Source organism: Muntiacus reevesi, chromosome 10, assembly GCF_963930625.1.
Source record: "Muntiacus reevesi chromosome 10, mMunRee1.1, whole genome shotgun sequence".
Lineage (NCBI taxonomy): Eukaryota > Metazoa > Chordata > Mammalia > Artiodactyla > Cervidae > Muntiacus > Muntiacus reevesi.
In genome coordinates, this window is record NC_089258.1 from 7,942,056 (window position 1) to 8,086,234 (window position 144,179).

At 40.8% G+C, this 144,179-nt stretch overlaps 1 protein-coding gene and 3 non-coding genes across 13 annotated transcripts; all 4 read right to left on the minus strand.

Annotated features, from left to right (window-relative positions):
* Positions 1 to 561: 561 nt before the first annotated feature.
* Positions 562 to 113,620, minus strand: UBAP2 (ubiquitin associated protein 2). 10 transcript variants are annotated; one of them, XM_065901575.1, is made up of 29 exons: positions 113,600 to 113,620; positions 81,599 to 81,738; positions 64,661 to 64,738; positions 62,299 to 62,409; positions 57,707 to 57,860; positions 56,102 to 56,179; positions 47,446 to 47,500; positions 45,505 to 45,608; positions 40,311 to 40,370; positions 37,239 to 37,291; positions 34,093 to 34,160; positions 31,472 to 31,661; positions 28,350 to 28,560; positions 21,653 to 21,933; positions 20,879 to 21,048; positions 18,681 to 18,894; positions 14,923 to 14,962; positions 12,595 to 12,778; positions 11,640 to 11,709; positions 6,390 to 6,585; positions 5,738 to 5,829; positions 5,412 to 5,459; positions 2,986 to 3,064; positions 2,567 to 2,772; positions 2,229 to 2,328; positions 2,040 to 2,147; positions 1,814 to 1,881; positions 1,540 to 1,731; positions 562 to 1,447 (listed from the first exon to the last, which is right to left on the minus strand). In XM_065901575.1, exons 2-29 carry the CDS (start codon positions 81,695 to 81,697, stop codon positions 1,352 to 1,354), a joined length of 3,405 nt encoding a protein of 1,134 aa, XP_065757647.1. In that variant the 5' UTR covers positions 81,698 to 81,738; positions 113,600 to 113,620; the 3' UTR covers positions 562 to 1,351. The 10 variants fall into 10 exon arrangements, with proteins under 10 accessions (XP_065757647.1, XP_065757644.1, XP_065757645.1 ...); XM_065901572.1 differs by lacking the exon at positions 113,600 to 113,620 and adding an exon at positions 113,263 to 113,390; XM_065901573.1 differs by lacking the exon at positions 113,600 to 113,620 and adding an exon at positions 108,577 to 108,764.
* Positions 13,424 to 13,503, minus strand: LOC136143936 (small nucleolar RNA SNORD121A). Its single transcript, XR_010658435.1, has one exon. It is a non-coding gene; the product is annotated as a small nucleolar RNA SNORD121A (small nucleolar RNA).
* Positions 31,270 to 31,350, minus strand: LOC136143934 (small nucleolar RNA SNORD121A). The gene has a single exon (XR_010658433.1). It is a non-coding gene; the product is annotated as a small nucleolar RNA SNORD121A (small nucleolar RNA).
* LOC136143963 (U6 spliceosomal RNA) lies at positions 55,779 to 55,885 on the minus strand. Its single transcript, XR_010658452.1, has one exon. It is a non-coding gene; the product is annotated as a U6 spliceosomal RNA (small nuclear RNA).
* Positions 113,621 to 144,179: the final 30,559 nt, after the last annotated feature.

The window sequence follows — 144,179 nt, forward strand, 5'->3', positions numbered from 1 at the left end:
GAATCAAGAGGGAGGAGCTTAAGGGAAGTCAGAATCCTGGCCTCAGATGAATAGTTCCTTGGGACCTTCTAGAGCAATTTAGCCCAGGACCCACTTACCTACTTCATAGCACCTTGACTCACGTTAATGCCATCAGTTAAGATGGCATTTGGCTGATGAAAAGCAAAGGACAGAGAGTTTAACTATTCAAACTTAAACTCTCTCACAGGTCTAGAACTGTGTTCTCAGTTCTTACCTTTGGTTGGAAAAGAAATTACCCTGCTTGTCCCCTAGGTCTGTTACAGAGCTGGAAGAAAAGCAAAGGTAATGGACAATGTCTGTGCGATGTCGGGGGGGTGGGGGGGGTTAGCTACCTTGTCAGCTGTATCCTTTACCTTTCCTGTCTCCCTGGATGCTGACTGGGGGCAAGAGAAGGGCCCAGCAAAACGAAGAATACTCAAATACCCACTGAAGCCCTGATGACCTATTACCAGAACCCTGTGAAGTCCCGGGTACCTGGCACTGTAATGCAGACGCCTCTGCCCTGAGCCCTCCTTCAGTCACACCATACAAGAGACCAAGCATGCTCTCAGAACTTTATTAGGTGGAGTTTGGGCAAAAGAGAAAACCTCCGAAATAGTTGCCCTCCTGGTTCAGGACAACTGGAATAGAGGAGCCTTTGCTGAAGATGTGCTCTCACCGAAATGAAAGCGTATCTGATTTTTTTTTAAAGGGGGGAGCTGACTGGCTGAATATCTGAGCGCAAATTCAGAATTAAGAATGGTCAGCCAGAGGAAGGCAAGTCTGGGGACAAGACCAGACGCCTCTGCTCTCTATGGAGACAAACAGGTGCCACTTTCATGTTGGGTGGGGGATGTATCTCTGCTATTCCCAGATCAAGATTTGGAGGGAGGGGAACATAACAAATGACAAAAGGACCAGTTTCTCATAAAGTGAGGGAGAAAGTAATTACACAGGGACGGAAACTCAAATAGGTTTACAAGAGGGCGAGAGAAGTCGTGATTCTTCATTGGTACCTGACCCTGGTACCCCGACTGCCCTAAGGCAGGACCTCCAGCACTGCCCGCGCGGGCGGCTATGGAGAAGGCCTGAGGCAGAGGGGAGGGGGGCTTCAGTGGGGAGTAGCAGCTGCTCCCCAGTCCCCCAAGACTTGGATCACATTTACAAATACATACATAAATACATTACATACAACAGCGAGTCTGGGAGGCAGGCTCCCCCACAGAGGCTCGGCTGACACAGTTAGATGTCTCAGGAATTCTAGGAGAGGGCGCCGGGCTCCCAGAGAAATGGGCTCCATGTGTCTTCTCCTGCCCAGGGGAAGCCCACCCAGCCCACCCCACTTCAGGGTTCAGTTTGTCCAGTATGGAGAGTTGCCATAGGCAGGTTTGGAGGCTTGCGACTTGGGCTGCAGTGAGCTGGGCTGGCTGCGCTGACTGGAGCCGCTCTGAGGAGGAGAGAAGGCGGTCAAGGCTGGAGCAGACCGTCACCCCCACCTGGGTGCGCAGGGCCAGGCGGCTGCCGCCGCCACCAGCTCACCTGAGCGTCCTGCGGGAGGTGGTGGTGCAGCAGCTGCGAGGGAGGCTGCTGCTGGGCGGGCAGGATGTGCAGGAACGGCGGGGGCGCGTACCCGGGCGCCGCTCCAGGGCCCAGGGGCCCGGTGGAGCCCAGGGCCGAGGGCAGGCTGAACGGGGGTGGAGTCCCTGCATGGAATCCCTGCTTGTCAAACGTCTGCAGGGCAGAGAGACGACAGTGAGGGCCGGCTGGGTGGCACCTGCCCCAGCCTGGCCCCCCAGCGCCAGGCCTCCCTCACCTGAGTCTTGTTGTAGACAGACCCAGTCATATCAGGGAGGCCGGAGGTGCTCGAAGTCGCCGACACTCCTGGAAGGAAAAGCGGCAGGCAGTTCCCACAGCAGCCGGGCCCAGCTCCGGTCTCCCCCACCTCCAGGGGCCCTCTGGGGTGGCCTCGCGTGAGAAGGAGTCAGGGTGGGAGACAACTGCTCTGGGCCTCAATCCTGGATGGAAGGGGGTGAGGCTACCTTTGCCAGGCCCAGAGCCTGCAGCCTTGCTCTGCGTCTGGGATGATCCACCATAGCCACCCTTGCTGTAGTCTCCCGCTGCGGTGCCTGGGGTCAGGTCGTCATAACCTAGCATGGAGGGGACCAGAGGCGCGTGAGCGTGGTGAGCCCGGCCTGCCCGCGCCTCCCCGGGCGGGGAGCATCCCTCACCGGTGCTATAGCTGTGCTGGCCGTATCCGCTGGCCTGCTGGAAGGGCGTGGCGGCGGTGCCGAGGCTCACCCCGTGCTGCTTGGCTGAGGCCGGGGGCACCTGGGGAGGGTGAAGCAGGACGGGCCTTAGTGCGGAGGAGAGCGAGGGCAGCAGGCCAGCCCGGCTCAGCCTCGGGCAGCAGGCGGCACAACCACCAGGGCCACGCCCGCCAGGTCTCCAAGCAGGTGACACAGGAACCTCGCCCCCAGCCTGGATCCACTCTCAAGGTCGGTGAGCCCGAGTGGGGTCCTGCCCGCCTGCTGCCCCCGGAGCGGGAGACCAGCCCCCAGGTACTCACAAACATGGCGGGCCCGTACTGGAAGGCACCGGGCAGGCCCGTGTAGTAGGGGAGGCCGGTGTAGCTGTAGCCGGGCGGCAGGGCGGGGTTCAGGAAGGGCTGCTGAGCCGCGTGGTGGGCCTGGGACTGGCTCTGCTGGGGCTGAGCCAGTGTGGTGGGCGGTGCGGGGGACGCAGAGTCACCTCGGCCGAACTTGGTGACATCACCTAGAGAACAGGGGCACTGATGCAGTCCTCACGCCTCATCCCAGCAGGAGAAAAAGTCAGGCCCCTGCAGATAGAACAGGGCTGGCTGCTGGCTCAACAACAGGAAGCTGGCAGGTCTCTGCAGCCCTTCCGTTTGTTTCCAGGCTCTTGGGATGGGCCACAGGCCAGTCCTTTGAAGCAGCCCCTACTCCTAACCCCCTGAAGATGACTAACCTGAATATGGGTTACTGGTGAGGCTCCCATCTCGACTGGCAAGGGCTGGGGGTGTAGCGAAAGGGATCCCATAGTAATCCTAGGAGAGACCAGAGACTCGGTCAGCAGAATGGACTCACCCACTCCTAGGACAGAGGCCCCGCAGGCAGCTGGGTGCTCCAGGGGAGGCCACATTCCTGACTGGACTGTGGGACTCACAGGCCCACCACCAGAGGGCAGCACTCAGAAAATTCAAAACACATGGTGCCCTTCAGAGTTGTGGCCGCCACACGGCACGTAGACGCACCGAGCTATCCCTCAGCCTTCCCCGGCAGAGCCACTGGATCCCAGTCACACAATGATCCTGGGCTGAAGATGCTATGGATTTCTTGGGAGATTTCCTGGCAGTGAAACCAAAGTGGATCCAGAGGAGGGTGTGGGTGCTTTTCCGGGAAACTGCTGCCCACGAGGAAAGCAGGAGGGCTTTCCCTCGGCCCAGAGGCCCCAGGTTAGGACTGGCAAAGCCCTGGGTGGTAAGGGTCAGGGCAGACCTCCCCTTCTCCACAGGGCTCCGCTGTCTCTCACCTCCGTGCACACACTTCTCCCAGCTCTTGTGCAGTGTCAGGGCTGTCAGGGCAGAGGGCTGGGCTCTCCTAGCTCAGGACTGACGTGTGCCTGTCTGTAACTGCTGCCCTGACCTGTTAAACCCTTGAAGCTCCTCCTCCTCCTCATGTTTCTACCTGTCCAGGTAACTTTCTTAGCTGCCCCTTAGAGTCCCTCTCACTGGAGAAGGCACTGGAATTCATTTGGCCCGTGACCCTCACCAGCATCCACCTGTGACATAAAATGCACGAGAGGAGGGGAGCTAGGAAAGCACAGCTGGCAGGATTCAAGTGGGGACAGGCCCTCAGGAAACCCAGGAGGGGGCGCTCTTTCACGGAGGAAAACCCACAGGTGGGAACGAGCACAAACGTACCAGAGGCTAGGAAATGACCACAGGGGAAAATGAAAGAAATCTCTCTCTGGTAAGACAGGCTCACAAGTGACTTCCTCTAACACACAAAAAGATGAACGGAGTATGAAGCAGGACGGCCCCCGGGCCTGGAATCCCATCAGGTCACTCTGAGGGCCCGACCAGCACCACACACAGCCTCGTCTTTCAGAACCAGCTCCCACGCTCCATCCCTGAGGCCCTGGGGCACGAGGTTTCCTGAGTGCCAGGAGGACTCAGGTCACGTTTCCTGGGTTCCCTGCAAAGCCCCAGGGCTTAAGGCAGCCCCAGAAACTCTGAGTTCTGTTTTACACCATAGAAATCTGCCAGTACATCCTCAATACCTTTCTGGGCCCTCGGGCAGAGATGCGGGCAGAAAGCCCCACAGGCCCTTGGGCAGTAGTGTGGGTTTGCAGTGGCTGCTGGTTTGCACACTGGGGAAGAGCAGCCCAGCTACAAGCCTCTGGAAATACTCCAGCAGATGAAACAGTCTCCCAAGAGAAATAAGCTTCAGCCACTGGGCTCTCTGTGGTCAGCCCAGAGCGGGCAACACTACATGTGGAGGCCACCACGCTGCCCTGCACGAGTGTGTGTGTGTGTGTGGGGGGGGGGGGGGGGGGGGGGGCGGGGGGGCGTTCCACTCCAGTCTTCAGTCTGACGAAGGACACCTCACCTTTACTTGGGGAAAAGGAAAGCCCGTGCCCAACCGAGCTGACATCAGTGTCCAAATAGCTATTACTCCCTGGCAGTGTGACAGATGCCCCAGACTGCTGAGAATGATCAGGAGTCTGCTAAACAGCGGACTGAGAAGGCAGCGGCAGGACAGGGGCATGCAGGCCGCCCAGACAGGGCGCACGCCTCCACGTCTCCTGCTCCTGCACTGCGTCCTGTTCACGCGGCCATCCCAGAGAGGGCCCAGCGCCTCATCCTGGGAGCAAGGGCCGAAACGGACAGGCAACACTGACCTCAGAGTGAGGCTGCAGCAATCAGAGGTTCCAGGGCCAGCAATCTTACAAACAGATGGCAGGCTAAACCCGGAGGGGCCCTTCAGGACTGTCTGCTCCAGCCACTCACTCCAAAGAACAACGCTGCCATCACCAATGGCCACTTCAGAAACTAGACACTAGATGGCACTTTGAAGGACAACACTTAATAAAAAGCCTAGGGGCAGGCAAGTAACCCCATGTCCTGGTCGATTGTTTTGTTTTTTAATGGGGGGAGGTTTATGGAAAGAGAAGGACCCACATTTGCTAGAGGCACTGCCTCCCGGGGCCCCAGGTCCCAAAGAACTTCAAGGTTCCTAGGCTATAGCCTCACCAGGCAGCACCGTCACAGCAGCTTTCCCGGCTGCAGTGCTGAGGGAGTCCTCAGGCGAGATGTCCTAAGGCCAGACAGTGGGTGGGAAGCGTGAGACTAAGAGCCTGAAGCCCCCCAGCCTCTCCCAAACCCCACTCACCATTGGCAGCCGTGACTGCAGCATCTGGAGCTCGTCATAGCCGTAAATCTGCGTGAGGACACAAAGCTGTCAGAGACAACACGCCACCCCTGGGGAGCCTAGGCCCACATGGGGCCAAAAGAAGGCTGGGGGCGGAGGACGCGTGCAGGAGCGGACGGGGCTGAGCCGCTGTGGGCAGACGCCCCACCCTGACTGAGTGCAGCTGGAGAAAGGCCCAGGGTCTGAGGGCAGAGTTGGCCTCAGGGGGACCAGAGGCAACTCAAGACCCCCCCGAGGCCAGCTGGGCTGAGCGGAGCTGGGTGGCCAGGAGCCCTGGGTGCACTCACCGGGTAGGCAGGAAGCAGTCCTCCGGGGCCCACGAGGTACTGGTTGTGCAGCAGGGGAGGCACCCCCTGGGGCAGGTTGGGGGGTGCTTTGCCTGGAGAGGCAAAAATCAAATGGAGTGACGTGGCCCCCACACGAGTACAATTCCTCAGCTACGGGGGCTTAGCAGAACGCAGCAGACCGGGCAGCCCCAGGACAGGGAAAGGCTGGACCGCAGCGGGTGAGCTGCTAGGAAACCACAGTAGGCCGGGCCCACACAGCCTGCCCAGGTCTGGCTGACGGGCAGTCACACGAAGTGACCAGGAGCAGCCAGGAGAGCTGCCCCGTCACCGCGGCTGCAGGGAGAGTGAGGACAGGAAAGAATGGGGCGCTCCAAGCAGAAAGGCTGCCGGGAATCCTGCCCAGGGAGCATCCTCCCCCGCAAAACTGATTTCACCACCAGCCAGGATCTGGCCCCCACCCCAATCCCAGCTCTGGAAGAACCAGGCCTCAGGAGGTCGGTGGGACAGAGGACAAGCCCGCAGGGTGGAGTCGGACGGAGCTGCGAGTGGTCAGTTCCCGCGAACCCCCAGGCCTACCCACCGGGGCCGCCTCCAGGAAGCCAGGCTACGCTCTTGATTGGGGGAGGGGGCTGGCCAGGCCACGGGGACACACCTGAGGTCATCAAAGGCGCAGCCCTGGCACTGCTGCTGGGGGCACTCCCGGGGGCACTGCCCAGGCACAGGCTGTTGACTGGGTTCATGCCGCTCGGCAAGCTGAGCCCTGAGGACACGGCGCTCGAGGCGGAAGTTGCTGCCGTTGAGAAGGTGGCCGAGGGCTGTAGGGAAGGGGCACTGTCCACGCTGGGATGCTGGCAAAACAGAAAAGCCAGGGCACATGGATCTAGGGGCAGAGCAGAGAATGCACGAGGACTGGCCTGGGCTGTGGGCCCACGGCCTCAGGCTGACCTGTGTGCTCGCCCTGGCCCCTCACTGCAGCCACGGGTTCACAATTGGTCAGCTGAGTATCAAGACCACCACAACTGAGATTTAGCACCAAAAATCCTGCTGAAAATCGCTCAAGTTGCTCATGCTCTGATAACTGAAACAGGCACAGAGACCTCAAGTAAAGCTTAGTTCACAGATGAACACAGAGAATCTCAAAAGGAGGTGAAAACCCACCTCATAAAATAGCAGGAGAGTGGAGCCCAGGGCCATGGCAGCCCAGCCCAAGGCAGGGCCTCCTGGACACCTCTGACCTGAAGCTGCAGGCGGCCTTTGCTCCAGCATGTGAGGATATTCTGTAGGTCCTCAGGGTCTACACCAAGAAGGGCACTGCCCGGCCCTACGCCTGCCCGAGAAGAGCCACCAAGGAAAGAAGGGCAAAGGCCAGCAGAAAGCTCTGAAGAGCCTGAGCGCCAAGGGCGCCACCCAGCTGCCAGTACCAAGGCGGCAGGGAGGGCAGACACACCTGTGGGCAAAGGGAGGGCCGAGGAAGAAGAAAAGGCGCTGCGAGACTGAGCGTGTGCAGCACAGAGCAGCCGGGAACCTGACGAGGAGCTGGCCGGGAAAGGCCAGGGACACAGGGCGCCGTCCTCCACGGCCCGGACGGCTGTGCAGGTCCCAGCCCCACAGGCTGCCCTGCCCGCCCAGGCACGAGCAACCAGACCTGGTTCAGCAAGAGCAGACTCCGAAAATTCTGGTCTCCCGGGCTCCCCAGGACGCCTGCCCCTTCTACCGAGATGGAGAGAAAGACCAGCGAGAGAAGGGCCCAGAGTGGGGCTGAGGCTGCCCACTACCCACACTTCACGACCCCCTGCACAGAGGCCAGCCTCCACCCGAGGACGTCAGCCACAGAGTCAGAGACAGCTCTGACCACGCACTGCGATGTCGCCGGCCACCCCACCTTTCAACCACAGGGTTAAAAAAAAAACAAAAAAAAACTGCAGTGTGGGGAGTGGGGGGAATCCACAGGCACCCAGGAGTCATCCAGAGAGCCTCTCCTGCCTCGAGTGGGCCCTGAAAGGGTCCCTGAATCTGCCCTTCCACCTCTAGGATCTGTGGAGAAGACAAGCTGCTAGCCCGCTCAGTCCATGTGACGGGGCCGTCACTCAGCTCTCCAGACGGGCCCGGGAGAGCACAGCTGACCACACCTTCCACAGACCACGAGGGGCAGGAGAGAAGACGAGATCCTTTACAAAGTGGGAGAGACCTGGCTCTGACAGACTATGATGGACCTGACTATTTAAAAATCAAAACTATTTCTAAAACAACAGACCTAGGAAAAATATTTGCACTTCCCATCACAAAGGGCTACTTAGTAATCTCCCAAATACAGAAATAAATACCACAGACTGGACAGAAAAATGTAAACATCTCAGCCAAAAGGAAATTTAATGGTTTACCAATGTATAAAATAGATGTTCAAGCTCTTTTAGTTAAACACTATACTGACAGGTCATTTTTCTATTAACACATTAGAAAAATACAAATATTTGGTAACATCATTTCAGGAGGCAGTGGGGAAAGAGAACACGTCACTGTTTGCCAATGAGAGGTAAGGTGGCTGAAATCACTACGCAGAGCCACGTGTGTGAGAGGACACGTGTGAGAGGACACGTGTGAGAGGACACGTGTGTGAGAGGACACGTGTGTGAGAGGACACGTGTGTGAGAGGACACGTGTGAGAGGACACGTGTGTGAGAGGACACGTGTGTGAGAGGACACGTGTGAGAGGACACGTGTGTGAGAGGACACGTGTGTGAGAGGACACGTGTGTGAGAGGACACGTGTGAGAGGACACGTGTGAGAGGACACGTGTGAGAGGACACGTGTGTGAGAGGACACGTGTGAGAGAGGACACGTGTGTGAGAGGACACGTGTGAGAGGACACGTGTGTGAGAGGACACGTGTGTGAGAGGACACGTGTGAGAGGACACGTGTGAGAGGACACGTGTGAGAGAGGACACGTGTGTGAGAGGACACGTGTGAGAGGACACGTGTGTGAGAGGACACGTGTGTGAGAGGACACGTGTGAGAGGACACGTGTGAGAGGACACGTGTGTGAGAGGACACGTGTGAGAGGACACGTGTGTGAGAGGACACGTGTGAGAGGACACGTGTGAGAGGACACGTGTGAGAGGACACGTGTGTGAGAGGACACGTGTGAGAGGACACGTGTGAGAGGACACGTGTGTGAGAGGACACGTGTGAGAGGACACGTGTGTGAGAGGACACGTGTGAGAGAGGACACGTGTGTGAGAGGACACGTGTGAGAGGACACGTGTGTGAGAGGACACGTGTGAGAGGACACGTGTGAGAGGACACGTGTGTGAGAGGACATGTGTGTGAGAGGACACGTGTGAGAGGACACGTGTGTGAGAGGACACGTGTGAGAGGACACGTGTGAGAGGACACGTGTGTGAGAGGACACGTGTGAGAGGACACGTGTGTGAGAGGACACGTGTGTGAGAGGACACGTGTGTGAGAGGACACGTGTGTGAGAGGACACGTGTGTAACAGGAGTCTATCCCGCAGACACAGCATGTGCGGAAGCCTGTACGCCACTATTTGCACAGGTACGTCTCACGTGCGTGTGCTTTGCAGATGCTGCGTTTCCTACAAAGTGAAGGTCCAAGGCAACTGGGGGTCAAGCAAGTCTCCTGGGGCCAATTTTCCAACAGCACTGGCTTCTTTTCGTCTCCGTGTCACATTTTGGTAATTCTCACAATATCTCAAAACTTTTCATAACATTTGTTATGATCATCAGTGACCTCTGATGTTACAAATGCAAAAAGATTACACCCTGCTCGAAGGCTCAGGTGATGGCCAGCATTTTTAGCTAACGTATTTATTAACTAAGATACATATGTAGGGGGACTTCCCTGACAGTCTGCTGGTGAAAAACCCATGCTTCCACTGCGGGGGCCCTGGGTTGGATCCCTGGTTGGGAAATTAAGATCCTGCATGCCACACAGCGAGGCAAAAAAGAAAAAAAGATAGATATGTTATATTTTTTAAACATAATGTTATTGCACACGTAATAGATAAGAGTGTGAACTTCCATGTACTAAAAAATAAAAAGATTTCTGTGACCGACTCCCCCACATTATTCACTTTATAGCAGTGGTCTAGAACCAAACCTACAGTATTACTGGAATATCAAAACTGAAAACGGTCCTCAAGTTCCATCAGAGGAGGACTACTAAATAATGCAATGCAGCAGAGCTGTGAAAAAAGAACAAAGAACTCTGATCCAACACAAACTTTCTAAAGATACACTGTTGAGTGACGGGGAAAAATATAAAGATACAGGAAACTGTGCAGAACATTCCCATTTACATCACAGGACAAACAAAAGAGCAAAAAGGAAAATGACTGTGTATGCATTTGATAGTTTAAGAAAACAAACTTTAGGTGATCAAGAAAATAATAGGAAAAGGGGCAAACAAAGTAGAAAAGAGACAAAAACTCTCAGTGTGTCTTTTTACGTCTTTCATTTTCGAGTCTTGTGACAGAGCCCGCCTTAGCAAGGCAATTCTGGCTGCGGCCGCTGGGACTGCACGACAGTCTCCTGCTAAGACGCAGAGTGCAGCCAAGCGTGAGAGCGACAGCACCCACGATGGGAGGCCAGCGCTCCAGGGCTCACAGAGGGACACCTCAGGGCGCAAGGCACAGATGGTGGGTGGGCAGCTTGCTCCAAGGACAGAGACAGTCACACCAATCTCTGCTAGAAGACAGTGATCTGTGCATTTCAAGCAAAGACTTATGTATAAACCAATTTCACTTAAGATAGAATGGGAATGCCACAATGTTGGCCAGATACTGATGAAAGACAGGACTGAACCTTTTCCACCACTTCATTCTACAGCAAAAGATTTGACTTCTTCTTCAGAAGAAACTACTTTGCCGATTTCCCAACTTCCCCATTCACCTGGGCCCAAAACTTCCCTCCCTGCTTGAAGACCACCTACTCCCACCTTGTGGAAGCCTGCTGTCTCCTGGGAGGGGGGCACTTGGTTCTTTCCTGGCACCTTTCCTTCCGTGTTCCAGTCTCTCCCAGCTTTTGGAACTGTCTCCTCCCCTATGCTGCCTCATCCCAGTCAAGGAGCCTTGACACCGTGCTCCCAATTGCACCGCTTAGATGCCGAGACTTCAGTAACCACAATCCAGGGTCACCCTTGAACACATCAGGACCTCCCCAGCTGGCATCCCATCTGCACTTCCATTCTTGCCTCTCCACACTCCACATATGCTTCTGCAACAGGACCTTCCCAAAGCCCCCACCCCTGAGCTGGCGGGAGTGAAGGCCCCATGACCACACTCACTGGATGCGGCAACACAGGCTGGACCATCTGTCCGTCTCAGAGACACACAGACTCTTCCTTTCCCTTCACAAACTCTCCCTACAATGGACTTCACAGAGTCCCAGAGTCTTCTCCAGAAGCACTGCTCTTGATAAAACTGGACTTTTAGCAGAGCCCAGTCCCCAGGGTCGCAGAGTTGGACATGACTGAGAACACACGCAACAGATGCCAAGCAGAAGTTAGCGACAAGTCGACTTTCCTCTAAAAAGCTTGCAAAGACCCCAACATAAGAAGCCCCAGAAAATAAAACCAACCCTGCCAGGCAGAAAGGTCTCCTAGAATGAACAGTGAATTCTGGGGAACAAATTCACCACCTGACAGCCCTGCCCATCATATCAGGTCTGGAGAACCGATTTCACTACAGAGGCATGAACCACATGTCCTCCGTGAGGCCTAGGAAATCATCCATTCAAACCATCAACCTAGATGAGACATCACAGCCAAGTGATTAGAGTATCCGGATATTCAGATTCACAAACTACAGCCGCCTCCCACCCCGCCCATGCCTAGGCCCCAAGCCAGCTAAGGAGGGGCTGGGTGGGGGAGCAGGGAACACTTACTGTGTGGGATGTGCTGGCGGAGAGCGGCGTGTGCGTGGAGGCGAGGCTGCTCTGGTGGCTGGAGAGGGAGCTGGAAGAAAAGACAGCAACACGTGTCCACCACGGCCCCGACACCAGGGGCCACTCGGCAGGCAGGCTATCCATGAGCTCGCCTTGTCCCACCATGGGAAGGTCTGGCTGGACACCCTTCATTCCGCATCACCTGGGACAGCTGTTCTGTGGTTAGAAATGACCTAAAGGCTTGCTCGCTCGCCATGAGGATCCAGGACATCCTTCCCTGGGAACCTACAGAGCCTGCTTCAGGCAGCTCTAACCATCTGCTCTGAGACTGTAAATGGTAAGAAGAGGATTGTACTAAGAACAGTCAGCCTTGGAGATCCCCTTAAATTTGTGTGTGTGGAAAGAAAGTTCCTAAGTCAGCCCCACGCACCAGAGCTTGAATGCCCATCAAATGCAGAATTCAAGAAGCCTGGCTTCTGCTCCAGGCTACATGAGGCAAGAGAACCCTGCTCAGAAAGAAGGTTGGTGTGGACCCGCCAGTCCAGTCCTCCCACGCCTGTGCTGATCACTCATCTCGGAACCCACAGCAACTGCCACACAAGAGACCTGCTCAGAAACCCCCCAGCACTCTCACCCCACATCACAGTGATGGGGCCCAGAATGTGGGGCAGGGGAGAGGCACGGGGCCCCCTCCTGAGGGCTAAAGAGGAGCAGAAGCAACCCTCTGGCCCCACCCCACTCCCAAGGACCCAGGGCTGTGTGCCAGCAGAGCGTTACAGGTGGCAAGACTTTCACACCCGGCGCCCGAGACCCCACCCCTGCCACATGGCATTGCTGCGGAAGGCCGGGACGACAGGCAGGGGCAAGTGTGGGCTCTGCCCATGGACACAGCCGTCTGGAAGCTTCAGGACTTGGCCTTGGTGCCTCGGACTCTGGGTCCCCGGTGTCCCCGTACCTGCTGAGCTGAGAGAGGGGACTGCTGGACAGGTCCCCGGGCTGGGACAGGGAGGGCAGAGTGGCAGTGTGCTGGGATGCAGGGGGCAGAAGCGGAGCGCAGGAGGTGGTGCTGGGCAAGGAGGCCACAGACGGGAGGGCAGAAGGAGGGTCTGTTGTCTTTGGAGCTGGAACGGATGAAGTAGCTGTAAGAAACAGATCAGTTTAGCTCCAGAACCAACCGTGGTATCAGAGAAATGCTCAGTGTTTTGTGACAGGCCGGCTGGGCTGAGACACAGACAGTGACACCCCAGGGGACGATGCATGAGCAGGCTGCAGGCAGGCCCCGCCCTGTCTGCCGAGACGCTGGGAAGGGCGGTCGGAACACAGGCCCCAGGCGAGGAGGGAGCTCCAGTTTTACCACCACACGCAGCCCTGATGTGGGGGTCAAATCCTCCCGACTAAAGGAACCTGACTCTGAGCTGCACCCAGACACGGAAAGAGGCTCAGAAACTGACAAATATGGTCACAACATGAACACAACAAAGGACAGTGACCATGTAGTGGGGGAACCACCCAGGGGTTAGGTCTGCTTCTATCAAACGGGTATCACAGCATGCTGACCTCAGGAAAGCTCATCGCCAGTAGAGGGGAGGAAGGGGCTAAGAGCCCTCTCCAGGGTACATACAATGGAGAACAACACACACCTAAAACCTGAGGAAGACACCCCTGCCCTCCACAGCTACTTTCAAAGGTGAGCATCTTCTTCACACTTCAACAGAACAGACCTCAGAGCACATAAACGCATACATTAGGCTTTCAGAAGAATAAGAATGCAATCAATCCCAGCTGCAGAAAAGACTCAGTTTTAGTGCCATCCACACATACAACACAGATATGTGCTTGGAAGTAAAACATCATTGCGTTCTGCGTTAGGAGGGGGCAGCACCTTGCTTCGGAAGGCCCTGAGAGTCCAGGGGACATGAGCTAGTCTCCGGAAGGGAGGACAGCTCAACAGCCAGCACAGGCAGTGACAGGGCCACACAAGCACGGTCAGGTCTGAGAGGGGTCCTCACACCCCTGAGGCTCTTCACTGACAGGCCTTCCCAAACGGCGCCCATTCTTCCAGAAATCAGATAAAGACACCACACATGTCCCTGGCCCAAAACTCACCTCCTTGGGTGTTGGATCACATCAGTGACAGGTTCATAGAAAGTGTGTGCTGAATGTGTGTGTGTGTGTGTGTGTGTGTGTGTGTGTGTGAGAGAGAGAGAAAGAGAGAGAGAGAGAGAAAGATGGTTGGAGAAGAGTGCATGGGAGATAAAAACCTATCTAAAATGCACACTGTTTTATGGACATCTCACATCTCATTATCTCACTTGAAATCTCCAAATAAAATCTCTTAGTAAACCTCTGTGTGTTCTCGATCCCACACCTGAGCCAAAGAAACTTTCCACCACAGATTGAGGAATTCACACTTCCTGTGACATCTAGTGTTCTCAGAGGTACCAACGTTACCTGCTGCTCTGGCGGTCCCTCAACACCAAATCCAATTCTGGGTAAGTCAACGTGTCATTTCAATTCCAACTGAGGCCCATTCCTGGTCTGGCAAAATCCCACAGCCACACTCCCCAAAATTTCTATATAAAAAGAGGGTTTTTCTGGCTTCCATACCCAATAGATATCCATTTGCTTCACTGAATGATCAATGAAAATCAGTTTCATTTTAGATTATGACCATAATCACCAATAAACTAGCCAAGAACAAAGGGAACAACTAACGGGAATTCACCTACACTGACCCCAGTGATCACGGAGCGGCACTGCCTTGCTGGGCTCTCCCTCCATTCCTCCCAAGGATTACAGTGAGCAACATCTGCTCTCTCTCCTGAACCAGCATGCCAATTTCTGCTTTAAACATCTTTCACATTACTGAAGTGAAAGCCCTCTTAAACTTCCTGGAATCTGGGCCTCTGAGAAAAGCATATTTTAAATCCAACCTACACTCCACACTTGGGATGCAGTCCTAAGACAGTACAATGATGCAAGATCCCCTTCCTGCTGTAGATATAATACCATCTAGTAACACCATCACCCACCGTCCGGCCACAGGGCCTCTCTAGCCTAACTCTAGTGTATGTGCTGCCGAAGCAAGCACATCTAGCTTAACTCTAAACTGAAAGAAATGTTGCCAATGATGAGTCAGAGATAGCTATCAGAAAAGATGGAAAAGGACTGCTTTTGCAGAATTAGCCATTGGCCAATCGTTTTCCCCACCACATCAGCTATGCCCTTTTTCTGTCTGTGGTTTCCACCAGCCACAACAAGAATAGTTAGTTCATATACTTACTGTCTACTGTCTGCTGACTTCGACTACCACCATGTCCATTCTATAAGAAAGAGAAAATAAAGTAAGTAAACCCTCCATCAAATGACAACCTAGGTTGGGATTTAGCCAGAAACATATGAAGATTATGAGTTAAGCAAAGAGCTATGACCTGTTTTGTTTCTTAAGAAAAGGAGAGGCAATACAACAAATTCTTAATAAATCCCAGCAAGCTGACCTTATTTACACCAAACTGGTTATTTAAGGAAGTAATAAGAATAAAAAGTAAGACCAAGAGCACAGGAAGCAATGAAACAGTCCTAAAAATTATTAAGCTGTAGGCAGGACTTGGGAACTCTCACTATACTGAAATCACCACAAGCCTTTCTGTCTCATGAGTACCCCGCATACTAGACAGTGTTTCCAAATTATAATGAAGAGAACTTTCATGCAAGGAATTATCATATTTTATATCATTCAATTGGTCTGAGTTAACCATCAAGCACTTCCCTAGAACCTTCAAACAGAAGAAGGCATCCTCACAGAGAAAACTTTACTTCCACAGATGGAGTGTGGAGACCTGGCAGAGAGACTGAGGGCTCCACTGGTGGCTCAGTGGTAAAGAGCCACTCCTGCCAAGGCAGGAGATACAGGTCTGAGTTGATCCAGGAAGATCCCACATGCAGTAGAGCAACTAAGCCTGTGTGCCCCATCTACTGAGCCTACAGGGCTCAGACAGGCTCTGGATGGGACAAGGAAGCGGAGGAGATGATCTCAGAACAGAAATTCAGTGCACTTTCTTTCCATAAAATCCTATATACAACACAGTTTATTCTTAAAACAATTTGAGATTATTTATAAGAAATATAGACAATAAAACAGAACTGCTAGGGAAAAACAAAGCAGAACAAGAGCTAGACGACTCAGAGAAGAGAAAATCAGTACAAAGAGCACACAGAGAGCAATCACAGTTCTGCTCCTCTGCATCCCTCCCAACGATGGTTCACTGTTCGGTAAATATATACACATGACATTAAGCAAATGCCTCCAAGACAGCACAAAACCAACATACAAAGTCTTCTCAAAACTATGCCAGGGCTTCTCTAGTGGCTCAGTGGTAAAGAATCCACCTGTCAATGCAGGAAACATGAGTTCAATCCCTGATCCAGGAAGATCCCACATGCCTTGGAGCAACCAACCCCATACACCACAACTATTAAGCCTGTGCTCTACAGCCCGAGAGCCACAACTACTGAAGTCCCCATGCCTTAGAGCCTATGCCCTGCAACAAGACAAAGTGCCATGATGAGAGAATGGTACATCACAACTAGAGAAAGTCCCTGAAGCAAGGAAGACCCAGAGAGCAAAAAAACAAAACAAAACAAAACAAAACTCACTAGACAAAAAGAGAGTAAAAGAGGAATGAAACAGCTGCCATCACACCTTAGGAACACTTCGTTACACCTAGAAAATCATTCTTAAAACACAAACACTGGACCATATGTAAAAATGGATAGCCATTGGGAATCTGCTGTATGATGCAGGAAGCTCAAACTGCTGCTCTGTGACAACTTAGGGGGGTGGGATGGGGTGGGAGGTGGGAGGGAGGTTCAAGAGGGAGGGGATATATGTGTCTGCAAAAGTGAAAATGTTAGTCGTTCAGTCGTGTCCAACTCTTTGCAGCCCCATGGACTGTAGCCCTCCAGGCTCCTCTGTCCATCGAGTTCTCCAAGCAAGAATACTGGAGTGGGTTGCCATTCCCTTCTCCAGAGGATCTTCCCCACCCAGAGACTAAATGTGGGTCTCCTGCATTGCAGGCAGATTCTTTCCATCTGAGTCACCAGGGAAGCCCCAGGCTGATTCATGTTGACGTATGGCAGAAACCAACACAAAATTATAAAGCAATTATACTCAAATTAAATATAAATAAATAAACCTTAAAAAAAAATACAAACATTGAAACAATGAGGTCCTACTGTATATCCCAGTGAACTATGTTCCGTATCTTATAACCTACAATGGAAAGGAATCTGAAAAAGAATATATACATATAACTGAATCACTTTGCTGTACATGTGAAACTAACACAACATTGTAAATTAACTACAATTAATTTAAATTAACTAAGTTAATTAAATAACTTCGATTTTAAAACTATTAAAAACAGAAACAAAAATTTCACAAGCAATGGACAAACTGACATAATAAAGCAGCCATATTATTTGGGATAAAGGAAATTCTAGGCAGAAGCATGCTGTGAACAAAAATAACATCAAATGATCAAGAGAGATCAGAAATCTGGTTCAATTAGCTGAGCAAGAAATGAGTTGAACAGTGATATGGATAAGAAGAATAAGAGGTCAAGTTAGAGCTAGAACTGAGATGTCAGGCAGATGAAGAGATTTAAAGAAATGGTCTGATTTATGTCTTACACACTAAAAATCAGCACTTTCCAAGGGAACAGAATATTCTGCAATAGTGGAAATACTGTCTGTCTGTACCTGGTCGTGTACTATAGTGACTGACCAACCATATCTAGACAGACAACATTTAAATCATGGTTTGTCAGAAAAGCTGAACTTTTAATTGTAATATTTAATTTAAACTACCACATGTGGCTAGTGGTTACCATGTTGGAAATCACAAAAATAAAATTCTTACAGAATATATATCGAAACTACATGGCTTTTTTAAAAGGTATCAACCCAGAAAGATAAATACAGGTGGAAAATGAGAGCAACAAGATTTTATACAGTAGAAAGCAGATGCCAGATAGTAACTGACTTAGCTGACCCGGTAAAGCCAAATCCTAAGCAAGTAGTTGAGAAAACCAGAAAACCACTCAACTTATATCCAAGAACCATACCAAGCAACTCAGAACTAATATATATATCACATAACTTTGGAACTGGGTGTCGAGGCAGGGCTAAATATGATAATTTTTTATAACTCTGCACAGCAGGGTGAACACCCCCTTCCACCTTCTCCCACAGGCTCTAAACTTCATCAATGAATATTCTAACAGCAGCTTTCTGTTCACACTAGGCATTTAAGACACTGACAGACAGGTATAGGTCCTACAGGGAAGACTGGAAGAAGAGTCCCTGAAGAATCCAAATAAACCCAATAGGAAAGGCCCACAGGGCTGATGAAGGAGCTCCCACCCATACAGCAATGGCCAACCACACTGTCCCTCACTGAGGCCCATGTCCAACAACCTGCCCCTATAGACAGTTTTAGAGTTAAGTGGGCACACTGGATTCACCAGACATTTGAGGAAAACATCCAACATGAAAGATGGACAAGGAAGGGAGGAAAAAACTCTTAAGTCAATACATGCAAATATTTCCTCACAACCTTAGAAGGAAACTTAAGAAAAGAAAATGTATCCAAATGTCTGCTATGCCAATTCAACTGTTTCTATTATTTTCATATTCTCACCACTCTAAAGTAGCTTTCACTAGCAATGCTTGAATGTCTGCCTTACAGGAAAGTGAAACATTACAGACTATGGTCCCCACCTACCCCACTGAAACCACTCTGCACAACTCAGCGTGTATCCTAACACTATCCATATACCAGGTGTCTGGGTCCATTCACACAATCCCTGTGTATGGGTGCGTGAAACACGGGTTTCAAACGAGATGGCCACAAACTATATGGATTCCTCTTAAAAGGTTAGCCAATTTCTAAAATGAAATTTTCTAAAAGGAAATTTCCCAAACTACATATTGAGCCCCAACTGGAATTTCCTGGAAGAATAAACCTGAGTGACCACTTGCCGTGATGGTTCCTGGAGCTGACTCCGACGGACTCACAGAGCTTTGGTATGCGATCCTGTTATGCACAGAACTCTGGTCGTAGGAGGAAGACGTTGTTACTGGACTAGTGGAGCTCAACGAGGAGCTGGTCAGACTGGAGGAGGTAATGACGGAAGTTGTGTAGGTGGAGTTCTGTACTGCACTGGTCATTGGTAGGGAGGTATTCAAAGAATCACTACAGAGAATAAAAGACATGAGACATACATCTGTGTCACTTCACGGTTTTCATGAGGTAGAACAATTTCATCTCTTATCATATTTTAAATTAAATAAATATATCTGTAACTATAAAATGTATACTGCTGCATCATTTATAGATGCAAATGAGATTAAAAGAACAATTAATCCCTCCTCCCAAATTAGAGCAACCTAATTTAACTGACAGTTCAAAACTGGCAAAAGGGTATGTCAAAAGACTGTATACCATCACCCTGCTAATTTAACTTAGAGTACATCATAAAAAACAACGAGTGGGACAAAGCTCAAGCTGGAATCAAGATTGCTGGGAGAGATATCAACAACCTCGGATATGCAGATAATATCATCCTAAGGGCAGAACATGAAGAGGAACTGAAGAGTCTCTTGATGAGTGAAAAAGGAGAGTGAAAAACCTGGCACAAAACTCAACATTCAAAAAACTTTGAATGTTCAAAAAGATACAGCATCCGGTCACATCACTTCATGGCAAATAGAAGGGGGAAAAGTGGAAACAGTGGCAGATTTTCTTTTCCTGGGTTCTAAAATCATGTGGACAGTGACTTCAGCCACAAAATTAAAAGATGCATGCTTCTTGGAAGAAAAGCTATGAAAAACAAAGACAGTATATTAAAAGCAGAGATATCACTGCCAACAAAGGTGCATCTAGTCAAATCTATGGTTTTTCCAGTAGTCATGTATGGATGTGAGAGTTGGACCATAAAGAAGACTGAGCACCAAAGAATTGATGCTTTTGAACTGTGGTGCTGGAGAAGACTATTGAGAGTCCCTTGGACTGCAAGGAGATCAAACCATTCATTCAATCCCAAAGGAAATCAGCTCTGAATATTCTATTGGATGGACTGATGCTGAAGCTCCAATATTTTGGCCACCCAATGCAAAAAGCTGACTCATTGAAAAACACCTGATGCTGGGAAAGACTGAAGGCAAAAGAAGGAAGCAGCAGAGTATGAGATGGTTAGATAGCATCACTGACTCAATAGACATGAATGTGAGCAAACTCTGGGAGACACTGAAGGACAGGGAAGCCTCGCATGCTGCAGTCCATGGGTTGCTGAGTCGGACATGACATAGCAACTGAACAACAAGTTTAACTAATAGGCAGGGTGACATAATTAAGAATTCTTAAGAAACTTTTAGGAATCTAAATGTCCTGAGTCTGTCCTTAGAAAGGGAACTCAAGCAAATATCAAATTTTGACTCAAGGAAAAAATGTAGTAAAATAAAACCTAAAATCTGAGATTCCTCTATTTATAAAATATTCCATTGAAAGAAAATAAGTGTTAGCAAAGAGGTATAGACACTGCATCCCTCATAGATTACTGGTAGGAATGTAAGTATTTCAGCCATTAGGGCAAAATTCTGACAGATTCTCAAACGGTTAAATACAATAGTTACCAAAGGATCCAGCAATTCCCAGGTACAGATCCAAAGCAAATGAAAGCACACAAAACTTAACTGAATTTTCATATCAATATGATTTATAACAGTCAAAAAGTGGATGTAACCCAAATATCTAATGAGTAGATAAACAAAATGTGATGTACCTGCACAATGAAATACTATTTGGAAAACAAAACGCACACATACTATAAAATGGATGAACCTTGAAAACACTATGCTAAATGAAAGAAGTCAGAAACAAAAGACCACTTATTGCATTTTCCTAGTTATAGGCAATCCCACAATAGGCAAATCAGGAGACAGATTACTGGTTTTCAAGGGATAGAGTGAGGGGGAAAGTTGGGCATGACTGCTAACAGGCACAGGATTTCTTTTTAGGGGGGTGGAAGACACATTCTAGAATTAGCCACTGGTGATGGTGACACAAACCCATCACTATAGGGTTTATTTTCTCCACCACGTGATTTCTTAGGCTCTACTGTATTTTACTTTGCAAAGGACTTAATCAAAACTAGAAAGAGAAGTGGGAAACTGCATACCTTAAAGATTTTGAATACAAGCTAATGGGAATCTGGCTACTATTTTCACTGCTTGCAGCTGATCCAAATTCAGAGAGAGAAGGTTCTGATCCAAATTCCAAGGCGCCAAACTGGACATTTAATCCTGTGACATCTGCTGATCCAGGCATTTCCACTGCAGAAGCTGGGATCTGTAAAAGCAAAACCATGATGTGAGCAACGGAGGTGAGAGATTCCCAATCCCAAAGGCCTGCAGAGTTAACAAACACTGGGTTCCCAGGGCCTTGTGGGGAGGCCTGAGGAACAAGGAGTGAAAGGCAGGAAAAAGAAATAAGATTTTTTTTTTAAAGAGAAAGGAACAGAGTCAAGAAAAATTTAAAAGTTAACGGAATGATCAGTTCCACCAAATGCTTCTTAGGATGGCAGGTGGGAGTTAGGGGGGAGAGGAGGGGGAGGGTGTGACACGGGATTGTGGTGATGGATGAGTGAAGAAGAGGGATCTCTAATGAAAGCATCACCTGGTCAAGGAACCACTCCTCCTACCTCTACAGAACAGAGCTAAGTAAGTACAGAAGAACATCAGATTCTCTTAGCTAAATGCACAAGATCATCAGGTTTCCTGAGCGAGATCTGTAATCTGAATGGACAGTCCTGTCTCTTAGCACAAACGCATTAGTCACTCAGAAACGACCGATTCCTCATAAATCAAGAGACTATGTACTTGAAAATACCCCATGAACTAAGTGTTAAAATGCACCCACCTTTGGCTCTATGACTTCCTGATAAGAGACCCACCTTAGAAGCTGGAGGTATTCGCCGAGACTTAGGGAGCTTGATGTGTTTGGGCTGTGGTTGGTGAGCAGACACAGCAATGTTTTCGACAGTCATGCTGGGAAGCTGCAGGAGTTTGTTCACAGTGGAGGTACTGCTGTCTCTGGGTGCTGCCTCTCGGAGCTTCACCTGGGAAGGAAAGGACTCCAACCCAGGAGGAGGAACAGTGACGGCCTGAGTCTGGTGCTGCTGCCGTTGGCTCAATTGGCTAAGAACAGGGGATGGTTCAGGCTGAGATTTGAAGTCTACGGAGCGGAGTGGGGGTGGGGGGAGGCAACAGTCAATCATTTAGGCACATGAGCTCACAGCTCCCTCGTCCGCCATCCCTGACGGTGGAGGGCTGCTGTCACCACTGCTTTCTCCCAACCATCTTCTACCTCAATCCCAAACACGTTATGTGTGTGTGTCTATAATATTTTAACAACTAGCCTGTGACAAATGGAAAAGGACACCTGAGTGAGTTTGTAGCTAATGTCTTATGCAGAGAGGAGATTCAATTTATGCTAAAGCATATGGGGTGGAGAATGGGTATTCATATTTTGCATTAACTTTTGAAAATTATTATTTCAATAGCATATGTGATACTACAAAATCCAAAACTTACAAAAATATATATGAATAAAAATCACCCTTCCACCCTGTTCTCAGAAGCAGATATTGTACCCAGTTTCTTGAATAAAAATATTAAAGATATTTAGTTTTCAGAGACTGTGCCACATTAATGTATGAAGAACTACTTCATTTTTATGATTACAAAGTCAGATACTGCATACAAATTCTGATTTTTAAAACCAGCATTATATTAATAAACTTTGAAGTTTTCCAATTTCTTGCTATGCAAAGCAATGCTGAAATAAATATATTTCTATGTAAGACATTCTGGTCAAGTGTAGGTACAGCTGCAGGATCAACTGCTAGAACAGAGTTGCTGGTTCAAAGAGTGACTTGATACTTTTTATATTAAGGAAGTTCACCCTTTGCCTATAATATGCCCCCATAGTTTGTCTTCTTTTTCATTTGGTTATGGTATTTCCTCTCACAACCAGACTAGTAGGTCTACCTCACACAGAGTATAAAAAAATCTTCCTATGTTTTTCTGTTATTGTTATTCATCATCTATGTTTAGGTATTTCACTCATTTGGCACTTTGTTGAAGAGTAGGAGTTAGTGATCCAACTTCACTTTCCAGCTAGATACCCAAGAGAAATAAACCATTTTTCCACCACAGATTTGCAGTGCTACCTCTACCATACAGAGAACCTTTTTCTGCAAAGAACCAGACAGTAAATATCTTAGGCCATGAAGGGCAGCTCTTAGCAACTATTCAATTCTGCCTTTGCAGACTGAAGGCAGTTACAGACAAAACATAAATAAATGGCTGTGTTCCAATAAAACTGTACTTCCACAAATAGGTGGCAAATCCAGTCAAAGGTTTGCCATCCCATGTCTTAGTCTATTTCCATCATAGTTGACTCTATTTTCATCTATTTCCATCATAGTTGAACCTATTTTCGTCTTGATATTAGAGCAAAGTATAAAGAAGACAGACTTTCAAAGAATATGGGAATAGCATGCTCAGACCTAAAAACTCATACCACCCAGTAGTTAAATGTGCAGAAAAAAGGTAACCCACACAGGAGGACTACACTAGAAACAGCAGCTTCTGTCAGGGACCAGGGAACTTCTGGTATGTTCCAAAGGATGCCAATGCTCTAACTGATAAAAGGGACTCTCTTTACCTCAATTATTTATACAATTTGGTTTATGTTGAATGTTCTCTCTCCTTCTGGGATTCTACAATTTTGGTTGATACTAGGTAGAGAGTGCCCATGTAACCAGTCTCCTAATAAAAACCTTGGACATTGAGTCTTTAACGAATGCTTTGGTAGAAAAGACTTCAAACCTAGAGTAGTCTCAGGTACTTCTGTAACAGTAAACCATTTCATTCAGCAGAAAAATGTGTTTCCACATCTCTTAGTATGCCCTAAACATAAACCAGACAGCCAACCCTGGTGGGAAATGGAGGGTTAATGTCACAAAGTCTATGAGTGTACAGCTTAGAAAACATCTAACTTAGAAAACATTTATAATACAAACCACAGATATTAAGGCTAGACAAAATCATGGCAGATACACACACGTTAGAATCAGAACACGACAGAGAATATGATTTAAAGTATTGTCCACATTCCACCTTCTTATTCTAATACAGCTCAAAAAAAAAATCTGTCTAGGTATTTATTCAAAGTGTTGTCTCCTTATATCTGCTTGACTACTATCGTGCTTTTGCACATCTGTTCAAGGTATGGACTACTACTACTATTAACAAACAAATATAGGTATTTATACAATGCCAAACTGAATGATTTAATTCAGAAACTGCTGAAGTTCTACTAAAAAGAAATATGCCTGGTCAAGACAGAACCCATAAACACTAACCACTGACATTTACCTCAAAGTCTCCTGCTTCTGAACTGGCAGGCAGGGTGTAGTGGCTAAGAGTGCTGGGTGGCTGTGGTTTGGGTCGGTGGGTGGTCAGGACCAGAGGGGTAGTCTCTGGCTGACTTATCAGGGTGGCCCAAAGGTGGAGGGACTTTATCTTGGCATTTGGTGGTGGTAGTAACTGCTTCCCAGTTTCTGCTGAGTCAGAGATCTCCGTTGTGCTCTTGTGCACTGGCTTTGGAACTCAAGTAAAGGCCCTTTCGTTTTGGGTGAAATTCCTCTTGGTAGATTGGACCTAGTCTGGTCTTTGGAGAGAGATCAAGCTCTGAGCCTTTGGAGTGGGAGCACTGACTCCAAGAGCCTAGACAACCAGAGAACTAACCCTCAGTTCAGTTCAGTCGCTCAGTCGTGTCTGACTCTTTGCGACCCCATGAATCGCAGCACGCCTCCCTGTCCATCACCAACTCCCGGAGTTTACTCAAACTCATGTCCATCAAGTCGGTGATGCCATCCATCCATCTCATCCTCTGTCGGCCCCTTCTCCTCCTGCCCCCAATCCCTCCCAGCATCAGGGTCTTCGCATGAGGTGGCCAAAGTACTGGAGTTTCAGCTTCAGCATCAGCTTCCAATGAACACCCAGGACTGATCTCCTTTAGGATGGACTGGGTGGATCTCCTTGCAGTCCAAGGGACTCTCAAGAGTCTTCTCCAACACCATAGTTCAAAAGCATCAATTTTTCGGCGCTCAGCTTTCTTCACAGTCCAACTCTCACATCCATACATGACCACTGGAAAAACCATAGCCTTGACCAGACGGACCTTTGTTGGCAAAGTAATGCTAGAGAGTATCAAATAGTGAGAACTCTCACAAAGGAAACCACTTGAATTTAAGACCTGGCATCACCCAACCACCAGAAGCACCCTGTGCAGGATGCCTCATCTAAACAACAAACAAAACAAAAATACAAACCCAATCATCAGCAGACAGGGTTACCACCTCACTCAGCCTTGCCCATCAGACGAAAAACAAACAAAAACTCAGCACAAATCTCACCCTATACAAAGCTTACACAAACCACTGGACCAACCTTCGGAGGGCAGGAACCAAAGGGAAGAAAGAATTCAACATTCAAGCCTGGGAAAATGAGACCTCAAACACAGTAAGTTAAAAAAAAATAATGAAAAGGCAGAGGAATACCACACAAATGAAGGAACAAACTAGAAACACAGAAGTCCAAATAAATGAAGAATAGGCAAGCTACCTGAAAAAGAATACAGAATAATGACAGTAAAGATGATTAAAATCCTTGAAAACAAAATGGAGAAAAATGCAAGAATCAATTAACAAAGATCTAGAAGAATTAAAGAATAAACATACAGAGATAAACAACACAATTACTGAAATTAAAAATACTCTAGAAGGAATCAACAGCAGAATATCTGAAGCAGAATGAATCAGTGAGGTGGAAGATAAAGTGGTGGAGATAACTTCTGAAGCACAGAATAAAGTAAAAAGAATGAAAAGAACTGAGGATAGTTTCATCACATCACATCACATCAAAAAGCTCTTATACCATTATCAAGTTGGGTTTATTCCAGGAATGCAAGGATTCTTCAATATATGCAAATCAATCAATGTGATACTGAAAGATAAACACCATATACTAATCTCTACAGATGCAGAAAAAGCCTTTGATAAAATCCAGCCCCCCATTTATGATTAAAACTCTTTAAAAAAAATGAGCATAGAAGGAACCTACCTCAACACAGTAAAGGCCATATATGATAAATCTACAGTGAAGATTATTTTCAAAGGAGAAAAACTGAAAGCATTCCCCGTAAGATCAGGAATAAGACAAGGTTGTTCACTTTCACCGCTATTATTAGACAGTTCTGGAAGTCCTAGCTAGAGCAATCAGAGAAGAAAAAGAAATAAAAGGAATCCAGATCGGAAAATAAGTAAAATGGATTAAAGACCTAAATGTAAGACCAGAAACTATAAAACTCTTAGAGGAAAACAAAGGCAGAACACTCACTGTTTGTAGATGACATGATACTGTACATAGAAAACCCTGAAGATAGTATCAGAAAATTACTAGAGCTAATCAGTGAATTTAGCAAAATTGCAGGACATAAAATCAATACACAGAAATCACTTGCATTTCTATATACTAATAGTGAAAAATCAGAGAAATTAAAGAGTCAATCATATTCACCATTGTAACAAAAATAAAGAAGTATCTAGGAATAAACTTACCTAAGGAGACAAAAGAACTGTACACAGAAAATCATAAGACACTAATGAAAGAAATCAAATTTGACATAAACAGATGGATAGATAATCCATGTTCCTGGGTAGAAAGAATCAATATTATGAAAATGACTATACTACCAAATGTAATCTATAGATTCAATGCGACCCCTAATTACCAAAAGCATTTTTCACAGAACTAGAACAAGAAATTTCACAATCATATGGAAACACAAAAGACCCCAAATAGCCAAAGCAGTCTTGAGAAAGAAGAATGGAGCTGGAGGAATCAACCTTCCTGACTTCAGGTTATACTACAAGCTATAGTCATCAAGACAGTATGGTACTGGCACAAACACAGAAATATAGACCAGTGGAACAAGACAGAACACCCAGAAATAAACCCATGCCCCTATGGGTACCTTATTTTTCACAAAGGAGGCAAGAATATACAATGGGGCAAAGATAGCCTCTTCAATAAATGGTGCTGGGAAAACTGGACAGCTACATGTAAAAGAATGAAATTAGAACACCTCCTAACACCATACACAAACAGAAACTCAAAATGGATTAAAGACCTAAACGTAAGACCAGAAACTATAAAACTCTTAGAGGAAAACATAGGCAGAACACTCGATGACATAAATCAAAGCAAGATCCTCTATGACCCACCTCCTAGAGTAACGGAAATAAAAACAAAAGTAAACAAGTGGGACCTGATTAAACTTAAAAGCTTTTGCATAGCAAAGGAAACTATAAGCAAGGTGAAAAGACAACTCTCAGAATGGGAGAAAATAATAGCAAATGAAACAACTGACAAGGGATTAATTTCTAAAATATACAAGCAGCTCATATAACTCAATGCCAGAGAAACAAACAACCCAATCAAAAAGGGGGAAAAAGACTTAAACAGACATTTCTCCAAAGAAGACATACAGATGGGTAACAAACGCATGTAAAGATGCTCAACATTGCTCATTATTAGAGAAATGCAAATCAAAACCACAATGAGATATCACCTCACATGGGTCAGAATGGCCATCATCAAAATGTCTACAAACAATAAATGCTGAAGAAGATATGGAGAAAAGGGAACACTCTTGCACTGTTGGTGGGAATGTAAATGGATAGAGCCACTATGGAAGACTTATGGAGATTCCTTAAAAAAACTAGGAATAAAACCACCATAAACCCAGCAATCCCACTCCTAGGCATTATACCCTGAGGAAACCAAAATTGAAAGACACACATGTATCCCATTGTTCACCGCAGCACTATTTACAATAGCTAGGACATGGAAGCAACCTAGATGCCCATCAACAGATGAATGGATAAAGTAGTTGTGGTACATATGCACAATGGAATATTACTTAGCCATAAAAAGGAACACATATGAGTCAGTTCTGTTGAGGTGGATGAACCTAGAATCTATTATACAGACTGAAGTGAGCCAGAAAGATAAATATCATATTCTAACGCTTATATACGGAATCTAGAAAAATGGTACTGAAGAAGTTATTTATAGGGCAGCAATGGAGAAACAAACATAGAGAATAGACTTATGGATATGGGGAGAGGGGAGAAGAGGGTGAGACATATGCAAAGAGTAACATGGAAACTTACATCACCATACGTAAAATAGAGAGCCAGTGGGAATTTGCTGTGTGGCTCAGGAAACTCAAACAGGGGTTCTGTATCAATCTAGAGGGGTGGGATGGGGAGAGAGATGGGACGGAGGTTCAAGAGGGAGGGGATATTTGTATACCTATGGCTGATTCATGCTGAGGTTTGACAGAAAACAACAAAATTCTGTAAAGCAATTATCCTTCAATAAAAAAATAAATTAAAAAAAAAGAAAGAAAGAAATATGCCCAGTCAAATCCACATTAGTGTCCAAAAGTCAGCCTACTCTGCCAGCGTTTGGCATATCCTCACTAGGGGCAAACCACCGTAGAAAATGCACACTTACCAAAATGACTAAGGACTGAGGACTGGGAGACTGGAGGCTTGAGGTCCCAAGAAGTGGTTGTGGGAGAACTCGTACTATTTTGCTGTGAACTTGAGGTGGTGGTAAACTGGCCCAAACTCGGAGCTTTCAACTGGTCCAAAATCTGGGAGCTGGTAATGTTCACCATTTTTGAAGGGGCAAGCTCTCCAAATCCTGAACCAAGGACGGATGACTTTAAAGGGAAAGAAAAACAAAAATCCTCAGCAATACAGAATTTCTACATGCCATTGTATTTTCACAAGGATTTTAAAAATTATAGCCTAGAACATTATGAATTAGTAAGATTCATCTGAATAAATACTACACAAAAATATTACCAAGCAACAAGATATGACTAAATAAATCTAACAATCCTTCCTGCTTCTGATACAAGAGCTTCGAGGGAAGAAGAATAGTTTCCCTAGATTTTAAGAAATTGACTTTTATTCAAAAAGTGGTATCATTTAAGCTTACAAACACAACATTACTTTTTTTTAAAGTAGACAGAAATATCATTGATCAAATGACAATGACAAGGTTGAAAAACAAAATACAATATTTTCTAAATGTGTGGAATGGTAGTCATCTTTAACTTTGCGAAGTTTTTACTAGGGTTAGTCACAGAGAGATCAGCCATCAGATCATCCTGCAAGGTTAAAGACACATCACAGTACTTAACACTCTATTCCAGAACCAGACACTGAATTACACGGAGATATGGAGCCAGCTGGGCTGCCGTCTCTGGGGTCACACAGAGTTGGACACGACCGACGTGACTCAGCAGTAGCAGCACGTGTGTACTGAGCAGACGCTCTGGACACTGCTGTGTTTATTTCACAGTGTTCTGATGACGGAGACACCAAATACACTTCCTGAGCAAATGACGAGCCAACATGAGAGTGGCAGATCAAGTGCATTTTTACCTATCAATATCATTCAATCACTGAAAAGATTAAGTCAAAACATAACTCCACAAACACCATAAAGGTTAAAAATAGAAATGATTTACATTTCATCAAGAGGCCTGATTTAGAAAGCTGAATCAATTATTTCTGGTATCAATTTCCAAAGCCATGGACTATCTGTCCCAGTTGTTTTAAAGATATCCAAATTCTCCAATGTGAGCAAAAAACTTCAGGCTGTAGGCAATTACTGCACTTCAAACACAGAACCTGCTTCTATTAAAACAGCTGTGATAACATTACTTAACACTGCTCCTGACTCTGGGCTCATGCCACCCACTACACCACTCTTATGTCGCTTATAAAAGCATCAAAACCCAGCTCAAGCTCAAAGAAAGGCATCTTCTTCTTCTCTATCCAATCTCTATCCTGCATCAGCTAATTTAGTTGTATCACACTTTCTGTGTGTTTCACAACACGATGACATCACTGCATCAATGACTAACACCTTGCTTTAGGTAATACCTATTAGCACAGGGTTTCAATTCCACCTACACATTTCAATCAAAGGGGACAGTTTACAAATGTGCCTACGGGTACACTTGTGCACATGCATTCACATAAATACATACAAAAGTTCAACGCCCAATCCCAAAGATCCTGACCCGTCTTGTGTAGAGTATGGCTTAATCCTTATTACTATTGTTATCTGGCATATTTAGTTATTATAACTGAAGTTTCCCAATGATAATAAAAGTATAGTAGGGCTGAGAATCACTGCTCTCATATGCTAAACAAATAATTTTTCTCAAGATGTTGTTCACGACAAAAAGGAACATGCCTGAAGGATGCTGTTAAAATAAAAACCCTAATGTCCTATCTACATTCTCAAGTGACCTGACTATGATTCCAGCAAGTCAGCAAGGACATCACATCAGTGTACCACTGGCAGATGGAGGAAAGGAACTGGATGGTTCAATCAAACTCAGGGGTATTAATGGGCCCTCTCAAAACAGTCTGCCTTGGATCTGTCCATCTTCAAGAAGTGACACCCTCTCAAAAGCTATCAACAATGATGCTAAAAATGCCAAGTTCCCAAGCTAGTTATATTTGCCATGACATGACTATGCAGAGGAGAAGAGGACAATGAGAAGTTCTCATATTCAAGTCTCCCAATTTTTAGGGATCAGCAAAGAATTTTGAATCCAGGTGGAGGGGAAGGGGTAATTATCATAGATCATATTCTTAAGAAATTCCATTTTTCAACTGTAGATTTCAGACTAACCACAACAAAGAAGAACAAAAGTATTATGACTAGTGAAAGCTGTGGATTTGTGTCTATAGTCCTTTCAGCCTCTAGTCTTGCACCTCAGAACAGCCCACACTTAGACGGAGACCTGAGTTTACCATTCTGCAGCTACATTCTTTCATATTCTATGCTCTAAGCTTTTTACTCCCATCACCTATCTTCATTTGCTTCACTAACAGTTCCTGAGCTTTTCTCTGATGGAAGTTAGTTCTCTTTTTTGGTCTATGCTGCAAAGTATGAGGTATCTTAGTTCCCTGAACTTTCACCCCTGCAGTGGAAGCACAGAGGCCTAACCACTGGATCACTAGTGAAGACCCAGGAGCTGAACTGTTACAGAAGCCAAAGTCATATATGCAGCAGCAGATGACACTCTTTCAATAAAAACATATCCAATTTTTAAGGGCCTCTACTATGCAACTGCTTGGAATAACAAAACCAAAATGCTAAAAATTTAAGAACCTAGGCAGATCTAGAAGTAACTGTTTTTGCAGATTAGCAAAGCAATACTGACAAACATTAGCATTTAAGTAAACTGGAAAACAAATGAAAATTTAACATGTTAAGTATAGAGACAGACTCGGAAACAAACCCAAGGAAAAAAATCATCCTTCTTACTAGAAGGATCCCTAAGTTGATTATGACTGAACTAATTCATAATTCAACTAATCATAAAGAAGTACTTTTTATCTTCATCCAGAAAACTCAGTGGTTGAATTCCACACAGAACTGTCAGATATGTGCTTGGAAATTATGACATCATTGTTTTCTGGACTGGGATCTAGTATAGAGATTTTTATATGCAAAAAAATAATGATAAGGCAAGTGCCTTTGAAGAATACATTTGTTCACGGGACCATTCCTTAAAATCTCATACTGTGAGAAGAGTGAGTTACCAAACTCTGAGGTGGGTAGGAGTTGACGGCAGCGGAGCCGCCAGTCCCTGGTGCCATCTGATTGTTGTGCTGAGAGTTCGTGAAGACAAGGGCCTGGCCAAAGCTCTGCTGCTGGGAAGCTTCAAAGGAGTTGACTTCTGGGGCTTGACTGGGAGGAACAGGCTTCTGGAGCAAGGCTACCAGATCAACACTAAGCAGACAACAAGCAAATGGAAGAATGAGTCAGAAGCAAATCTTACCAAAAAATAAACTTGAGAAATGAATCACTATAAATAAGTTCATGCTAAAAATAATCCCAGGGAGGAAAATCTTTGGATACTGGAGTTTAAGAGCAGCAAAAGGAGAGTATCAATCATCCCCCCACATGCCTACCCTACCAAGAAAGCACAACAAGCCACCAAGACCCAAATGGAGCTTTGCAGAGGAGAGAAAAGAAAGGTGCATTGAGATGTTTCCACAGAAATGGCACAGTGACAACTGATTAGAAAATCTGGAGCAACTGAGTACACTTCAACAGTTTTCTTGGCTTGTTTCCTTTAGAATATTTGGCCCTCTTCATTACTTAAAACCAGTCTCTCTTAAACTTTCCCAAAGGAAAGTAAATCCATATTTTTGAGGAATGAGGACCAAAGCCGTGCTAGACCACTCAAGCAGTTTTGACATTTACCATAAATATTCCTGTAAGTTTTGTGTTCTATCCCATGATATATTTAGGTTTATATAAATCTCAAAATTTCTCTCTTAAATATTTAGGGAAAAAATGCACAATATATTAACAAATACTCTATTAATTAGACTTCTTATAATGTCCCTAGGAAGACTGAGATTCCAAGTTTAGAATCCTGGCCTTAAAACCTGAAAGCATGAGGAAGAAATGATCTTTCAGATAATGTATTTCTTGACATGAGAATGAGCTACTAATATCTCCACAGAAAGACCTAACATGGTAATCTGCTCCATTAAATCCTTTTAAAGGGCAGTTCCCAAGCAGTTCTCCTAACAGAAACTCACCATGCCAATGAGGCAGATTCTAGAAGGTCAAATAATTAAAAACTCACTCGTGACATACAGCCAAGTTCCTAGGCTTCAGTTCCTCTCCTTACGCACTACCCACTCTCATGTCCCCGTAACTGAGAAACAGTTATGGAATCTAGTATTATGGACCCCAAGGAATGTTTCAGCTTACGATAACCTAATTCCAGGGATACAAATCCATGGTAGTTATATTACATATGACCCATCTGAAAGTTCCATAACTACAAAAACCAGAAGTTCTATTCCAAACAATTGATGAAATATATATATAAATGAAGAACACTGCAGCACTACTGTCTGAAAAATAATCCTTTAAAGGTCCACTTTTTAAATGAAAATGATGAAAAAGAAAAAGAAAATGATGATATGCAATTCATCAAATACTAAATACAATGAAGAGACATCCATTTAAGGAAAAATTCTGAGCAAGTCACACAATAATATATTCCAAGACACAAACTTTGATTTTTATTTCCCTGTAATGAAGTCTTATCACCACCTCATTTAGCAAGAGATTGAGCATATTAGGTTCAAAATTGCCTTCAATGCTCAGGTATCATATATATCAAGGCTCTCATCCTTCTAGATCACTACTTTTTGAAACCATAATCAAAGGTTTTTGGAGTTACTGTAAACCCGAGAATGTAAATAAATACTTTTCAATAATTCAATTCTGCACAAATTCTAACAATGTTTCTACTATCCCAAAAGCTCCTCCTTGTCTGTAATCTATGAAATTAGTAGATTAAAACTACTAGAACCCATACAAAATGAGAACTTTGTACTATCCTAAGATCTAACTAGGGGCTCCCCTGGTGGCTCAGAGGTTAAAGCATCTGCCTCCAATGCGGGAGACCCCGGTTCGATCCCTGGGTTGGGAAGATCTCCTGGAGAAGGAAATGGTAACCCACTCCAGTATTCTTGCCTGGAGAATCCCATGGATGGAGGAGCCTGGTAGGCTACAGTCCACGGGGTCGCAAAGAGTCGGACATGACTGAGCGACTTCACTTTCACTTTTTTCAAGATCTAACTAAACGGTATTACATGAAGAAAACAAAAGAGATTTGTTACGTTTATCTGTCAAAAAAATGTTTAGGAAAGTAAAAAACAAATTGTTAGATTTAACATTATTGCTGCCATGTGTGTGAGCACATGCTCAGTCACGTTGACTCTCTGAAACCTCCCTGAACTGTAGCCCGCCAGGCTCCTCTGTCCATGGAGGACATTGTCCATTTTTCAGGCAAGAATACTGGAGTGGGTTGCCACCTCCTAATCCAGGGGATCTTCCCAACCCAGGGGTTGAACTCATGTCTCCTGCAGTGACAGGCAATTCTTTATTGTTTGAGCCACCTGGGAAGCCCATAACTGCTATCTTAATTCATCAGCAGACACAACAAATTAGGAAATGATGGAGGCTCTGTGAGCTCACCAGATAAGGATAAAACAAAAGTCTTACAAAAGAGAAAAACAGAAACAGATTCAAGAAAAGGGTAAAAAATAAAGAGATCTGAGGAAGAAAACCACTCTCCTACAGCAAGAAATTTTAATTCTTCTCTGAATTTAAAGAGGTGGGGAAAAGTATTTACCTTTGCCCAGGTGTGACATGATTCTCTGCTGGAACAGATGAGGAAGTGAAGACTTTTGTTTCCGAAAGCTGTAACAAAAGGATTTAAAATATTTTAATCTTATTTTATATAATATAAAACCAAAAAACGTAACAAATTCCTGATAATTTTTAGTCATCAGTACTCTTCTTCTAGTTCACCCAAAAGGCAGTCTAAAGGAAAAGAAATAAACAAGTGATCATGGCATGTAATTTTCTTAAGGTTAAGATAATTTTAGATTGATAATTCCACAATAAGGATTCCACGTGAGGGAAACAAGTGAAGTAAAGTCAGATCATAGTTCAAGTCCCAGTCTCACTATTCTACTTCACATTATACTAAATGAGAACTCCTATAAAAACCACCACTAATGTCACTATAAACACCAAAAAGGAGTAGGAAAAAACTCTGAAAAGGTAAATTACTGACATTCTCTTTTCCCAAAGACAGGTGGTTTTAGTATTTTCTTTACCAGTAATAGATTTACTAGTCATAGATTTCCTTACTGCTTATAACACAAATAATAAAACTGAATAACTGAGTAAGGTATGTCATTTTATACTCCATCACAAAATCAAGACGACACCTATTACCCCAGAAGCTCGCTCCTGTCCCGTGTGATCAGTTCCTTGAGCACTCACTTCTGTCCCCAGGCAACCACGGGTATGTTCTCTGCCATTATAGCTTAAGCAGTATTTTCCAGAATTTTAAGTGGAATTTTTAAACATACAATCTTTTTCGTGTATTTCAATTTTTTTTTTTCACTGAATCATTTTGAGATTCATGCATATTGTTTTAAGGCACACAGGATACAATTTCTTGAAACATCAACTGACATTGCTGAAAGGCAGACTTATATTTTCAAAATGGGGCACAGTCTTATAAAGGCTAATACTGTTGATCTAATGACAATGTTGAAAACTAATGAAAATGCTATTCTTAACAATACTAAATGTCTCAGGCTTAAAATCAGACTTCCTCAGACATTAATATTAAGGCAGGGGCATATCAGGCAGTTAGGTGTTCACTTTCTGTAAAAACAAAAAGTGCTAAATTCATTATAATGTTTCAACAAGAAAGGCTTATACCATGTACTGCACTCTATTTCAAGATAGTATCTTAAGAATTCCAAGGAATCCATTTTTGCCTTAAAGAATCTTATGAATTAAATTAAGACAGAGAAGCAATCAAGGAGTAATTCTATTAAAAGTAGTCACAGAAGATCTAAAGCCTTAAAATATAAAATATTAAGTTCAAGGTAAATAAGAACTATTATACATTTATCACTGAAATCCTATCTAGTCCACTAGAGAAAAGAAAACTTGCATTGTTTTCTCCTCCTAAACTCTAGAAGGAACTCAGGATTTGCATTTTAGATTACTCACCACTCAATCACCATTACTTTGTAAATGTCAGAAACTTTTAAGTAATTTTGGTATTTCCTGGAAAAGAAGATGTTCACTATTGTATACAGGGAACTCTGCACAGTGATCCGTGCTAGCCTGGATGGGAAGGGGGTTTGGGAGAGAATGGATATATGTATGTGTATGGCTGAGTCCCTTCACTGTTCACCTGAAACCACCACCATACTGTTAATTGGCTATATATCCCAATAGAAAATAAAAAGTTTAAAGTTTGGGGAAAAAATTTTTTAAAAGATGTCTAAATTCCCTACCGTAATTCTTTTCAGTAATTCTATTGTGATACAATACAGCCTACACAGCAGAGTATTACTAACTATATGTGTGTGCATTTGAACTGCTTGTTAGACAACTTATATCTTAAGACCTCACCTGAAGCACAGAAAAACCCCATCAGTTAGGCAGGATGGTTATTATGATAATCATTCTAGGGATGAAAAATAGGAGGTTCAGGAAGGTAAGATGCCTCATCTAAGGTCAACAGGTCAACCCAGCCAGAATATGAATACAAGTCATCTGCCCTCTGATAGCTGGCTGGTTTTCTATCCTGTCTGCTGCCCCAGACAAAGCTTTGAGCTCTGGAAGCCTTTTTTTCTCCCAAAAAACTCTTAGCAAAAATTCTAGTAACACAAAACATGTAAAACTAGGATAGATCTGTTCGAAACAAGGTATGGTGCCCAGGTTACTCACTCTGACTTCCTCTTATCACTGATATCATCCCTCCACTGACTCTATTACCACCCATCTTGTCCACTCTCCTCAGATTTCAGGTAACAGAAAGCCTGGTGACATCATACCCCAAGGCCTTATGGTTAGTATGTGGGATAAGTAAATAAAAAACCCTAAGTTTCTGAAGTTACAAAGGAGTATATCCTTCTCCTTTTTTACAGCCTATCCAGCGTACTCCCTAATAAGTCAGATAAAATAGTGATAAAAGAAATCTCAAGTGCAGTTTTGTTTGTTTTTTTTAAAAAATGTTAAGTACAAATGGGGGGAGGGAAGATAATCTCAAAAAGAAAAATAAAATCCCAAACCCTGGGTCATGTTATCCAATTTTGAAAGTCAGTACTTGTAAACCCTTTATTCTCTCCCACCCAGTGTCAGCTGTAACTCTCTAACGTGTACATACTTCTGTTCTGGACCTTAAGAGTGAAACAGAAAAATAATCAAGAGTATCTTATACTGAACACAGACCTTAAGGATCAATACTACTAATACCAAGAAGCTAGTACAGTATACTCGAAAATGTCTGTGGAATAAATGAATACAAAAAAAGCCAGCCTAATTGAAAGGGGAGTTGCTTGGTCCTAGAACCAGAATGATTTATTGAGGTTAATTTCAACTGTAAACCTAAAACATAGACTCTCTCCTTCAATAAAAAGGTTATAAGACAAAATAATCATTCACAGGCCAGGGTAATAGCATCAGTTGGTTATTGGGCCAAATAAAACAAAGACAGTGAAAAAATGACATCGCTCCTGTTTAACGCCTGGTCATCTTTAAATAGATGCTTTAAGACCAAGTTTTTCAAAAATCTGGAAACACCAACATCTTTCTGAGAAGCATCTGCTTAAAAAAAAAATTAACCATAGAAGTCTGAAAGGGAGCTTAGAATAGTGATGAGATATCTCAAGCTTTCCTCAAAAGTACATGTGTTCCTGCCAGAATCCAAAAGAAAGACAGTCACACCTGATGCTGAACACTTACATCTTCAGTCCAGTCTTCCGCTGTCCACTCTTCCACAGAATTCTTCCAGGCCCCTGTTGACAATCACAGTTTACACCACAAAGTCAAATAAGGTCTGATTCCAAATGATTCTCCATTGTGTACGGCACAAGATATATCACGTATCTCATTAGCAATATAGTTTACAATCCAAGAAATATGAGGCTCTTAACCTATCTCAAGAAAATCAGTCATGTTTTCAAATGCAGCTTGGCTAAGTACTAAACACACGCACACAAGCCATGTCCCAAGCTGCTTCTGGATAATATCCACGGCCTTAAGAAAGTATGGCACAGCAAAACTAATATTAACAAGGAGATCCTTATGATACATTATTTAAAAAAGAACACAATTCAATATAAGGCAGCTCTGCTTTGGGCCCTCATTTCAGGCAGATAATCAGATTTAGAGAAGTGTTTTTTATATTAGCTCCATTATATAGTTTCCTAACAGGTCTCCAGCAAAGCTGAGCATTAGTCTTATTCACACGAAGTCTGTTGCTATACTCCTGATAAGTAGGTACAGAAAATGTGTTCACACAGTTCTTACAGAATAATCATCTATATAGAAAACAATTAAGTACTCTGAAGAAAAGTATATGAATTCAGATATGCTGATATTAGGGCTTAGTGATCCTGTGTCCATTCCCATTATTTTACAACATATGTACAAACACATACCCAGATAAAACAGTTTTAAAAGGAAACACACCAAGACACTGACTATAACTACCTCAGGAAGCGGGAGTGTGAATGCTTTCAGTTCCTTCAACAGGAACAAATAGCTGAGCATCTGACCTGAAATGAGGTTTGTGTGTGGGAAGAGGAAGGGCACACCCCTGCAAAAATAAGGCAAATAAACAGATCTAACTACCTTGGAATCATGTTAGTAACCTAATAACTAAACTGATGCTGCAAACCTAAGAAAAGAGGCCTTCTCTGTTGAAGACTTTCAACAGGATGTCCCCAATTCCAGACTGATTATGGCAAACAAAAGTAGAATCTATGGATTTATGGAACATGACTTCCTATAAAGTATTACCCCAAAAGTGCTATTTTGTGGCTATAAAAAGGGAGATGTTTCAAACATGAACACATGCCGTGGTGTGAGAGAAACCCACACACATCACACCAATACTGTGGATCACGGGGCACGTGCATTACAGGAAAGCACTCCCTACTCTTCTGTCCCTCTCGACTGCATGCACCCTTGTAATAACAGCAAAACTTGATAAAGGAATGTTTTAACATTTGAAATGATAATCTGGTCCATTGTTTTGGCTAATTTATCTTATCTTTAAATGGTTTCCATAATTTCTCCAGAAATGTCACAATTCAAGTATCAACTTCTGTGTCCCCAAAACATCTCTTTGAATTAAAATATTTTCATAAACAAAAGCAGAAAGATGTAATAGCTTAAGTGAAAAAATACAAGGTACAATTAGTCCCAAGTGGAAGTCAGTACCAGAACTTAGATCTCTAGAGTATGCTTTACATGAAGTTAAAGGGATCCAAGGCAAGCCATCCATCTACACTTCACTATCATCGTGGTTTCTTAAGTACTAACTGGCGCCTTTCTTAAGTACTAACATATAAATCTCCAACTTTCTACTGTATTTCCTTCCAGTATGTGTATATTTTAAAAGTTCACAAAGTGGGCTAGTTTTGAAGCAGCTCAGTACACAGCATTCTCGGTGCCACCTCCATCCACCTACCCCAGATTCATGCTGTCACATTCATCACAGGAGACAACACTCCAAAGACTGCAAACTCTACAAAACACTGAGGCTCAATCTAAGCAGATTTAGGAACACTCTGCCTCAAAAACCATTCCTAAAACTTTCACTTTCAAAGCAAAAAAGATTGTAACAGGAAACAATGTATGATGGACTTGTTCTTAGGATCTCCTTCATCATCAGTCATCAACCAAAGAAGACTGGGTTAAAAGCCTACACATAAAGCATTGATGCTAGATATCAAACATCTCACCGAAAAGACCATTAAAAATTTAGTGAGTGATGTGAATGATAATTTACATGAATCTGATTAATACACTGGAAAGTTGCAGGACACAAAAGTTAAGGAAAGCTAGAATGCTAACCGAAAGTTTATGGGGGAGATGAACCACAGCAAAAATCCTGAAGGCTGAACAGATAGATATATAATGAAAGGATATTCCAGGACAGAGAAACAATGAGAAATTACAAAGAACTGAAATATATTAAAATTAACCTTAAGTTCGGAATATGTCTTTTTTCCCCAAAAAATCAATGTAAGTTGTGGCAAGATGTTTTAAGTGTACAATTCAGTATTAATAATTTAAAACACACAATCTTATATATGATATGTAGAGAGACTGGCCTACCATTTTAGAAGTATTATAAAAATAATTAAAACACAAATGAAGACATGCAGAAGAGGATGAGAAGCTGAGTATATCCAAAAGCAGGCAGAAGACAATGAATGAAGTTGTAGGCAGACATCCAACATGGTAAGGTGTTATGTCTGGCAACAGAGAAGAAGGCCCATAGCAGCAGGCAGGGCCAAGCTGTTGCAGTGATCCACCCTAGACACACGGACTGTAAAAACTACGTAATATTAGATGGAGAAGACTACAGAGTCACGTCCTAATCTTACCACAGAATATTAAAATTTTACAAGAAGACCTTATTCCCAATTGTAGACCTACAGAGCTTCACCTCAAACTGTGAGAAAAATTCAATGACATTCATTTATTTTCAGCTTAAAACAATAATCTGAAATGTATGCTTTGCATTCAGTTTAACTTGATATTTAGTCCTTTAACAAAAACACATATAAGGCAGACTTACAGGAAAAGGAGAAACAATGATCCGAAACGCCACACTGCCCTAAAGGCCAGTGTGAAAAACATTTTCATTGTCAAAAGCTGATAGTTATTTTATCAAGAAATTGTAGCAACAGTTTACAAACATTCACCTGATGAATTTTTATCAGCTAGCCTTGATAAAAATGGAAGTTATTTAAAAGAATTGTATAAGAATCTTAACTAAGGAATTTTTTTAAAAATCCATACCTTTGATTCCAAAAGAATTTTTGTTTGGCAGAACTACATTTTGAGCATCTGATGCCAGTTCTGTGGATCAATGTAAAATGTAAGGATTTAACTATCATCAGAAGACAGAAGGAATTCATCAGAAGATAAATTAGTAAATTAAACAACGAAGGGACAGCCTCATAGCTAAGTATATGCTGTGTGTCCAAGGAAAAAGAAACCTGCACTCCATGCTGACAGACTACTGTGGCCCAACTATGAATCTTACCAGCCAGATAGATTTCAAACATTCAATTTGCATCAATTATGCTTGTTCTCATTTCCATGTTCACCAAGTTTCCTTCCCACTTGTCAAAGAAAACATTACAATCTGTTTAAATGGTACGTTTTTAGTATATTTATAAATTTGCATTTTGACTATCCTTCAGTCTTTCTGTTTTGGTCAGTCTCGAGACTGACCCTAAGGAATGGATTTGATTACCATCCTGTCAAGTCAGGATTCTGAGCCTATGAAGCTGTGGGCTAGACTCGAATGTTGTTATCAACAAGACAATACCAGTCTGTGAGGCTTCTGGAGAAACAGTCAGAATCCCATCAGATGACAACATCTTTAACTGTATTTTGCATCAAACATATTTTGCTTATCTAAATGTTTTCCAGGAAGGAATCTGCTACTCTAAATGAAAACTAGAGGGATGAGAGGGAAGAAATAAAGACAAAACAAAAAGAAGAGATGGAAGAATAAGAAAATAGAAAAATAGAAGTTAATGGATTAATTCGATATTGTTTCAAACATCCAATTTAAAACTCAGTGGAGGTTCTAAGTAAAGTCATTATAAACATCATATGCAGGTCCTTAGTATGGACGTGTTTTTCATTTCTTTTCATTTCTTCCCAGGGTTGAGATTTTAAGACTGTAGAGCATCTCTGTGTATGCTTTCTCACCAGGAATAAGTTCGAATTACATCATCATCTTCACTAACACTTGGAACTGTCAGTTTTAAAGCTATTTTAGTGGATGAACGGAGGTAGCCTACTAAGCATGCACACACTCACTGTAAATTTATATTTCCCCAATGACCAATGATGATGAGCACATTTTTGTTTGCTTATTGCCATCCATGTGTCTTCCTCTGTGAAGCATCTGTTCAAATCTTTTGCTCATTTTTTATTAACTTATTTTGAAATAATTACAGATTCACAAGAAGTTATCTTTGCCTCAGTCTCCCCGCTGATTACACCTCACATAATTCCAGTAAAAATTTTTTTTTTTTTCCCAGTAAAATTTAATACCAAAACAACTGCCATAGATACAAAATGTGTATACCATCCTATGTCAGTTTTTTTACTGTGGTAAAATAGTGTGCCTGTGGTAAATAGTATTTACCATGCTAATCTTTTTTAAGGTTACCATGCTAACCCTGAAGGACAAGGAAGCCTGGTACACTGCACTCCATGGGGTCACTAAGAGTAAAACACAACTGAGCGACTGAACAACAAACCTTTCTCAAGGGTACAATTCACTGCCACTGAGTAATCACAATGTGGTACAGCCGTCATCACCATCCATTTCCACGACCTTTTCATTTTCTGTTGTTTTAATTGCTATTTTCATTGGGTTACTTGTTTTCTTCGTAATGACTTCTGAGAATTCTTATACATTCTATATACAAGTTCCTTTTCAAGTAGAGGTTTTAAATAAATATTTCCTCCTAAACTATGTCTTGGTCTTCCATTCTATCTGTTTTCTTCTGAAGAACCATGTTTTTCTTTTAGACTCATGCTTATTATGTCCTATATAAGAAATTTTTCCTTAATCCAAGGTGGCTAAGATTTGCCCCAGTATTTTCTTTTGAAGTTGTGGTTTTAGCTTTCACATGTATAGCTATTATCCACTTTTGGCTATTTTTTTAATATACAGTGTAATGTATGCTGTATTGACTTGTCTTGGAACCTTTGTCCAAAATCAATTGTATCTGTGGGTTTATTTCTAGATTTGCTATTATGTAATTGATCTATCTCTATGCTTTTGCCAATTCCACAATCTTGATTACTGTAACTTTAGGGTAATTTCTTGAAATCATGGAGTGTGAGTCTTTGAATGCTGTTTGTTTTCAAAACTGTTTGAAAACAGCTCACACCTATACTTTTCTATAAAAATTTCAGAATCAAGTTTAGAATCAAGTGACACAAAAAAATCCTGCTAGGATTTTGAACAAACTTGTATGTTCAAACCTATATATCAATTTGGGGAGAAATGCAATATCAATAACAATATCAATGATATATCAATAACATATCAATAACATTTATGAGTCTTCCAACTCATAAATACCTCTCAGTATCTCACCTCCTTTATGGATCATCTTGGATATTTATCTTCATGTTGCATAATTTTTAACATACAAATCTTACACATATTTTGTCAGATTTATACCTAGGGGCTTCATGTTTTTATATTACTGTAAATGGTAGTTCTTCTGCTCATTAATGTTTCTTCAGACACTCAATTTTCACACTTTGCTGTAAGATTTTGTATTTTGTATTTTAATAGATAGAAGTCTTATTTTGCATATCATTAGACTTCACAGGCATTTGACATTTTTTGAAGCTACTATTTTTCACATTTTCTCTGTTGATTATAGAAATATTACCTGTTAAGTGAACTAGCTACATCATTTAAAGCTTTCTAATTAATTTCATTAATTTATCTATAGATTCTATCATTGACAGAGATGACAGGTTTTCCCCTCCCTTTCCAATCCTTCTTTTCTTTTTCATTCTTTATTTCAATGGTTCAGACCTCTGGTACAATGGTGAACAGAAATAATGAGGGCAATCCTCCTGTTTCTCTTCAGTTTTGACTAAAGCTTTTGCCTTTATTCAAAAGAAAAAAAAGATAGGCTCCTTGAATGTGCTGTGTGACTCAGGGAACTCAAATTGGGACTCTGTAAGAACCTAAAGGGCTGGGATGGGGAGAGAGCCTGAAGGGAGGGGATATGTGTATACTGATGGCTGATTCATGTTGATGTTTGGCAGAAACCAACACAATACTGTAAAGCAATTATCGTTCAATTAAAAATAAATATTTTTTAAAAAGGTAAGGCCCTTGATCTTGTTACGAAAGGACATTCTATATACCACTAATTATTGTGAAGTTTGCTCTGACGTCTGAATCCACCCTTTAAGGCACAGGACTGATCAGTTTTCCGTCTATTCACAAGGTGCACAACAATCACAACTACCTATTCCAGAATACTTTCATCACTCCAAAAAACTCTAGAACCCATTCATAGCCACTCCCCATTTCTCCCAACATTCCCAGCCATCAGCAACCACCAATCTACCTCTGCTTCTATCTGACTAATCTGGATAATTTTTCTTTCTCACTCATCCATTGAAGATCATTTGGTTTTTATGTGAACCTGTATCTTCCATTCTCTCTGGTATATATCTAGGAGTAGTTTGATTTTTTAAATGTTAAACTTGAATATCAAGTTTAAAGTTAACATGGCCATGATAAATACTTTCTCTAGTTTACTGAACTGTTTTCCAACATTGTGATTTAAAATTTTTACATTTGTGCTAAAGAATGAGATTAATCTATAATTTCAAATGTTGAAAAGAAATTTATCTTCTGACAATTTTTAATAGCTATGATATTAATTATAATAGATAATAATATCAATATTCCTTTTCTCATTCCTACAACCAATTATGTTTCTTCTGCTTCCCTTGACCAGTCTCATAATAAACTTATCAATTTTACTAGTGTTTTCAAACTACTGACAGTTTGAAACTACAGTTCAAACTACTGTAACAGGCAGGAAGGCCAGGAATCTCCAAACCGAGGAAATAGGTTGAAAGTGTTGGATGTTTTTCTCTCTCCCTTAAGTGGCAGGAAGAAACAAACATTAAGAGTCAGCTTTTTTTACCTCTCTTAAAATTCTGTGTTGCCATGACAACACCTGGTTCCACCTGAACTTAACTTTTCTCAAACCTTGAGGTAATCAATGCATTTTTTTAAGGAAATGTTTTTCTTAAGCTATGTCAATGAAACTATGTATTTGCTCTGGAATTTGTCTTTCTTCAAAACGGTTCTACCTAAGACTAATTTTGGCTGATAACAGCTCAACACACCAGTATTAATATCAACTGTTTCATGGCTGGGGGATGACACACTTTGTGCCATCCCATCTCAAAAATGCACATTGTGGGGCAGCGGCCTGGTGAAACGCCGTCAGCCGTGAGGTGTCTCTATCATCTGAATAGTAACTTCCTAAGAGACATAAAACTCCCAGTTCCAGACTAGCAGGAGGGCACTCTCTCTGCCCCCTTCTGATGTAATGTCAGAAGCTTTCTCTATCTCTTTTATACTTTAATAAAACTTTATTACACAAAAGCTCTGAGCGATCAAGCCTCGTCACTGGCCCCAGATTGAATTCCTCTCCTCCGGAGGCCAAGAATCCCAGCGTCTTTCACAGCTCAACAACCACCTTTCACTTCTATTTTTATAACTTTTGTTGGTCCTCTCCATAGTATATTTGATTCCGAGTTTTCCATGCTTCTGTGATGGTGCCACTGTCTTTTTTAGATTATTAATGAGCTATGATTTTATATTTGGGATTATAATTCATGAAGTATCAAAGAATGTTTTTATAAATATAATCACAGCAGTTAATATATATTATCAAGATATATTATCAGGAACAAATATTCAAAAGAGTTCTATTAAAAATAATCCAATTAACAAGTATTTATCTATGAACTTCAGTAAACAAATAACCCTAAAGTTGTAGGATACAGAAAAACCTGCAAAAGCAAGTATTACCCTAAACTCACCTATCACCATCAACCTCTTATTCTGGCCATATTTGTGTTCACCACTATGAACGGTGAATACTTTGTTTCATCTGCCACTAAGAAATTATTCTCTGTATCTCTGACACCAAGATTTGAGTGTGGGTTTGTACTGCCTTACACAGTTTGTTACAGCATCTTCTTCAGAGTGCAAAAGAGGGAAAAACCCATGTACCTTATCGTCAATAAGCTTTGTAAATGAGAAACTTTGGAGCTAAGGACCAGCTAAGAGTAGCCTCAGAGGAAGAATAGCTGCCTGTTTTTCATTTTTCTCCATCAGCACACTTTGATGTCATCTTTGATTATTAAGAGCTCAAACAATTAAAATACATCTCTGGTGAGGACAGACACTTACCAGTTCCCTCATCTGCACCATTCTGAGCAGCTTCCCAAACTACTGGTTTTGTCCCACACCCATCTATAGATGGAGAATCTGAATAGTCCGCAGGATTAAATGTCCTTGGGTTTGAAATAAAAAATAAAGGCAAATGAAATAATCACAAAATTAACTGTATATCATCTTCCCTGAAATAAGCCCTGTCCCTCGCAAGAACCACTGTCAGAGACTTCATCCTCCTTCTCCTATTTAACCATAAGCCAATTCTACTGACCATCGGAATCTAGAGCTTCTAAAAAGCAGAGGCTGACTAGGGACTTCCGTATACTCTTGTATGATGCTTCTACTTGCCTAAATTGTTATCCTCTGCATCCTAAAGCAGGCGTGGAGACCTATAGCAGTTCTAGGCAGGGTAAAGGCTCTAACGAAAAACCACCCACCCCCTGCCAACTAAGCCTAGACCTAAATAGGCAACAGGTCTTTTCTTCCCAAGTCAGAAACCAAGTTGGCTTTGAACCTTTTGCAATAAATGATCCATTTTGTTTAGATGGGTATAAATAGAAAACATTTTGCTCAGTGCTTCTTCTTAAATTAAAACCCTAAATACCCATGACTCAGACGCCTGTGCAGTGCTGTGCTTAGTCGCTCACGGCCAACTCTGCACGACCCCGTGGACTGTGGCCCGCCAGGCTCCTCTGTCCATGCGGGTTCTCCAGGCAAGAACACTGGAGTGGACTGCCATGCACTGCTCCAGGGGATCTTCCCAACCCAGGGATCGAACCCAGGTCTCCCATACTGCAGACAGATTCTTCGCCATCTGAGTCACCAAGGAAGTCCAAGAAAACTGGAGTGGGTAGCCTATCCCTTCTCTAGGGGATCTTTCCAAGCCAGGAATTGAACCGTGGTCTCCTGCATGAGATGCCTAACTAGAACCAAATTAAATAACATCGCTAAAATTTTCACACCTTATAAAAAAATATTTTAGCATCATTGGGGTGTCACTGACAAAAAGAAATCACAACAGCTTTTTTTTTTTTGAAGTGGAGGACAAAATCTACAAAATCCTTCAAAGCTACGAGGCTGGGCATGTATGTCCAAATCAAATGTTCCAGCCAATTTGCTTCCTGTGCTTTCATCCTTCTTTTGTCCACAGGGAGCTCAGGCAGAAAAGAGATGGCAAGAGTCACCATCTGAAGGCAGTGACCCAAAACAGTGCTGCCGGGAAGCTATGAAACAAAGGACTTTTCCTTCCTTGACTATCATCTACCTATGGTCTCTGTAAGATGCTTAAATACTTTTTATAGTGGGGGGGTGGCAGCTAATGCTTTAGATAACAGCAAAAAGTGAAAGAATAACCAGAAATAATGAATAAATAACTGACTATACCATCAATTTAAAAACAATATACTCATCTTTCAGTATTACAATTCAAGATAAAGATGACTGTTTTTCATGAAAAATAAAAAAACATAAAAAAAAAAAAAAAAAAAAAACATTGCATTTACTTACCATTCAAAGACAACTGCTGGATTTACCAACATAATTCTTAAGCAATGGTTTTCAACTGGGGTGGTTGTGCACCTCCCTCCCAGGGAACATTTGGCGGTGTCTGGAGACATTTTTGACTGTCACAACTTGAGGAGGGGTGCTACTGGGATCTAGTAGGGAGAGGCCAGGGATGCTGCTAAACATCCTACAACGTAAAGGGGACCCCACCACCTCAATCAACTACTATCCAATCCAAAACGTCAATAAAGTCAGGACTAAAAGTCGCTCTAAGGCTTACTGCAACACAATGTCATTTGTTCCATTTCATTTCTTTAGTATTTTCTCTTTTTAAACATAGAAAACATCCGACTCACCAGGATGGTTAATCAGGTACAGGATAGAGGAAGGAAAGCCTTAGAGATAACAAAAAGAGAAGGGAGCAAATTCAAAAACAGGATAGCTAAGACTTACCCCATGCCTTGGGTTGAGAATCTTCCTGCCCCTCTCCCTCTGCCACGCCCAAATCCTTTAAAAAAAAAAAAAAAAACTTACATTCCACACAACTGTAACTCTACTAACTTCATCCCTTACAAACCTGCCCAAACATTACTGACATTGCTCCTAACAGCACCAACATTCCCAACCAGTACACCCAATCTGCAGGTCCCTGATGACACAAATACCTATTGATCTCAAAGGAGGAAAAAGAATTTAATTCTGCTTGTACAACATTTGTCATATACTGCAGCTTAACATAGGCAGGTTATACTTTTAAAAATTCTGGATCTTTTTAAACACATCTAGTGTAAACACCATGATATCATAAGCCTCTACTATAAAATGAAATGAGAAACAAAAAAGAGGAAACTACTAAGGAAGCTGAAGGTACTATTACATACCATTTTTAATACTAAGATGTTTGATAAATGACCAAGAGGGCAGCAAACAAGAGAACAAGCAAGTAAGAAGAAATAGTTTTATTCAGTGACTCTTTGATTTTTCTTAATTGAACCCTAAATTGTGTATTAATGACCTAAATCCAAGAGTTAAAACTATACAACCCTTAGAAGAAAATATAGAGCAAAAGCTTCATGACAGTAAATTTTGTAATAATTTGTTAGATATGACCCCAAGAATGAAAGGAAAGAGAGGAAAAAATTAGATTTTAAACTGGTGAATCAAAAGACATGAACGGAGTAAACAGGCAACCCAAAGAATATCTGCACATTATACATTTGATAAGGGAGTAACATCGTAAATACGTAACAAAATTCTACTACTAACAAATAACCAGATTAAAAAATGCACAAGGGGGCTCTCCCCTGGTGGTTCCGTAGTAAAGAATCTGCCTGCCAATGCAGGAGACAAACATTTGATACCTGATCTGGGAGGATCCCTCATGTCACGGAGCAACTAAGCCTATGAGCCACAACTTTTGAGCCCAAGTGCCACAACTACTCAAGCTTACGCGTCCTCAAGCCTGTGCTCTGCAACAAGAGAAGCACCGCAACCAGAGGAGCAGCCCTCACTTGCCCCAACTAGAGAAAAGCACTCTCAGCAACAAAGATCCAGAACAGTCAAAAATAAAGAAGATTCTTTAAAAAGACAACAACAAAAAAGGCGTGGTGGGCGGGGAATGGACTTGAACAGATATTTCCCCAGAGATGATGTAAAAATGGTCAATAAGCACATGAAAATCTTGTCACCATCACTAATCATTATGTAAACCCAGTCCCAGTTACAATGGCTGAGGCAGGGGTGTGGGGGTGTGGAGGAGACAGAAAATAACAAGTGTTGGCAAGAACACAGAGAAATTGAAGCCTCTGTACACTGTTTGATGGGAATGTACAATAATGTAGCCATTGTGGGAAACAGTATGTTTGGCAATTCCCCTCAAAATTAAAAAGAGGATTATATGATCCTTACAGCATAGGGAACTCTCCTCAATATTCTGTAATAACCTAAATGGGAAGAAAATTTGAAAAAGAATAGATATATGAATAACTGACTCACTTTGCTGTATGCCTGAAACTAACACAGCATTGTAGAACAACTGCTGTTGTTTAGCCTCTAAGTGGTATAAGACTCTTTGTGACCCCATGGACTACAGACCACCAGGCTCCTCTGTCCAGGGGATTTCCCAGGCAAGAACACTGGAGTGAGTTACCATTTTCTTCTCCAGGGGATCATCCTGACCCAGGGATGGAACCTGTGTCTTCTGCACTGGCAGGCAGGTTCTTTACCAGGAAAGCTACCAGGAAAGTCCAAATCAACTGTGGTCCGATATAGAATAAAAAAAAAATTTTTTAAGGGAAAAAAAAATTATATGATTGCTCCTGGGTGTGTGTGTGTGTGTGTGTGTATCTACAAGAGAATTTGAAAGCAGAGTGCTGAAGAGATTTGTACGCCCATGTTCACATTCACAGCAGCCTTACAATAGTCAAAAGGTACGATCAACCCAGGTATCCATCAGAGAATGAATAGATATGCAAAATATGATATATACACACAATGTAATATCATTCAAATATAAAAAAGAAGGAAGGCTTCCCTGGTGGCTCAGCAGTAGAAGAATTTGACTGCCAATGCAGGAGACACAGGTTCCATCCCTGTTCCAGGGGAATCCCACATACTGCGAAGCAACTCAGTTTGTGCGCTGCAACTATTGAGCCTGTGCTCTAGAGCCTGGGAGCTGCAACTACTGAAGCCTACAACTTAGAACCCAGAAGCCCATGCACCGCAACTACAGAGTACCCCCGGCTTGCCGCAACTAGAGAAAGCCCTCGCAGCAACAAAGACCTAGCCTAGCCAAAAATGAGTAATTCTTTTCAAAAAAGGAAAGAAATCTTGATAAATGCTACAATATGACTGAAACTTGTGGATATTTTGCTATGTGAAAACAGGCCAGTGACAAAAAGACAAGTATTTCATGATTCCATTTAGTATTTAAGAGTACTCAAATTCAGAGAAAAGTTGTTGTCAAGGGATATATTCACCATAATAATACAATTAAATGTATATTTAATCATGTACAGTTAACTTATCCAGTAGTCCAAGGTAAACTATTAAAAAATATGGTCTTGACAAAAATCTACAAGAGACAGGGGAACAGAGGAAAATGTCCTAATAAGTAGAAAAATTCTATTAATGCCTATTATTAGAAATGTCTATTTTAACACCATCAAAAGGCAAAAGTAAGACTTTACACAGCATACCACAGTCAAAAAGAAGGTCAGAAACTGGAGTTAAAAAAAAAGAAAGCTTTCAATGTACAAGTTTGGGCAAGATTACAACCCAAAATTTAGGAATAAGATAATTTATCCTTAAAGTTAAGGATGATAAGATGGGAAGAGGAAAGTCACCAAAAAACTTTAAAAAAAAAAAGCAAGCAAATCTTAGTATATAATAAAATGGAATATTATTTGGCTATAAAAAGAAATGAAGTACTTATAATGCTACAAAATTGTGCTGATATGAAGTAGAACATCAATGAACCTTTAAAACATTACACTAGGTCAAAGAAGCCAGTCTAAAAGGGCACATATTACTATATTCCATTTACACTGCATGTCCAGAACAGACAAATCTATAAACACAGAAAGTAGATTACCAGTTGTTTATTGCTGGGATTGGGGTGGTGAGAAAGGAGGAGGAACTGGGAATCAATAGTTTTGATTATGGTGATGGCTGCATAATTGTATTAATGTTGCTGTTCAGTCACTAAGTCCTGTCCAACTCTGCGACCCCATGAACTGCAGCATGCCAGGCTTCCTTCCTGTCCTTCACTATCTCCCGGAGTTTGCAGAGTTTGCGCAAACTCATATCCGTTGAGTTGCTGATGCAATCCAATCATCCCATTCTCCGTCACCCCTTCTCCTCCTGCCCTCAATCTTTCCCAACATCAGGGTCTTTTCCAATGAGTAGCCTCTTTGCATCAGGTGGTCAAACTATTGGAGCTTCAGCATCAGTCATTCCAATGAATAATCAGGGCTGATTTCCTTTAGGACTGACTGTTTCCTTGCTGTCCAAGGGACTCTCGAGTGTTCTCCAGCACAATCTGAAACCATCAGGTCTTGGGCACTCAGCCTTCTTTCGCTCCAACTCTCACATTCCTACAGGACTACTGGAAAAACCACAGCTTTGACTACACTTGACCTTTGTCAGCAAAGTGATGTCTCTGCTTTTTAATACACTGTCTAGATTTGTATAGCTTTTCTTCCAAGGAGCAAGCATCTTTTTATTTCATGGCTGCAGTCACTGTCCACAGTGATTTTGGAGCCCAAGAATTATGCCTCTAGCATAATTCTATAAATATATTAAAACCCACTGAACTATGTAATTTAAATGAGTGAATTGTATAGTATGTAAAAAAATTTTAGGCTACAAGAAACACTGTTACCAGTGAAGAAATCTAAAGAAACAATACAACTGCTCTTGAGAAGTGCACCCATTCAGTGGCATACTATGTGACAAAAGGCACCAACAAGTGGTTAAATATTAATAGTGGTAAATTTTTAAAAAATGATTCTAAGACATCCTCAAATAATATCTAATCCTTGAGTAAGAAAGCAAAATGTACATGAAAGAAAAGACAGAAATTTATAAAAGAAAAACATAATCTAAGGACCAAAACTCAAGAAATCCTGCGAGTTCCCTGGAAACCAACTACGTATATCTCCATGTCTCCAGACAGCAGCAGTCACACCCAACTACAAAACAGGAACAACCCAAATATCTTGAGCAGATTTTCAAAAATCAAATCCAGGACTTCCCCAGTGGTTCAGAGGCTAAAGACTCCACACTCCCAATGTAGGGGGCCTGGGTTCCATCCCTGGTCAGGGAACTAGAGCCCACATGCTGCAGCTAAAAATTTGCATGCTGCAACTAAAAGAACCTGCATGCAACAATGAAGATGGAAGGTCCCACATGCTGCAAAGACCTAGCGCAGCCAAGTTAAATAGAAATCTATTCAAAAAAATAAAATAAAATCCATATTCACATACATTTTAACAAGCTAACAAAACTGTTCCTTCCTTTTCACCTGACTAGTAATGCTACCAGCAATACTGTTTTTGGTGTGTATACATTTCCCTTTATCGTGACCTGGTACAAATACCTGTTTTCATCTAATAGCTCAGAAGAAAGACCTGGGTTCATAAAATAAAGAAAAACAAGATTAAAGTAGATAACCATAAGGAATAAATAAATGTTATGATAATGCTAAACCTTTACTCATAGAGGTCTCTCTAGGGACTTGAATAACTGCTCAAGTCTAATTGTTTAGTATTATGTATTACACTGAGAACCAGAGTAGAAAAGTTGCTCACTTCCCTTGAAAAAAGCCAAAACACAGAGGACACCTAATCATCTTTACTAGAAGAGGCAAATCCAAATAACAGATACTCCCCCAGGGCCAAACATGTGCAACCTAAAGAAAAATAAGTAGAAAGCAATCCCTCTCTCATCCCCAGGAGACTGTAAGCAGGGCTTTGATAACAGCCAAATTTGCCAGAAACTGTGTGCACCTGAACTTATCACTGCACACTCTAGGTCATGATCTTTAAGATCCTAAAGATGAAAAGTTTTTTGTACTGGCAAAAGTCCCCAGATTTTCAGAGCTGGTTCAATGATAAAGATGGCTACTGTGTTGACGATGAGCTGCCCACCTGCCCAGAGACCAGTTCAGCCCAACAGGGCATCTCTGGGGATTGTTTCCCACAGAGACTTAGGACTCAGGCCAGTTGTCCCTGGTTCAGGCTTCATCTACAGAAAAATAGGAATACCTCTTTCCCAACTGTAAAGTAGCATAAATGAGTCAAATGACAACAGCAAATGCCCCAGGAATTCAAAGAGGAAGAAAGCTTATTTAGAGTCTATCCTCATGTCTCATATATTAGCTATTCTTTAGCAAAAAAAGTCCGACTATAAATGTACCACAATAATTATTTCAAGAAAGAATTAATGGATTCTAATACCAGTGAAGGAAAGTCTGATGGGAAAAGGGTCATTTACAGTCTCAGAGTACTCCCCTGAAAAACATATGTATTAATTACAAAGAAGGAAGGAGTAACTTTACAAAGGAGAAACTTGGCAGAAACAGTGTACCAGGTCACTTTCCTCAAAGCTAACATCACTAGTGATGGGATAAATCTGTATCGTGTACCCTCTAATATGATGTACTGAGCAAGATAGCTGTATCATTCTGTGGCATTCCTACCAAAAACCAGTAACATGAATCTAATCATGAGGAAACTTCTCAGATTGTTAATGTGAAGGTCTTTCTACAAAAGAGATGCTCCAAAGTGTCATCAAGGACATGAAAGACAAAGAAAGACTATTCCAGATGGATAAACTGTTCTAGATTGAACACTAAACAGACATGGGAAATAAAAACGGTATGACCTCTGCTGAATACTGGACCAGAATATTTGCTTGCTACTAAGGACATTAGCAGGATAACTGGAAATTTTTGAGTAAGGCCAATAGATTGTAACAACAGTAATTTCCTGATTTTATAATTTTAAGGTAGTTCTGTAAGCAATACCTTTTTTCTTAGGAGTTTACACACTGAAATATTTAGGGGTGAAATGGCATTACGTTTGAAATGCACACACAATGATTTCCGGGAAAAAAATAATACGTACATATAGAGAAAATGACAACGCAAATGTAGCAAAACATTAAAAAGTTTGGGGGCTCTGGGTAAACACTCTCCACAAAATTCTACTGTTTATTTTAAAATAAAATGTTAAAACCATACCCTGAGCACTTCTGTGTATATTGTGTAATCCAGTAAATATTAGGTTGGTGGAAAAGTAACTGTGGTTTCAGACCATGAATTTTAAATCACTGTAACCAGGCTCAAATACATCTTTATTAATCAAAATAGGAACTATTACAGTCAACATGTTTTTGCCATGAGAAATTAGTTTATTACTGTAGCATAAAAATCCATGTTTCAGAATTTGATGAACTCTTGGGAATCATTTTCTGCCTTGTGTTGATTGTTGGAAGCATTTTCCCTGCAAAAAGTTGTCGAGGTGTTTGAAGAAGTGGTAGTCGATTGGCGACAGGTCAGGTGAATATTGAGCATGAGGCAAAACTTCATAGCCCAATTTGTTCAACTTTTGAAGCAAATTGGTTGTGCAACATGTGGTCAAGCAGCTACACCCACATCATGTTAACTACTGAGCCTGCGCACTCTGGAGTCAGTGCACCACAACTAGAGAGGGAAGCCCACACACTGCAAAGAAAGATGCCCCGTGTTCTCGAATAAGACCTGACACTGCCAAATAAAAAAAATGTTTTAAGAAAAAGAAATCAACTACAAAGACATTTTTTAAATAATCAGGAAAATTTATGTATAGATTATTAGATGATATTTTTAAGTGTGAAAACAGCATTATGGTTACACATAAAATCACATACATTTTTTAGAGGTGCTTACAACAGTAATATGTGATAAAATATCCACAAAAATCTACTTTAAATATTTCTGCAGACAAGAAAGGTAGAAATATATAGAGCATACATGGCTAAAATCCTTAAACATTACTGATTAAACATGAAGGGACTCAGGGTTGATTTATTCTCTCCATTTTTCTCGGTACTTGAAATTAATAAGAAAAAATCTAGAAAAGGGAATTACAATTGAAATCTGTTTTTAAAGCATAACCTTGTTTTCACTGTGCCCAACAAATCATTATATAATTCTGCCCTTTTCTGACCTCTGAAAATTTTTACTTTTGGCCCACATAGTAGAAATTTAGTAAATGATAACTGGATGAGTAGCCAAGGGAATTGATAGCATATTCAGTAAACCTACATTAATTTCTATCCCTAATATTGCTGATTAAAAGAAATTCTGCCACTTGTAAAATGCTCATTTGGAGAACAGCCACAACTGAGTGGAACAATGGATTAAACAAAATGTTGGTCAATTCAGGTAGCTTTACTGAACCAAAACAAGATCTTCCTATTACATTATGTATCTTGATTTTTAGAGCCCTAAGAAAATTCAGTTACAACTCTAAATATGTGGAACTACAGTCTTGAAGGCGCTTAATGACATCCTGAATTAATAAATGCAAAGAAATGATCACTAACAGAAAACACTGGATGGGGTAATCAATGGGCAAATAATTTTAAAACTATGATCATATGGGTAAAACACATCTGTTAAAAGTCCAACACAGGAGAACTTAATAACTTTTTGGTCAGAGCTTGAATTTTTTTTAAATATATTTTTTTCCATTTATTTTTATTAGTTGGAGGCTAATTACTCTACAATATTGTAGTGGTTTTTGCCATACATTGACATGAATCAGCCATGGAGTTACATGTATTCCCCATCCCGATCCCCCCTCCTGCCTGCCTCCCCACCCCATCCCTCTGGGTCTTCCCAGTGCACCAGCCCCGAGCACTTGTCTCATGCATCCAACCTGGGCTGGTGATCTGTTTCACCCTTGATAACATACATGTTTCGATGCTGTTCTCTCGAAACATCCCACCCTTGCCTTCTCCCACAGAGTCCAAAAGTCTGTTCTGTACATCTGTGTCTCTTTTTCTGTTTTGCATATAGGGTTATCGTTACCATCTTTCTAAATTCCATATATATGTGTTAGTATACTGTAGTGTTCTTTATCTTTCTGGCTTACTTCACTCTGTATAATGGGCTCCAGTTTCATCCATCTCATTAGAACTGATTCAGATGAATTCTTTTTAATGGCTGAGTAATATTCCATGGTGTATATGTACCACAGCTTCCTTATCCATTTGTCTGCTGATGGGCATCTAGGTTGCTTAAAAATATGGAACGCTTCAGGAATTTGCATGTCATCCTTGCGCAGGGGCCATGCTAATCTTCTCTGTATCGTTCCAATTTTAGTATATGTGCTGCCGAAGCGAGCACTCAAACTTTAAATTATTCACACAAAGAGCCTTTCTCAGCTCATCTGAAAACAACCAATAGGGTTCCTCAAAATTATATAATTCAAACATTTCACTTATAGGCATCAATAAATGAATCAAAAGATTTCAGAGTACACTGCCCTTAGTGAACTGAGCATATGAACAGCCTGCCTCCTTCTCCCCATCACAAGTATCTCCTTCCTCCTCATTCTCTTACCTCTACCACGAGCTCGCTTGCCTCGATCTGAAGGCTTGTCCCCTTGATTGCAATCAATTCCATTCTCTTCACCTCTAACTAAAGTGAAAAAGAATAAACAGCTACTAAAGACAAGGGGAAAAAAAAAGACAAGGGCAAAAAGACTCCTTCTGCCCCTCAACAAAAGGTGTTTTAAAAAAGGTTAAAGGTTAACCAAAGGGTTTGGAAAACACGATAAACAAAACCAAGCCAGAGTGGCGCAAAAAAACTGACACCAGAATGTTCTTGCTTAATTTGTAGGTGAAAATTCAAAAAGAAATCAAAACGATATACTACTACTTTTTTGTTTGGACTTGCCCTCCTATAAAGTTAAGTTTACTTCCAAAAAAAGACCTTTGTTATGTAACGATACGCAACAAAATTTGCTCATTGGTCAAGTTCAAAGCCTGGAAAAGCAAAGACTAGCCAACTGCAATACCAAAGAAATACTTAGTTCTTGGGGAAATTAACTATTAACACAGTCTTTTCTTCTCCTCGTTCCTATATTGGCATCAGTGACTCTATATAGTGTAGAATCTTTATGACTAGTACTGGCACAGCTTGCTCCCCTCTTTCAGGGCTTAACTCTGCGAGCTGTCAGTGAGGCCTTTCATGGCCAATCTCTTTACATTTGTCAAACCCCTATTTATAATTCCCACCTCTCTGCCTTTGTTTTTCCCCAGAACATAATTTCTACATAAAATTAAAATACTCTAATATTAATATGAAATGTTACTTTTCTTTTTCATTATTACACCTCACACTACCTTCCTTAAAAGCCTTAGAGCAGGGGCTTTCCTGTGGTCCAGTGGGCTAAGATTCTGTGCTCCTAATGCAAGGGCCCCAGGTTCAATCCCTGGTCAGGGAACTAGATCCCACATGCCTGCAACTAAAGATCTGGCATGCCACAACTAAGACCCAGCACAGCCAAATAAATACATAAATAAAAGTATGTATGTTTTTAAAAAGTCTTAGAAGGGCAAAGATTTCTGTATTCTTCATTGCTGTACGCCTTTAAGAATATCTTCTACATTGTAGATACTTGATAAACATCTGTGGAATAAATAAACTAGCAAAAGTTTGTAAAGGGACATGTTAAATATTTATATTCTATTCATCCATAATTTAGCTACTTTGGTATGCCTGCACAGAAGATAGTGTTGTTCTGGGTGAATGATGCCAAAACCTGAGTTGAATGGAAAGTACTGAGAAAAATCTTCCCTATTCAACTAACTTCCCCTTAACCTAAACCCTGCAAATACCATGAATATCCATAAATAGGGAAGAATAAACAGCTTTATCTATCAGCCAACAAAAAAACTCTTCTTTAAAATTAAAAGATGCACTAGATTAGAGAAGTCGGTCTTAAGACACAACAGAACTACCTATAGCCCAGGTCAGTGCTAATATGAAACTGCATCAGCTGGGTTTCTAAGAAATTACTCAGTTGTAGCTAAGTGTTACTTATATTAACAAATACTGCATTAAGGAAGTGGATTTACGGGCATTCACTGAATCATTCTGACAGCTCTTTAGTATGCATGAAGTGTTCGTAAAGCAGAGCTGAGGCTGAAGGTCTGTACTTACACTCTCTCCCGCGACTGCCACCTCTTACTTTCCGGCTGTTGTTTCCACGTCCACGGCTCACTTCTCTCTCACTTCTCTTCTCTCTATTCTCTTTGTTTTCTGAACTTTCTTTTCCAAAATTCTTCTTCTTCCCTCCTACAGTCTCCCATGAAGTCTACCGAAAATAAGAGCATTTATTCAGAGCTGTCACTTAAAAGTGTGTACAATCATCAAGGGTGTATGTATTTACCTTTTGAACCTAATTACCCACACTTTACACCCTGCATGCCTACCATTCTAATTCTTCTCCATAAACATACTGTACTTTCTGATGATAAAGACAGCAAATCTCTTGCTAGGTTCCTATTACTATGGAGAGCACAAAAGATTACAGCACTAGCTTAACTGACAATATACTGTATGTTGTCCCACGACAGAGCCTTTTTCTATACTGATAAGAATAAAGCAAATGTTATTTTCCCAAGCTCCCACTCTATACCATCCCCACCTTTATTAATAGGCCAAACACCTATTAATATACAGAACTAGTTCAAAGACTAAGATTTTATCCTAAAATCTCAGGAATATAATTTTTCCTATTCAGTTGTCTAAGGTAACCATCATGAAGAGTTTAGTGGTTTACAAATTTGAGGTTTGTTTTAAGTACAGAAAATTTCAGCCCCCAAAGACCCGTTCTAATGAGAAGTTAAATGATTTATATAACCTCCTTTCTCCCACAAATCAAATCATACACATAAAAATCATGGAGAAAAGAATGAAACACTATGTTCTTACAGATATGAGTATTAGGCTATCCATCAGGATGTTGCTGGGAGATCCCAAAACTGACCCATTCATTTCTATTTACTTTTCCATAATTTACTCACAAGGGATTTGAAGTGATTCAATTTCAAACTAAGCAATAGCTATTTTAAACTTAAAAAAAAAATCGTCATCCAAATAAACATAAGTGCATAAAATGATTGGATGTGCGAAAAAAATACAAATTAAAACAAGTTATTTTCCACCTCTAAGCTTTGATAAATGTTTAAAAAAATCAACAGCCAATAGCTACGGCAGAATAATCAGGTATTCTCAGTTCTGATGAACATCTATCCATTCTAACCTTCCACGAAATCTACCTGGCAATAGTGTCCAAATTTTATATTAGTTCAAAACTTCTGGCCCAGTAATTCTACTTTTTGGTTTTTATTCAGAGGAAATAATCTGATAATTGCACAAACATTTATATGCAGACAATGAACAACAGAACAAAAGGATGGAAAATTTCCCAAATATTTAGCTTAACAGACTACCTACTCTAGAACATTCATAAAGTGAGAAATATACAGCTAGTTAAAGAGTAATCCATGTGTTCATAGAAAGAGAGCCATAATATATATAAGTGACGCAAGCAATCAACAAACTGTGTAAAATAGGATTACATTTTAAAGCTCAAATAGGAGCTTGCGTATTGCTGGAAAAAGTAGTAGTTATCTAAGTGAGGGCCTTTTAAGATCATTTACCTTTTTTATTGTTCTGCAATGTTTTTCAATTGGCAAAACAATAAAGCTTATTTATTCCAGAAAAGAAATTCCACAGCATAAAAACTCCATCTATTATGTTCGCTGATATGAATAAGCATGACAAATATGTAAGAAAGAACCCCATCTTCTAAGATTATCAAGACAAAAGGTAAATTTTAGAGGTCTTGGAAAAATTACACACAGCAGAGTCAGCACAAGATGCACATCTATACAGTGTATGGCTTCGCAAGGTCAGACCTAAAGGCATTCAATCATTACGAAAGGACAGATTTCTATATAATACATTTGAGAGACAGTAACATCTTACCCTATTTTCATTCAGCAAAGGATACCCCTATAACTAACCAGAACTTATCTGGGGAGGAAAGCAGGGCAAGGAACCTTTAAGGGGCAAATGCACTAACACCACAGTGAATGCTAAAGGGAATACAACTGCACATTCTGCAAAAGTCTATATGCATGCACACAGGTTTTCAAAGAAAATCAAATAATTACAAAAGATTTTCAACAGAACTTCTGGCAACCTTTGTCATCTATATTTTGCTACCTATATAATAGGTTTGAAGAAATGTTAACAGAAACCATCTTCCAAGAATACCACATTTAGCAATCAGAAAAGCAGCTGTCCAGGCCAGTTCATTCAAAATCACTCTCCTACTCCTTTATATTTGCCAAGAAGTAAACAACACAAACAGGTTTCCCAAGTGGCTCAGTGGAAAGGATCCGCCTGCCAAAGCAGGCAACACAGAAGACACAGGTTCAATCCCCGGGTCGGAAACTTCCCCTGAATGGGGAAATGGCAACCCAATCCAGTATTCTTGCCTAGAAAATCCTGTGGACAGAAAAGCCTGACAAGTTACAGCCCAGAGGGTCACAAAGTGTTGGACACAACTGGGCACACACCATACATACATAAGAAATAAAAACAAATATATATATATATATATATATATATATATATATATATATATTTTTTTTTTTTTAAAGCACACTAATGCAAGAGACTTAAACTTCAAAACTATTTGTCACACAAACAAAACAGCACTATAATGAAATGAAAAGTTCAGTACTTAAGATTCTGTTCAGTGGTTTCCTTGGACAACTACTCTTATATTGGATAGACAAATGCACCCCTACAGTTAGTGAGGACAAGTCCACTTAACATTTTTTCAAAGTAACCATTTTCTTTCAGAAGGCCTTGTTACAAAACAAGATTAGCCAATAGGAAAAGATTTGTTTGCTTTCATAGTTTATTTTGAACAGTTCCTGCTCCTAGCAATCAATCCTACCATGTTCATATTCTCCAACAGCCCACTCCAAATAATCTGGCGCAGGCAGGGGAAGATATTCCTTACAGCTGGTTACCCATGGCTGCTGCAGACAACAAAGTAACAACAAGGCAAACAGGATGAAAGATGGACCACAGAATGATTGTAAACAAACCAGGGTTTCAAAAGGAACCTCTGCCTCTCTATTTCCCCTATAGCCCTCTCACCTCCAAATAGGCAAAGGTCTTTTGTGTTTGTGTTCAGGCTCTAATGTGCAAGTTTCCAATCTTTCAAGAAAACAACATGGCAGATCTACCCCCCAACTGTGTGATTTCTAGGTTCTAGATATAATCAAAGAGATTTTTATAATTTTCGGCCCAGAACCACCTCCTTTGAGTTCAGTTCCAAATGAGAAAAGGAAAGTTGAAACTCTTTATTGAGATAGAACTGGATGTTCACTAGAGACTTAAAGATTAACCCGGCCACCACAGGAAATGAATGATGAATCTGTGGGAGCTAAAGGAAAGGCAAGAGAAAACAGCATCCAGGCCTATTTTGACCATATAAAAGAAAACAGGCCCTCAATTAACAATCTGGAAATATTTCATTTATTCAGTGCTTTTTAAAAAAAGAGGGGGGGGGGGGCAATTCAGTCCTTCAGTTCATTTTAAAAAATAAGTGAGACCCATTCTACACTGCATCCATTAGCAAATGGGCTGAACACTCCCCATATGTTATAAAACCCGGCAAATACATGCCTTAGTGTCAGCAAACAAGCACTCTTCAAAATTTGATTTACTCACTTAACATCAAGCATTTTCCTGACAAACTGACATATTTGGTAGTTTTATCATGTTGAACCAGTATTATCTTGCACAGAATTTTACCCACAGATACTGCTATACTCAAAAAATGAAGTATTTTCTCAATTATCTGATGTTTATAATTATAAATCTCATTCCACCTGCTTTCCTATTAAATAAAAAGATACTCATTTCAGTCTTGAGCTTGTCACAGTAGTTCATTTTAATACAGCCTGTGACTAACAAAGTCTACCCATAAAAATGAGAACCTGATTAAACCTAAACAATGATAAGGAAGGCACTTTTTGATGTGCTCATCTTTATATCCCGTTTAGGGATGAATGACTGTTTTAATCTGCTCTGAAATTTATTTCCTCGATGAAAAAATACAAATGAAATACTGTGTAATTTCTATTTAGAAATCAAAAGATCAGAACTGACACCTGCCTCTGGTGTGGCTTTAGCAGCACCCTTTCTAAAATACAAAGGGAGGAGCTTTAGAGTGCATGTACATTCCTCAAACTTTACAAAGCTTAAAAAATTTTTTTTTCTTATTTTATATAGCTGTCAGATTGTCATGAAAATGTGTCTGACACATAAGCAAATAGATGTACCAGCAAATCCTGATTTTTCTGTTAACCTAAAGATATAAGGAGTAGCAAGAGGTGATAATTGAGATGAAGGAACATGAGCAGTGGAACCAAGAAGTTTTTCAGGTAGTGAAAATGTCCACAGGCCCAGAGAATTTTGGCAACTGTGTAAGGCTGGATTAGATAACCAAGTTCTCTTTAGAGTCTTCAGATTCTACAGCGTCATGAAGAAACCATATGTACATATCAAAACAGACATTTCTGGTTAGTGTTCTTTCTGGTTCTAAAACATATATGGAATGGCACCCATAATCCCCTCTACCTCCACCAAGTAAGGTAAAGCTGAAAATGCAATATGAAACTGGAGACAAAGTTTAGCAATGCAAATCAATTAATAACACTTACAGTGTCTGAATTTCCCTCCAGCAATATGTTGATAGCTTTGTTGACATCTCCATTACAGTCATGTAGAGCCACGATGCATTCATCCTGATTTTTTCCTGTCACCTCCATAAGCTGTTGAAATTATAAGAAAATGATTAGGGGAACCCAAAATTGGCACTTGATATTATAAGATTCTACTATATAAACACAAAGATTATGCAATCCTTCCACATGAAGATGGCCTCTTCCAGACTAATCTAAGGTCAGGTTTACTTGCTTTTTGTGGTGACTCCATGTCTTTCCACCAAAACTGGCAAAGTCAAGCTACAAATCAACCTTCCTCCAAGCTGACCAAGCATCAGATTCTTAATCAGCAGCATATATATACATACATACCAACATTTTCAGAACACTCAGGATCAGCTTTATGACTGCTCAAACTAGTTCACAGGCCTGGGATTCCCAAGTTTCTAAACTACTCAAATGTTAAGTGGGACTATATATATTTAAAAAAATACTGGTGGGTTGCTGTTTCCTTCTCCAGGGGATCTTCCTGACCCAGGGATCGAACCTGGGTTTCCCTCACTGCAGGCAGAATCTTTACAGTCTAAGCCACCAGAGAAGCCCTCCCAAATACCAAGTATATGGCCACAACTGCCAAACATCCAGTCCAACTGCTTGCACTGCACAATAGTCTAGCAGTCTCTGACGATGCTCCCTACATGGGCTATCACTGCATGGTTTAGAACATTCCACATACAAAATAATCTGTAACACTTTAGTGAGAGTCACTCAGTCGTGTCTGACTCTTTGCGACCCCCTGGACTGGAGCCCGCGGGGCTCCTCTGTCCATGGGACTCTCCAGGCAAGAATACTGGAGTGGGTTGCCATGCCCTCCTCCAGGGGATCTTCCCAAGCCAGGGATTAAACCCAGGTCTCCTGCACTACAGGTGGATTCTTTACTGCCTGAGCCACCAGAGAAGCCCTATAACACTCTAAGGTCTCACAATTAGAATTTGGCAGCTATCACAAAATTCACTCTTGGACATACTATTTTCTGAGGTGGCCTCAACAGGGTACTATTGTTTGAAATTAAAGAAATCTCCTTGGTGGACTCCCTTTAACAAGAGATACTAAGCTATTTAACATGTTCAACACAAGGAACAACCACAGATTAGGCACAATATAGGTTTCTCAATTATTAGTGAGCAAATGTATGATCTAAATATCTGTTGTGTTTAACTACATTTAACTATTTCAATATGCACCAATATCAGCTGCATTTCAAAATACTTTGACCCCAACATCTGAAATGATTTCTCTGTGGTCATAAAACAATTAGTCTATCAAAAAGGCAGGTCTCCTGATCTCATAAATACAGCTCTTTACACCACCCCATTCCATCCGATTTCCTTCCTGTGTTACCCAGTAAGGCTGTATACACTCTACAGCTTTCCAGTGCTTCAGTCTTTGGATGTCTACTAACAAGGTTAGATTTTTATCAAGAATCTGTAGTGGTCCAACAACCATCACATGCAGTTATTAAGATGTACAGTTACTGTGGAAATTCCCCCAGTGACTGGATTAGTAAAAGAGAGAACCATCCTTAAAACTTAAAGCTCTGAGCTCCTGAACCAGTGCTCTTGTTTGTGTGTCTGCCATGCTCTTCAGGTAAATATGTAGAAATATGTCTCAAATAATTCATAAACCTCACTCCAGTTAATGAGGTCTATGACTTTTTAAGAAATCCTTTCTACGGCTTTCCAAAAATATCACTCTAAGTCTGACGACAGCAACTTAGATAAGAACAGAGTTTACCACAGTAAAGCGCTAAAAGGTTCACCAAGGGACTTTCATTACAAGGAATTATTGGTAGACGTCTACCAAGGTAAGGGTTATAGCTTGGTTCCTAGAATCTTGAAGGGAAAGAAACTCTTATCAAGAAAGAATAACATGAAATTAATGTTACCTCACTGAAGTTCTAAATGAAGACATCACCCTAAAATGTAATAACTTTTCCAGTCTATGTTTGGAATCATCAAAATATGTGAAAAGACAATTTAGCTCTTCCTTAACATCAAACAAAAATGAAAATTTGTCAAATACTAACTAAATATACTCTCTATACACAAGTATATACAATGTCAGCCTGGTTTCACAAGTGCTCATTGTTCACATGTAACACTAATAACTCAGAAAGGTTCTACTGCTAAAACTGCTTCAGTCTAGCCACCAATACAGGTATTTAATCACCGGTTCAAAATCCAATTATTTGCAAATAAGCAAAAAATGTAATTTAAAATAAGAACCTCTAGTGAATTTACCTTTTAAAGCACAGTAAAATAGATTACAAAAATAACAGTATCCTTTGCCAGAAACATACCTGTTTAACTTTAGCTTCAAACTCTGAATCATTTTTATCAAAGATCACTTGAGCAAGACGCATCTGTTCAGCTGTTGCCTGGAAAATCAAATACAACTGTTAAAGATTTAATGCCAAAACCTGGTGCAAACTGGTAAAAGTTCTCAATCACTTTGGTTGCAGAAATACTGATTAACTAAAAAAACAAAACGACTCTGAATTTAGACCTCTTAAGTGTATATAATGTGTTCCTATAAAATAAATTAAGTACCAAATTAAATAGCATAAAAGTCCCATTCCTTTGGCCAAATGACCTAAACAAAGTCCTGTTCATTTTCATTAGCCATGTGACTCATTTAAATTTTCTTTTTTGAATTTTCTTTCCCTTGAGGAAATAAAGTTACAGCATAACAGAAAGTGGAAGAACAGGAAGCAGTGCAAACTTCCAGAATACAGGCTTAGACCCAGCCTTGCTATCAAAAATCAAGAGCTTTGCTATCAACTCAAAAAAGACCAGTTCTTAAAAAAAAAAAAAAAAAAAAGACCAGTTCTGAAGAGAAGGCTGTACTTTCCTAAATGAAAACTTTTAAGTTATATTTTTATTTTTAGCCAGTTTTTTAATGATTTTCATTTAACAGAATTTTTAAAGAACCAACTTTCAAACACTAAAATTAGTCAGAGAAAATTCTTTTCCAGCTGCTTTTTTCACTCAAAACCATTTTTCTAAAAAAAAAAAAAAAAAAAAGACCAAGTTACTGAATTTTTGAGGTTTACTTTTGTAGTATTTCTGCCAATTAAAAATTTAGAAAGGTATTAAAAAAAAAAAAAGTAATTCTTGGAATTCCCTGGAGGTCCAATAGTGAAAACTCTGCACTTTCACTTCCAAGAGCATGGGTTCAATCCCTGGTCAAGAAACTAAGATCCCACAAGCTGCATGATGCAACAAAAATAAATAAACAAAAATTAAAAGTTTTTTTTAAAACTTGAAAGAAAATCTGAAAAGGTAACTCTTGTGCAGTGAGTTAACAGCAACATACCAATTTTGTTCCTTGGCTCTGACAAAGGTACCATAATTGTGACAATAAAACCAGATGAGGGATATACAGGAAATCTCTGGCCTCTCGGCAACATTCTAATAAATCTAAAATTACTCCAGGGCTTCCTTGGTGGCTCAGTTGTGAAGAATCTGCCTGCCAATGCAGGGGACACAGGTTTGGTCCCTGGTCCAGGAAGATTCCACATGCAGCAGGGCAACCACAACTATTGAGCCTGGGAGCCACAACTACTGAGTCCACAGACCCTAGAGCCCATGACCCTCAGCTAGAGAGTAGCCCCCACCGCTAGAAAAAAGCCCATGCAGCAACGAAGGCCTAGAACAGACAAAATAAATAAAAAACTATTTTGGAGTAATTTTATTTAAGTAAAGTTACTACTGCTAGCTAAAATCTATAAACTCCTAACATAAACATTTTTAAAGTTAAACCATTTAAATTACTGAATGAGCCTGGGGTGGGGGATTCACTAAATGCTAATAAAAAAGCTTTTCATCTTTGCTTTTAATATAGATTCATAATAATCTTGACGGTGGGGGTGAGGGGGCTGTTAGCATTTTGAACAATATAAAAACACTTTTCCTAAGACCTTTCCATTTCATGTGCATGGCTGATTATTCAAGCCCCAGACAGCTTTGGCCAGTTCCCTCCACCCAAATGGCCAATCCTTTGATCCCAACCTAATGCCTGCTGTGATCTCAGCTGAAGTGCTAGTACATTACAGAAAGGTGTTTACATTATAGAAACACTGTCTACACATATGGCCAATTTTATCTCAATCCTCATCAGTATACATAAGGGCCTTAATGCTGCAGTCTAAAGAACCAAGGTATGAAATAACTGAAGGAGGTAAAAGGGAAAACCAAAGGGGAAAATGAGTTCTGGAAAGATGGCACTTCCACATTACATATCTGAGTTTTGGGTCGTGGCAACCACTTATGAATCAAAGTACACCACTGGGACAGGGCTTCCCTGATGGTCCACTGGTTAAGAATCTGCCTCACAATGCAGAGGACACAGGTCCAATCCTTGGTACAGGAAGATCTCACATGCCACGGAGCAACTAAGCCCAGGCACCACAACTACTGAGCCTTCATTCTAGAGCCCTCAAGCCACAACTACCGACCCACGCGACGTGAAGCTCGAGCCCATGCCCAACAGGAGAAGCTTCTGCAACAAGAAGCCCAGGCACCACAGCCAGAGAGTAGCCCCCACTTGCTGTAACTAGAGAAAAGCCTGAGCACAGCAACAATGACCCAGCGCAGTCAAAAGTAAAAATAAACAATGTTTAAAAACCCACTGGGATTAAAAAAAAAAAAAAAGAATATATAAACTAGATATATATGAGAATCATTTTGCTGTAGAGCAGTAAATAACACATTGTATATCAACTATACTTCTATAAAAATAAATAATAAAACTAAAAATAAATTTTTAAAAAATGAACTAAACCACTGGGGCTCTTTGTGCTAAAATCCTACATGATTAATTTCTGTCCATTTTCCCTAACACCAATCCCTCCTAGTCTTTGAACTTCAAGTCTAAAAATCGAGCCTCACTCATATTCACTCAGCCTTGCTGCAATCCAAGCATATCCAAACCAAGCTCATCGCTTCTTAACATAAATTTCCTTAAATAACAAAACTTACACACAGCCCACAAGAAAATCACAGTGACTCATAAGGTAACTACCTAATACCAAAAACTACTTACTTGGCACTTAACATATTTTTCTCTGATATCAAAAGCAAAATACTAACCATTACTACTTTGTAGGGTCACATTATCAATTGTAAACACCTGTATTATATTTATTGGCTGCATAAAAATCTATTAGATAGTCTTTCATTTTACTCTATAAACTTTCATTACAATCTAAACACTACAGGAGTCATTATTACACTTAAACTTCTATATATATCCAGGATAGCTTTCTTACAATACATACAAAGATGGGTCAAAGAAGTGTCTAGAAAAACATTAAAAGAAGTTTCATACATCTGCTCAAAAATGCTCCTCACAAAGGCTGCAAAAATTTATAATCAACAGTGTAAAAGGGTCTGCTTTCTCAAAATTCAGTTTTTAAAAAATGCAAATTTAACCAATTGAAAATAAAGATGATCTCTATTTGACTTTACTTCATAGATCATTAGTAAAAGTAATCTTTTAAAAAATAAACTTATTAATATGCTGATGATAAAAAAGACTATGAAACAAGAGCGTAGGAGAGCTGAAACATCTTCATTTTGCAACCACCACAGGAAAAATTAATTCAAATAAGAATCATCAATGAATGCTCATTTTAAAGGGAAAGTTCGATGAGGAAGAGGTATTTACACAGGGTTTCAAAGTGTCTCCACAAAGATTATTTTTTAGTTGTTGGCTAACAATAAGGGAAATGGGCAAAACCTTGACTGAGTAATCAAAATTAACATCCTCAGTGAGAGCAGAGACATCATGTGACACTACACGTGGGACTCAGAAATACTCCATATCAGTTAAACAGCATTCCAAATAGACATCTATAACCTGAATCTAATCATAAAGGAAACATCAAACAAATTCAAACTGAACATTTTTTTATAGTAACTGGCCTTCTTAAAAAACTGCTATTATTTCAGAAGACCAAGAAAGGATGAGAACAGTTCCAAATTAATGAAGACTAAGGAAGCTTGTCAAGCAAATAGGATATGGTGATTTTGTACTGGAAAGAAACATGATATAAAAGACATTATTGGAGTAAGTGACTTTATTGGAATAAATGAAAAGTTCCACATGGACAAAATTGGAATATTAACTGGCTGACTAGTTGAAGAACAGGAAACCCCATGTAGCCAAGTGGCATTGACTTGAAAGTGAGTTTGGCCAATCTGTGCACAGCACCTGGTACTTACTATAGGGTTGTGACAACTCCAATAGCAAACTAAGTGTCAGGACTGCAGAAAGGTTGGAACAGGCTGGAGTAGTACCATCATAAACTATGAGACTGACCAGCAGCCATGAAATTAAAAGACGCTTACTCCTTGGGAGGAAAGTTATGACCAACCTAGACAGCATATTAAAAAACAGAGACATTACTTTGCCAACAAAGGTCCGTCTAGTCAAGGCTATGGTTTTTCCAGTAGTCATGTATGGATGTGACAGTTGGACTATAAAGAAAGCTGAGCACCAAAGAACTGATGCTTTTGAACTGTGGTGTTGGAGAAGACTCTTGAGAATCCCTTGGACTACAAGGACATCCAACCAGTCCACCCTAAAGCAGATCAGTCCTGGGTGTTCATTGGAAGGACTGATGTTGAAGCTGAAACTCCAATACTCTGGCCACCTGATGTGAAGAGCTGACTCATTTGAAAAGACCCTGATGCTGGCAAAGATTGAGGGCAGGAGGAGAAGGGGACAACAGAGGATGAGATGGTTGGATGGTATCGCCGACTCAATGGACATGAGTCTGGGTAGGCTCCAGGAGTTGGTGATGGAGAGGGAGGCCTGGCGTGCTGCGGTTCATGGGGTCGCAAAGAGTCGGACACGACTGGGCGACTGAACTGAACTGAACTAACTAGCTAAAGTTCCCATCAAGAGAAAATACTGGAAGTAGAATCAAAATTGGGCCACATATACAGAAAATTCCAAAAAAAGTCCACATTGGGGGAACAGAACAAAGCCTGGAAATCTCAGAAAGCAAGCCAACATAATTACAAAGGTAAAGAGGAAACACTGAAATGAGAAAAGCCACTCTGAACCATGTTGCCATGTAAAAGTTCAAGACTCAGTTAACATAAAAATGAGCAATCTAAAAGTAAAGATCAAACCCAATACAAAGTTAGTGTAAGAGAAAAAGAATAAGCAAGGTAATACCCCCATAACCAATGACAGTCCACCAAAAAAGGCGCCGAGGGAAAAGAGTAAAACCACTATCTTCCGTTTCAAAATGTAAAAGACTGAGCACAAAGAAAAGGATAAAAACATAGAAGAATAACATTTTATGTCTACATTTTTCTAACTCAGAAATGAAAACTAAACTGAAAAGAACACAAAAGTAAACTTAACAATTAATGCTATAAGAGAAATAAAAGGCCAAAGAGGAAAATACTTAAAGTAAAAATGAAATTTAAAAAAGGAAAAAGATAAAGGAATGGGAGAAAAGAAAGTGTCAAATGTTGAATGTAGGCAAAAGACAACCCAACCTCAATCTGTGGAGAATACAAGTCTCTGAAGACAACAAGGACAGAAAGGGAACAGTACAAATGTTTAAAACTAAACTTCAAGAAAAATGTCTGGAAAGCAAATAGAATAATGTTTAAATGTGTGAACAAAAACACACTGTACTTAAGAATATCAATGCATAACAATCCACACTAGGATATTTTCTAGTAAAACAGCTGGACTTTAAAACAAAAATATCCATGTGTATGTAGGCAGAAATAACAAAAGACTTCTAAGGGAAAGAAATCAGAGTTATCAATAAACTTGTCAAAAGCAATGCTTTAATGCAAAAAGAAAATAAACATTTTAAGATATTCAAGTAGAGGAAGTAAGAGCCAAACATGTATAGCCAAAAAAAATGACTTTAAAGTCAAATACAAAGGGCATAAATCATTACCAGCACCACAGAACACTGGGATAATTATTCCCATGAGCTTTCCTGGGGAATCAACAACAGCACTGGCTTCAGGTAAATAATCTAAATGACTAGAGATATTGACCTAAGTACATGCTTAACCGGCACAGTAGTATTTACTGTAGGAGTAAAACTAAATGATGTCTCAAATGGAGAAAGCACAGTATGAACAGGGCAGGCAGGCACAGGACACTACTTATACTACTTAAAGAGGGACAGAAGGGGACCGCCGCAAGTTCCGGATGGGGCTCATCGGCTGATCCAGGCGCCGTGAGTACCAAAGGCTGTACCCTGGGACAGGGAGTGCGCCAATCTGTCCTTTGTGCTGTCATCAGCAGTCATGTCATTTTTTTCACTCGAGGGCTACCTCTATCAAGTAAAATATGCTTTCAAGGCTTTTAATAAGGCTGTCATAGCAAAAAACCATGTAGCGACCCTCATAAAAGGAAAGCGGATGACGAATGACGAAAGTGTAGCAGAGTGACCATTCAAGAGAACCAGAAACGCTGGCTAGGTCAAGAAATAAGAGAATGACAGCTGACAATGGTTCCGCATTAAGAGTCACATTATGAGATAGCCAAAGGCATAAACAAGTGTGGCTAAGAGACCCCTGCTGTGTTCAAGAACTGAAGACACTTCCCAGGTCTGTACACAGAGTGCCTCTTGGTTGTTGAATAATTTTCACCAATACTAATAAAAATCGAGGCACTCAGATGTACAAGTGTGATTATCCTGCAAATTAATGCTGTTAGTTTAAAAGCTGCTACAGAAGGAGCTGAAGCAAATAACCTAAGCAGTTTCACTGAAATTTCACATCTGAAGAAACTATTCAATTAGACATTTCTTCTATCAACTGACTTCAAGGGAAAGCTAAAAATTCTAAATTAAAAAAAAAAAACAATTTTTTTTTTTACAGAATCAGAACTGACACACACATTTGCTCCAGCAAAGAATGTAAATATTTATATTCCGTATGTTGAAATCTGATGCCAATGACCAAGATATTACATAAAAACAAGGTAACATTTATGGAGGCCCCTGGAATGAAAAAGGACAAGTTACCTAAGTTGAAAACTGTGTATAAATAAAAATAGCACTGGGCACAGGAGAGATGGTGTAAAAATGGGGAAAACATGGTAGTAGTTTTAGCATTGTTATTTTAAAGACTGTATATATACATAATGTGAGATAAAGCAAATGAGTAATTTGGGGATATTCTAATTACGCCAACCTCTGGATTCTGAAGAAACAAGGATTCTCAGTGTGTAAGTAAAGAAAAGGCAATATAAAAAATGAAAATGAAAATTCTGTAGTCCTGAATTTGAACTATCAGCATTATTAACTCATGAGGCATTTTTATTTTTCACTCTGTCCACTGGAGAGACCTATAAACAATGACAAACCCAAATCTGTTACCAGATGGAAGTCTCTAAGTGCCATTTCCCACTAAAAGATGCCAGGATACCCTAGCGCAATGTCTGATCAAGGTATGCAGCAGAAATTATACAAGAGAAGTCTGGAGTAACTTATAATGCCAGTTTATGAAGAAACTATCAAAAATTACTAGAACCAAGTCAAGAAGTCTTCAGGAGCCAATTTCAAGAGACCTGGCTAAAGATGGGATAATTTCAACTTAAAAAAAAAAAAAACAACTAGGAATAACTAAAACCCTTTAAATGGTAAAACTGGTTAAGTTCATATTAAGTATTCACTTTTGGAGGATGATAGGTAACCAAGTAATTATTTTAAAATGTATCAATATATTCTTCAAATATGTAATAGTCATGAAAAACTGTTGCAGATCAGAAGAGACTAAGGAGGCAAGATAACAAATTGGATCCAATCCTGGAATAGAAAAGAGACCTTAGCGGAAAAACTAGAGAAGTCCAAATAAAGTCTGTATTTATTTAATAATATTGTGCCAATGTTATCTTCCTCTTGACAAATAATTACATAAGACAGAAGTCCGTAAACTACAGTCTAAGATTTGATTTTGTATGGTGTGCCAGCAAAGAAAGGTTTTTAGCATTTTAAAAATGTTGTAATACAACAAAAACAAAGAAAGAAAGAACATGCAGCAGAGACTGTGTGTGGCCTGCAGACCAGAAAGTATCTGTCATCTGGCCCTTTCTGGAAAAACTTTGCCAATATTTAATATAAAATGCTAGGATTAAAGGAAGCTGGATAAATGTTTTACAGACCTCTATCATTTTCCAACTTTTTTTTTTTTCCAAATCTTAAAATTATAAACCTTTTAGCTAGAACAACCAAGAAAAAAGACAGAAGTCTCAAATTATTAAAATTAGGAATGAAATGAGAAGCATCACTACAAACTGCAGAAGAATTAAAAGAATTTTAAGAAAATAACCATGTACAAGTTTATGCCATCTAGCTGAACAACCTAGACAGAAGTCAACAATTCTGTCTAAAAGGCAAACTCCTAAAAACACACAAATTCCTGAAACTGACTCAAGAAAGACTCAAAATCTGTAACAGTGATTGAATTAGTCAAAAAGAAGCTCCCACAGAGAAACTCAGGTCCAGATGACTTCACTGGTAAATCCTATCAAACAATGAAAGAACACCAATCATCAATTTTTCACAAACTTTTCCAAAACACAGAGAAGGAAACCATCCTAATTCATTCTATAAGGCCAGTATTACCCTGACACCAAAAGCAAAAACATCACAAGAAAAGACAACTACAGAAAAACATCCCCCCACAAAATCCTTGCAAACCCTAGCATACCAGCAACACACAAAAAAGAATATGTACTGTGACTGAGTTAAGTTTACCTCAAGAATGCAAGGTTTTTTAACATCTTAACGTAATAAATCATATTAATAGAATAACAGACAAAACATGATTATTTCAGTAGACACAGAAAAGAATTTAATAAGATCCAGTACCCCTTTAGGCTTAAAGTTCAACATTCAGAAAACTAAGATCATTGCAATGGGTCCCAAAGATCATCGCAATGGGTCCCATCACTTCATGGCAAATAGATGGGGAAACAGTGGCTGACTATTTTGGGGGGGTCCAAAAATCACTGTAGATGGTGACTGCAGCCATGAAATTAAAAGACGCTTACTCCTTGGAAGGAAAGTTATGACCAATCTAGACAGCACATTAAAAAGTAGACACATTACTTTGCCAAAAAGGTCCATCTAGTCATAAAGCTATGGTTTTTCCAGTAGTCATGTATGGATGTGAGAGTTGGACTACAAAGAAAGCTGACTGAGCGCAGAAAAATTGATGCTTTTGAACTGTGGTGTTGGAGAAGACTCTTGAGAGTCCCTTGGACTGCAAGGAGATCAAACCAGTCCATCCTAAAGGAGATCAGTCCTGGGTATTCATTGGAAGGACTGATGTGGAAGGTGAAACTCCAATACTCTGGGCCACCTGATGCGAAGAGCTATCTCATTTGAAAAGACCCTGATGCTGGGAAAGATTGAGGGCAGGAGGAGAAGGGGACAACAGAGGATGAGATAGTTGGATGGCATCGCCAACTCAATGGACACAAGTTTGGGTAGGCTCCGGGAGTTGGTGATGGACAGGGAGGCCTGGCGTGCTGCGGTTCATGGGGTCGCAAAGAGTCGGATATGACTGAGCAACTGAACTGAACTGAACTGAACCCCTTTAGGATAAACAAACTCCAACAAATCATAAATACAAGGGAACTTCCTCAACTTAATAAAAACTTTAATTTAAACCAACAACTTTAACAATCTACTTACTGGTGAAAGACAACTGAAAACTTTCCTCCTAACATCAAGAACAAAATAAGGATGTTTGTTCCAGCCATTTGTACTGGAGGGTCTAAACAGACAAAGTCTTTCAGCAATTAAGTCAGGAAAGTAGAATATATGCATGAACTGAATTCTTATAGCTAAAATGCCAACACACACATACACACACACTCACTCACTCCTCTCTCTCTCTCAGGAAAATGCCCAAACTTGAAGAAAGCATAGTACAAATATTATACAGGATAGGGCCAACAGTAATTTGGTAAATAACCATCATGAAACTGTTCATCAATGAAGAATTATCTTCCTATAAGATCAAAAAGTTCCTATTATAAAAATTATTAAATCACAAAGTACAGCTTCTGTTTTATGGCTAGGAAGATCTCAGAGGTAGTAATCCAGTTCAATTCCATAGTGCACCCCTATGTAATTTACTAATGCTTTATGCTGGGTGTTACTGGCACAGGCATTCTAACTACCAGAGGTGTCGGGTATCCGGTGTTGACAATTATGCTGTCTCCCAACTAGGGAAGAAGCTATTTGAACAGTCTAAGAAAGCAGTCATGAGAGTCCAGGCTAGTGTGGCCACGAGAAGGAAGGGATGTCAAAGGAGATGTTTCTTCTATCACTTTATACTTGCCAACTGAGAAAAGTAACTGCAACAAGTGCAAGATCTGGGAGAACTCTGCCTACATTCGGCATAGGAAACCTGTGAGAATCCAATGAAAAGAGGCACGAGAATGGAGGGCAAAGTGGAAAGCAGTCAATAGTACATAACATCACCAGAACCCTAAAGCAGGTGTCTATACCAAGAAAATAAAATGAGCACAACTTTCTGGGATGAAGGTGATGTTCTGTATCTTGATAGGAGACTGGGTTACACAAAATGTATACAAAAAATATATTTAAAAATATATTTAAGTGATCTGATACACTTAAATGCACCTGTATGTAAACTGCACCGAAAAAAAAAAAAAAAGAGAGAGAGAGAAACCTAGACAAATACTAAGCTCTAGTTAATGACATATAAGCAAGTGTCCAGGGGTAAATCATATTGATGTATTTGTAACACACACAAAAATAAGATAGCATGATGGATAGCTAATCTAATGAGATAATAACAAATAGAGCAAAAAGGTAACTGTGAGGGGGCTGTCCTGGTGGTGTGTGGTTAGGAATCCACCTGTCAATGCAGGGAACACCAGTTTGATTCCTGGTCCAGGAAGATTCCACATGTCACAAGGCAACTAAACCCATGTACCACAACTATGGAGCCTGCATGCCCTTAGAGCCTGTGCTCCGCAACGAGAAGCCACCACAATAAGCCTGCACACCACAACTAGAGAGTAGCTCCCAGTTCCCTCTAACTAGAGAAAGTCCATGAACACCAACGAAGACCCAGGGTAGACAAATAAATACATAAACAATTTTTTAAAAGTAACTGAACTTGTGGGTGTTCGCTGTACAAGTCTTTCACCTTCTCTTTATATTTAAACATTTTCTGCCATATGACCCAGCAATACCACTTCTGGGCATACACACCGAGGAAACCAGATCTGAAAGAGACACGTGCACCCCAATGTTCATCACAGCACTGTTTATAATAGCCGGGACATGGAAGCAACCTAGATGCCCATCAGCAGACGAATGGATAAGGAAGCTGTGGTACATATACACCATGGAATATTACTCAGCCATTAAAAAGAATTCATCTGAATCAGTTCTAATGAGATGGATGAAACTGGAGCCCATTATACAGAGTGAAGTAAGCCAGAAAGATAAAGAACATTACAGCATACTAACACATATATATGGAATTTAGAAAGATGGTAACGATAACCCTATATGCAAAACAGAAAAAGAGACACAGATGTACAGAATAGACTTTTGGACTCTGTGGGAGAAGGCAAGGGTGGGATGTTTCGAGAGAACAGCATGGAAACATGTATATTATCTATGGTGAAACAGATCACCAGCCCAGGTTGGATGCATGAGACCAGTGCTCGGGCCTGGTGCACTGGGAAGACCCAGAGGGATCAGGTAGAGAGGGAGGTGGGAGGGGGGATCAGGATGGGGAATACATGTAAATCCATGGCTGATTCATGTCAGTGTATGACAAAAACCACTACAATATTGTAAAGTAATTCGCCTCCAACTAATAAAAATAAATGAAAAAAAATAATAATAAAATAAATAAACATTTTCGTAATAAAATATTGGCGGGGGGGGGGGCGCGGATTTCAGCAGACTAGAAAAGAAGGCCTGAAGGAGGTCAAAAATAAAGGACGAAGGGAAAAAAGGGGGAAAAACAGATGTTAAACAGGAGCTAAAATAAAAAATATAAATGAAATCAGAGAAAGACAAGTACTATTCGATATCACTTATATATGAAATCTATAAATAATACCAATGAATCTATATACAAAACAGAAACGAGACTCACAGACACAGAAAACAAAACTGACAGTTAAAAAGGGGAAAGGATGTGGAGGCGGGATAGATTAGGAGTATGGGATTAATGAATACAAACTACTATACAAAATATAGTTAAGGTACAAGGAATTACTGCATAACACAGGGATCTGTATTCAGTATCTTTTAATAACTATAATGGTAAATAATCTGAAATAGATATATATAACTGAGTCACTCCGCTGTACACTTGAAACTAACAATGTTGTAAATCAACTATACTTCAATTAAAAAATAAATACACACATACACAATAAATGGGGGGAAATATCCAAGAAAGTGAACCACAGACCAGTTGGAGAAATTCACTCACTGTATGATGTTTATTAGCGGAATATGCCTAGTTCAAGACATTTCACAGAGAAAATACAGCATACAACAATTTTACAACATAAATGATACACCAAGGACAGGAACTCTGGCTATAATATCTTTCTGAAAAGGTATGTGGGATCAACTAAAAGTAATAGAGCAGGGAAGGAAATAGCTACAATAATACCTCTAAAGGCAGCAATATTTAAACTTAAAATTTGCTAAAGAATTGTCTGTGCTTCCTAAATATTCACAAGTTACAAAAACAAAGAACGCTCCTCTAACTCTATTAAAATGTCTTATAAAATATTAGTAAGAGAAACACTCAAGTTGACGAACTTTCACTCAAGACTAAAAGCAGAAAAGTTACTGCCAACAGCATTTTGCTGCAGGCAATAGTCTAGGGCTTCTATATATTTCCTTATTTTCATTTTGATACTTTTGCACCCACACATTTCTAACCATAAAATCATTCTTCAGTACCATATGTAAGGTAAATACTAATCACTAACTCATTCAGACTCAGCTTTTTCAGCTTAAATACTATGACTAAAATACTCTTTGTATTTCTCTTCAGTGATATCATCATTTTATTCCTAAGAGATTATAGACCATCTAGACACAACACAGCTGATGCACTTAATAGGAGTACAGTACTGCAACACTAGCATAGCATATTGATGGAATATAAAGCACTTTAAATCAGAACCTAAAATATTCTTTTCCTTTGCTGACTACCCTAGTCAAGAGAAAATTACTTTAAATATTCAACAACCAAAGCACCAAATTAAGAGTATGATAGGAAAGTTGCCAGGCTGAGCTCTAGAATGTGTCAAGAGATCTGTTCAGCTTCTGAAATCAGAGGGAAAAAGCAGAATCAAGGGGTAAGTTAACAAGGTTACACACCCTCCCCTAAAACAAACATTAGTGACATCCACCATACAACTGTTAAGTGGAAAAATAAAAGTCTTGCCAAGAAAAACAGCATTACTAACTCTCTTCCTCTGGATCTCTCTTCCATTCACTTGGCTCATAATGAGCTAAAGCTACTTTCACAATGAACAATGTGTTCATAGCTTTTCTAGTGGAGTCAAATGGTTTGGGCTGTATCTGTCACCTAGCAGATTTGGAAAATACAATGAAGTCAGATTTTGTTTTATAAATCACCTTGTGCCTACCATCTAAAGATAAGTACTGTTCAGTTCAGTTGCTCAGTCATGTCCGACTCTTTGCGACCCCATGAATCGCAGCACGCCAGGCCTCCCTGTCCATCACCAACTCCTGGAGTTTACTCAAACTCATGTCCATCGAGTCGGTGATGCCATCCAGCCATCTCATCCTCTGTTATCCCCTTCTCCTCCTGCCCCCAATCCCTCCCAGCAGCAGGGTCTTTTCCAATGTGTCAGCTCTTCGCATGAGGTGGTCAAAGTATTGGAGTTTCAGCTTCAGCATCAGTCCTTCCAATGAACACCCAGGACTGATCTCCTTTAGAATGGACTGGTTTAATCTCCTTGCAGTCCAAGGGACTCTCAACAGTCTTCTCCAACACCACAGTTCAAAAGCATCAATTTTTCGGCACTCAGCTTTCTTTGTAGTCCAACTGTCATATCCACACATGACCACTGGAAAAACCATAGCCTTGACTAGACAGACCTTTGTTGACAAAGTGATGTCTCTGCTTTTTAATATGCTGTCTAGGTTGGTCATAACTTTCCTTCCAAGGAGTAAGCATCTTTTAATTACATGGCTGCAATCACCATCTGCAGTGATTTTGGAGCCCAAAAAAATAAAGTCAGCCACTGTTTCCATTATAATTAACTATTTAGAAGATGTTTACTTCTTGGAAGCAAAGTTATGACTAACCTAGACAGCATAAAGCAAAGATATCACTTTGCCAACAAAGGTCTGTATATTCAAAGCTATGGTCTTTCCAGTAGTCATGTACAGATGTAAGAGTCGGACCATAAAGAAGGCTGAACACCAAAGAATTAACGCTTTCAAACTGTGGTGCTGGAGAAGACTCTTGAGAATCCCTTGGACAGCAAGATAAAAGCAGTCAATCGTAAAGGAAATCAACCCTGAATATTCATTGGAAGGACTGATGCTGAAGCTCCAATACTTTGGTCACCTAATGCAAACAGCTGATTCATTGGAAAAGACCCTGACACTGGGAAAGACTGAAGGCAAAAGGAGAAAAGGGCAGCAGAGGATGAGAAGGTTGGATGGCATCACCGATTCAATGGGCATGAACTTGAGCAAACTCTGGGAGATAGTGAGGGACAAGGAGGCCTGGTGTGCTGCAGTACATGGGGTTGTAAAGGGTCAGGCATGACTTAGGGACTGAACAACAATTAAGAACTATTCTTTTGCTTAAATGTTTTAACAGTTGGGTTATAAGCAAAATACTGGGTTCTTTCAGTAACCAGGCCTTTTTCATTAAAATTTCAAATATTATTATAATCACTTCATAACATATGCAGAATATACAATAAGAGTAAAAGCTACCACTTCTTGAATAGAGCTTAAATAATCTCTAATTCCTTCCAAGCATTCTGTAAAGTAAACATTGTGAAATTAATAGAGGGAAAATTCACTAAAATGGAATCAGGAGACCAGAAGGGGGAACTCTCAGGCAGTACCACTAGAGGTCAATTAGGAAAAACTAACTCTGCAGGGAGGCCCTGATGGGAAAAGATGTACACTGCATCCCCACAAGAAACCAACTATTTCAGCAACTCAGTTACTGAGAAACCCTTACCACCCTGTACCTCACTTTTCTCTACTGGACTTTTGTTCAAAATAACCCCTCCCAACTTCCTCATTTTTCTCTATAAAATAAGGTTCCTCTGTTTCTGAGACTTGCCTATGGTTTCTGCAATGGCTTGCTTATTCTGAATTGTAATTCTCTACTATTCCCAAATAAGCCCATTTTTCCTCATAAAATAACTTCTTAAGCTTAACATTATCACACTCCATTTTATGTTTTTTAAAACTAGAGTGTTTTTCTATCTCCTCACATGACACTAGATAATCAAGTGACAAAATTACCAGTTTATAAGACAAACCTATGTTCTATACATCATGTATGATGCATTAAGTACAGATCATCATTTCTGTGGTACTTCTACCAAAAATGCATAAACTCCCTCTAATCATGAAAAAATATCAAACAAACTAAAACTGGGAGACATTCTTTAAAATAAATGGCATATAGTCTTCAAATACATCCGTGTCATGAAACAGAGGAAGTCCTACATTAAAAGAGACTAAAGAGGGACTTCCCTGGTGGTCCAATGACTAAGACTCCATGCTCCCAATGCAGGCGGCTGGGTCAACGCCCTGGTCAAGGAACTAGATCCCACGTGCCACAACTAAGACCCACAGCAGCCAAAAAATAAATGATATTTCAAAAAAGAAAGACTAAAGAGAACTGACACCTAAATACAATGTATGATCAAGGACTTAATTTTCTAAAAAAGACATTATTGGGACAATTGGGAAAATATGAATACAATGTACAGGTTACATTCAATGAGCTAATTTTCTGATTTTTGATGATTGTTTTGTGACTACATAAGATCCTCGTTTTTTTTTTAAATACATACTGCAATATTTAGGGGTAGAGATGCACCATATCTGCAATTTATTCTCAAAAAGTTTGAAGGAAAAGTTGTGTGGTCTCTCCTTTGTAGAAGGAGAGAGAACAGGATAAATCAGCAAACATGACAAAAATGTTAAAATCTGGGGGGAATCTAGAAGAAGGATATTCAGAAATTCTATGTACTACTCTCAAAATGTTTCTCTAACTCTCAAGCAATTTTTCTTTTAAACTGAGGTTCAAAGAGACTTAAATAATATCTCAATGGTAAAGTGGCAAACTTAGGTCCCAAACCCAGGTTTACTCAGATTCAAAAGACCTCATGGTCTTCTTACACCCTGCTGCCTCGATAGGGTGTCTCAGTACATCTCTGCATTAGACATTTAGATTGGGCAGGAAGTATCTTCTGGAATGAGGGACACACATTCCATCCCCAATTTCAGGTTGCTCCCTTAAGAAACACTTTCCGGAATAGGGTTAAAGATTTTACTAATACTGTTTTGAGAAATTCTCACCAAACGTTTTTTTACAAGGAAAGTCAGAAATCTAAGTGTCTAGGAATTCTTCTCCAAGTTCAGTGGGCAGCTTTTTTCTTCTACAAAATGAGTCACCCCTAAAGGGCCAATGGAAAAACTAGTAGAGACAATACTTGGCGGCCCTCCTTCCTCCATTCTGTAGATTTTGATTCTCTGGAAATCAGAAATCTAAGGGTCTAGAAATCCTTCTCAAAGCTCAATGGGCGGCTTTCCAAAATTTTTATTTAGGTGGGAGATGGAGACAGTTTCCATTTCCAACAACTCATTTTTTTTTTTGCCACACTGCACGTCACGCAGGATCTCAGCTCCCCAACCAGGTATCATACTTGTGCCTGTGCAGCGGAAGCATGGAGTCCCAACTCCTAAACCACCCAGAAAGTCCCAGAAAAGACAGCATTTTAAAAATCTCTTGTAATTCAGATTTCTCTCTACTTCAGAGTATTGTTCCCTGCTTTAGCATTGGATTCTTAACCACTGGACCACCAGAGAAATCCCTAAACTATCTTTTTAAAAATAAGTTTCAAAATCCTGGGTTTCCTACAAAGGAGAACATTAAAGCATATATGCCCCTTAATTTCTGTAATTTTAAACAAAGAAAACAAGAGTTCCACAAAAACGTACCTGTACCACTTGTTTCTGTAGTTGTGTTGCCTGTGTCGCTGAAATCTGTGGTTTTTCCCGAGCACCTCTGGACCTGTCACTGCTCACCGAAGTCATCATATACAGTATATACAAAATAACGTATGCACAAAATAGAAAATCTGCAAGAAATCAGACATGGTAAGCAAAACTTCCAGCTTACAAAAAAACACGCAAGGATAAAATTCAGGGATATGGAAGAAATATGAGATAAAGCAAAGATTCTCTAGAAAGGAAATTCTCAAGAAACTACCCACTAAGGATTTTAGATTCCCCTGGTAGTTTTTAAGCCAGTTTTACTAAGGCAGTCTAAATGGCTACGGTTTACAATTATAGCAATTTTTTAAATTAATTTATTTTTAATTGGGGGATAATTGATTTACAGTATTGTGTTGGTTTCTGCCATCATCAACATGAGTCGGCCATAGGTATACACATGGGCCCGCCCTCTTGAAGCTCCCCCCACCTCCTGGTCCAATCTCGCCTCCAGGTCGTTATAAAACGCTGATTTGAGCTCCCTGAGCCATACAGCAAGTTCCTACTGGCTATCTATTTCACATATGATAGTGTGTGCGTTTCCACGCTCCTCTCTCCATTCATCCCATCCTCTCCTCCCTCTCCTCCCCTCCCCCACCCCCATATCTGTAAGTCTATTCTCTGTGTCTGCATCTCCATTGCCGCCCTGCAAACAGGAGTACCAGTATCACCTTTCTAGATTCCATATATATATATATATATATATATATATATATATGCATTAATATACATATATGTTTTTCTTTCTGACTTACTTCACTCTATGTAATAGGCTCCAGGTTCATCCCATTAGACAAATTCTCAGAAAAGTATAATCTTTCAAAACTGAACCAGGAAGAAACAGAAAATATGAATAAACCAATCACAAGCACAGAAATCAAAACTGTAATACAAAATCTTCCAACAAACAAAAACCCAGGGCCAATGGCTTCATAGGCAAATTCTATCAAAAGTTTAGAGAACAAAAAAAAAAAGAGAACAACAAAAAAAAAAAGTTTAGAGAACAGCTAACACCTATTCTGCTCAAATTCTTCCAGAAAATTGCAAGAGGAAAACTCCCAAACTCATTCCATGAAGCCTCCATCACTCTGATACTAAAACCCAAAGATGCCACAAAAAAGAAAATTACAGGCCAATATCACTGATAAACATAGATGCAAAAACCCTCAACAAAATTCTAGCAAACAGAATACAACACATTAAAAAGGTCATACATCATGATCAAGTGGGCTTTATCCCAGGGATGCAAGGATTCAACATAACAAACCAATGCGATACACCATATTAACAAATTGAAAGATAAAAGATATATGATCATCTCAATAGATTCAGAGAAAGCTTTTTACAAAATTCAACACTTGTTTAAGATAAAAACTCCCTAGAAAGTAAATGCAGAAGGAATATACCTCAACATAGTAAAGGCCATACACAACAAATCCACAGCAAACACTACTCTCAACAGTGATTATAGCAATTCAAACAAAAATATAAAATATCTCAATTTTAACCAGCAATTAGTTTACCACTATGTAGTTGGCCCTCTGCATCCACAGATTCAACCAACCACAAATAGAAAATATTAGAAAAACATTTTTTTCAGGAAGTTCCAAAAAGCAAAACTTTAAGTTTGCCACACTATGGCAACTATTTACATAGCATTTACATTGTACTAGGTATTATAAGTAATCCAGAAATGACTTAAAGTATACAGCAGGATGCGTGTAGGTTATATTCAAGAAATATGATTTGCCTTTATATTTTTGGGGGCATGGGGGAATCTTAGTTCCCTGACCAGGGATCAAACCCATGTCCTCTGCAGTGAAAGCACAGTCAATCACTAGACCACCAGAGAAGTCCCAATTATGCCATTTCTATAAGGGAGACAAGCATCCACAAAATTCTGGCATCTGAGGGAGGTCCTAGAACCAATCCTGTGCAAGATGCCAAGGGACAAGCGTATACAGTTACTACTATTAATATATGTAGTTTTAGTTGCCTCTTTCCATTTCCAGTTGGTATCTGAACCCAAAGGCAACATTATGTCCAGAGGAGACTTTACTGCCAATAATCTAATTCAAAATGTGATGTCTAGGAGCAAGCTATACCTTAAGGCAAAAACCACTTATAAATAACAAATCTTCCAATGAGACAAAAACAACTGTAATTTTTCCTTTATTTACTCAACACTTACTCAATAGCAACTAAGTGCCAGGCACATAATTCAATATGCCATCAAAACACAATTACAATAACAAAACACCACTTCACACTGAATAGCATGGCTACTAAGATTAAAAAAAAATTTTTTTTAATAGAACGTAAGTTTCAGAGAGGATGCAGAAAAATTGGAATCCTGAATACCACTGGTAAGTATATAAAATGGTGCAGCCACTATGGAAAACAGTATCGTGTTCCTATAAACTAGAACTACCATCCCATTCAGTAAGTCCACTTCTGTGTATAAACCAAAGAAACTAAAAGCAGGGTCTCAAAGAGATATTTGTACACCCATATTCATAGCTAAAAACAGCTAACAGCAGCTCAGAAGTGGAAGCAACCCAGGTTTCTATCTACAGATAAAAGGTTAAGCACATAAGGAGTATAAACATACGGTGGAGTATTATTCAGCCCTTAAAAAGGAGGAATTTCTGACACATCCAACAAACATGAATGAATCTTGAGGACATAATGCTAAGCAAAATTAGCCAGTCACAAAAGGACAAATAGCCTATGACTCTACTTATACGAGTTACTTGGAGTAGTCCAATTCATAGGCAAAGTTGATTAATAGTTACCAGAGCTTGGGGAAATGGGAAGTTATTGTTTAATGGGTATGGAATTTTCGTTGAGGAAGAAATGTAAAAAGTTCTGAAGATGGATGGCCACAATACCATGTGAATGTACTTAACATCAAGTGTACAAAAAGTACACTTAAAAAATGGTTAAAATGGTAAATTCTGTATACTTTACCCCAATTTAGAAAACAGTGCAACAGTGTCTTAAGAGTATAATTTCCAATCTAGAATCCTAAACCCAGCAAAGATTCCAATCAATGTAAAGACAGAAACAGGTTGTGGACCTCAAACTCAGGAAGCTCCTAGAACAAACAAAACCTCTGAAACAGCATACCAAGAAAAGGCCATTTGCAACTGACACCATGAATTACCTACCAAAATCCCTTTACAACATATTTTTTCTCTTGCAGTCCTCTTGCAAAGAGGGTGAAAAGCTAAATATTAAATTTCTCAGCCTGCCTTGTAGCTCGGGATGGCCACAGGCCACTTTTCTCAAAAATAATCTGAGAAGTCACAGCACCTTTATTCATAGTCCCCCCAAACTGGAAATATGCCAAATGTGCTTCAAAGAGTGAGTACATGTAGCATATCCATACAGCTATTAACTAGCAATAAAAAGGAACCAACTGTTGAACATGAATGAATCTCAAATACATTATACTAAATGAAAGCAGCCAGATTTAAAAAGCTGCATACTGTATGATTCCATTTTTATGACATTTTAGAAAAGACAAAATTAGAGAAAGAAAGTAGATCAGTGATTGCCAAAAACTGGGGGATAATAAAGAGGTCTAACACAGGAGACAGGAGAGGTGACTCCCTCAGATGACAGTGAAAAATTATCAAGATGACATCTTGACTACAGGAGGCCTATAGAGAAATCACATCTAATCAGAGCAGGAAAATAGAGGGATACCAAAGAGATGCCTCCAAGAAAATGTTTTTGACCATCTTAAGAAGTTAATTTGTATATATGATAAAGTATAATCAGTGGTGGGTACACATAAACAACAGTGAGGGGAAAAAAACCAATTACTGTTCCCCATAAAGGTAATATGGCTCAACTGTAATGTTTATACAGTGACAGCAACTTTTTATTTAAATTTATTACATGCTGAACAAGCTAAATGTTTTATTTACTCACTGTAATCCTCAACACTCTATAGAATTTGGCATAATCCCCATTTTAAGAATCAGAAATAAAACTTGAAAAGGTTCTATAGACCAATGAGATGCAACACAGTGAGTCCCAATTGCTTAATTCCTAGGGTACAGAGCCTAGAAATCAAACCAGTGAGTAACTCCTGCCTTCATATCCTACACTAGCAAAACAATATCCCAACATCAAGGATGGAGGAGACAGAACTCTTATTTATGCAAACAAGCTACACAACACCCAACTGCAGACACTGCCGTCTCCAACACACAAGACCTGTGGCTAGATACACCATAATTTGCAGCCCACCTTAGAAGGAAATGGCAACCCACTCCAGTATTCTCGCCTGGAAAATCCCATGGACGGAGGAGGCTGGTAGGTTATAGTCTGTGGGGTCGTAAAGAATCAGACCCGACTGAGCGACTTCACTTTAGCACCATCTCCCTAACTTTTCCTGACAGTCATATATGCTCAGAAAAATAGCAAAGTTATTTGCTAAAAAATAGCAAACAACACGAACATTTAAAATAACAAAGTAAACCCTTTAATATTTTCAAGAATTTTAAAAATCACTGAGTCAATCGAAGTTCCGCTGAAACTCTGTAACTAGGAGGTCATTGGTAACCACTGCCAATAGAGCTTAGAAACCCTGAAAAAAGTGGAGTGGAAAATGCTAAGATGAATGAGGGAAAGGGACAGTAAACTAACTAATCATACTTGCAAGATGTAGTAACCAGAAGGAGATACAGAACAAAGTAGAATTTTGTAAGGATGAGGTACACTGAGCAACTCTAATATACTGTAAGCACCATGAACACAGTGATGACACCCATCCTGTCACTTCTGTTCCTCCAGGGCTTAACATGGGATGTGTGCTTAATTATTTAATGCATATTTACTGAATAAAAGAGGCCTATCTATAAGCCTGAGAGGAGATAACTGAGAGGCATTAAACTGAAAGAGAAAAAAAAAAAAACTGAAATAGCAATAAAGGAAAAAGACTCCCTTGTACAAGAAGAGGGTGCCCTCTCCTCAGGCCAACAGAATGAATAAAAGGGCGGGTGTGACAGCAGCTAAATTTTTCGAAGATTAGGAGAGACAGTCAACAGAGTTGGTTTTATCAATCTTTACCTTTTTAGTAAAAAAGACAAAACATCTGCAGAGAATGCATACTAGATGAGTGGGGGGTGGAGGAACATAAGAAAATGGGAAAGGTTTTAACCTCTACTAAGTCAAATATGAGAGGAAGCGGAAAGAAGTAATAAAAAAGAATGAAAAAATGATACTGATGATCTCTACTGAAAGCAGAAATCTTAAATGTTCAACTGTACTAATCCACATGTTACCATGAAAGCAACTAGAATGTCAAAAATACAGATTCACAACTCAACTCAGTCATTAAAGTAGAAATGAGTTAAGATGAATAGATCCTTTGCTGAAACATCCCACAAAATAAAAAGAACTTGAATTTCAAACAAGAAAGAGTCCACTTAAGTCATACATGATGTCACTAGGTGAAGAACTGCTAACTCTGGTGCCTTTCTCATATACTTTAAGCTTCAATATATACTTCAAAACATCCCTTCCTAAAGAATGTTCTCTCTCCAGTTTATTAAAATCTCAGATGCCTGGAGAAGGAAATGGCAACCCACTCCAGTATTCTTGCCTGGAAAAATCCATGGACAGAGGAGTCTGGCGGGCTGAAGTCCATGGGATTACATGACTGAGCATGTGTGCACGAGGGTGGAGGGAGATGGGTTGATAGCAATAAACTGGTAGAACTAAAAAAAAATAAAAATAAAATCTCAGATGCCAAATTCACAACCTCATTAAAGGTAAAAATAACACTTTCATGTCTGTCATTAAACATGTGTTTCACTCTAACATAATATGGTGACTCAATCTTTTGGGCCATTAAGCACTTAGACAAACTGCTAAAAACTATGGCCTCTCCCCTCAGAAAAAGGCATATCCACAGAAATTTCTGCCTGAAACTTCAAGAGAATTACATCTCATCTCCCCCTCCCTCTCCCATCAAAACCCATCCAGGAACAACCCACTCCACCTGCTCAATGCTGATGGATGCCCAGGCTAAAAACCCTGCTCTAAGAATTTAGTAAAGCTCTAAAATGTATTTAAAGCTTAAGGGTATTTCTTTCCAGGCAAAATGAAGACTGTAACTGCTAATTCAGACATTAAACAAAATCCTATAATTCACACACTGTTTAACAGGTTCTATGCTTCCTTAAGAACAAAAGGTACCTGCTTGTTCCCAAAGAAACTATTAGGAGAAAATGCTGACCCCCAATAAACTTATACGTGGTATTTAATCAACATACTACCTATGTTCTTTCTGAAGAAACTTACTGTTTTCAAGATCTGCTGAGATAGTATAAACCCAATCAACTAATTGTAGTGTTAAAATAGTCTGCTGTAGGACTTCCCTGATGGTCCAGTGGTTGGTTGGATCCCTGGTCTGGGAGGATCTCACATGCTTTAAGACAACTAAGCGCCACAACCAACTGCGCCTGCCAAGCCTCAACTACTGAAGGCCAAGCTCCTACAGCTCACGATCTGAAAGAGAAGCCACTGCAACGAGAAGCCCATGTTCTGCAACTAGAGAGTAGACCCTGCTTGCCGCAACTAGAGAAAGCCCAAGCAGAGCAACGAAGACCCAGCACGGCCAAAAATAAATAAAGATTCTATATTAAGATTAAAATTAAAAAAAAAAAAAGTCTGCTGTTTCAGATGAATATAATTAACTGGAAAACACATGCATCTTCCCCTCTGAACCACACTTAAGGAGCATAAACTGGAAACAGACTAATCATCTATAGCCTACAAATATCTGCTTGAATCAACTGTCCTAAATGCAGCACATAGAAAATTATGTACTTCAATGGAACATTACCTAGCCATGAAAAAAAATGAAATATTGCCACTTGTAGTAACATAGAGATCATACTGAGTGAAGTAGGCCAAAGACAAAGACAACATCACCTGCATGTAGAATTTTAAAAAAAAAAATGAACTTCTTTACAAAACAGAAACAGACACAGAAACTTACAGTTACCAAGTGGGAAGCTGGGGGAAGATAAACTAGGAATCTGGAATTAACAGATACACATCACTGGGTAATTAAAATAGCTAAGCAACAAGGATTTACTGTATAGTACAGGGAACTATATTCAACATGCTATAAAAACCTGTAATGGAATATCATCTGGAAAAATTTATATATAACTTAATCACTATGCCGTACACCTGAAACAGTATTTTAAATCAACTAGTCTTCAATTTTAAAAAATAAAAATAAAATATTCCCTGGAGAAGTACAAAATAATAACAATAATGTACTTGATATTAAATTTTTAATGTTGAGCCTACTAGATTGAAAGTTTAAACTGAGATTTAACAGTGTCTGTCACTTAAAAGATGATTCAATGAATGAGATGTCCAAGCAAAAGAACACTACAATGCTCTAACTGATCCAACCTACCGCCTGATCCAACCTATCTTGTTTAGACTGGATCATATCCGTCCACTCAGGGAAGCCTAGAAACTCATTATCAGCCTTCTCAAGGTCCTCTCTTGAAAAGCCAGAGTTCTCTCTCTGCTGCCAAGGTTTGATCCTGGTCTGGGAAGATTCCATTTGCTGCAGGGCAACTAAGCCCTGGCACTGCAATTAAGAGTCTGTGCACCACAACCAAAGATGCCACATACCACAAGTTAAGACCCAACCCAGCCAAATAAGCAAATAAATATCAAAAGAGAGAAAACAGCAAAACAAATCCACTTCCAATAACTACACATAAAAACCTTTACCAGGGATTCCCTGGTGGTCCAGTGGTTAAGACTCTGAGCTCCCAATGGAGGGAGCATGGGTTCGATCCCTGGTTGGGGAACTAGGATCCCACATGCTGTGTGTCTAATAAATAAAAAAATTAATAAATAAAAAATTTTTTAAAAAGCTTTACCAAATTAAATAAAAAGCTGAAAATGGAGAGTGGCAATATATATGGCAAAATAATGTAGAATGGTCATATTATTTCATGCTTAGGGAACATGTTAAAAGTTTTTGAGAATCCATTTTAGTGACAAAGCATTTCTACAAAAAGGTGGCAGTAAAACAAGAATATCCAGTTGGAAACAATTTGCTTGGTATTCTTCTGGTCAGAACTTCCCCGGAGACTCAACAGTGAACACGCGTTCAATCACTCGCCTGAGGGCCGCAGCCGCTGAGTGCACTCACCTAGAGCCCTTGTGCCACCGCGAGCGAAACCCGCGCACAGCAACCAGGGAGCAGCCCCACTCGCCACAACTAGAGAAAACCCAGGTGCAGCAACGATGACCCAGCACAGCCACAAACAAATTTAAAAAATAAAAAAAACCACAGTTCCCAAAGAGAAGCGTAAACACCTGAAACACTGTAAGTTTTAATAAAAAATATAAAGAATCTTCAGATACATTATTACAATTAATAAGTTCAGCAAAATTTTAGATACAAATAAACATACAAAAATTAATTACACCTAAATACCAGCTAACAAAAAACATTCTAAATAAGTTGTCTATGGCTTCTTTCGCACTACAAGGGCAGTACTGAAAAGTTATAACACAAGCAAACCAGAAAATATTTACTATCTGGTCCTTGAAAAAAAGTGCTCTAACAACCCATCTTAAAAGGTTCACTCAGTAAAAGGGATCATTCTTCCTCAACTAGATTCAACTGAATTCCCAACAAAAGTCTAACAAGGGTTTTGTTCTCAAACCTGACAAGGTGATTCTAAAATAACACAGGGAACAAATAGTCAACAGCTAAGATGCTTCTTAAAACAACAAGGCAAAAAAAAAAGGCAAAAAAAAAAAAAAAAAAAAACAACAAGGCACCAGACTGACCATCTAGGTATCAAGGACTATACGCTACAGTATTTACCACAGTAGACAGTTGGTACAGGGACAAACAATCCATGAAATGGATCAGAAGAGAAAGCCCAGAAATATGATTTCCAACAAGATAAGATGCATGTGGTCAGGAAAAGATGGACTTTCAAAGAGGCTAAAAGAACTGGTTGAGTATAGTTTTTAAAATGTCTTTTCCTAAACCATACATTATAAGTTACTTTACAGGTACTCTTAAGAACACACAAAAAGCAAAATTATTGATTTCAGAAGAAAATAAGACTAATTTTTTTAACCCCATATACAGGAATTTTTATCTCATGACAGTAATTATTTTCTTAAGAGTCAAAAGGTGTTAAAATTGCAAAGATTAATAACTTCTTTTTTTGGCCTCACCATGTGGCATACAGGATCTTAGTTCCCCAGCCAGGGATCAAACCCACACCCTGTGCAGTGCAAACGTGGAGTCCTAGCCACTGAACCACCAGGGAAGTCCCAAAGATTAATAACTAAAATTAGAAACTTCTGTTCATAAAAAGGCAGCTGGCCCTGTGAAAATACAAGCCATAATCTGGGAAAATTTTTTATGTTCAACATACATCTGACAAGTAGTATTTGGATTTTATTAAATACTAAGATGGACAAACAACAAGGTCCTACTGTACAACACAGGGAACTATATTCTTTTTTTTTTTTTTTTTTTTTTTGGGAACTATATTCTATATCCTGTAATAAACCATAATGAAAAAATATTAAGCATATATATATATGTAAAACTGAATCACTTTACTGTACACCAGAAACTAACATTGCAAATCAACTATATTTCAACTAAAAAGAAAGGAGGGAAGGAAGAAATACTATGAGAAATGCCCTAGCAGTCCCATGGTTAGGGCTCTGAGGGCCTAGGTTCAATCCTTGGTAGGCGAACTAAGATCCCACAAACCACTCAGTACAGCCAAGAAAAAAGAAATACTATGAAACAAGAAGCAATAGAAAACTATCCAATATGAAAACCAGCAAGAGTTGACCAGAAGTTTACAGCAGATAACCTAAACCGTCCTTAAGTTTCTATCAAAGTCCATTTAAAATATTCCAAAACAGCCTACAGATTTCTAGGATTTTATTTCCTAATGCCTTTTATCTACTGAGTTTCCTCTGAACTCTGAAATATATACATGCAATTCATATTTCAGCTTATAAATTCTCTATTTCTTCTATATTTAACTTGCCTTCCCAGACTTAAATCATAAACAAGACCAGAAACTCATTTTGTTTTGCTCCCTTTACTACTCTGTAGGTGTCAATAGAAGAGACATTTGACAAATGTGTTGAAATGACATGTGATAGAAGCTGGTGTCTTTTTTTTATTGGTGTATAATTGCTCTACAATGTTGTCTTAGTTTATGCTGTACAACGAAGTGAGTCAGCTATATGTACACGTATATCCCAACTATAAACACTAAGAATAACCTAAGAAAGACCAAATCATAACAGAGTCAATGATTCCAAAAGAGAACAATACATAAATTGAACTGTTTTCTAAAACAATCAGTTATGGAGACCGCAAAGCAAGCACTCCCATGCCGTGAAACAATGTACCCCTATTTATAAATCTTAACACATCTCAGGTTAATGAAATGGCATTAAACACGCATTTCTAGTTATCTTTTGGACTTGTGCATCTTAAATTTAATGTGAGGAGACATCATAACTCAGGATACCATTTCAGGCATCACAAGGAAAATTATGTTCCTGGAAACAATTTTAGCTAAAAAAAGGTTTCACAAGCTTTGTACTGAACTAGGTGTCCTAACATCATTTATTGATTTCTTAATAGGTCGTCAACTGGAAAGCTTAAGGCTACAGGCATGTTACTGCACTCTTTTGCATACACTATAATAGCAAATAACCAATTAATGAGAACATCTCATGTGTCTACCATGGTTTAAAACTTTTTTCTCTATTTGAATCTCTCACTGTCAGTACGAATAACACACTTTGCATCCTTTTTTGAGTTAAACAATTTGAAGATTTTGTTGGTTTGGGTTTATTCTTTTGGTTGTATTATATAAACAAGGTTGTTATGTCATGATTATCTTAAGAGTTTTCTTTGAGTTTAGTGTTCTCAGCTATGAAAACATACATACAAATACTTTAACTGTCAGGCACCATACAAATGTGAAACATACAGTATTTCTGAAGTAAAGAGATTACTTATTTCTAAAATCACTTTGAGCATTAATACCCGATAATTCTTCACTCTATAATTCTATGCTAAATATCTAAAGTTAAGCATTCAACCAAAACTTGCCTGTCTGAGTATGTATTCCAAGGGTAAAACCTTTTTAAAAAATCTTTTGTTTATCCACAGATTTCAGAAGTTAATTTTTTAATTGAATAATGTGATCCTTTTCTCACTTATCTTTAACTATTTATCCCTCAGTGCCTCTATTTATGAAAATAAACTAGGTACATTAAAAATAACAAAATGAAACTGGCTTCTTACAGCAGTGCCATCTGGTGATGAAAATCTGCAGGTACAGAAATAGGCTAAACTGAATGGATTAAGACTGAGTTTTTTATTTACAAAAGACTTTTAGTCTTAATAGCCTTGCTATTACAACCAAACGTTCTGATGTAATATATCCAAATTCTCAGTTGTCAATCAGGTTAACCATAAGCTCCTTAAGTTTCAAACTATAAAAAATTTACTAATTCACTATCTCAATATATAAACATTAAGACTTTCTATCTCCATATGTGTGTGCTAAGTCGCTTCAGTCGTATCCGACTCTTTGTGACCCTATGGACTGTAGCTCGCTGACTCCTCTGACCAGGGGATTCTCCTGGCAAGAATACTGGAGTGGGTTGCCATGCCCTCCTCCAGGGGATCTTCCCTACCCAGGAATCGAATCCGTGGTCTCTTCATAGGCAGAAGGGTTCTTCACCACTAGCGCCATCTTCTATCTCCATTCCAATCATCAATTCTTAATCCACATTCAACAATGAATAGGTGATTAGGCTTCTGCTCCACAGCTAAACCAAAATAACTGCTTTGTAAAACATGAAAAGTACATTGCTTACTTTATGTTTAAATATTGTTGTTTGGAAATAACCACTTGCAATATTTATGCCAAAGGTCTTTCGTAGCAATAGTTTATGAATATCCTGAAGCAGTAAATCTTAATTAAAAGAGAAAAACAGTTATTTCCAAACAACAATATTTAAATATAATGGAATCCTCTGGGAAAAGAAAACAGAGCTCAGAAAATGCAAAGTTAACAAGATGTATGATTCAACAGACAAATTTTCTTATATTTTACATAAAGGTTCTGGAGTCAGTGAATTCTTAAGGCAAGGTAAAAAGCCTAAGTAACCAAAATCACTACCAACATCCTTAAAAATTACCACCAAGCTCTCTGACCCGCACCACTGTGTTGGTTGCGGGCGGAGAGTACCAAAAAAAAAAAAAAAAAATTACCACCAATGAACTGTGAAAATGAGTAAGGCATGGAAATGAGACGTAAAAATCAACATCTTCATCATACATGGGGAAATTCTGTTTCCTTTTCTGGAAAAAGAGCTGTGTAGTAAATGACAGTACTTCTCCAATAAGCACCCAGTTGCCAGACCACAGGAATTCAGTTTACACTTGTGTTCTATCCCCTCTATCACTCTCCACCCCCAAGAACTACTACCATAGGACAGGTTCCAAGAGAATTCTTAGAATAGAAACAGACAAGAGCAAGAGATTCTAAAAATAATGCAGTAGAAACGCAAACATACATATCTCAGGTTCTCAAGTGGCAGAAGCACCTAGTCATTTCAATCCATACAACCAAATTTTAAAAACCATATTTAAAAAAAAATAAAATAAAAACCATATTTACTTCACCTCAAAGTAAATTAAAGATGTGATAGATTTTAACAGGGATAAGAAATGCTACTACATCTGTAGAACAAAAACAAAATCAGCAAATATCACATAAAATAAAATATTTAAAAATAAAATCAGCAAAATACCACATAAAAAGTTCCTAGATTATCTGAAGTCCAAGAATGATCTAAAATTACTTGCAAAAAAATAAATAAAATTACTTGCAATATAAAGAAAGTAAAACAGAATAAACCAACTTGATTAAAGTACAAAGATTTTCTCTGTAATGGGTCATTTTTAGAAAATGGTTTATTAACGTATTTTTTTTCAAGGACCTTTTGTAGATAAGATATCTCAGCTGCATTTTCAAGTGTTCCAGAATTTCAGAATGAACTCAAAATGGTTAACAGCCACCTGTACTTCTACTAAAGTTTACATAAGCAATACCACAAATTCATCATAAGAAGACGGTAACTAAAGTTAGACATAAAAAAGACATTAAAAAAATAGCTGGGTAAAAAGTTATCTAAAAACCATATAAACCCTAAAAGAAAAACAAGGGTACATGTGGTCGTCCTGAAGAGTTACGGAACACTTGCTGGTAACATGCTGAGAACTGTGAAGACGCTGGTGAAAGCACCAAGGCCTTGAAGACAGCGTCACAAAGTGTCAGTGCTGGAAGATACCTCTGAAACCAAGAGGTTCCGAGAATCTCAGCTACGGACTGCATCAGGAAAAAATTTTTAAAAAAGAAAAAATTATATTCCAGAAACAGCAAAATGAATGTCTTTTTTTCCCCCAAACAGAAGATAATACACCCACACAACACGAATTATGTAATCAGCTAAGGGCTCAACTACTAAGAACAGAAGCCAGCCTCCACCAAGAAGGCTCACAGAGGAACTTCCCTGGCAGTCCAGGGGTTAAGACTGTGCTTCCACTGCGGGGGGGGGGGGGGGGGGGGGGGGGGCAGGAGGGTGGAGGTTTGATACCTGGTCAGGGAACTAAGATCCCACAGGCCATACGTTAAGGCCAAAAAATAAAAAATAAAAAAATAAATGTTCACAGAGACGTTGTTCACTCACTCCTGAGGCCAACAATGCCAGAGCTATCTTAGACTGGCAAGGCTGGGTCGGTCAGGGGTCCTTCATCTGCATCAGACTCATTCACTCATTCCCAATATCCTGAAACCATTAAGCTATGACAATAATAACAGCAGCAAATGCCAACTGTTCATCATGTGCCAGACACCGCTGAAGTACTTTATACATACAGAACTGTCATTACCTTCCCAACAACACTCTGAAATACATACTAACACTACTCCCATTTTACAGACAAGAAGAAACTAAGACAAAGATTCAAGTGCTAAAGCCAAGATTCAAACCCAGGCCATCTGGCTCCACAGTCTGTGCTCTTCCCCACTATTTTATGCTGCAAGCATATGTATCAATTATAGATAAACAACACATTCCAAGTCAGCCTCCTCATCTTGAAGACAGCATTACTACTGTTAGTGTCACCTTAATAACCCACCTCTGATGCAAAAGATCTGGTTCTGGGTCCGAATCTCACCTAACTTCCCAGCCTTTCAGATACCCAGAGGGGCTCCCTTAGCTCTCTATTGTAATGTTTTGCTAATCGGATCTGTTTTATTATTTTTACTTAACTTCCAATATGTGTTCTTGCTTTTTCTATCGAGAAAACACCCATTATTCTCAACCTTTTTCTGCAGAGGAAATTCATCTTTTCATTCCTGCAGAGAACAACACTGATTTATATTAAGGACCTCAACAAATTTGGAAGGCCCAAAGCAGCCAGCAAGGGGAAGTCTACAATCCCAACTCAGAGGAGAGTAAGGCAGCTACAGTGCCAAGGAACTCCAGTGTGAGACCCAATTCCACACAGCTAAACTGCTTGTGCCATGCGTGCCAGGAGCTGACCAAGCTGGTACTTTTTTATTCTCCGCAGCTGCTGAGGGCAGGGTCAGGCCTCGAGCAGTTGGTGGACAAGGTTAACTCCCCCACACCCAGGCATGGCACACAATGTTATCTGCTATTCTGCACACATCATCTGCCCCCCGAAAAGATGAGTGCTGGTGAACCCCTGAGCATTATGGGACATCAAAAAGTATTTGGCATAGTCACATTTCTCTGCGGTTGCCTAAGGTCAGTCACGGAGAAGGCAATGGCACCCCACTCCAGTACTCTTGCCTGGAAACTCCCACGGACGGAGGAGCCTGGTAGGCTGCAGTCCATGGGGTCGCTACGAGTCCGACATGACTGAGCGACTTCACTTTTCCTTTTCACTTCATGCATTGGAGAAGGCAATGGCACCCCACTCCAGGTCTCTTGCCTGGAAACTCCCACGGACGGAGGAGCCTGGTAGGCTGCAGTCCATGGGGTCGCTACGAGTCCGACATGACTGAGCGACTTCACTTTTCCTTTTCACTTCATGCATTAGAGAAGGAAATGGCAACCCACTCCAGTGTTCTTGCCTGAAGAATCCGAGGGACGGGGTAGCCTGGTGGACTGCTGTCTATGGGGTCACACAGAGTCAGACACGACTGAAGCGACTTAGCAGCAGCAGCAAGGTCAGTCAAGAAAAAGTATTTAATTGCCCAATAGCTGCTTCCACACATCTGTCCCACTCCTCCTCCCCTGCTAACTTCCTGGCTCTAAACCCTGGCTTTTAACTAAGGTCTTAGTTCAGCAGCCACCTCATGATGCTTTGCCCGCCTATCCCTTGAAAAGCCCCTCGGTATTCATGAGCAGTCTTAACCCTTTCAGGTCTTTTCTCTAAAAAAAAAAAAAAAGGCAGAGGAGAGGGTTTCAGACTTTGCTGACAGTCCAGTGGTTGAGACTCTGCATTTCCATCCCTGGTCAGGGAACTAAAATCCCACACACCTCACAGCATGGAGAAGAAGAAAGAAAAAAAATTCTTAAAAATAAAAATCTTTTTAAAAAAGAAGGGATGTTGGAGGGGGTCCCTATATTATACAGCATTTCAAAAGATCTACAAGTTATAGTATTGTACTTTTTACTTACATTGCATTCAAACAAGCACTCCCCAAATAATACCAGGATGTTACCTTCAGTAGAGGGTTAGAACACCACAGACAAAAACTAGTAAAGAGTTCGATTTTTCTTTAATTAAAAAAAAACTTACACTGCAACTAGATTAAAACAGCATTTCTATAAATCATCCACTTATCAGAATATAATATTAACAGCTTTCTCATAAATCCACAATTCTTGCTAAACACTCACATTTTTTTTCTTGCTCTAATTATAGCAGATTCTGTTCATCTTCCTATGTTACATACTCTGGCCTTGCTCTCCCAGAATTAGCACCCACCCACATAAACAGTGACACATCTAGAGTCTGCTTTCAACCTCCATTCTTAAACCTTCTAACTACCTCACAGGCTGTGGCTACAAGGAATTACTATATACCCATTATCTTCTAATGACCTATAATGAAATATAATCTGAAAAGATACTGAATCACTATGCTGAAATTAACACAACATTGTAAAGCTACTATACTTCAAATTTTAAAAACAATTACTAGATAACTATGCCATTATCTCCTGCCCTGTTCCCATCCCGTGGCTGCACAATGGGCGTAAGGAACCAACAGAATGGTGAAACAGGTAAAGCAGGAGCCCAGAAAAACTCTACTCTGCAAAAATGCTACGAAGTCCACCCAGATTTGTCAGCTTCCTCATGATCTAAATGTGGCTTTCCAACCGTGTCCAAATGTCCACTCTTAAGTGGTGATACCTTCAAAAGCATCAGGAATTTCCCATCATCAAATAAACATTAAGTTTAAGACTCTGGAATAGTGAGTGGATCACCATCCATCACCACCCCTAGTTTCGTAGTACAATCACTTGAGCAATTTCTAAAAAATGAAACCAGGTCCTATTACATCAGGCTCAAAATAGTTAAGACCCAGACAGCAATACTGTTTTTCAAAAGTTCTCCAAGCAGTTCTTAAAAAATTAAACAGAGTTACCATACGACCATGCAATTTCAGTTCTCTCAGGAGAACTGAAAACATATATTTACTCAGAAATTCACACATGGAATGTCCATAAGGAGCATCAGTCATAATAGCCAAAAAGTAGAAACAATCCAATGATGAATGGATAAACAAAATGTGATATAACCATACAACGATTAGTCAAGTACTAAAAGGAACAAATTTCTGATATAAACTACAACGTGGATGAACATTGAAACCGTTAAGTAAAGAAGCTGGTCACAAAAGAGCAGATATGTATACTGTATTACTCCACTTACATGTACTGTCCGGAAAAGGCAAATTCACAGAGTCAGAAAGTATATTAGTGGATGGGATCAGGAAAGAATGGGCAAACTGCTCATGGGAATGGGGGGGGGGCTTCTTTTTGGGGTGATGAAAATGTTCTAGAAATACTGATACTCACACAAACTTGTGAATGTACTAAAAATACTGAACTGCATACTTTAAAGTGATGCATTTTATGATATATAAATCATATTATCAATTTTTTAAAAAAAACAAGCTCTGCAGATTTCTAATGTGCAGCCAGGATGTCACACCAACTACTTTGGAGCAGGGGTTTTCAAAAGTGTGGTATCCAGACCGGCAGCATCAGCACTACCTAAGAACTTATCACAAATGCACATTCCAAAGGTCACCCCAGATCTGGTGAATCAGAAGTGTTTAAACAAGACTTGATACACAATAAAGTTTGAGAATTACTGCCCTCAAAGAACCTTAGATGAAAACACTGATCCTGTTGGTTCCAATTGAAAGGTGAGAAAACTACAAAAAACATAATTTCACTTTATTATTTTACCCATAATAGTCATTCAGTCACACAAAGTTCAAAAAAAAAACACTGAAAAGTGGAAAAAAAACCCACCACCTACACTTCCACCACCCAAAAGAACTACTGTTAACAGTTTAGTGAATAGCTTTCCACTGTTTTCATTTGTTTTACATCATTGTAATCCACAAGAAATGACTATATCATGCTTTTATCACAGAACATTAACATATAAACTATTATGTAAAAGCAAGGTGGCAATATAATTATAGCACCTACATTACCCTAGTCAGTTGAGAAATTGGGTATATTTCAAGAAAATGAAAGAAAATTCTTTAGGTGTGGAAATGTTTTTGGCTCCAAGCCTTTCTGATATAATTGCCTTCTAAAATGCAGTATTTCTTTTCCCTGGCAAATACAGTACAATAAACATGATTTAACTTTTTCTGATTCTACATCAGTTATTCTAACCATGTGATGGGTAAATGTGAGGAATTAGTTTGAATCTATCTAAATCTGGGGCATGCCCAGGAACTTGCTTTCCTAAATAAACTCATCATATCATTATCTTTCCTGTCTTGGCCTCTTTCTCAAAGTGGCAGCATTTACACATCTGCATGACTTCTGGGCAGCACAGTATGGCCACGTTCCAAAAATATTTCTGAACCCAAGGACAATAGGATCTTTCAGGCTGTTTCCTTGTTTGTTTTAAAATCATCTGCATTGTTTCACTGTCTTGAGGGGGAGAGGCGGCAAGACACCACTTTCCACCTTAAACATTCCTGTGAGAAGCCCTCAAATGTTTCCTCACTTTCTGCAGGTTGTTCTCTGGTAGCCTGCAAGACTAACAGACCACCTTACCTACCTGTAAGCATCCACTGAGCCACTGATGTCAACGTACATTACATCAGACAACGAAAAAAACCACAGAGAAAGAAAATATAAGGCCTATTTCCTGGGTATTAAAAAGTCATAATAAATTGCCAGCTGAATGCTCCCATCTCAAATTCTCCTATCCACATCCTAGTTTGACTTGGCTCTTCCCCAACCACATTCAGCTGCATTTATCCCCACCTACCCTCTCAAGAGAATCTAGTGAAGTCTCAGAGCCATTGGAACACAACAGACATAATGCCAAGAGTAGTCTTAGTCCATGATGAAGACTGAGACATATTTTTGTAAATTTTTTGCCTTCACACCCACACTCCCATTTTGCCACCACCCTCCACTGGAGAAAGATGAACTTCTCACTAGTTGCTCATGCCCAAGGCCTTTATAGCGAAGAGGATAAGCAAGGAAAAGTCACCTTTTTCCTTTGGGTTATTTTCTCTTCCTGAGACCCACTGAGAAAGGGTAGGCTAACCTACCTCACCATTCTTGGGGATACAAGTTCGATACACCAAATCTTTGTTTTAGTCAAGTCATATTGACCAGAACCAGTTACAAAGATAACACTAGGCCAAAACATTATCTTAAACTGTAATGCCAGTTTAATTCTTGCCACTTATTTTCAAGAACAGAAAACCCATAACAATACCCAACATAGGAAAATCTCCAAACTCCTCAAGATGTGAAAAGAACGTCAGGAAATATCCCTATTCAACAGCACTCAAAATATTACCCAGTTTGACCCATAATCACTTAAAAAGTTTTAACCCATTATCTCACATTAATTTACTGTTTTGGCTTTTTGGCAAAGCGGCATCTCTGCTAACCACTCTCATACAGTAAACTGAATAATATACAGTAAACTCGATATTACTGCTGAAAGTGATTAAATCCCAACTATACTTCCTCAACAGACAAAACTTTACAAATCTTCAGTTCTTTTTATTTTTTAGTTGAATCTTAGCTGATTTACAATATTACATTACAAATCTATATTACATTACAAATCTTCAATTCTTACTGAAAACAAATAACAAAATATTTCAAGTTACTCTCATTTTTCACAAATCATTTAAACATTTGACACTCAATTGTTACAAATACATAAACATTTCCCAATTGATTTAAAAGATTCAGTATATTCATTGTTAAGCTATTCGAAAATAGCTCTATCATAAGGCAAAAACATAAACATTAATTTTTTAAGTACTTCATACCCACAGCTTTTCCTTACAGTTCTTCAACTTTCCTCAAGCAGCCCTGAACTGCTTGACTTTTTTCCCTTTCTTTAAAGCACATTTGTTTTATTCTAACGGCATCTTTATTACTGTTTCGCTCATGCCAAAAGCAACTTTTTAAAAAATGTCAGTTACCTGAAGAATGTACCTACCAAAACAGTCACGCAATCCATGTAAATGTTAACACACCTGTCACTTATGTACCAGGCTCAGTTTTCATTCAAACCAAACAGAAAACTCCTTAGTGAGGAAATCTCCAACAGCTACACTGAGAAAATATTCCATATTCAAAACCTGTTCAACTATTCTCTACATCCAGATTTTTAAAAACAATGGCTTAGAAAAATTACCTTCTCAGTCCTCTTAGAAACTGCATGTTCTATCTTGCAAGCAGTGACTACATAAGCTATTTTTCTCAAAAAGAATACACTCGCTGCCTCCATTTCCTCACCAATCATCTCCTTGACTTTCAATCTGGTTTCCACCACCTTAACACTCCAACAAAAGGAAAGATACTATTCCCCCAAGTCATCACTGACTCCTAGTAATTGTCAAACCTCTCTTGTTCTCATCATTCTTTCACCTATCTCTGGCATGTGGCACATTGTGTAACTTTTTCTCTTGGTTTCTCAGATAATACACCATCTTAATTCTCCCTTGTTTTCAAATGCTCAGCAGCATCACATCTTTCTCCCACCTCTGAAAGAATATTGTTCAATTCTTAAGCACGTTCTCCCTTCCCACAGAAATGTTATGCCCTACTGGCATCAATTATTACTTTCAACTTCAAAGCAAAAGCTAAAGACTGTCTCTCCAGAGACTCAACCTCCAAGTAACTGCCTATTAGATAGTTCCACCTATAATGGAGTTCATCCAAAACGACCTTACTTGAAGATTTCCAAAATTTTCCAAGTAGCCAACAGCATTTTCCAAGTGTTCCAGAGCTCAAAACCTTTAAGCCATTCTTTTAATGAACCACTCCCTCCTATACCAATTTAAGGATTTAAGGCCTTAAATCTATGCCTTTCTTTACATTCTCTGCCATCAACTTACAACAGGAACCTGATTAAGGGTTATTGTTTATACTTAAAGTCTCTAAGGTTCTAAGCAGGTCTAAGGCATCTTTATCAACTAGAGTATCAGTAATTGCCGCTTCTCTACTTCACTGAAATGACATACCCCTATTTACCTGTCTGAACTATCTTAATTATGAAACTAATGCCAAAGTGGATCAAAATGTTTAATCTTTCGGAATACTGCTAAACTCTATCAAACAACAATGTCACTTGGGTTTCCCTGGTGGCTCAGCAGTAAAGAATCCACCTGCCCATAGGAAGAACCCCTGGAGGAGGAAATGGCAAAGCACTCCACTATTCTTGCCAGGGAAATCCCAGGGACAGAGGAGCATGGCCAGCTACAGTCCATGGGGCCACAAAGAGGAGGACACAACTGAGCAACTAAATGACAACAAACTTCATTAGCTTCTGTTCACAGACCATCAATCATCACAAATACAAGGTCTTTATTCTGTTCTGATCCCTACGCTTTGATCCAATCGGCCTTGTCATTCTTCCAAACTGCACCTGGTTTGGTTTTGTTTTGGCTGCACCAGATCTTAGTGGCGGCATGTGGGATCTAGTTCCCTGACCAGGGATCAAACCCAGGCCCCCGGAATTGGGAGCATGGAGTCTTAGCCACTGGACCACCACGGAAGTTCCTATGTTGCTTTTTGCATCAACCCTTCATAATACGTATTTTCTCAACAGCATAGTGAACATATCTCCATTTTCTCATTTTCTGCCCTTCAATGTAAACAGCGATCAGTCTTTACTTGATGTCCATAATAATTATGATTATTTTAGTGTTACTTAACAATATAGTAACCAGCTCTACTTGAGAGCAGCTTGAGTTCTGAAGTGTAATTTTACAGCCTCCCTGTCATTCTTAGAAGTGCTAGTGTGCTATCAACTGCCGCTTCTCACCTTCCTCAAAGGACGCACCCAAGCTGGCAGAGAGCTTACAGACCAGCTCACCACGCTGATGAGAACAGCTAGTAAAATCAGAATGAAAAACTAAAGCAAAGGCAAGTGTGCTGCTTTGTTTTTAAACCACAGAAACCAAGTCCAACCAAACCAGTGACTAAATTCTAACACATAAAGCAGATAAAGTGAAATGGGTCTAGAGGAACTAGGTACAGTTCACAGGCCCCACCTGCATCTATCCATTCCTCATTCCCCGGCCATTACAAAACCCCAGCCTTACGTACCACAAATGTGGACATTGTTTGACTTATCAGCTAGCACTTGGCTGTATTCCTGACAGAAGTATTTCAGATAGATAAAGTAGTATAGTATTATGATTAGGAGTACAGGCTTGGAAATCGCAGAAATTACTAGATTAAGTAACCTTGAGAATTTTACTCTTTCTCAAGTCTGTAAGGAGTACCACACAAGATAATGTACCTCATATTGCTAAACTAGATCATAACTGGTAGCACCTATAGGATATTAAAGTACATTGACCACTTTTTTTGGTTAATTCTGTTTCAAAATATTATAGATTTATTCAAACAATTTAAATAACTTTACTGAGGTATAATGGGCATTGTATAATCCACCCTTCTAAAGTGTACAATTCAGTGATTTGTAGTATTCATGAAGCTGTACAATTATCACTACAGGCCAAACGTCACCACAACAAAACCCTTCGTGACCCTGGTCATTTCTTTGTCCCACAGATGTCTGGACCAGAGTATATACATTGGTTCAGGGTATGCGAGCTACGCCCCATTACAGCTGGGATCTTTTGGCAACATGAGATAAGCATTAGAACAATTAAACAGCTCAAACTGCCTTTTAAAAAAATGAAAGTTGAAAGTTCTTTGGTTAAAATAGTAAATGGCCTACTTTAGCTAACAAGAATTTTATTCCTGTTACCACTACCTGGAATGTTCTGTACAGGGGTATTTTTTCCACCATTACCTTAGCACTCCCAATCACAAGGAATTAAAAAGGTACTAAATAAGGTGAAGTACCTAAGCTAAGAATTTTTTTAAGAGGTCATCTGATCTTCAACAATTCAAAGCAGCATTTCAACAAGTAACTGATATTACAGGAAATTTCTCTTCAAAATAAAATGAGATCTTGATTGGAGGAGAAATGCTTAAACATCCAGTAAGTTCCAATAAAACACTTACCCAAAAAAATGTTGAAAGCTACCAACTTACATTATACCAACTTACATTAAGAATAACTTTGCTTCTCTTTTACTAGTGGCTACAAATAAACTACCAAGTCAAGGCCAAACAAATGATACAATAACACAGTAACCCAAATAACACCAAATTCCAATAAAACTTCATTATGATGAAATTCAAAATGTTTTAACAAAAGAAACAATTGTAACTTCAGGAATTTGGGAAGAACCCAAGAGAAGTAAGGCTCAGACTCCTAATACTTCAAGGAAGCCTTGGCCAATACTGGAATCAACTGACAGTGTGTTCTGTCACCCTCAACAGCATCCTGATTCCTAACTGCACTGTCTGTCTTCCCACTGGAATTAAGCACCAAGAGAACAGGGACAGTGCATTATTCACCTACATCCCTAGCATCTAACAACTGCCAACAAGTAGCAGCAGTAAACATTTATTCAAGTGAACACCTGCATAGTAGCATATACCAGTAACATCAAAAAACTATTATTCAGGCCTAATCTGGATTAACCTACATTCTAAGCATTCCAGAGACTTGTCATGAGAATATAATATCTAAAAGTTTTTATAAATATAATAGTTTGGCTTCATTCTCACACATTAAAAAGGGAACTTTGATCAGTGTTTCAAAATTTGGGGTGGGCAAAGGAGTAACTGGATACACTTTGAGCCTTCCAAGAATCCAAGTTACACTTATCCTACAATAAAGTGAAGTTTACTTAACATTTACAAGAATTATCTTAACTAAGTAACAGCATCAAAGAAAGATATGGTTTTTCCAGTAGTCATGTATGGACGTGAGAGTTGAACCATTAGGAAGGCTGAGCACTGAAGAATCAATGCTTTCGAACTGTGGTGCTGGAGAAGACTTGCCAGTCCCTTGGGCTGCAAGATCAAACCAGTCAGTCCTAAAGGAAATCAACCCTGAATGAATATTCACTGGAAGGACTGATGCTGAAGCTGAAGCTCCAATACTTAAGCCATCTGATGCAAAGAGCTGACTCACTGGAAAAGACAGTGATCCTGGGAAAAACTGACAGCAAAAGAAAGGGGCACTAGAAGATAAGATGGTTGGATTAAGGTATCACTGACTCAATGGACACGAGTTTGAGCAAACTCAGGGACATAGTGAAGGACAGAGAATCCTGGCGTGCTGCAGTCACAAAGGGTCAGACAGGACTTAGAGACTGAACAAGTAACAGCAATAGTTAACTCTTGCTTATCAGATGATTTTCTGACTGGCAGTTACATCTGATAAATAATTGAGAAAATAATCACTTAAGAAATGATTATTCAGTAGTGCACTTCAGTGACAATAACTAAATAAGGTAAAAAGAAACAGAAACCCTGATTGAATAAGGAGGTTATAAAGGATATTTTGTGAACAGTTGGGAAAATCTGAATGTGAATGTCAAATTTTATTGACATTATACATTATATTTTAAACAAGCATTCCCTTTCCTAGGTGTAAAGCTGTTATTGTGCCTATTTATGAGCTTTTATTGTGAAGAAACACTTGCTAAGGAAACATTTAGGCGTAAATGTCAAAATATTTGCATTTTACTTTCAAATAATTTAGACTCAAAAGATAAAGCATGGAGTATATATAGAAAACAGTCAATGTGAATATTAAGTAGTAACTCTAGTTCAAAGGTATACATTATACTCATTCAGCTTTTATAGATTTGGAAAATGTCTTTAAATTCAAGAAAACCAAACAAACAAAAAAAAAGAATTAAAACTGCAAAGAGGACAGAAAAACAAAGACAAGTATAGGACCATATGGCAAAAATATACCTGAAACATCCATAATTATCATAAATATGAATGGTCTCCATGCTCCAGTTTTTAAAAGAGAAGTTGGCAGGTTTGTAATAACAAAGCAAAATCCAGCTGTGTGTTGTTCATAAAAGCTCTATCTAAAACATCCCACTAGAATTGGCTAAAACAAAAAATTAAAGCAATACCAAATGTTAGCAAGAATGTGGAGCTCTCACCAACTCAGTCTTTAAGAATTAAGCTCCAGTCGGGTGGAGAGGGAGGTGGGAGAGGGGATCGGGATGGGGAATACGTGTAACTATATGGCTGATTCATGTCAATGTATGACAAAACCCACTGAAATGTTGTGAAATGATTGGCCTCCAACTAATAAAATAATATTTAAAAAAAAAAAAAATTAAGCTCCAATGTCAAACATATCCAATTTATGTACAAATTAAATTTTCCTGTAGGTATCTAGAATGAGACTAGCTATGTAAAATCCTCAAGAGAACTGAGAAAACAGTCACTTTCTATGTTCTGTGGTTCAAATGGTGGCTCAGATGGTAAAGAATCCGCCTGCAATGTGGGAGGAGACCTGGGTTCGATCCCTGGGTTGGGAAGATCCCCTGGAGGAAGGTATAGCAACCCACTCCAGTATTCCTGTCTGGAGAATCCCATGGACAGAGGAGTCTGGGGGCTACAGTCCATGGAGTAGCAAAGAGCTGGACTGAGTGACTAAGCACAGCACACAGTGGTTCAAATGAGGAGCCTACTTCAGAATGACTGACTGTACAATACTACGGGCTTCCCAGGTGGCTCAGTGGTAGAGAGATCCAGGAGACACAGGTTCGATCCCTGATCCAGGAAGATCCCACATGCCGTGGAGCAACTAGGCCCATGTGCCACAACTACTGGAGCCTGTGTTCTAGAGCCCAGTAACTGCAACTACTTAGCCCAAGTGCCACAAGTAATAAAACCCAAAAGCCCTAGAGCCCATGCTCCCCAAGAGAAGCCACTGCAATGAAAAGTCCACACACCACAACCAGAGAAAGTTCATGCAGAGCAACAAAGACCAAGCACAGTCAAAAATGAATAAATTTTTTAAAAATTTTTAAATTTACCTTAAAAAAAAAACCAAACAGAATCCACCTGCAATGCAGGAGATTCGATCCCTGGGTTGGAAAGATCCCTGGATAAGGAAATGGCAACTCACTCCAGTATTCCTGCCTCAGAAATCCCAAGGACAGAGCAGCCTGCGGGGCCACAGTCCATGGGATCACAAAGGGTCAGACACGACTTAGCGACCAAAACAATGCTAATAATTTGGGATTACCTGGTAAAGTTACACATACCCTACAGACAACCCCAAAACTCTACTCTCAGTCATACAATCTCAGCAAACTAGTTTACTTGTTTTGAGGTGGGGTGCAAATGTTCACAAGGAGAATGAGTACAATTTGTAATCAGAAAAAAAAACAAAAAAAAAACTGGAAATGAGACAAACATTCATCACAATAAAATAAGATGTGCCATATCCTTACAATAAAATAACATACTACTGAAAATGATGGAGAAGAATCAATATGGATGAATGTAAAACAATCCCATCTAGATCAAGATTGAAAATGGGCAATACTAAACTATATATTATTTATGGATACATATTGAGTAAAAATTATTCTAAAAAACAGTAAGACCAAAATACAGGGTAATGGTAAACCCCCCTCCCCCCCCCGGGGAAAAAGTAACTTAGGACATGGAATACACAAGGGAGTTTAAAGTGGCATTAATGTTCCATTTCTTGGTTGGTCATTTTATTTCTGGTTTTGAAAACTCCACATGTTTTTTCCTACTTCATACACCTCCTTTGGCATGTAGTTTACATTTTTCAAAAAAAAAAAGTATGCAAGGTATGATCTCATTCTTTTTAAAGTGTACACTTTATCTAGGGAAAAAAGAAAAAAGATTTATACTAAAATGTTAAACCATGATAAGTCACTTTTTTTTTCAAAATTTCTAAAATGCATTTTCTTATGTAAAACAGTCCCAGCCAGCCTGACCCAAAAACCAATCTTAAAATGGAAATTTGTAAATTAACTTGAAAAAAGAGAGGGGGAAGAACTGGTTTGGTCTAGGAAAAAAGTTAGGCTTGTCAATAAATCCTAAAGACAGTTACTTTTTCCCTAGACCTTATTTCAGTTAAATTTGTATTTTTTAAACCCACTTATTCTCATTTATGATCTGACAACATTATTATCAAATGAAAAATCTCACCTTCCCAAGAGCACACAGTACAGCTGAGTAGACATGTACAATACAGAGAGCACTATACACCTTCCCCAAGCCCGTGAGATGGCAAAGATACTTCAGGTTTTCATCTGCTTGCTTAGGAAGTAGCAATGTCACGGTGGCAAACAGAGGCAGAAGGAATACAAGCTCCTCAGCTGAAACTTGCGTGTGGAGTGTTTTTGCATGTGGCTAAAGGAACAGAAGGCAAAAAAGAGAGAGAAAACAAGGGAAAGAGAGAAAGAAGAGGAAAACAGAAGGATGACAGGAATGGAAAGAATTCAAGAAGGCAAAGAGGGAGAAAGACATTAATAGCAAGAAGGAACGCTGAGCTTCTAAAAGTCTCCACAGGTATACCTAGAACTGATTTGATGAGAAGATTGAGACATGGCAACCCACTCCAGTATTCTTGTCTGGAAAATGCCATGAACGGAGGAGCCTGGTCAGCTACAGTCCATGGGTTCACAAAGAGTCAGATACAACCGGGCAACTTCTCTTTCTTTTCTTTCTTTTGCAACATGTAAAAATTTCTAAGTAAAGAGCAAAGCATTAAAGTATTGGGGAAACTCCCTGGCAGTCCAGTGGTTGCTGCTGCTGCTGCTACTGCTAAGTCGCTTCAGTTGTGTCCGACTCTGTGCAACCCTATAGACGGCAGCCCACCGGGCTCCGCCGCCCCTGGGATTCTCCAGGCAAGGACACTGGAGTGGGTTGCCATTTCCTTCTCCAGTGGTTAGGTCTCCACAATTCCACTGCAGAAGGCATGGGTTTGGTCCCTGGTCAGAGAACTAACACCCCAGATATCATGATGTGGACAAATAAATAAAGTATTAGTGGTTATGTATGTAGAGCATAACTTTACATGAGTAGGCTCCTATGTGACAACTTACATAAAAAGTTAATAACAAAAAAAATGAAGGTATAGCAACAAGTCTAAATCCAAATAAAATTCTCTCCTCGACAAATCCTTGAGAATAATCAAAGTTTAATCTAATCAACATACGTTCTATTATTTTTAGAGTTCCAAATGAAAAAAAACAAGCAATGTATTGCTAACACCCTTTAAAAGTAGAGCACTGCCTAGTCTTAAATGAAATACCTACTCTGTGGTCCAAGCCTCATTTCATAAATTAATTCCAAACAGTGAACTGGGTTTCAATTTAATTGAGCTCACAACTCCAGTATGAAAATGAGTTTTCTGAAAACTGAAACACACTATAACACACATGCTATGTCAGCCAGAATTTCACAAGCCTGTTCTTCAAAACCTAGGCCAAGAAATTTCAAAACTAAAATAACTTACTTTCTTTAAAAAGTACAGAGCAAGCATCTTTGAGAGAAACACTGTCAAGAAAACAAACAGAGCGTAGGAGGGGGACTTCCCTGACAGGCCAATGATTAAGACTCTGCACTTCCACTGTAGGGGCACGGGTTCAATCCCTGGTGGGGAAACTTACGATCCCACGCGACACTCAACGTGGCCAAAACAATAAAAATTTTTTAAAAGTAGGAAATTTCAGCATACATAGCTGACATTATAATTGTCAAAACTAATTTGATTCCTGGACTTAAAGAAAAAAGAAAGAAGTCCACTTGATCAGTTCAGTTTAGTCACTCAGTCCTGTCCGACTCTGCGACCCCACGGACTGCAGCACACCAGGCTTCCCTGTCCATCACCAACTCCCAGAGCTTGCTCAAACTCATGTCCATCGAGTCAGTGATGCCATCCAACCATCTCATCCTCTGTCGTCCCCTTCTCCTCCCGCCTTCAATCTTGCCCAGCATCAGGGTCTTTTCCAGTGAGTCAGTTCTTCGAATCAGGTGGCCGAAGTATTGGAGCTTGAGCTTCAGCATCAGTCCTTCCAATGAATATTCAGGACTGATTTCCTTTAAAATTGACAGGCTGGATCTCCCTGCAGTCCAAGGGACTCTCAATAATTGGGTCAAAAATATTTCAAAACCTACCACAGGTTTATAAGGTGATAGTCCCTCTCTTGACCTTACTTCAAGTTATATTCCCACTCTCCTTTTGGGGAAAAGAAAAAAGAGAAAACAACGGTTTCTAAGCTCTGTCAGAGATCCACCTTCTCACCAGTCAACACCACCAGCGCCATATCACTTAGCTTTTAAAGGACACTGCATATACTCGTTAACAACTAAGAGCTAACTGATCATTGCTGACTTATGGCTGCCTCACAAGAAGAAATAAAAGATAGATTTGTTTAAAATCAAAGGAGGACTTTCCTATTGGCCAGTGGTTAAGAATCTGTCAATGCAGGGGACACAAGTGTGATCACTGGATCAGGTTTGATCCTGCAGGCCACAGGGCAACTAAGCCTGTGTGCCAGCACTATCAAAGCCTGTGCTCCCTACAGCCTGTGCTCCACGAGAAGCCACCATTCACCCCAACTAGAAAAGCTCTCATGCAGCAACAAAGACCCATCAAAACCAAATAAATAAAATAAACTTTAAAAAATAATAAAAGCAAAGGAACTTCGCAATCTGTGAATTCGTGCAGACCACTTCTTCTGAGCAGGCATTAATCCTTTAAAATGCACTTACACACACACCCCAAAAAGTTTCTTATGACAGTAACAAAATCTAACAGTAAGTGTTCATTTTTAAAGAGGACTGGGGAGTCAACACTTCAAAAGTAAAGGCTTCTCTTCAGACCAGTTCAAACCTTCAAGACTGGTTTATACTCTCTATATGCAGTTTATACTCATGGGAGCAGAGATAGCAACCAGTTTCTGTCAAAACACAAATAATGAAATAAACCCATTCTCCTCCTGGTTCTCCTACCATGTCTCACCAAACAATAAAAGTCACCCAGGCTAATACCAAGAGACACCACTGGTGAGCACTGCACAGGCTGACCGGTTACCAGGAAAGGGAAGCAGAGGAGTGACCGTTGTTCTAGCCCAGCTCCAAAGGCAGCGCTCTCTGAGACTGCTGGTCCAGCCCATGTATAGAGAGAGGCCAGAGGAAACCAGAGCGGCAGGAAACAGGCAGCAGGGGCAATTACCACAAGCCTTTCCCATGGCCTCATTCCCATGCCACCACTTCCAGTCAAATATTTCAATCATAACAAAAACCTCCCTTCTTTCAATCGTTTTCTTAATTACTGAAGGTCAGAAACAAGGAAGCAGACGGAGGAAATCAGAGCTGTGGGAAACAAGGAGGACAGGAGTGGAGGGAAAAAATCTCACCACACATGCCAACTAGCCTTAAGGAGACAAACTCAGGAGGAACACACTAGAAGCAAGCAGAAAAGTAGTTTGGGAAAAACTAATCACTTTTGCCTCGATAAGTGAAGGTGCCACCGCAATGAGAGGGCAGTCTTAACCAAGGGCTCTGCAAGTAAGAGATGCTGGGGTACGGGAAGACCCTTCATCTCCAGCAAATATATTCCCTTTCCTGAGACAGATCCCACCCCAAGAGTCACCCAATCCTTAGGATTACACTCACCTTCCTTCCACTTTTATTAGACAAACTAAACTACAACTAAAAATTATGAATGTACAACTCATAGTGGAAAAGTGAGGAACACACTAACTACTGACACACCTTTGATTTTAAAAGTATTATTATAATCAAAGAGAAAATATATAGCAATTGGGTTCACTCAAAAAGTGAATTATATGCCCTTCAAATAAAAGATGATCTTTAGGTATCCTGTGGAGACCTTTAAAAGTTCTCAATTGTTAACGGCACACAAGGGCAGAACACAGTAAGGCTAAATACTGGCGGAGACACCTTGAATACACGCAGAAACAATATCCAACAGAGGTGGAAGTAAACTACAGGATTAGGTCAAAGAGGAAATAACAAGAATGATGATGGAATCAACTAACTCCTAGAGATAACAAGGAAGAGACTAGAGCGGTGAGAACAGTGATAGTACCTGAGATACCTGGACAACTAATTAGATTGAAAACCCAGGGGAAAAGGTGGGAATGCCGAGTGGGAAAAGTGATTCAGCGGCAAAGAGAACTGAGATGCAATGCACCAAGGAAAAGAATAACATTTGGAATAAAATAAGAGAGCGCTTTAAGTTTACAAACCCCCTCTCAAACCTACACTAAAGAACAACCGTGACACAGCCAGCCTACAGGAACTAGGACCGAGGAGGAGAACGGTATCCCGAGAGTCTGGCACCAAAGCCTTCCAGAGTGAGGAAGAGAAGTAGAACTGAACTATGCCTCCGGGCTGCCGAGAAAGCCGAGTGTGTGCAGAAGTTGGGCTCTGAGATGTCCAGTTCCAGGACTAGCGACAGGCGTGAACGCGGAAAGGTGGTCAGCGACAGCGAGGCGCGGGAGCTCGAGCGGACAGGCAGGAAGGGACAACGGTGTGAGAAAACCACACCCTCCAGGACAGAAACCCGAAGGGGGGAGGGGTAGGCGCCCCCTGGGGCTGGGTGGGGCTGGGCTGACTAGGAAGGGGTAGGCAGAAAGGGGCGCCGGACAAACAGCGGCGGAGAGGAAGGACAGCACCCAGGCCTGGACGAACTAAGGACGCACGAAGCCGGCGAGGGTAGCTCGGCCCAACCTCAGGGTGGACGCTCGGGCAGTAGAAAGGGCTCTGGAGGAAAGAAGAGCTGAACCCACGTCTACTAAGCGCAAGCTGTAGCGCTCAAGGAGCTGGAACGGGGAAGGAGAGAGAGAAGGTGCCAATTACCGCTGCCGCTCTCGCTGGACCCGGGACCCGCCGCCGCCGCCGCCGCCGCCGCTCGTTACCTGCCAATGTGCCTCTTACAAAGCGGCGGCGGCGGCAGAGTCGGCCCGGCCCGTCACGTGACCCCCGCGTCACGGCTGAAGGAGGAGCCAACACACGTAGCTAGCCGCGCGGCTCATCAGCCCGCCTACTGAGCGCGTTGTTTCCTGTAGCCACCACCCCCGACTCACACCCCAAGAGGCCAACAGCTGCGGGTCAGGGAAGGGCACGCAGATGGAGTCAACGAGGGAGATTTTATGGAGTTTCTCGAACTCGGAGTTCTCAGAGACGTACTACCCACCGCGTCCAGGATGCCCAAGAACAGCTCGTCGTCGCTGTGTGATGACCTCACAAGGCACCTCAGGTCGCTCCCCTGCCTACGGCCGCCTTTCCGTCATCACGTGGTGTGGTCCGACCACTCAAGACAAACCCAGGCTCCCAAACCTTGGGCGAGGGGACTGCGACTCCCAAACGTCAGGCACCCACCACCACATCCTTCCCTCCTGGGTTCGTTAGATGGTGCGCCTCTGACTTCGGTCCGAGGGAAGGCCGAGGCGGAAAGTGGAGGGCTATCACCTGAGACTAATAACAGTGGGCGCCGCCTGCCGGGTGGCTGAGCATCCCTCCTCCTGGGAGATGTAGTTCCGGCGAGGCGTGGGGTTCTGCGACCACGTTCCCGGGCTCGCGCTCCGCCCCGTTCCCTGCGCGGGAAAATGCCAACGGCTCGCCGAGGTAGCCGCTGAGCCCGGCGGGATTCAGGAAGCACCTCCACGGGGCGGGCGGACCTCGCAGCATCTGCCCTGTTCAATGAGGGCTTGAATTCTGCATTCCCAAGCCTCTTCAGCCTGAAAAGACTACAATTTGTTGAAAAGCCTACTCTTGTCGGTCGTCATACAACTTCTTTATTAAGTCATAGACTCAACCCTTTGAGGCAGAAATTGTCCCGGTTTTAAGCGTAGAGCAAGAATTCAGTTTCCCAGCTGAACTGGCCCAAATCCAAATTTTCTATTTCCAAACTGAATAACCTGCCTCTCAAAGTGACCTCACCTGTTTTAACTCCAAGAATTAAGCGTAAAGAATAGTGGGTCATAATTACGGCACAGTGTTTTTTAGTCTTTTCTCTTTTACTGGCCTATTGGATCCTCACAGGCATATCCGAAACTGGTTAGACACACGGAGTTTGGAGCCCAGCAGGCCTCGCCGCAATTCGAGCATTACTTTGTGACAACATTTCACCTGCTTGTGAAATTAAATGCGATTATGTGAAGTAGCACTTTGGCACAGAGTAGTAAGAGTCGGACAGGACTGAAGCAATTTAGCATGCACGCAATCCCTCAATAAATATTAGTAATCATAGTCACACCTTGTATATACCCTTCAGACACAACAGGTTTAATAAAGGTGAAAAGGGAGTTAAGCATAAAGTGATATTTGCGTAGGATGCTATGCTGATTACTAACTTGCTAATTACTAATAGACTCGGTTCAGTTCAGTTGTTCATTCGTGTTCGACTCTTTGCAACCCCATGGACTGCTGCACGCCAGGCTTCCCTGTCCATCACCAACTCCCGGCGCTTACTCAAACTGGTGTCCATTGAATCAGTGATGCCGTCCAACCATGTCATCCTCTGTTCTTCCCTTCTCCTCCTGCTTTCAATCTTGCCCAGCATCAGGGACTTTTCCAGTGAGTCAGTTCTTCACATCAGGTGGCCAAAGTAGTGGAGTTTCAGCTTCAGCATCAGTCCTTCCAATGGATATTCAGGACTGGTCTCCTTTAGGATGGACTGGTTGGATCTCCTTGCAGTCCAAAGGACTCTCCAATCTTCTCCAACACCACAGTTCAAAAGCATCAATTCTTTGGTGCTCAGCTTTCTTTATAGTCCAACTCACATCCATACATGACTACTGGAAAAACCATAGCTTTGACTAGACAGACCTTTGTTGGCAAAGTAATGTCTCTGCTTTTTAATATGCTGTCTAGGCTGATCATAGCTTTTCTTCCAAGAAACAAGCATGTTTTAATTTCATGGCTGCAGTCACTCTCTGCAGTGATTTTGGAGCCCCCCAAAATAAAATCTGTCACTGCTTCCATTGTTTCCCCATCTATTTGCCATGAAGTGATGGGACCAAGATCTTAGTTTTTTGAATGTTGACTTTTAAGCTAGCTTTTTCACTGTCTTCTTTCACTTCCATCAAGAGGCTTTTTAGTTCCTCTTCACTTCCTGCCATAAGGGTGGTATCATCTGCATATCTGAGGTTATTGATATTTCTCCTGGCAATCTTGATTACAGCTTATGCTTCATCCAGTCCAGCATTTCTCATGATGTACTCTGCATATAAGTTAAATAAGCAGGGTGACAATATACAGCCTGACATGCTCCTTTCCCGATTTGGAACCAGTCTGTTGTTCCATGTCCAGTTCTAACTGTTGCTTCTTGATGTGCAAACAGATTTCTCAGGAGGCAGGTAAGGTGGTCTGGTATTCCGATCCCTTGAAAATTTTTCCGGAGTTTGTTGTGATCCACACAGTCAAAGACTTTAGCATAGACAGTAAAGCAGATGTTTTTCTGGAACTCCTTTGCTTTTTTGATGATCCAGTGGATGTTGACAATTTGATCTCTGGTTCCTCTGCCTTTTCTAAATCCAGCTTGAACATCTGGAAGTTCACGGTTCAAGTACTGTTGAAGCCTGGCTTGGAGAATTTTGAACATTACTTTGCTAGCATGTGAGATGAGTGCAATTGTATGGTAGTTTGAGCCTTCTTTGACATTGCCTTTCTTAGTTGTAGATTAAATTACTTGAAAAACACTTGAAACCTTGTCCCACTCAGTTCCAGGGAAGCCTTTGTTATTCATCTGAATTGATCAAAGAATGCTCAGGCTGTGCATTTAACAAACAGAACTTATTATCATGACCATTCATGTGTAGATGTGTCTTATCTCTCTTTTGACACGGAGCTAAGGTTGTGTCTGGGTGATTCAGTCTTCCTCCTTTTTGTATTTCTGCTGTATAGAAATGTGTGGGAGAGTCAAAGACAAAACCACCCTGGAGAGGCAAAGACAATGGAAAGAGCCCAAGAAAGCTCTTCCAAAAGGATGTGGACAAACCTGATAACATCTGTCTCTGAGAAGTGGGAAGAGCTGACTGAGAGTGCTAGTCGAAAGAGACTATAATCTAATCTGTAATGTTTTCATTTTCTACATGGAGAAAGTACTGGTTTTAACTGAAGATTAACTTTTAAGAAAAGAGAAACCAGAGACATGTGTTAGCTTGTACAAGCTATGTTACCTCTCCAGGCCTCAATTTTCTCTTGTTATTATATTTTAAAATGTCTGTTTTTCTATTCCAGGCATACTGCACTGGGTGCTTTCACCAAATTATCCTTTATCAAGGAAGAAGTCCTACATAAGACTTAAAATAAGGGGGAAAATAAGGGCATAAAGTCCTAAATCCGCTCTGATTATAGTTCCTACCACCTGAATGCAATAGAATTATCCTCTGAAAATAATCTCTCCTGAGGGATATCACCACCACCTTTTTCTACCCAGCCTGACTGAGAAATTGAAACTAATTTCACATCACCACCCCTTTCACTAGCTTTTGTTTAAGTGCTCTTGGCTGGACTGAAGTGAGAGCATTTTAATGGGATAGAAAATACACTGGAGAAATTCTCAGAAGCCTGGGTTTTTAAGTCTGTACCTAAGGTAGGTGAGTGAAATTAGTCATTCTGAAATGAGGCCCATCTCAGAAAAAAATCAGTAACTGGTAGCTCACATTTAGGGAGGTCGAATCCATGTGTATCAATTTCAAAGGATTTTCATAATCTAGATAAAATGAATCCCTTTTCAAGTCTAATCTACTCATTTATGGTAAAATATAGGCTCATAAAGGATTTTCACAATCTAGATAAAGCTAATCACACTTCAAATCTAATTATTCACTTACAGTAAAATAAATGATCATAATCAAATGCATTATACCCTGCATGAAGAATGTGATAACTCAGAAAGAATGGTCTGTATAGAACCTTAAAAAGAATCTTAAGCAAAAATATACATCATGCAGAGAAGACGGTAACCAGACCCATATGTGGGACATTCTGGTCCCTTTGGCAGATCTGCATTTGGCAGATAGAGATTAGTGCTCCATGCCTTACTATTCATAAAGATACCCTGAAATTCCCAAGTCACCAACAAGCTAAAATTAAAATTTGGCTTCTCATGATTTTTCCTCCATAGGTGTGAATGTGTTATTAACTGTAGGACCATATGTTGTTTTGTTTGGCTGAAAATTAGTACAGTGACAATGACAATTGGAATATACCATCAGTTTCTGAAGTATGTTTATGCCCAGAACCAGCTGTGGGCACGCTGACCTTTGAAAATAGTAAACAAACAGTTAGTGTGTGAATGAGTCTGTAGTGAGACCTGTGTGGAATAGCCAAAAAGTCTCCTTGGTGGGGCTTCCTTGGAGGCTCAGGGGTAAAGTTTCCACCTGCCAATGCAGGAGATAGGGTTCGATCCCTGGTCCAGGAATATCCCACATGTCACAAAGTAACTAAGCCCATGTGCCAACTACTGAGCCTTGCTCTAGAGCCTGGGAACAGCAGCTACTGAAGCCCACAAGCTCTATAGACTGTGCTCCACAAGAGAAACCACTGAAATGAGAAGCCTACACACCACAACTAGAGAGTAGCCTCCACTCACTGCAACTAGAGAAAAGTTGATATACAGCTATGAATACCCAGCACAGCCATAAATAGATAAATAAAATGATTTATTTAGGAAAAAAAAAAAAAAACCCTTGGTTACACTTGTGTCTCATTTCTCGAAAAGTCCAGTTCCTTCCTAACTCTACTAATGGATAACTTGTCCTTTTTAAACTTATTCTTTCATCTGTATAAAGGAGCTAAATTCTGCTAACTTTATAAGTCATTGTCAGGTTCATATAAGAAAGTCTCCAAACTAATTGGACCATAAAAATTGTAAGGCACTATTATTATCAAGAAGAACTTTGGTTACATCAGTACCTGTCTAGTCAGTGGTAAAAGCATGAGTTCTAGAGGAATCCAAGAAGGCCTGGATTTCAGAACAAGGGTCAACAAACTACAGCTTGTGTGCCAAATCCAGCCCACCTCTTGTTTTCTACAATTTACTAGCTAAGAATTGTTCTTACATTTTTTAATGGATTAGAAATATTTCACAACACACAGAATTTAAATTCAAATTTCAGTGTTCATTAAGTTCTGATGAAGCTCAGCCATTGCTTATCCATTTATGTACTGTCTATGACTGCTTATTTAACTTATATGCAGGCTGGATGAAGCACAAGCTGGAATCAAGATTGCCGGGAGAAATATTAACAACCTCAGATATGCAGATGACACCACCCTTATGCAGAAAGTGAAGAAGAACTAAAGAGCCTCTTGATGAAAGTGAAAGAGGAGAATGAAAAAGTTGGCTTAAAGCTCAACATTCAGAAAACTAAGATCATGGCATCTGGTCCCATCACTTCATGGCAAATAGATGGGGAAACAGTGGAAACAGTGGCTGATTTTATTTTGGGGGGCTCCAAAATCACTGCAGACGGTGATTGCAGCCATGAAATTAAAAGACGCTTGCTCCTTGGAAGAAAAGCTATGACCAGCCTAGACAGCATATTACACAGCAGAAACATTACTTTGCCAACAAAGGTCCGTCTAGTCAAAGCTATGGTTTTTCCAGTAGTCATGTATGGACGTGAGTTGGACTATAAAGAAAGCTGAGCACCAAAGAATTGATGCTTTTGAACTGTGGTGTTGGAGAAGAATCTTGAGAGTTCCTTGGACTGCAAAGAAGGGACTGGGAAGAAGGCAGAGTTCAGTACTTTTGGACTGCAACCCATAAGAAGAAATGTGCATGCTCAGTCAGGTCTGACTCTTGTGACCCCATGGACTGTAGACTGCCAGGCTCCTCTGTCCGTGAGATTTTTCAGTCAGGGATACTGGAGTGGGTTGCCATTTCCTTCTCCAGGGGATCTTTCTGACCCAGGGATTGAACCCGAGTGTCCTTTACCTCCTGCAATGCAGGCAGATTCTTTACCACTGAATCATCAGAATTAATATATACTCATACATATAAAACTGAAATAAGTTTTATAAAACAGTACCTATCCTTATAATTATGTACTCAGAGTTTCACCCCCTTTATCTAGCATCCCTTAATGTTAACATTTTACAAAATTACAGCATATTAAACTCTGATATTCTATTCTATTTCTGTTTTTTAAAAGTAGAAAGAGGGAGCAGTCTCTATCTGAGTTGCTGCCTCCCCAGCTGCAGTCCTCATTTTGCCCCAAATAAAACTTAACTCACAAAAAAAAAAAAAAAAAAAAAAAAAGTAGAAAGAGCATTCAATGACCAAAAATGGAACAATTGAGCAGCAAAATAAATAATTATGGTATTTGATTATACTTCAAAGAATAAAATAAAATATCCAGGAATAAATGCTGATATAAATAAATGGAAGAGTAAATAGGGAAAAAAGAAAACTCTTCCATACAGAAGAATTCCAATTAATACACATGGAAGGAATGAGAACAATAAAAAATCACCTTTATAAATTTCACATAATTATTATCATGAAAAATGAATTGAAAGTCGCTCAGTTGTGTCCGACTCTTTGTGACCCCTATAGTCCATGGAATTCTCCAGGCCAGAATACTGGAGTGGGTAGCTGTTTCCTTCTCCAGGGGATCTTCCCAACCCAGGGATTGAACCCAGGTCTCCCGCATTGCAAGTGGTTTCTTTGCCAGCTTAGACACCAGGGAAGAACAAGAATATTGGAGTGGGTAGCCTATCCCTTCTCCAGCACATCTTCCCAACCCAGAAATCAAACCAGGGTCTCCTGCATTATTGTCTTACCAATGAATAATAAAATAAATGGACAGGGGTACTTCCCTGGTGGTCCAGTGGCTAAGACTCACTGCTCTCAATGCAGAGGGCATGGGTTCAGTCTCTGGTCGGGGAACTAAGATCCCACATGCCATGAGGCTGCAAAGTAAAAATTTTAAAATAAAGTAAAAATAAGCAAAAGTTTGAGAAACTAGATATTTACATAGCCTCAAAGTCTGTCACTCAAAGTAGTTTTCAATTAAAATTATTTTGGTGGTTTAAGTTCTGTGATACTCCTCCCTTCAGGAGGTGGAGCTTAATACTCTTACCCCTTGAATGTAAGCTGAGCTTAATAATTCATATCTAGCAAATAAAGGTCATGGCATCTGGTCCCATCACCTCATGGGAAATAGATGGGGAGACAGTGGAAACAGTGTCAGACTTTATTTTTTTGGGCTCCAAAATCACTGCAGATGGTGACTGCAGCTGTGAAATTAAAAGACGCTTACTCCTTGGAAGGAAAGTTATGACCAACCTAGATAGCATATTAAAAAGCAGAAACATTACTTTGCCAACAAAGGTCCGTCTAGTCAAGGCTATGGTTTTTCCATTGGTCATGTATGGATGTGAGAGTTGGACTGAGAAGAAAGCTGAGCGCCGAAAAATTGATGCTTTTGAACTGTGGTGTTGGAGAAGACTCTAGAGAGTCTCTAGGACTGCAAGGAGATCCAACCAGCCCATCCTGAAGGAAATCAGTCCTGGGTGTTCATTGGAAGGACTGATGCTGAAGCTGAAACTCCAATACTTTGGCCACCTCATGTGAAGAGTTGACTCATTGGAAAAGACCCCCTGCTGGGAGGGATTGGGGGCAGGAGGGGAAGGGGATGACAGAGGATGAGATGGCTGGATGGCATCACCAACTCGATGGGCATGAGTTTGCCTCCGGGAGTTTGTGACGGACAGGGAGGCCTGGTGTGCTGTGGTTCATGGGGTCGCAAAGAGTTGGACACGACTGAGCGACTGAACTGAACTGAAACGAACAAATAAAGAATTAAATGAGAAAAAAGAACAATTTTATACTGTAGAGACTTGACAGACACCACCTTAACTAAGTGGCCAAGGCATGGGCCCACTTACTCCATCACAGTAAGAAGTCATGTTGAAAAAATAGAAATAAAAATAGAAAAATAGAAATAAAACTTAAATTAAAAAAAAATTTTTTAAAGTCATGTTGAATTCATGTGCACCTCTGTGGCATTCTTTCCCAAAATCCATCATCTGAATGTAATCATAAGAAAATAGCAGGCAAACCCAAACTGAATGTCAGTATACAAAGTACCTGACCAGTACTATACAAATATGTCAAACTTAAAAACAACAAGGAAACACTGAGAAATTAATACAGATCAGAACAGACTAATCACAACCGTATGCAGGATGGGATCCTGGTCTGGATTCTGGGATAGTAAAGGGAAATGAATGGAAAAGGGGGGACATGGGCATAAAATCTGTAGCTTAGTTAGAAAGGTTTTGTTCATTTCTTACCAGGATTACATAAAATGTTATCATTCAAAGAAGTTGCTGCTGCTGCTAAGTCGCTTCAGTCGTGTCCGACTCTGTGCGACCCCATAGATGGCAGCCCACCAGGCTCCCCCGTCTCTGGGATTCTCCAGGCAAGAACGCTGGAGTGGGCTCCCATTTCCTTCTCCAATGCATGCATGCATGCTAAGTCGCTTCAGTTGTGTCCAACTCTGTGCGACCCCATGGACAGCAGCCCACCAGTTTCCTCTGTCCACGGAGTTCTCTAGGCAAAAATACTGGAGTGGGTTGCCATTTCCTTCTCTGTCAAAGAAGCTAGACAAAATGTATACAGAAACACTCCCTTTTCCATCTTCGAATCTCTTCAAATCTAAAACTATTTCAAAGTATATTTTTTAAAAAGGCTGGTCACAACCCACTAAATTGATTTCCTGACCCATGAATGCATCTAGATCTGCAAGTCGAAAAAACTGAATTAATACAAATACTTAGAACATTCTCTGGCACATTGTAAGCTGAACTAATGCTAGTACTAAGTTCTAAGTTAGTACTAAGATCCAAAAATATTATTTTCTGCCAGGTTAATTTTTTCTTTTGTTCAAGACAGATTTGCCTTTAGTGACTGAAAATTCATGGACCTCAATGTAGAATGGCATGTATCCTCTGTGCCAACCAGAGTCCAGGCTGAAGTAGAAGAGACAGACACTAATTTGGTGTAATAAAATAGTTGAGGGAATTCCCTGGCGGTCCAGTGGTTAAGACTCCATGCCCTCACTGCCAAGGGCCTGTGTTCAATTCCTGGTCAGGGAACTAGGATCCCATATGCTATGCTGTATCATGCAGCCAAAAATAAAATAAAACAGTTCATCATAACTCTACTTCCATACTCTCAAAGTTGTTATGCCTAAAATATTTGAGCAAACTGAGAAATCCCAGTTTCAGTATATATACTCTTCTTAGGATTAAGGTAACAGGGGAATATTTCAGAAAAAGACCCAGGGAAACAAAAAAATTTAACTTAATCCAAGTTAGACTTCACAAACATCCACAACTGTGAAAGGAGCATGTTTGCTGTCCACTAATGAAACAAATTCTGCCTTTGCAGACAGTAGTTAAAAGTAAACAGTGAGAGGGCTTCCCCAGTGACCCAGTGGTTAAGCATCTGCCTGCCGATACAGGAGATACAAGTTCGAGCCCTGGTCTGGGAAGATTTCTTGTGTTTGTGGGGAGCAACTAAGCTCTTACTCGACAACTACTGAAACCCAAGTGCCCTAGAGCTCATGAACCACAAGAGAAGGCAAAAGCCACAAAGAAAAGTCCGCACACCACAACCAGAGAAAGCCTATACAAAGTAATGAAGACCCAGAGCAGCCAAAAAGAAAAAAAATAATAATAATCTAAAATGTAGTGATACTATCTATTACCAGTCTGGGGGAAAGACAGAGTCACACTGCACTCTCTGTGTGGAAATGGTTTAAGATAAAAGGGTAAGTTTTTAATGTATGTCAGGCACAGTGCTATATGTGTCCATCTTATTTTTATCCCAATTAAAATATTCAAGGTAGGTATTTAGATTTCACAGAACAGAGAGGAGAGGACTTGTGCTCTTTCCACTAAATCAGGCTGTGCTCGATTTGGTTTAGTCAAAAAACCAACCTGGTTTAGTGAACAAAAATTGTCATTTTTAAAAAATAGAAAAGTTTAAAGGAAACAAATAAATATTTAAGCCATGGAGAGGCAGAAAGGAAGTAATTAAGAGAAAAACTACTCTTAAATAGAAAACTTCTTTATGTAACATTAAAAAAAATTAAAAGATAAACAATAGATGGTGGGAAACAAAATTTTGAATGTATAATACTTACCATAAAAATCTCATATAAATAGAGAACCCTGAAATTTCTGTACATAAGTTGTCGACAATTTCTAAAAGAGGGGATAGAGTCAATCAAAAAACATAGGGAAATGTTTGCCTTGCTTACAAGTTTTTAAGTTGAAAGTCATAGCAATAACATGTATTTTGACTACCAAATTATTAATAGTGAAAATAATGATGTTACCCAATGTTAATCAGTGTTTTGTAAAAGAGGCACCCTCTTATGTGGCTGATAGAATAATATGCTGGCATAAACCATTACAAAAGTCATAATGTATTAAAATTCCTTCATCCAAAGCAATTCTGGTACCCTGCCTTAAGGAAATAATTTTAAAATATGGAAAAATAATTATGCCAAAAAAACATTTCTCACAGCTTTATTTATAACAGCAAAAAATTGGAAACATCTTATTAATACATGTCTGACTGTAGAGAAATGGGTAAGTAAATTATGGCATTCTTATGAGATCCCACACAACGAAGCCTTTATAAATAACATTTACAAAGAATGTGCCAGAATATGGGGAAATGCTGGCTGTATAGAGCTAGGTATAAAAAGCCAAAACCTGCTAAGAGAATGTAACTATGTAAGAACACTACAGATAGGAAAAGCTATAAAAGTACATCAAACAAATGTAAATATGGGCTGTGTTTGTTTATTTTGGGGGGGTGGGGCATGGCTTTCCAGGTGGCACTAGTGTTAAAGAATCTGCCTGCTAATGCAAGAGACCTAAGAGACATGCGTTTGATCCCTGGGTCAAGAAGATACCCTGGAAGAGGGCATGGCAACCCATTCCAGTATTCTTGCCTGGAGAATTCCCCCAGAAAGAGGAGCCTGGCAGGCTATGGCCCACAGGGTCACAGAGCATCAGCAGGTCTGAAGCGACGGCACAGACAAGTGTTAGACAATGAGATTATAGATAACATTTTCTCATTTTTCACCTCTATATTTTCAAATTGCCTTTATTACTCAGGTCTTTTATGATTTAAAAAAATTTTTTAAACAGGGGACAGTTCAGTGGTTAAACCCTGGCACTCCAGTGGTTAAGACTGTGCATCCACTGCGGGGAGGATAGATCCTGCATGCTGCACAGCCAAAAAGAAAGGTAACTGTATATTTATCCTTTATAGAGTAAGTACATTTTAAATGTATAGAAGAATTATATTTTTAAAACACACCACTCCTCTGTTCAAAAATCAACACAGTGCTTTAAAAACAGCATAAAATAACTCTGACCACTTCTCAAAACCCTCCATTATCTAGTTCATACTCCCTCCGTTCAGTTCAATTCAGTTCAGTCACTCAGTCGTGTCCAACTCTGTGACCCCATGGACTGCAGCACGCCAGGCTTCCCTGTCCATCACCAACTTCCAGAGCTTGCTCAAACTCATGTCCGTCAAGTTGGTGATGCCATCCAACCATCTCATCTTCTGTTGTCCCCTTCTCTTCCTGCCTTCAGTCTTGCCCAGCATCAGGGACTTTTCCAGTGAGTCAGTTCTTCACATCAGGTGGCTAAGTATTGGAGTTTCAGCTTCGGCATCAGTCCTTCCAATGAATATTCAGGACTGATTTCCTTTAGGATGGACTGGTTGAATCTCCTTGCAATCCAAGGGATTCTAAAGAGTCTGCTTCAACACTGCAGTCCAAAAGCATCAATTTTTGGTGCTCAGCTTTCTTTATAGTCCAACTCTCACATCTGTACATGACTACTGGAAAAACCATAGCTTTGACTAGACAGACCTTTGTTGACAAAGTAACGTCTCTGGTTTTTAATATGCTATCTAGACTTGTCATAGCTTTTCTTCCAAGGAGCAAGTGTCTTTTAATTTCATGGCTGCAATCACCATCTGCAGTGATTTTGGAGCCCAAGAAAATTAAGTCTGTCACTGTTTTCATTGTTTCCCCATCTATTTGCTATGAAGTGATGGGACCAGATGCCATGACCTTAGTTTTCTGAATGTTGAATTTTAAGCCAACTTTTTCACTCTCCTCTTTCACTTTCATCAATAGGCTCTTTAGTTCTTCACTTTCTGCCATAAGAGTTGTGTCATCTGTATATCTGAGGTTATTGATATTTCTCTCAGCAATCATACTCCCTGCTCTACTTTATTTTTCACTTCTATCCATCAGAGCACCTCCATTCCTTCATCCCAAGACCTTCATGACTACATACCTTCACTGTCCCTCCCCAATACCTACCTTTCCACAACACAAGTCTCATCTCCTCTCCAGGCCCACCTCTCCAGGAAATCCCAGCCGTCCTTGATCCAGTCTCACAGTATTATTAACTCTTCATGTGTGTGGGTCTCGCTATTTTAACAGACTATAAATTAGCAGAAAATCACATCTGGTACTTGTTCTAAATTCCCTCTTGGCCTATATTCCTCATGAGACTCAGAGTGACTCAATGAATGCTTGTGGTTTAAGGAAAAATGAAGGAAAACTAATATTTATTGAGCCCATGTGAAGTGCCAGACCCAGAGAAAGATGTTTAATAGAAATTATTTTCCCACAGCAACTCTTAACTATCATCAGCATCATCACCTCTCAGAAAGGGTTAATTCAAAACATACTGCTAACAAGTTGCAGAGTCAAGATTAACACTCAGATCTCCCTAATTCCAAACATAGTATTTAATTTTCTCCAAAATCATTAGTGTTTTTGCTTGCCTCTTCCCATGGGACTAAAAGCTTCTCGAGACGAGAGAGCATGTCCTTTCATGTCTGTATTTCTAGCTCATAGCAAGCATACTCAGTATTTTTTAAATAAGAGTGATACTTTCAGTCTTACAAAATTCAATTTTTTACTTTCTATGTTTTGCTTACAAGGGAAATGCAGAAAACAATACATACCCACCTGCATGTCCAAATTATAACTTAGCAAATTCTAGCATGGGTACTAAGTCACTTCAAACCACATGAACTGTAGCCCACCAGGCTTCTCTGTCTATGGGATTCTCCAGACAAGAATACTGGAGTGGCTTGCTATGCCCCCCTCCTCCAGGGGATCTTCCTGACTCAGGGATTGAACTCTCAGCTCTTACAGTCTCCTGCTTTAGCAGGCAAGTTCTTTACCACCAGTGCCTCCTGGCAAGCCCAGCAAATTCTAGAGATGGAAGGAAGACAAGGCAAGTTTCACACTGGGTTTGCTGTATGCCCAGTACGTGTCAAGCTTTGTTCTGGGGGCTGTAAACAATTGAAAAACAACAAACAAAAAAACCCAACCCTGACACAGTGCTTCACTGTGTGTGTGTCTGTGTGTGCGCGCTCAATCGCTTCAGTCATGTCTGAAAGGAACATGTCTTTGTGTTCCCATGGAGTAGATGATAAATAAATATCTACTGAGGGGACTTCCCCAGTGATCCAGTGGCTAAGACTCTGAGCTCCCAAGGCAGGTTTGCTCCCAGGTTTGATCCCTGGTTGAGGAACTAGATCCCACGTGCTCCGACTAAGACCTGGCGAAGCCAAATAAAAATAATAATTTTTTTTCTTAATGTCTACTGAGAAAAGAGAGAGACAGGCTAGGGGAAGATGGGTGGCCAAATATCCCAGGCAGAGGAAATTGCATGGACAGCAAGTAGAGGGCGTAATAAATGCAAGATAGGCTCAAAGACCAGTTTGGCTAAAGGAGACTTCTTTGGGGATCAATGCAGTGGCAGATAAAATTGTAGAGCTCGGTAGTGTCTGATTGTGTAGTATCTTGACGCTAAGCTAAGGAATTTTATTTCCTCCTGTTACTCATTCTGGCTAACATGCTCTCTCCAGAGGAAGTGGAATGTCACTTGGGTTTCTAGAAGCAGAAAAGCCTCCTTAGAGACACTGAGGAATTCAGATTGAATGGTGGAATGACAGGTGGAAGGATGGATATTCTACATGAGGAGGCCACCCCCTTAGATCCTCTGCTGATACAGCACCAGTTCTGCCATCTTGAGAGTGGGCCAGCTGTGGTCACTAAAGAAAGAATACTTCCACTCAACACTCACTTGCTTGTCAATTTTCAGTTCCTGAGTAAACCTGAGTAAAACTTTCCTATCGTGCTTCCAAGAACAAGCACACAGTAGTTGCCAGGAGAAATCTGCTCCGATGAAAGACAAGGAAAATTCCCAGCCTGGCTATGGAGGGGACTTGACAACCTGTTGAGCCCAGATCTTCTCTGACATTCCCCAAGCCAAACACAAATTTCCCAACATTTTGGACCCTCTTCCGGGCCAAAGATAGTTCAGTGTGGCCTTTGGCAGCAACCGAATAGCTACACCTGTTGGCTTCTTAAAGTAAGATCAAATACCTTTGGGGTGAAGGATAAAACCACAGTGCTTCTCAACACATCTGAAAGTGGGCTCTACTCTAGGGGAAATTCTGAAGCATCTCATGGATCTGAGAAATGACCTGTAAGCTCATCTCCTTCAGCTTCCCGGCAAGCAAGGAAACATTATCTTTAAAGAGGAAGATCTGAGGCCTAGAGAGATTAGCTGTTATGGTTTCCTCTCCCTAGACTATCCCTTTGATAAACAATTGTTGTTGCCTACTAAGTGAATTCCTGGGACTAAATTGGGCCATGGGAGATGATGAATCAGATTCTGTTCTCAAGGCTTTCACAGTCTAGCAGGGAAACAGATATGTCAATTCTTTTTTTCTCCAGTTTTGTTGAGATATAATTGACATACAACACTGTGTAAATTTAAGATATACAGTGTGATGATTTGATACACATGGATGTTGCCAAATGTTTGCCACAACAAGGTTAGCCAACAAATCCTTCACCTCACATTAATACCATTTTGTGTTTGTTTGTTTGCTTTTTGGTTTGCTTTTTGCTTTTGTTTTATTTGTTGGCCACTCTACAGCATGCAGGATCTTAGTTCCCCACCCAGGGAGGGAACCCAGGCACCCAGTAGTGGGAGCACAGAGTCCTAACCATTGGATCACCAGGAAAGTCCCTTTTTTGTATTGTTATGGTTAGAATGTGACAGCTCTAGTTTCATAGCAACTTTAAGTATACAAGACAGTATTGTTAACTGTAGTCACCATACTGTACACTAGATCCTCAGAATTTACTCTTCTTCTAAAATGTGTTTATTTATTAAAATTTAATTTATTCATTTAAAATTTTTGGCTGCACTGATCCTGTTGCAGCACATGGGCTTTCTCTAGTTGCAGTGAGTGGAGGCTAGTCTCTAGTTGCAGTGCTAGGGCTTCTTATTGCAGTGGCTTCCCTTGTTAAGGAGCATGGGCTCTAGGTGCTTAGGCTTCAATAATTGTGATTCAGGATCTTAGTTGCACTGAGGCATGTGGGATCTTCCCGGATCAGGGATCGAACTGGTGTCCTCCACATTGGCAGGCAAATTCTTAACCAATGAACCACCAGGGAAGTCCCAGAACTTATTCTTCTTATCACTGAAAGTTTGTATCCTTGACCAACATCTCCCCAGTCCAGTATATGAAAATAGTAGAGAATTAATTATGCCAGAGAGGATGGGGCAGCAGCTAAGACCTCAGAGACTAGAAACTATACACCGAATCTACCTGCCAGTGCAGAGGACACAGTTCGATCCCTGGTCTGGGAAGATTCCACGTGCCTTGAGCAAGCTGATGTGCCATAACTACTGAGCCCGCGCTCTAGAACCTGAGAGCCACAACTACTGAAGCCTGCACCGCCTAGGGCCCAAGATCCAAAACTGATAGAAGCACTGCGCTGCAACTACCAAGGCCCGAGTGCCTAGAGCCTGTATTCTTCTTACTGCATTGCAATAAGAAGCTTGTGCACCACAAGTAGAAAGTAGCCCCCTCTCTTCTCAGCTAGAGAAAGCCTGAGTGCAGCAATGAAGACCCAGCAGAGCCAAAAATAAATAAATAAATACACCAGTGTATACATGTCAAAATAAAAATAAATACAGCAGTATAAAAAAAAACAACACAGCAACAAAAAATAAATGATGGCGGCATTGTGGAGGATGACTGAGTGACAGTGTTATGGATATTCTCACTCTCCCCTCATTCTCAATCTGGAGTTTTCAGGCCTCCCTGACCAATTTACTCCTTTAGCTAACCTGCTCCCAGATTTCTTTAGAAATGGCATGAGGGTCTGACAACAGCTCAGATAGTACCCACCTCTTACTTCCCTGTCAAATTAATTTAATCAAGTTCTTTAGGTGGCAAGAAACTGAATAACACTAAAATTACTTTCATTCATTTATGCAAGAAGCATTTATTGACTATATATTATGTGCCAGGCCTTATTTTCGTGGATCTTACAGTCTAGTAAGAAACCAGGGTGTGCTAGAGCTGGCTTCTATGGGCTCACGAGAGCCACTTGCTAAATTTTCAGAAATTTGAGAAGGCCTCAAAAATTGAATTACATAATCTTTAAAAAGTTATATAAAAATAGGGAGGGGGGATCGGGATGGGGAACACATGTAAATCCATGGCTGATTCATGTCAATGTGTGGCAAAAACCACTACAATATTATAAAGTAATTAGCCTCCAACTAATAAAAATAAATGGAAAAAAGAAGGAAAAAAAAGTTATATAAAAATAAAGATAGTAAATACTCCAATTCATTGCCTTCTAGTGATGCTACTATTACTAAGTGGCTTCAGTCACATACAACCCTTTGTGATGCCATGGACTGGCCTGCCAGGCTCCTCTGTCCATGGGATTCTCCAAGAAAGAATACTGGAGTTGGTTGCCATTCCTTTCTCCAATGTTACTATTATCTACGCAATTATATTTGTATGGAGGAGAAACCATATAATGGTGTGCTACAGTGCATTTCTTCCTAACTCATGGTCAGTGACATCATTGTTGGCAGCTTGAAATAGGCTATGGTGGGAGTATTTACCCACAGAAATCAGCAAATGCTACAAATCAGAGCTAGTTTTGTTCATTGTCTAGTCTTAAGAAAGTGATGGAGAAAATATGAACAAAGCAAATTATAAGTGTCTCATATCTGTAGCTGTTGCATTATGGATACCACAAAAATTAAAGAAATATTTTTCCAGTACTCAAAAGGTATTATTCAGCTAGTAAGTAGCTCACTTCACTGATGAAGTTCCTACACTTTTCTCCTGTTTATTGTGTGGTAAGAAGTATACACATGTTGGGGATTCCCTGGAAGTCCAGTGGTTATGACTCTACACTTCTATTGCAGGGAGCACAGATTGATTCCTGCTTGAAGAACTGAGATCCAGCAAGCTGTGTTGGTGTACCACCCCCCAACCAAGGAAAAAAGCAGACACATGTAACCCAGTAATTCTGCTTCTGAATATATGATAGAAAAAAACAAAATCACTAATTCAAAAAGATATATGCACAGTAATGTTCATTGCAGCACTATTTACAGTTGCCAAATATAGAAGCAACCTAAATATCCATTAACAGATGAATGGGTAAAGAAGATGCAGTATGTATATACAATGGAATACTACACAGCCATAAAAAAGAATGAAATTGTGCCATTTGCAACAAGGATGGACTTGTAGGGTATCATATTAAGTTAAATAAGTCAGATGGAGAAAGACAAACCCTGTATGAAAACAGTAATATATTGAATCTAAAAAAAAAATACAACAAACTGGTGAATATAACATAAAGGAAGCAGATTCACAGATACAGAGAAAAAACTAGTGGTTACCAGTGGAGAAAGGGAAGGGTGCAAGGACAATATAAGGGTAAAGGATGAAGAAGTACAAACTATTATGCATAAAATAAGCTATAGGGAATTCTCTGGCCATGCAGTGGTTAAGACTTGGTGTTTTCACTGCTGTGGGCCCAGGTTCAATCCCTTTTCAGGGAACTAAGATCCCACGAGTCATACAGTGTGGAGAAAAAAAACTAGAAGGATATATTGTACAACACAGGAAATATGGCCAATATTTTATAATAATTATAAATGGAGTATAACCTTTAAAAAGTGTGAATCACTGTATTACTCAACTGTAACTCACATAATATTATACATCAACTATGCATGTGCATGCATGCTAAGTTGCTTCAGTCATGTCTGCCTCCTTGCAACCCTACAGGCTGTAGCCCACCAGGCTCCTCATCAACTATACTCCAATGAAATTTTAAAAAAAATTTAAAGCCAAAAATATGATATGGTTGTCCCTCAGTATTGTTGATGAAAAAGTTAATCAATAGTCAATCTAAGGAAAATGGACTTTCCTGGTGGTCCAGCAGTTAAGAATCTAGCTTGCAAGGCGGGGGACACAGGTTCAATCCCTGGTTGAGAAACTAAGGTCCCACATGGTGCTGGGCGACTATGCCCATGTGCTGCAACTAGAAAAGCTGGCACACTGCAATGAGTAGCCCACACACCACAAAGAGAGAGTTTGCATGCTGCAGCTAAGTCCTGATGCAGCCAAATAAAGAAATGATTTTTTAAAATTCAATCTACAGGCACCACAGAGTGCTCACCTTGGTGCTCTGTGATGACCTAGAGGGGTGGGATAAGGCGGGAGTGGAAGGGAGACTCAAGAGGGAGGGGATATGTGTGTACTTATAGCTGATTCACGTTGTTACAGCAAACCAACACAACAATTGTGAAGTAAGTGAAAGGCAGTCATTTATGTCCTACACTTTGTAACCCCATGGACTATACAGTCCATGGAATTCTCCAGGCCAGAATACTGGACTGGGTAGCTAGTTCCTTCTCCAGGGGATCTTCCCAAACCAGGGATCAAACCCAGGTCTCCCGAACTGCAGGTGGATTCTTTACGAGCTGAGCCACCAGAGAAGCCCATTGTAAAGACGTTGTAAACACAACATTGTAAAGCAATTATCCTCCAGTTGAAAAAAAAAATCAATCTAAGAAAGAAATGGAAAATTTTACTAGAGCCAACCTGAGGATTATAGCCTGGGAGACAGTCTTTTAGAAAGTTGTGAGGACTATTCTCCCCTTGGGAGTCAAAGCACAATTATAGAAGTTCTTGAGACAAATGACGTATCATAGACTGTTTACACAATCCAGATCTACAGGTACAAAGCAGTAGGTCCCAGGTTGTGTTGGCCCCTTGCAAGATTAAGAAGCAAGGTTATCTCCTAAGAAATCTCTGAAGAAATGCTGCTTTTGAACTGTGGTGTTGGAGAAGACTCTTGAGAGTCCCTTGGACTGCAAGGAGATCCAACCAGTCCATCCTAAAGGAAATCAGTCCTGAATATTCATTGGAAGGACTGATGCTGAAGCTGAAACTCCAATACTTTGGCCACCTGATGCAAAGGGCTGATTGACTGGAAAAGACCCTGATACTGGGAAGGATTGAAGGTGGGAGGAGAAGGGGATGACAGAGGATGAGATGGTTGGATGGTATCACCAACTCAATGGACATGAGTTTGAGTAAACTCTGGGGGTTGGTGATGGATAGGGAGGCCTGACAGAGAAAGCAATGGCACCCCACTCCAGTACTCTTGCCTGGAAAATCCCATGGACGGAGGAGCCTGGTGGGCTGCAGTCCATGGGGTCGCAAAGAGTCAGACACGACTGAGTGACTTCACTTTCACTTTTCACTCTCATGCATTGGAGAAGGAGATGGCAACCCACTCCAGTGTTCTTGCCTGGAGAATCCCAGGGACAGGGGAGCCTGGTGGGCTGCCGTCTATGGGGTCGCATAGAGTTGGACACGACTAAAGTGACTTAGCAGCAGCAGGGAGGCCTGGTGTTCTGCAGTCTATGGGGTTGCAAAGAGTCAGATACCACTGAGCAACTGAACTGAACTATCTCCTAAGGAGTAGTGACTCTTGAAAGACAGTGAAAGTGAAAGTTGCTCAGTGGTGTCCGACTCTTTGCAACCCTATGGACTATGCAGTCCATGGAATTCTCCAGGCCAGAACACTGGAGTGGGTGGCCTTTCCCTTCTCCAGGTAATCTTCCCAACCCAGGGATTGAACACAGGTCTCCCGCACTGCAGGTGGATTCTTTATCAGTTGAGCCAGGAGAGAAGCCTGATGAGATTAAAAAGGAATGTTATCTGTGCCTGGCATGGTGGAGGACTGTGGCCACCCAATACTTTAATCAAGTGTTTGATTCCCCCCAGCCCCAGGGCCTCCCCAGACCCCTCCCTGTTGCTTCTTCAGCTTTGTTTCCACCATAATCTCTGTATTATGCTTCAATGCAACTGCAGACACCTGTGCCTAGCAATATTTCTAGTTGACCAAATATTCTAATCTTTTTAATTTATACTCAAAAGAAATAGTTTTAAGTAATTTTTTTTATAGCAAGATGATAAAAATGGTGTGAGAGTAATCTAGAAAAAAAAAGTAATGTTATCTCCCAAGGAGGTCTGGTTCCTGTAGATGCATGAAGTGAAGTGAAGTGAAGTCTCTTCAGTCATGTCCAACTCTTTGCAAGCCCATGTACTGTAGCCTGCCAGGCTCCTCCGTCCATGGGATTTTCCAGACAAGAATACTGGTGTGGGTTGCCATTTTCTTCTCCAGGGTGTCTTCCTGACCCAGGGATCGAACATGGTTCTCCCTCAATGCAGGCAGACTCTTTACCATCTGAGCCACCAGGAAATTCCTATGTAGCTATGCATAGTACACAGGAAAGGGGAGGGAGGAGGCCCAAACAGGCAAAGAAAAATTTTGTTTAAATTTTCTTGTCTTGCCATTAAATATGAATTTCATTTCATCAGTATCCAGAGGGGATTGGCTCCAGGATCCCACCCAGAGGATTCACCCACAGATACTCAAGTACATTATATAAAATGGCATGGTATTTGCATTTATCATTCTCCCTTATATTTTCTGTTCGGCTGCACCGACAGCTTGTCAGATCTTATTTCCCAGACCAGGGATTGAATGCACACTCTCTGCAATGAAAACTCAGAGTCCTAACTACTGGACCACCAGGGAATTCCTGCTCCTGTATACTTTAACTTACCTTCTTTATAGTTTAATTTATACCTCCTTGCTATAGATTACTTATAATACCTAATACAATTTAAAGATATGTAAACAGTTGCTGGTGCCCAGAAAATTCCAGTTTTCATTTTTGGAAGTTGGTGGAATTTTTTTTTCCCCCGGGTGTTTTCCATCCTCCCTTGGTTGAATCTGCAGATGGGAATGCACAGATACAGAGGGCTAGAAGACCATCTGTATTTGAGCCCTGGTTCCTGGAAGAAAGCTAATAAAATCTTTGTATTTATCTCAGTGATAGGATTGTCTGTCTTTTGTTGTTCACAATAAGCCCTTTCTCTCCTACCTTAGGGCTTCTCTGTAGCTCAGATGGTAAAGAATCTGCCTGCAATGCAGGAGACCTGGGTTCAATCCCCAGATTGGGAAAATCCCCTGGAGAAGTGAATGGCAACCCACTCCAGGGTTCTTGCCTGGAGAATTCCATGGACAGAGAAGCCTGTAAGGCTACAGTCCACGGGATCACCAAGAGTCAGAAACGACAGGGCAACGATGACGACGTCGACAGCTACTCTCTCCCACCTTAGTTATGCTACTGGTTGACCTGGGGAGGTTTCCTACACAGGCTCGTATTGGACTAGTGATCAGGACGTCCCAGTGATTACAGAGTTTCAGTCCTGCCCACTGACCTCAGGGCAGATTTATGAGCTTCTGGTCCGGAAGGTGGCATACTATAGTTCTACCCTTGCACTCAGGATCCTTCCAGACCTTGCGCTGTGTACCTCTTCATCTGGCTGCTCATCTGTATTCTTTATAATATCCTTTACAATAAACTGAGAAACAGAAATAAATATTTCCCTGACTCTTGTGACTTGTTTTAACAAATGAAGAAGAAGATGAGATGGTTGGATGGCATCACCGACTCAACAGACACAAGTTTGAGCTAACTGCTGGAGATAGTGGACAGGGAAGCCTAGCGTGCTTCAGTCCATGGGGTCGCAGAGTCAAATATAACTGAGCAATTGAACAACAAATCCAGACCTTGACAAGATGATTATTTTGAGATATTAGTCTGCCTTCTCTGTCAGCCAGCTTTCTGAATAAAGCCATATTCCTTGCCCCAATACCTCGTCTCTCTTGGTTAACTGGCCTGTTGTGCAGTGAGCAGACAGTGCTTGGACTCAATAACACATGGGGTTGAAAGTGAGTTGGACACGACTTAGGGACTAAACAACGACAAAAATTTCTGCATATAAGCTAATATCGACTGAAAAAGGATGCCCAAGGTGAGAGTTGCTAGTTAGGTTTTATCTGACGCAAAATGGGGACTGCAGTCTGGGAGACAGTCCTAGCTAACGCCTCTCAGATAGCCCTGAGAAACTGTTCCAAAAAGGTAGTGGGGGAAGGTCAGTACATATGATTTTGATGAAGCAGGAGTTTAATGCAGCCAAGCACTTATTTTACAAAAGGTTTTCTGCTGGTCATGAGGAACTGATGCCACCATGAAGGGATTTAGTGTGCTTTTCTAGATACGAGGAGGTGCAAGGATTCAGATCACGAAAATCAGTTCCTGAAAATATCTATCTGAAGACCTGTTCCACCAGTTTCCCTGGAGCACAGAGTGCCTCATTCTTCACCCTGAGCTCCTTCCAGGGCATGTCAAAGGTCAACAGTTGCAGCAGCACAGGGTTCCATCTCCCGCGAAGCAGACGGCAAATGCCCTTGTAGTTGTTGTTCAGTCACTGGCAAATGCCCTTGGCAAGAACCAATTTGTAGTTGACATTAAATAAGCACAGTGATAATATACAGCCTTGACATACTCCTTTCCTGATTTTGAACCAGTCAGTTGTTCCATGTCCAGTTCTAACTCTGCTTCTTGACCCACATACAGGTTTCTCAGGAGACAGGTAAGGTGGTCTGGAACTCCCATCTCTAAGAATTTTCCACAGTTATGATGCACACGGTCAAAGGACAGCATAGTCAATGAAAAAAAAGTAGATGTTTTTCTGAAACTCCTTTGCTTTCGCCGTGATCCAACATGTTGGCAATTTGATCTCTGGTTCCTCTGTCTTTCTGAAGCCCAGCTTGTACATCCGAAAGTTCCCGGTTAACATGCTGCTGAAGCCTAGTTTAAAGGATTTTGAGCATGACTTTGCTCGCATGTGAAATGAGCGCAGCTGTACAGTAGTTAGTTTCAACATTCTTTGGCAGTGCCCATCTTTAAGACTGGAATGAAAACTGACCTTTTCCAGTCTTGTAGAAATTGCTTAGCTTTGCATATTTGCTGATATATTGAGTGTAGCACTTTAACAGCAAACAAAATAGTATCTTTGAGTTATTCTGTGGGAACTAGGGTCCCACCCAGGTAGAGGATGGTAACTTCAGGCTGAACCCCAGATCCTTGGAGCACCGCCCTTTTACCTCAACACCAACTAATCAGAAGAAAGTCACACATCCTGCAGCCCTGACTCCAAATTTTGCCTAAAAAAAACAAAACAAAACAAAAAACCTTTCTCCAAATACTATGGGAGAGTTTAGAGTTTTAGAGCATGAGCCATCTGTTCTCTTTTCTTGGTCCTGCAATATGCCTTTTTCTGCTCGAAAGGCCGATGTTTCAGTTTGTTTGCCCTCACTGTGCGTCAGGCACATGAACTGTTCTACAACACATTCACATTTTACAGAGAGCTAGTTGTTAAACATTTTGCCAGCACACTCATCGGGGAAAAAAGACAAATAAGCAGACGTAATATAATGGAAGGTCTTAAGGACTAGGAAGAAATAATAAACAGAGTCTGGAGTCGGAATGTCAGGGAATGTGCTATTTTGAATGGGCAGTCAGCGAAGTTCTCTATAATTAGATAACAGCTGAGCAGAGACCTGAATGAACTGAGGAAATGAGCCATGTGAAAAGCATCTCAAGTAGAGAGAAACCAGCAAGGATCAAGGCTGTGAGAAGGGAATATGCTTGTGTAATCAGGGAACAGTAAAGAGGCTGGTTTGACTGGAGCCCAGTAAGCTAGTGGGGAACAGTAGGTTGAGATCCAAAAAGGCCAGTGGTAGAGACTGAGGTTGAGTCTATCTTGAGAGATGGTAAGTATTAGAGAGTTTTACAGAGTTGTGTCATGATCTGAATTTACATGACTAAGGATGGCTCAGGTAGCTGCGTGAACAGACTACAGAGAACGGAGGAGCTTGGGAAGATGAGGAAGAGACCAGTCAGAATGCAAGAGATGATGTGGCTTGGGCTACAGAGGCAGCAGTGGAGTTGATGAGGAGGGAGTCAATGTTGGATACATTTTGAAAATCTGCCTGACAAGAGACACTATGGATGTGGGGTGTGAGAGAAGGAGATGAGTAAAGGACGACTCTAAGGTTTTTGGCCTGAGCAGCTGAAAGGCTGAAATCCTACGTACTTGAAAGAAATCAGAAAGTGGTTAGGGGAGAGCAGGTTGGAAGCTGTGGTGGATATTTTTTTTGTGTGTGTGTGGTGGATATTTTATTGGTTAGAGGCTTGAGTGAATTTTTTGGAATGATGAGAATGATCAATGTCTCATTTTGAGTTGTGGTTGCCTGGGGATATACACTGTAAAAACTCAACTGTTAATATCTCTACATTTTATTTTATAGAAATTATACCTAAATACACACACACACACACACACACACACACACACACACACACCCAGAAACGATCTTTATTTATATGGGGAAGACTTAAGAACAAAGAAGTTTACTTTAAAGGCTACACATGAGAGAGAATGGGATGCATCTGGAAACTTGTTTAAATCCAAGGCTGTTTTGGGGGTGATCCTTCCATCTTTCTCATGGTGGGGGGAGACTCTGCATCTCCCTGTGCCTCTGGATCTTCATCACTTTCTTGGAGCTACTCTCTACTTGTGGTATGGGGCTTCTCGTTGCAGTAGGTTCTCTTGTGGAGCACAGGCTCCATGATGTGTGAGCTTCAGTAGTTGCGGCATGCGGCCTGAGTAGTTGTGGCTTGCAGGCCCTAGAGCATGGGCTTAGTAGTTGTGGCACATGGGCTTAGTTGCCCCACAGCATATGGAATCTTCCCTGACTGGGGATCAAACCCATGTCCTCTGCATTAGCCAGGGAACTCCTAACCACTGGACCACTAGGGAAGTCCCTTCATCACTTTCTTAAGCCATAACAATCAACAAAACAAGATGATTGTAACATTTGCTGATTTCTGGGACAGGAATATTGCCCCCATCATTCAAGCCTTAGAGTTTGTCAGGCTACAGCAAGCTACATCATCACCCTGGGGGTGGTAGTGTGAAGTAGCAGAGAACATAGACTTCAGTGCAGACTTTTCCTCTCTGGGCCTGTTTTCTCATCTGTAAAATGAGAAGGTGATGATACTAATACTGCCTTCATAGGGTTGTGATGAGAAATAAAAGAGTTAATATGTGGCATTTTGTACCTTTTAATGGGTATTATCTCTGCTGGCTTCCCAGGTGGCTCAGATGGTAAAGAATCTGCCTGAAATGCAGGAGACAGGGGTTTGATCCCTGGGTCGGGAAGATCCCCTGGAGGAGGAAATGGCAACCCATTCCAGTATTCTTGCCTGAAGAATACCCAGGGACAGAGGAGCCTGACGGGCTCCAGTCCACGGGGTCGCAAAGAATTGAACATGACTGAGTGACTAACTCAATCTGCTGTTAATCTACTGTGTGTCCTTGGGCAAGACCCTTCCCCTCCCAGGATCTTAGTTCCTGTATTTATAAAACATAGAGGTTTTAGTATAAATCATCTTTGAAGTCTTTCCAGCTCTAGAAATCTTAGGGCCCTCTATGACTCCAGTTAAAGAGAAATTTCAACCTCCCTCTCTGGTTTTCAAGTACTTCTCCTGAAATCACAGATAGCAGCCATCCAAGGGGTACAAGAGACAGCCAAGTAGATCCCACAGTGGACTCAGTCCAAAGTGTAAAGTTAAAATTGTCAGTCTGGGTCTCAGTCTGGGAAACTTTCTCCAGAGCCAAGAGTTTCCAGCGCTGGGCCGCTCCCCTATGACTGGCAGCTCCAGGTGCTGGTGAGTTTCCACCGCTTCATTTGGATGCCTGCCCAGGAGCCTTCCTTTAGGAACTTTCAGTTCTCCCCAGCTAAGTACGTGCTGAGGGGAATACCTTTTTTTCCTTTCCTTTTCTTTGTTTTATTGGAGAGAAAGAGAAATAAAAAGAAGAAAACAAATACAGAGAGAGACTAGATTAATAAAAACAGATTGAGAAAAAAAAAAAATCAAGAGAAAGAGATTTTTCCTACATTTTCTAACAAGAGAAAACAAATATAAACAGGGCTGAAGATGAACTAAGAGCAGACTCTGACCACGTGCTAGAGAATTTCTTGGAAAGGACCGTGTTTAAAATAAACACATATGCAGCACAGATGGAGGTATTTCTTCCTTTCCTTTTAAAATATTCCTTTCCTTTCCAAAATTAAAAAAAAAATTTATTTTGCTGCCTTGGGTCTTAGTTGCAGCACGCAGACTCTCCTGCTGTGGTGCGTGGGTTCAGTAGTTGCCAATTATGGGGCTTCGTTGCCCTGAGTCATGTGGGGGCTCAGTTCCCTGACCAGGGATCGAACCCATGTCCCCTGCATTGGAAGGCAGATTCTTAACTACTGGACCATCAGGGAAATCCCTGGAGGTATTCTTTGCCTTTTCTCACCAGTTCTTTTTTTTTTTTTTCTTTTAATCTTTCTTTCTTTTTTTTTTTTTTTCATTTATTTTTATTAGTTGGAGGCTAATTACTTTACAATATTGTAGTGGTTTTTGTCATACATTGACATGACTCAGCCATGGATTTACAAGTATTCCCCATCCCGATCCCCCCTCCCACCTCCCTTCTCCACCCGATTCCTCTGGGTCTTCCCAGTGCACCAGGCTCGAGCACTTGTCTCATGTATCCAGCCTGGGCTGGTGATCTGTTTCCACCAATTCTTAACTCTGAGGTAACCTCTGTAACTCCTACATCCATGCCCAATGGAATAATTCTACATATTTTTCCATTCAGGCCCACGAGTCTCCTGGTTAAGTTCTGTAGGAGCTACACTTATCACCTTGGAACTGAAGAGTCTAAAAGCTGAAAATGATCTCAGAGCATGCTTTCCCTCCCTGCAGTGCTTTACAAAGGAGGAAACCAAGACTCAGGGAGGCTGAGTAATTTAAGGTCCCACAGATAAATGACATAGCTAGGTTAGGTGGTAATTCATATATCTCAGCGGTACTTGCCCTGTCTATTAGGGTCCCAGCATGAGACAAAGGATAATCCCCAGGCCAGTGATAGGGGGAAATTTGACTGTTATGGGACCTGAGGAGACAATTCTTAAAATTCTTAAAGAGATGGGAATACTAGACCACTTTACCTGCTTCCTATGAAATCTGTATGCTGGTCAAGAAGCAACAGTTAGAACTGGACGTGGAACTGGTTCCAGTTGGAAAAGGAATATGTCAAGGCTGTATATTGTCACCTTGCTTATTTAACTTCTATGCTGAGTACATCCTGTGAGATGCTGGACTGGATGAAGCACAAGCTGGAATCAAGATTGCCAGGAGAAATATCAATAACCTCAGATATGCAGACGACACCACCCTTATGGCAGAAAGCAAAGAGGAACTGAGGAGCCTCTTGAAAGTGAAAGAGGAGAGTGAAAAATTGGCTTAAAACTCAGCATTCAAAAAACTAAGATCATGGCATCCAGTCCCATCACTTCATGGCAAATACATGGGGAAACAATGGGAACAGTGAGAGACTATTCCCTTGGGCTCCAAAACCACTGCAGATGGTGACTGCAGCCATGAAATTAAAAGATGCTTGCTCCTTGGAAGAAAAGCCATGACCAACCTAGACAGCATATTAAAAAGCAGAGACATTCCTTTGCCAACAAAGGTCCGTCTAGTCAAACCTATGGTTTTTCCAATAGTCATGTATGGATGTGAAAGTTGGACTATAAAGATGGCTGAACACTGAAGAACTGATGCTTTTAAACTGTGGTGTTGGAGAAGACTCTTGAGAGTTCCTTGGACTGCAAGGAGATCCAACCAGTCCATCCAAAGGGAAACCAATCCTGAATATTCATTGGAAGGACTGATGCTGAAGCTGAAACTCCAATACTTGGCCACCTGATGCAAAGAACTGACTCACTGGAAAAGACCCTGATGCTGGGCAAGATTGAAGGCAGGAAGAGAAGGGGACAACAGAAGATGAGATGGTTGGATGGCATCACTGACGTGATAGACATGAGTTTGAGCAAGCTGCGGGAGTTGGTGATGGACAGGGAAGCCTGGCGTGCTGCAGTCGATGGGGTTGCAAAGAGACGGACATGACTGAGTGACTGAACTGAACTGAGGAGACAATGGGAGGAGAAGAGAGTATACGGAAAGGTGTCTGCAGACCCTGCTTTTAGAAAAGTGGGGTGTGTGATTGTGATGTGGAATAAACAATCTCACATCCCTCTTTCCCCTTCATTTGGCCTTCATTGGCTGAAACTAACCAGAAGTCAGAGGATGAGGAAGTGTGTTGTAAGAGACCAAACTGGGGCCCTCAACAGGGAGGATGCAAAGCAGATCTGGAGCTAAAAGGAAGCAACTGTCATCATTTTTTTTTTTTTTAATTGACATTTTCTTTTGTGTCTGGCTTCTTTTTTTTTAAAGACGATTTTGTTTATTTATTTTTGGCTATGCCAAGTCCTTGTTGCTGCATGGGGCTTTTCTTTAGTTGCGGCAAGCAGGGGCTACTCTCCAGTTGCGGTGAGCAGCAACTGCTGTGGCGGCTTCTCCTGTTGCGGAGCACAGACTTTATAGAGTACACGGGCTTTGGGGTTGTGGCATATAAGCTCAGTAGTTGAGGCTCCTGGGCTCTGGGGCACAGGCTCAAAAGCTGTGGAGCACAGACTTAGTTGATCTGAGGTATATGGGATCTTCCCGGGTCCGGGAATGATGGAACCCGTGTCTCCTGCATTGGCTGGTGGATTCTTTACCACTGAGCCAGCAGGGAAACCCAGCCTGTCATCATTTTATTTACTGACATTTCAAATTTATGCCCCATAAATTTGCCTTAAAGTGTGCAACACAGCAAGCTGCCAGGAACATAAGATACAACAGGATTCAAGAAAACTCCAAGTTAGGGCACTTTGCTGTCATATGCTGAGGGAAGCAGAGACTAGATGGGTGGATGGAAGTATCCACGGGCTGCTCTTCTCCTCAGCCCAGTGCTGACTCCACATAGACCTAGGGGAGAACCCTACAACAGCCCAGGCCCTGGCCTCAAGGAACCTGAGTCTAGTCTACAAAGGGTGAGGCCTGATCATAGATGACTCCTCCTGGAGACCCGTGTGATGGTGTCGGGCAGGAAAGACTTCCTGGAGAAACAACAGAGATGCCCACTAGACAAGAGACAGAAAAGGCTGGAGTCTGTCCTGGGCTATGTGAGGAAATAGTTTGGTGAAAGCTCAGGGAGACCTAGGGAAACTTCTCCTTCTTCAGAGTAAAGTTACCTCTCCTGATTTCACAGTTACCTTTGACTGTATCCTGTCTGCTCCTCCCCCACCCTGATTCCTCCTTTCCCTGAAGCCAGAGGAGTCTGGGGTGGAGTTAAGACTCTCAGAAGCAAGTCAAGCCAGTTTCTGCAGGCATGAACATGTCCTGTTGAGGAATAGCCCCTGCAGAAAACTACTGGCCTCGACTGTAGCCACGGTCAGCTACAAACAGTGCAGAAAGAGGGGAAAGACCTCAGGGAAAACACAAGTCAGAACCTGACTCCAAACATTTTGACTGTTGCTGTTCACTTGCTCTGTCCTGTCCGACTCTGCAGCCCCATGAACTGAAGCATGCCAGGCTTCCCTGTCCCTCACCATTTCCCGGAGTTTGCCCAAGTTTATGTACATTAAATCGGTGATGCCATCCAACCATCTCATCTTCTGTCACCCTCTTTGCCTTCTGCCTTCAATCTTTTCCAGCATCAGGGTCTTTTCTAATGAGTCTGCTGTTCATGTTAGGTGGCCAAACATAGATGAACCCAAACTGGACCTGTAGAGGGCAAAGCTAATGTTCATCAAGCCCTAACCCTGGTTAGTTAAAAAATATCTCTTTCCTTGAGACCTTGCTCCAATTCTACCAGCTCAGTTCCTAGTAGATTTCTTAGCGAAGTTACATCCCATCAATGACTCTAGGAACCCAGCTTTCAGCTTCTTTCTCCAGGGTTGTTCAGGTCCCCTGTGTCCTAGGGAAAGGCCAAATAATGGCTTCCTTTGGCATAGGCAATGTGGCTAAGCCTCCCTTCTCTCCATGATTAAAACAGGAGGCTGAGTCCAGGAAGGGTAAAGGGGCTTCTGGTTCCTGCTGTGGTAAAGGCCTGACTGGATGCTTGAAGGCTTGGAGCTTTTTGTCCAAGTTAACTCCAGCTAGTTCCCATGCTCCTAGCTGCCCCATAGTCATAATTATTTGGACTTGAGTTTGAGTGAGGGAGGCTAGCCATCTTCCTGAGACTGTGAAATCTCAACAGATGGCCTGTTGGGAACCCTAAGAATGCTTCACACTTGTGTCCTATTTCAAAGCCCTTTCACATCTCTTATCGCAGAAGTTCCCCATCAGCCCAGAGAGATTCAGACAGCCTACAGTCAAATAGCTGGTTTATGATTGGAGACAGGATGCCACTATGAACATCAACCTTAGACCCAGTGCTCTTTCTCCAGACTGCCTCCTACCTCATTCCTCCAACGCTCAGTTAATTGAAT

Bases quoted from the DNA above. Each gene is read 5' to 3' on its own strand.
- UBAP2 (XM_065901575.1), bottom strand. From the start codon at position 81,697: ATGATGACTTCGGTGAGCAGTGACAGGTCCAGAGGTGCTCGGGAAAAA. The intron at 45,609-47,445 runs GTAAGTCTTAGC...TTCAAACCCAAG, and splicing joins TTCTCAACCCAAGGCATGGG to GACATTTAATCCTGCGGACT. The intron at 1,732-1,813 runs GTGAGGGAGGCC...TCTGCCCTGCAG, and splicing joins CTGTCTACAACAAGACTCAG to ACGTTTGACAAGCAGGGATT.